Source organism: Oncorhynchus kisutch, linkage group LG4 (assembly GCF_002021735.2).
Source record: "Oncorhynchus kisutch isolate 150728-3 linkage group LG4, Okis_V2, whole genome shotgun sequence".
Lineage (NCBI taxonomy): Eukaryota > Metazoa > Chordata > Actinopteri > Salmoniformes > Salmonidae > Oncorhynchus > Oncorhynchus kisutch.
Window position 1 is genome coordinate 14,553,624 of NC_034177.2, and position 130,650 is coordinate 14,684,273.

The 130,650-nt window shown below is 42.9% G+C and overlaps 4 protein-coding genes and 1 pseudogene across 7 annotated transcripts; 3 read left to right on the top strand and 2 right to left on the bottom strand.

Annotated features, from left to right (window-relative positions):
* The first annotated feature begins 20,832 nt into the window (after window positions 1-20,832).
* On the top strand, window positions 20,833-40,359 carry LOC109888531 (SCL-interrupting locus protein homolog; annotated as a pseudogene).
* Window positions 40,360-46,116: 5,757 nt separating this feature from the next.
* Window positions 46,117-79,499, top strand: LOC109889077 (roquin-1). Of its 4 annotated transcripts, none has more exons than XM_031822481.1 (18): window positions 46,117-46,297; window positions 53,056-53,514; window positions 60,264-60,384; window positions 60,889-61,131; window positions 61,954-62,129; window positions 63,626-63,826; window positions 63,944-64,076; window positions 64,398-64,516; window positions 64,756-64,868; window positions 65,067-65,327; window positions 65,400-65,584; window positions 65,785-66,152; window positions 66,380-66,541; window positions 66,662-66,808; window positions 67,213-67,420; window positions 67,508-67,752; window positions 68,114-68,202; window positions 71,110-79,499. In XM_031822481.1, the coding sequence occupies exons 2-18, from the start codon at window positions 53,284-53,286 to the stop codon at window positions 71,273-71,275; spliced, it is 3,168 nt and encodes a 1,055-aa protein (XP_031678341.1). In that variant the 5' UTR covers window positions 46,117-46,297; window positions 53,056-53,283; the 3' UTR covers window positions 71,276-79,499. The 4 variants fall into 4 exon arrangements, with proteins under 4 accessions (XP_031678341.1, XP_031678343.1, XP_031678342.1 ...); XM_031822483.1 differs by having other exon boundaries at window positions 53,181-53,514; XM_031822482.1 differs by lacking the exon at window positions 46,117-46,297 and having other exon boundaries at window positions 52,367-53,514.
* A 41-nt stretch (window positions 79,500-79,540) lies between these two features.
* LOC109889078 (antithrombin-III-like) lies at window positions 79,541-88,354 on the top strand. The gene is made up of 7 exons (XM_020480249.2): window positions 79,541-79,964; window positions 85,268-85,637; window positions 85,938-86,153; window positions 87,027-87,164; window positions 87,304-87,522; window positions 87,620-87,859; window positions 88,069-88,354. The coding sequence occupies exons 2-7, from the start codon at window positions 85,269-85,271 to the stop codon at window positions 88,243-88,245; spliced, it is 1,359 nt and encodes a 452-aa protein (XP_020335838.1). The 5' UTR covers window positions 79,541-79,964; window position 85,268; the 3' UTR covers window positions 88,246-88,354.
* On the bottom strand, window positions 88,355-102,649 carry LOC109888592 (zinc finger and BTB domain-containing protein 37). Its single transcript, XM_020479754.2, has 4 exons — window positions 101,853-102,649; window positions 100,691-101,694; window positions 100,190-100,289; window positions 88,355-97,606 (listed from the first exon to the last, which is right to left on the bottom strand). The coding sequence occupies exons 2-4, from the start codon at window positions 101,668-101,670 to the stop codon at window positions 97,103-97,105; spliced, it is 1,584 nt and encodes a 527-aa protein (XP_020335343.1). The 5' UTR covers window positions 101,671-101,694; window positions 101,853-102,649; the 3' UTR covers window positions 88,355-97,102.
* Window positions 102,650-107,935: 5,286 nt separating this feature from the next.
* On the bottom strand, window positions 107,936-112,012 carry LOC109887980 (sphingosine 1-phosphate receptor 1). The gene is made up of 2 exons (XM_031822485.1): window positions 111,639-112,012; window positions 107,936-110,810 (listed from the first exon to the last, which is right to left on the bottom strand). Exon 2 carries the CDS (start codon window positions 110,612-110,614, stop codon window positions 109,496-109,498), a length of 1,119 nt encoding a protein of 372 aa, XP_031678345.1. The 5' UTR covers window positions 110,615-110,810; window positions 111,639-112,012; the 3' UTR covers window positions 107,936-109,495.
* Window positions 112,013-130,650: the final 18,638 nt, after the last annotated feature.

The window sequence follows — 130,650 nt, forward strand, 5'->3', positions numbered from 1 at the left end:
AAAGTCAAAGAGGCCATTGACTCAAGTGGTGAAAGATGACCCATACAGCTGGTTAACATCGGTAGATACTGTGTAGATGCTTCTTGTTATTGAAGTGAAGCTGACATAATTTGCATTGAGGAGGACACAATCAGGGTGTATAATGGAGAGGACAATATTGAATGACAAGCAATTCCAATGCAAGGTATGAAAGAACAAGTAGTACACCATGTTTTATTTGGACCATAGATATAAATAAAACAAAATCCATATTGCGTGACAGTGAAAAGTCTGTTCTTTGTACACTTTAATACTGATGAAGAAGTGAGGAGTCATTTGATGTGTCGATACTTTCAGTGCTTTCCTATCGTCAGTCACCCATGTAATGACCTCTAGTACCGTGTATTTACTGTTGAAATGTAAAAAATAATTGACTATGCATTTTCCCAATGGGTCTGACATCAACTTCTCCGATCTCGTTTCTCATCGTTGTCTCTACAACCCAATGAATGGTCTGACATGGTTTTCAAATGCCTTTCTTCAGACAATCAACCAGACACTTAGGAAGTTATTGCTTTGTGTACAGTGCATTATTGTAATGACATTAACAAATCAGCAGCATTGGAAAGGACTTTGTATATTGACAGATTAACCCAGAATTCAGATCCAAGACTGACATCTACCAACTGGGAATAACCTAATAAAAGAGAGATGATTAGATAGCCTGGTCTCACATCAGATGTGACAATGACCATAGGAGTTGGCAAGACCGCATAAACAGATCTGGGACCAGGCTAAGATAAGAGGGGTCCAGTTACTGTGAGTACCTTTCTGATCAATAGAGGAACTTAATCCTATTTGGGTACAGCACATTTATATGGCAAAATGTCAACAAAAAATGATTCTTTGTTTGGCAAATAGACAAGCAAAGAAGAAAGTGGAGGATCCTTCAGTACAATCAAGTTGGCATGGATATAGAGTGTTAATCCATGTGGACCGAGGAAAAAAGTCAAACAAAATGGAAGGTTTTGTAGTGATGTTAGATAAGAACAGTCTAGGATAGAACACACAAGAGTTCAAAGAATTAGTAACACAATGAAATAGTAATTTACAAGTTTGTTATTACTATTGCAATTGACAAAATGTAGTTGAACCTGGGTCTGTAGTGACGCCTCGTGCCTTAGATCCGACAGACCATTTCTGTATGGACCTTGCTTTGTGCACAGGGGCATTGTCATGCTGAAACAGGAAAGGGCCTTCCCCAAACTGCTGCAAAGTTGGAAGCACAGAATCATCTAGAATGTAATTGCATGCTATAGCGTTATGATTTCTCTTCGCTGGAACTAAGGGGCCTAGCTCAAACTATGAAAAACAGCCCCAGACCATTATTCCTCATCCACCAAACTTTACAGTTGGCACTATGCATTGGGGCAGGTAGCGTTCTCCTGCCATCGGCCAAACCCAGAATTGTCTGTCGGACTGCCAGATGGTGAAGTGTGATTCATCACTCCAGAGAAGCATTTCCACTGCTCCAGAGTCCAATGGCGGCGAGCTTGACACCACTCCAGCTGACGCTTGGCATTGTGCATGGTGATCTTAGGCATGTGTGCGGCTACTTGGCCATGGAAACCCATTTCATGAAGGTCAAGACGAACAGTTCTTGTCCTGATGTTGCTTCCAGAGGCAGTTTGGAACTCTGTACTGAGTGTTGCAAAGGAGGACAGATTATTTTTACACGCTATGCTCTTCAGCACTCAACGGTCCTGTTCTGTGAGCTTGTGTGGACTACCACTTTGCGGCTGAGCCGTTGTTGATCCTAGACGTTTCCACTTCACACAGCACTTACAGTCGAACGGGGCAGCTCTACCTGGGCAGAAATTTTATGAACTGACTTGTTGGAAAAGTGGCATCCTATGACGGTGCCACGTTGAAATTCACTGAGCTCTTCAATAAGGCCATTCTACTGCAATTGTTTGTCTATGGAGATTGAATGGCTGTGTGCTCGATTTTATACACCTATCAGCGATGGTTGTGGCTGAACTAGCCAAATCCACTAATTTTAAGGGGTATCCACATACTTTTGTATACAGTATATGGTGTACTTATTTATCCCCTTAGTGCTTCAGTTCATATCCAATACTATTTTTATGACTAGTCCAAGTCCAAAACTTTATGATACTTTCCTATAGTTCCATTCACTCCATGAGACTGGCTGAGCAAAATTAGCATCTTGGACTCGAAGAGACTGCCCAGTGTCTTCTCTAACAACTGTTAGGTTTGCTTCAATTGTATCACTTTTGAGATGCTGTCGTAGCAGAATCAGAATTAGTTAGGTAACATTGATAAATAAGATGTTTTATCTACTTTCATAAATATGCTTATGTGGGAAAGTCACTTGGGGCCCAGAGAGGGGAGAGGTCAGGATAGGTCTATATGACCTAGAGGCTCACTCCTCTCTGGGAGCTTGTCTAGGGGTAGGTTGTATTTGAGATGGGAGTACCTAGAATTGACAATTGATATATGCCATTGGATGAGGTAATGTTTTGGTACTATGAAGTACCAAGAACGAGAAGTTAAACCTCGTCTTAGAGAGCAAACTGAACGATAATTTATAGCTAATGCTGTCTGGCTATGAGATACTCCTCTCTCAAGTAAAAGTCTTCCTTTGTGCAGTTTTCCTAAGACCTGTGGTTCGTCATTGTGATTTGAGAGGGGTGGATCTTTGCTATAAAAGATGTCAGTTGCCATTATGTTGACACTCAGAATTAATTTATAGACACTGAATTGATCTGAGAGTCACAGGGCTATGGTGAAGCTCATATTATTAAAAGATGAAGTTTAAAGTATAACTCTGACTTGTGTGTGGTTTGTAAACTCTCCTTTCACTTAGTGATACAGGAAATTACCACAACAATGCTTCATATCTTCTCTGTTTCTAACCCATACATGTATTATCTCAATTCCAGGTCTGGTTTTTAACTAAACCAATTACCACAATAAAAATAGGATTTAATTGCATAAAGATGACCTCAGTCAAGATGCATAGAATGGAGGAGATTCGTGTGAGGTATTTAACAGAGAATCTCCTACCAGACTATTGTTGCTGTGTGAGCAGCTGATAGCTTTGTGCATTACCTGAAATGATAATGTGTATTTTGGCACTGCTGGTTATGTTTTCAACAGTGAAAGTAAGGAGCACCTAAGGCCAAAGAACTCTAGGAAAAATATATAACAGGACATGAGGAAATGTGAGACAGCTTCTGCTCTAATAGCATCTCCATCTGAACCACTTAGAAAAATGACCCAATCGTGTCAAACATCTTGACGTGTCTTCAGAAGAATAACGCAACATTTCTGAGAGAAGTCACCATGACCAAAGCAAGCGGCCATAGATATATTCACAGTCATTGAGCCAGTCTCACTTACTGCCCCTCTGTCATACCCCAAACACCCCAGGTTTCCATTGTGTTTGTGGTTGCTGTGGTGTCTGGTTGCCATTACATTGCGGGTTTCCATGGCATTGCCGGTTGCCATGGTGTCACCACGGTGATCTGCGGTCCTCAGGTTGTGTAGCGAGGAGGGGGGAGCCTCCTGTGTCGGAGCACGCGGACAGAGGCTATGTTCTCCTGGGTCAAGAGGCGTGTCACCAGGTCCAGACTGAGGCTGGCCACTTTCTCAGTTCACCTCCAGCAGCTCGTCTTCCAGCCCCAGCAGCCCCCCGTACATCTTCACTGTGCTGCTGTCGCCCATCTCTTCAACATACACACCTACAGAACAGACAAGATAATGTACATGGTAGGGTCACACATACACACTTATTTTATAACACACATCTACAGGCAAATGTGTAGGAGCATGCTACTGATAGCACGGGTACATACGAGGAGTATTATTACATCTGAATAATTACACACCAACACCTACAGGACAGACTGTAAGGGAGAGGAGTATTATCACATCTGACTAATTACACACTAACACCTACAGGACAGACTGTAGGGGAGGGGAGTATTATCACATCTGACTAATTACACACTAACACCTACAGGACAGACTGTAGGGGAGGGGAGTATTATCACATCTGAATAATTACACACTAACACCTACAGGACAGACTGTAAGGGAGAGGAGTATTATTACATCTGAATAATTACACACTAACACATACAGGACAGACTGTAGGGGAGAGGAGTATTATCACATCTGACTAATTACACACTAACACCTACAGGACAGACTGTAGGGGAGGGGCACGCACACACACAACTAACATAAAACATACAACCTTAGGTAATATGTTGCTCTCCTGTATCCTAACACACACACACACACACCTACAGGACACATATATTACTAAACACACATCTAACTGCAGGACACGAGTGAAGTAAGTTAACGATAAAATATTCACACCTTGAGCACACAGAAGTGGAACATTCTAATGAACAGGACATCATTACACAACACTAGATTAGAAAGACAACCAAAACAACAAGTCCCCAATCTGGCCCCAGGTGGCCCTGGGTTAGAGCAGGGTAGGCCATCTAGGACCAACCCTAGGCTTTTGGCTCCAGTCTAAGTCATGGAAACACTAGACTTTAGGACAAGTACCGTTGTAAATGGCTGCAGTGTAAAACACTTATTTTGTGTACCTGAGTCGGGTCGTCCTTTGCCCCGGGAGATGAGGAAGCCGAAGGGTCCTTTGGGAGGCCTGCTGAGCTCCAGCAGGAGGGTACCGTCAGGGAAGGCCTGGACCACCCTGCCCATCGATCAAACCCCACTGGGGCTGCTCACATCCTCCACACTCAGAACCATCTGGAGGCCCTTACTGGAGAGAGACAGAACAGCAGCATTGCGAAAGTATTCGGCCCCCTTGAACTTTGCGACCTTTTGCCACATTTCAGGCTTCAAATATAAAGATATAAAACTGTATTTTTTTGTGAAGAATCAACAACAAGTGGGACACAATCATGAAGTGGAACGACATTTATTGGATATTTCAAACTTTTTTAACAAATCAAAAACTGAAAAATTGGGCTTGCAAAATTATTCAGCCCCCTTAAGTTAATACTTTGTAGCGCCACCTTTTGCTGCGCTTATAGCTGTAAGTCGCTTGGGGTATGTCTCTATCAGTTTTGCACATCGAGAGACAGATTTTTTTCTCTCCCATTCCTCCTTGCAAAACAGCTCGAGCTCAGTGAGGTTGGATGGAGAGCATTTGTGAACAGCAGTTTTCAGTTCTTTCCACACAGATTCTCGATTGGATTCAGGTCTGGACTTTGACTTGGCCATTCTTACACCTGGATTTGTTTATTTTTGAACCATTCCATTGTAGATTTTGCTTTATGTTTTGGATCATTGTCTTGTTGGAAGACAAATCTCCGTCCCAGTCTCAGGTCTTTTGCAGACTCCATCAGGTTTTCTTCCAGAATGGTCCTGTATTTGGCTCCATCCATCTTCCCATCAATTTTAACCATCTTCCCTGTCCCTGCTGAAGAAAAGCAGGCCCAAACCATGATGCTGCCACCACCATGTTTGACAGTGGGGATGGTGTGTTCAGGGTGATGAGCTGTGTTGCTTTTACGCCAAACATAACTTTTTGCATTGTTGCCAAAAAGTTCAATTTTGGTTTCATCTGACCAGAGCACCTTCTTCCACATGTTTGGTGTGTCTCCCAGGTGGCTTGTGGCAAACTTTAAACAACACTTTTTATGGATATCTTTAAGAAATGGCTTTCTTCTTGCCACTCTTCCATAAAGGCCAGATTTGTGCAATATACGACTGATTGTTGTCCTATGGACAGAGTCTCCCACCTCAGCTGTAGATCTCTGCAGTTCATCCAGAGTGATCATGGGCCTCTTGGCTGCATCTCTGATCAGTCTTCTCCTTGTATGAGCTGAAAGTTTAGGGGGACGGCCAGGTCTTGGTAGATTTGCAGTGGTCTGATACTCCTTCCATTTCAATATTATCGCTTGCACAGTGCTCCTTGGGATGTTTAAAGCTTGGGAAATCTTTTTGTATCCAAATCCGGCTTTAAACTTCTTCACAACAGTATCTCGGACCTGCCTGGTGTGTTCTTTGTTCTTCATGATGCTCGCTGCGCTTTTAACGGACCTCTGAGACTATCACAGTGCAGGTGCATTTATACGGAGACTTGATTACACACAGGTGGATTGTATTTATCATCATGAGTCATTTAGGTCAACATTGGATCATTCAGAGATCCTCACTGAACTTCTGGAGAGAGTTTGCTGCACTGAAAGTAAAGGGGCTGAATAATTTTGCACGCCCAATTTTTAAGTTTTTGATTTGTTAAAAAAGTTTGAAATATCCAATAAATGTTGTTCCACTTCATGATTGTGTCCCACTTGTTGTTGATTCTTCACAAAAAAATACAGTTTTATATCTTTATGTTTGAAGCCTGAAATGTGGCAAAAGGTCGCAAAGTTCAAGGGGGCCGAATACTTTCGCAAGGCACTGTATATGGGGCACAGTATCATGCTATATATATATATTTTTATATTTTTATATATATACACTGCTCAAAAAAATAAAGGGAACACTTAAACAACACAATATAACTCCAAGTCAATCACACTTCTGTGAAATCAAATTGTCCACTTAGGAAGCAACACTGATTGACAATACATTTCACATGCTGTGCAAATGGAATAGACAACAGGTGGAAATTATAGGCAATTAGCAAGACACCCCCAATAAAGGAGTGGTTCTGCAGGTGGTGACCACAGACCACTTCCCAGTTCCTGTGCTTCCTGGCTGATGTTTTGGTCACTTTTGAATGCTGGCGGTGCTTTCACTCTAGTGGTAGCATGAGACGGAGTCTACAACCCACACAAGTGGCTCAGGTAGTGCAGCTCATCCAGTATGGCACATCAATGCAAGCTGTGGCAAGAAGGTTTGCTGTGTCTGTCAGCGTAGTGTCCAGAGCATGGAGGCGCTACCAGGAGACAGGCCAGTACATCAGGAGACGTGGAGGAGAACGTAGGAGGGCAACAACCCAGCAGCAGGACCGCTACCTCCGCCTTTGTGCATGGAGGAGCAGGAGGAGCACTGCCAGAGTCCTGCAAAATGACCTCCAGCAGGCCAAAAATGTGCATGTGTCTGCTCAAACGGTCAGAAACAGACTCCATGAGGGTGCTATGAGGGCCCGACGTCCACAGGTGGGGGTTGTGCTTACAGCCCAACACCGTGCAGGACGTTTGGCATTTGCCAGAGAACACCAAGATTGGCAAATTCGCCACTGGCGCCCTGTGCTCTTCACAGATGAAAGCAGGTTCAGACTGAACACATGTGACAGAGTCTGGAGACGCCGTGGAGAACGTTCTGCTGCCTGCAACATCCTCCAGCATGACCGGTTTGGCGGTGGGTCAGTCATGATGTGGGGTGGCATTTCTTTGGGGGGCCGCACAGCCCTCCATGTGCTCGCCAGAGGTAGCCTGACTGCCATTAGGTACCGAGATGAGATCCTCAGACCCCTTGTGAGACCATATGCTGGTGCGGTTGGCCCTGGGTTCCTCCTAATGCAAGACAATGCTAGACCTCGTGTGTCAGCAGTTCCTGCAAGAGGAAGGCATTGATGCTATGGACTGGCCCGCCCGTTCCCCAGACCTGAATCCAATTGAGCACATCTGGGACATCAGGTCTCGCTCCATCCACCAACGCCACGTTGCACCACAGACTGTCCAGGAGTTGGCGGATGCTTTAGTCCAGGTCTGGGAGGATATCCCTCAGGAGCCCATCCGCCACCTCATCAGGAGCATGCCCATGTGTTGTAGGGAGGTCATACAGGCACGTGGAGGCCACACACACTACTGAGCCTCATTTTGACTTGTTTTAAGGACATTACATCAAAGTTGGATCAGCCTGTAGTGTGGTTTTCCACTTTAATTTTGAGTGTGACTCCAAATCCAGACCTCCATGGGTTGATAAATTTGATTTCCATTGATCATTTTTGTGTGATTTTGTTGTCAGCATTTATGTATTTCAGTATTTAACAAGAATATTTCATTCATTCAGATCTAGGATGTGTTATTTTAGTGTTCACTTTATTTTTTATATATATATATGAATTCCGTGCCACATAATGCAAACATTTCAATCTTTGACACAGGCTCAGATACATCCATGTAGAGTTTACAGGATACATACTGCAATCTATCCTCCCAGGTGATTTCCTGAACGTTTTGACTCCCAGGTCTTCATCAAGTCCCATTACGTTTTGCTGGAACTCTTTGACCTTTGACCTAAGATCACCTGTACGATACTTGTGGAAGAGCGTAGGTAATCCTGTTGTATAGAGTATCATATTCAGTATGGCCAATATCAAATCAAATCCAAATCAAATCCAAATCAAATCAAATGAAATTTATTTATATAGCCCTTCGTACATCAGCTGATATCTCAAAGTGCTGTACAGAAACCCAGCCTAAAACCCCAAACAGCAAGCAATGCAGGTGTAGAAGCACGGTGGCTAGGAAAAACTCCCTAGAAAGGCCAATACCTAGGAAGAAACCTAGAGAGGAACCAGGCTATGTGGGGTGGCCAGTCGTCTTCTGGCTGTGCCGGGTGGAGATTATAACAGAACATGGCCAAGATGTTCAAATGTTCATAAATGACCAGCATGGTCGAATAATAATAAGGCAGAACAGTTGAAACTGGAGCAGCAGCACAGTCAGGTGGAAGTTGAAACTGGAGCAGCAGCATGGCCAGGTGGACTGGGGACAGCAAGGAGTCATCATGTCAGGTAGTCCTGGGGCATGGTCCTAGGGCTCAGGTCAGTTGAAACTGGAACAGCAGCATGGCCAGGTGGACTGGGGACAGCAAGGAGTCATCATGTCAGGTAGTCCTGGGGCATGGTCCTAGGGCTCAGGTCCTCCGAGAGAGAGAAAGAAAGAGAGAAGGAGAGAATTAGAGAACGCACACTTAGATTCACACAGGACACCGAATAGGACAGGAGAAGTACTCCAGATATAACAAACTGACCCCAGCCCCCCGACACAAACTACAGCAGCATAAATACTGGAGGCTGAGACAGGAGGGGTCAGGAGACACTGTGGCCCCATCCGAGGACACCCCCGGACAGGGCCAAACAGGAAGGATATAACCCCACCCACTTTGCCAAAGCACAGCCCCCACACCACTAGAGGGATATCTTCAACCACCAACTTACCATCCTGAGACAAGGCTGAGTATAGCCCACAAAGAGATTTATAAAAACCCAATAGGGTTTCAATCAATATATACTGGGCACACCCTTGTGGAATCAACATTGTTTCCATGTCATTTCAATGAAATTACGTTGAACCAACGTGGAGTAATCGTTGAATTGACGTTGTTGCCCAGTGGGGATATTTTGACCCATTTCTACATGACGTTGATGTCGATTAAGGCAGCCCCTCTCCCCTCTCTGATTCAGAGGGGCTGGGTTAAATGTCATTAGACACACTTCAGTTGAATGCATTCAGTTGTATAACTGACTAGGTATCCCCTTTCCCTTTCATACCATAGCAAACATGCAATTTGATTTCAGTAATAAGCCATGAAGGTGAATGGAGAGACAAATGATGGTCTGCTGCCTTGTGCCATTTCCAGTTTTATAATGTAAATAATAAAGTCAATGAATGGAGATGGTCTGCTTCCTATATTAAGATCTCTATGGCAGAACCCCCCATAGAAAGCCATGTAGCGCTGCCCATATATAGCACGGCTGTGTCATACTCCTAGCCTATTAGGTTTCTGCCTCTCCACGAAGTTGAGTTAAGTGCAAGGCTGAAATGTCCTCCTCTCTGATCTCTAGTGTGTCAGCAGCTAGGACACACACACACACACACACACACACACACACACACACACACACACACACACACACACACACACACACACACACACACCTTGCATTGTTGGGTTTTGAATTAGCAAGAAAGGCATTTCACTGTAGTTCTTCATGTGACTTAAAAATTTTAAAACACACACTCATGTACACACACACACACACACACATACGCACACTTGACGGACACACACACTAATAAACAAACACACACCCACTAACACAGGCAGTGTCAACAACATCACCAAACAGTCGATGTTCAATTTCATCACTGCTCCAAGGCACCTTCCCAAATCCATCATAAGATGTTGCAATAGTTTTCTGAATTCCATGTCTTTCTTCGGAAGCACCACTGCACGGAATCTATTTTTATCTGTCAGACCCAGTGAATGGAAACTATTCGGATGGACGACACGCACGGTAGCCATCCATGCATACCAGAGATTCCCGGGAGCCTTGAGCACATGCCATCCGTGTAACATCCTGTCAGGAAGGATCCATGTTGACTTCATTCATAATGTTTTGACATGAAGTGCCACTTTAGAGAAGATCAATGTGCAAGCTTTGCATTGTGACAGATAGGATGTTAGATTAACTGTTATTACTGCAACAGTTGCCTATTTTTATGTTGCTGACGTCATAGTTCTAATGTGTGTGTGTGTGTGTTTATGTTATACCCAGTGACATGTATTCATGGATATCAAGGGAAGCCAGGCTTCCCCCAAATTTTTACTTATAAATAAATTATGATAAAATAATTTATCTTTCGTCTCTCTGTGTTTTCATAATTTTCCATCTATTTGCAAGTGGCTGATTCTCACCGGAGAAATAATCTGAGCGAGGGAAACAGCGCCCCTCTGTCTCAGTATTTGTAGCCCATGTATCTGGTGCTGTCTGGACCAAAAGAGCATAACATGTTGCTGCCGAAGCATTTGATTGATTGATGCCAGCAAGCATTTGGCCTCCCTTGATCATTTTTGGGTAAAATAAGTAGCTGAGCTCAACTGTGGGTTGTCCAGGTGCAGCAAAACACCCACCAAGGGAGGCCAGTTTGGATTTGGCTTCAGACAAATCAAATCACTTCCTTTGCAAAATGCAATATTCAGAAAAACGTGTCCGTTTGTCTGCTTGTGTTGATGTCCTGCAGTAGCTAGCTTGCTAAATTGGCCCTTTCCTAAGCCATGGATGGAGATGTGGATTTGGACTTGCGGTTTTGACTTATACTGAACAAAAATATAAAACACAACATGCAACAATTCCAACGATGATACTGAGTTACAGTTCATATAAGTCAATTGAAATAAATAAATTAGGCCCTAATCTATGGATTTCACATGAAATGGGGCGCAGCCATGGGTGGGCCTGGGAGGGCATAGGCCCACCCACTGGGAAGCAAGGCCCAGCCAATCAGAATGAGTTTTCCCCACAAAAGGGATTTATTACAGACAGAAATACTCCTCAGTTTCATCAGCTGTCGGGGTGACTAGTCTCAGACATCCAGCAGGTGAAGAAACCGGATGTGGAGGACCTGGGCTGGCGTGGTTACACGTGGTCTGCAGTTGTGAGTCCAGTTGGAAGTACTGCCAAATTCTCTAAATGACGTTGCACCTGTGTAATGATCATGCTGTTTAATCAGCTTCTTGATATGTCACACCTGTCAGGTGGAAGGATTATTTTGGCCAAGGAGAAATGCTCACTAAAATTTGTGCACAAAATTTGAGATAAATAAGCTTTTTGTGCATATGGAACATTCCTGGGATCTTTTATTTCAGCCCATGAAACATGGGACCAACACTTTACAATTTTGCGCTTATATTTTTGTTCTGTATAATTCTCTGTACAGGCCAATGATTATGACGCCGATTCTGATCTAACCATAAATTTGTTTGTGCCATTGGCCTGAGATTACTGAATTTCAATATGTAGCCTAGCTAACATAACTGGTTCACTGTTGCCCATGCGAGGAAGGCAGGCTAGCACGCATTTTAGCTAGGTAGCCTATGAGAACAAAACTTAAAGTGTACTGTATGACAATACCATAGACCGTCTTGCCAACATGGGAGAGAGGAGGATGCCATTGGCGTTCAACTTGTCTACAAGTAGGGTGAGTCAGCATTTTTTTATTTACTTGCGCGTGCAAGCACACACACATCAGTACCATTGGTAGCCACATGATATTTAGCAACACTGATTGAACTGATTTTTTTTTTGGTACAGTACCTTTAAGTTTGCTTTCAGTCTTTTAAACTAAGCATATATAGCCTTGTTGATTTGATGTTTAAATGGCTAAGTGTAAATGGTGCTGGAATAGTGGAGGCAGAGCTCCTGTTGTCTTTGTGCTGACTTGCGATAACTCTGTGGTTATAAATCAGTAGTTGTTTAGTAAACTGTCGAAAACATCCACTTGCTTGATCATGCTACATCATGTGATATGTTTGTCTGCAATATTTGCTTTGTGGACTTCACTGGACCGATCTTTCTTTATGGTTTTGTGATGAAACAAACGTATGTGTAGTTGAATTTATATCACCACTGTGACTGTCTTTTTGTTGTCACAGCCTTATTGTACATCACGGTGGAGTTTGAACAAATGGGTTATAGAGTAAACAACGCAATTATCACAAAGGTTGTAATTAAGCAATAAGGCCCGAAGAGGTGTGGTATATGGCCAATATACCACGTCTAAGGCTTTTCTTGGATACAGCCTTTATCCGTGGTATACGGGCCATATACCACAAACTCCTGAGGTGCCTTATTGCTAATATAAACTGGTTACCAATGTAATTAGAACAGTAGAAAATAAATGCTTTGTCATACCCATGGTATACCACGGCTGTCAGACAATCAGATTTCAGTGCTCGAACCACCCAGTTTATAATATGGCTTTTTTTACTGGCTTGGCTTCCTCAGTGATGTTACTGATGTTACTGCACCGTACTGGTTATACCTGAGAGCAGGGCTGTAGGGCTGATCTCCAGGTGTGTATGCACTGGAGCCATCTCCCTTCTTCTTGGAGGACTGTACATTCTGGACTGATGACTATTTCCTCAGCTGCTTAAAGGGTGACCCCTGGAGATGAGAAACGAACATGACAGCAGCCCAAGGCGACCATCCACAATATGCAGTTGGATTCATTTTAAGATGGTGTTACTTTTTTCAAGGTATCAGCAAATACCTTGACCAAATATGCACTTTACAGTATAGTTATGAGGAAAAATATTTACATTTGTAGTACACGGTCACAACAATGTTCAAACTGAGATCTCAGTATCCTTATGGATTAAACCGTTTGACAAACATAAAGCAGAACCTCTCAGACTACAATCAAGGTTAGAATCGCTGTAATTCCCTATAATTCAAAAGCTAAATCTCCTCTCACCATGCGTAGGGACTGGAGTGACGGGGCTTACCTCAGTTGGCTGGGTTCTGGGCGTGCAGGACTGGAGCTGGGGGCAGGAAAGGCCGGGGGGACACCCCGGGGCTGGAAGCTAAGCTGCTCCATGCTACTGGAGCGCCCTTTACCCAGCTTCCCCACCCATTCAGGCCGATAGCGGAGAATAAACGACACAGAGAAAGCTTGGACCTGGCCTCCTGCTGCTCTGTCTCTGTCCCTACCATCCTGTGAGGGAAAGTGGGAGAGACAGATCAACAGAAAGACATTGAGAGATGGACAACAACATATAAACAAGAACAGACATTATGAGTCACATCTAAGCTGGACTCAACTTAATTATAAATTCTAGTTCTTAATTTGATCGGGAAAACCTTTTGAAATAGATCGAATTCATCCAGAAAATTGAAAGAATAATTTCACCTCAGATGCTTGCATTAATTCACTTATTACTATTTGGTCAGAAGAGGTCAGTGTTGAGTTAAAAAGTATTAGACTGAGGCAGTGCTCTGTTTGTCTGCACCATAACTCTTTGACCTAGTTTGTATAAAAATGTTATCAGTCTGTGGAATACCACTAATGGCTATAGGCTAAGGCTGGCTGTCAGACAGAGCTCCAAATTAGATGATAGTTTAGTAAAATAGAACATTGTGGGAATCTAAAAATAGCTTTCTTCAACATCTCTCTCTGAAAGGGAGGAGGACAGATTAATTTGGAGTCAAACCTATTCAAACCTATTTGGTCATATTCAAATGAATATTTTGCTGTGCGACCAGGAGTTTTATTTCGGGAGCACACTCCGATTTGGGAACAAATCTTCCAGATAATTGTTGTAATCAAAAATCTAATTTTATTTGTCACATGTTTTGTAGACAACAGGTGTAAACTAACAGCAAAATGATAACTTATGGGTCCTTTCCCAACAATGCAGAGTTAAAGATAAGTTGGAACATTTCATAAAAAAATAGAACTACTGAGAGTGAAATGCACAGTTAATAATAAATAAAAATAATGAGTAGAAAATATCATGGCTATATACACTGCTCAAAAAAATAAAGGGAACACTAAAATAACACATCCTAGATCTGAATGAATGAAATATTCTTATTAAACACTTTTTTCTTTACATAGTTGAATGTGCTGACAACAAAATCACACAGATTATCAATGGAAATCAAATTTATCAACCCATGGAGGTCTGGATTTGGAGTCACACTCAAAATTAAAGTGGAAAACCACACTACAGGCTGATTTAATTTTGATGTAATGTCCTTAAAACAAGGCAAAATGAGGCTCAGTAGTGTGTGTGGCCTCCACGTGCCTGTATGACCTCCCTACAACGCCTGGGCATGCTCCTGATGAGGTGGCGGATGGTCTCCTGAGGGATCTCCTCCCAGACCTGGACTAAAGCATCCGCCAACTCCTGGACAGTCTGTGGTGCAACGTGGCGTTGGTGGATGGAGCGAGACCTGATGTCCCAGATGTGCTCAATTGGATTCAGGTCTGGGGAACGGGCGGGCCAGTCCATAGCATCAAAGCCTTCCTCTTGCATGAACTGCTAACACACTCCAGCCACATGAGGTCTAGTATTGTCTTGCATTAGGAGAAACACAGGGCCAACCGCACCAGCATATGGTCTCACAAGGGGTCTGAGGATCTCCTCTCGGTACCTAATGGCAGTCAGGCTACCTCTGGCGAGCACATGAAGGGCTGTGCGGCCCCCCAAAGAAATGCCACCCCACACCATGACTGACCCACCGCCAAACCGGTCATGCTGGAGGATGTTGCAGGCAGCAGAACGTTCTCCACGGCGTCTCCAGACTCTGTCACATGTGTTCAGTCTGAACCTGCTTTCATCTGTGAAGAGCACAGGGCGCCAGTGGCGAATTTGCCAATCTTGGTGTTCTCTGGCAAATGCCAAACGTCCTGCACGGTGTTGGGCTGTAAGCACAACCCCCACCTGTGGACGTCGGGCCCTCATACCACCCTCATCTGTTTCTGACCGTTTGAGCAGACACATGCACATTTGTGGCCTGCTGGAGGTAATTTTTATAGGGCTCTGGCAGTGCTCCTCCTTCTCATCCTTGCACAAAGGCGGAGGTAGCGGTCCTGCTGCTGGGTTGTTGCCCTCTTACGGCCTCCTCCACGTCTCCTGATGTACTGGCCTGTCTCCTGGTAGCGCCTCCATGCTCTGGACACTACGCTGACAGACACAGCAAACCTTCTTGCCACATCTCGCAGTGATGTGCCATCCTGGATGAGCTGCACTACCTGAGCCACTTGTGTGGGTTGTAGACTCCGTCTCATGCTACCACTAGAGTGAAAGCACCGCCAGCATTCAAAAGTGACCAGAACATCAGCCAGGAAGCATAGGAACTGAGAAGTGGTCTGTGGTTGGGGGTGTCTTGCTAATTGCCTATAATTCCATTTGCACAACAGCATGTGAAATTTATTGTCAATCAGTGTTGCTTCCTAAGTGGACAGTTTGATTTCACATAAGTGTGATTGACTTGTGTTGTTTAAGTGTTCCCTTTATTTTTTTGAGCAGTGTAGTTGTTGAACCCGGCGTGGCAATCATTTGAGAAACCAAGGCTGTTGAGTTTGCCGAAAAGAATATGGTGATTGACAGAGTTGAAAGCGTTGGCCAGATTGATGAATACGGCTGCACAGTAATGTCTCTTATCGATGGGGGTTATGATATTGTTTAGGACCTTGAGAGTGGCTGAGTTGCACCCATGACCAGCTCTGAAACCAGATTGCATAGCGGAGAAGTTACGGTGGGATTTGAAATGGTCGGTAATCTGTTAACTTGGCTTTCGAAGACCTTAGAAAGGCAGGGTAGGATATATATAGGTCTATAGCAGTTTGGGTCTAGAGTGTCTCGCCCTTTGAAGAGGGGGATGACCGCGGCAGCTTTCCAATCTTTGGGAATCTCAGACGATAAGAAAGGGAGGTTGAACAGACTGGTAATAGGGGTTGCGACAATTTCGGCAGATAATTTTAGAGAGGGTCCAGATTGTCTAGCCCGGCTGATTTGTAGGGGTCCAGATGTTGCAGCTCTTTCAGAACATCAGCTATCTGGATTTGGGTGAAGGAGAAATTGGGGAGGCTTTGGCGAGTTGCTGAGGGGGGTGCAGGGCTGTTGATCGGGGTAGGGGTAAGCCAAGTGGAAAGTATGGCCAGCAATAGAAAAATGCTTATTGAAATTCTCGAAGGTGACAGTGTTTTCTAGCCTCAGTGCAGTGGGGAGCTGGGAAAAGGTGCTCTTATTCTCCATGGACTTTAGTGTCCCAGAACTTTTTTGAGTTCGTGCTACAGGATGAAAAATTCTGCTTGAAAAAGATAGCCTTAGCTTTCCTAACTGCCTGTGTATATTGGTTCCTAACTTCCCTGAAAAGTTGCAGATGAGCTGTAAAGAGTAGCAACACATATTTTTCTTACCAATCCACTGTCCCACAGCACACACATTTGTGTGTGCGCGCAAGTGGGTATTTGAAGCTGACCTGGTGCCTGTGGCACAGGGTGCACCAACTTCTCTTCTGCTGTCTTCGCTGGTGATGGGGAGGTCTTCAGCAGGGAGGCAGGCCTGATACAGGGCATTATCATGCTTGTGCTGGAAGTCAGCCCCAAAGACAGACCAACCTCCTTGAAGTTCCCCCCAACCGAGTGCTCGTTCTGGGAGTTGGGTGCAGCCCCTCACCTGGTCTTCCAGGGAGTCCCGGGGGAAAAGGCGGTACTGTGGTGAAGGTATGAGTTTGACCTATAGCTGGCCCTTGGGCCGAGTCTTAGGTACTGTTTTCAGAGCTGATTTGATGGGCACTGAGGAAGGGGGGAAAGGGGTTGCTCTTGAGGCACGGGGGACAGTTTGTGGGTTCTTCTGGGGGAGCGGGAGAGTGAGTGCGCAAACCCACCACCATTGACACGGGTTTCTCAATGGTGTAAGGATTGGGCGGCACCACCACAATACCATTAGTTGAGCTCACTGGTGCCAAACTGTGATTGGACCTTGGTGGTGTTGGCGACACCGTGATGAGTGCTCCATGCCCATTGGTGCCCAGAATTTCCCCTCTCCTACTCCTCTTCACCTTCATTGTCGACACCCAAACACTCCCACTGCTGCTGTCCGTCTTTCCTGCCCAGCCACGCCCTGTCCCGATGCTAGCCGCCACATCGCGGAGGGTTACCTTCCCAATGTCTCCTTGATCAGCTCGGTAAGAACTGCCTGGCTGGGCTCACTGGTAGCCACCCAGCAAGACATGAGCACCTTCCCCTTCTCCTTTCCGTTCACTGGGCCGTTCTGCCCTTTCGGGGGTGATGGGTTCAGATTCGGGACCCCGCCTTCCAGGAACGTCCCGCACGAGTTGCACTGCCTGTTGAGCGCCTCCTGTGCTACCGCAGCTTTACAATGGCCCCTGCTGCCCCTGTTTACGTAGCCCTCCTGTGTCCTGCGAGCCTTCTTGTGCCATAAGGGTAGCTGGCAAATATGACAGGTGCAGTGCAGCGGTACGAAGAATCAGTCTTATCAAGCGTCAAATCACAACCAGGAAGCTCCCTCCAAACCCAGATATATTTCCAAATTAAATCAGACCCAACAGTAAATACAATATGAATTGTTCTTACATAACACAATCCAATGCATAAACACAATCACATCAATCCAAATGGATTTCATTTAGAAGGATTTTGATAGGTTGGCTGTCTTTGCAGGGGCCATTATTACAATTTTTACATCACATCACCTAGTGGTTGGTCGGTATCCAAAACTTCCCGTCCAATCAGTCTAATCTGGAGTGGGTGTTGACACTGTCTGGTAATTGACAGCTGTATGTGTGGGAACATCCCACCTTAATCAGAATGAATATGCTGAGGTAATCAGTAATCTGCTCCAGGACCACAGATGATATTAGGATTAAAATCGAGGAGGTGTTGTAGTTGTATAATTACAGCTAGATTGTGTAATGTGTATGTTGGAAATAGCCGTGAGCGAGAGAGCACCTGACATAGCAACCAAGGTAGCCCAATGGGCCATCATGTATAGGCCAATTCTTTACATGAAGTTACCAAATACTAAACTCAGCAAAGAAATAAACATTAAGTACTGCAGTGCATCTCCTCCTCATGGACTGCACAAGATTTGCCCGTTCTTGCTGTGAGATGTTACCCCACTCTTCCACCAAGGCACCTGCACGTTCCTGGACATTTCTGGGGGGAATGGCCCTAGCCCCCACCCTCCAATCCAACAGGTTCCAGACGTGCTCAATGGGATTGAGATCCAGGCTCTTGGCTGGCCATGACAGAACACTGACATTCCTGTCCTGCAGGAAATCACGCACAGAACAAGCAGTATGGCTGGTGGCATTGTCATGCTGGAGGGTCATGTCAGGATGAGCATGCAGGAAGGGTACCACATGAGGGAGGAGGATGTTTCACATGTAACTCACAGAGTTGAGATTGCCTGCAATGACAACAAGCTCAGTCCGATGATAATGTGACACACCGCCCCAGACCATGACGGACCCTTCACCTCCAATTCGATCCCACTCCAGAGTACAGGCCTCGGTGTAACGCTCATTCCTTCGACGATAAACGCGAATCCGACCATCACCTCTGGTGAGACAAAACCGTGACTCGTCAGTGAAGAGCCCTTTTTGCCAGTCCTGTCTGGTTCAGCGACGGTGGGTGTGTGCCCATAGATGACGTTGTTGCCGGTGATGTCTGGTGAAGACCTGCCTTACAACAGGCCTACAAGCCCTCAGTCCAGCCTCTCTCAGCCTATTGCAGACAGTCTGAGCACTGATGGAGGGATTGTGCATTCCTGGTGTAACTTGGACAGTTGTTGTTGCCATCCTGTACCTGTCCCGCAGGTGTGATGTTCGGATGTACCGATCCTGTGCAGGTGTTACACGTGGTCTGCCACTGCGAGGACGATCAGCTGTCTGTCCTGTCTCCCTGTAGCGCTGTCTTAAGCATCTCACAGTACAGATATAGCAATTTATTGCCCTGCCACATCTGCAGTCCTCATGCCTCCTTGCAGCATGCGTAAGGCACATTCATGCAGATGAGCAGGGACCCTGGGCATCTTTCTTTTGGTGTTTTTCAGAGTCAGTAGAAAGGCCTCTTTAGTGTTTTAAGTTTTCATAACTGTGACCTTAATTGCCTACCGTCTGTAAGCTGTTAGTGTCTTAACGACTGTTCCACAGGTGCATGTTCATTTAACAAGCATGGGAAACGGTGTTTAAACCCTTTACAATGAAGATCTGTGACATTATTTGGATTTTTATCTTTGAATAATTATAACTAAACTCTGAGTTTATAACTATGTACTCAGCTGTACATGGTCACTGCAGATAACATACATTAGCGACATATTGTATCGTTAGTGTAGTTACTAGTTAAATGTAAATATCAGCATGTCACATTACTACATTATGTAGTATCTGTGTAACACACTTTAAAGCGCAGGTGTCAAACTCATTCCACGGAGGGCCGAGTGTCTGGTTTCTGCTCCTCCTTTGTACTTGATTGATGAATTAAGGTCAAATTAGTAAGGAGCTCCTCACGCCTGGTTGTCTAGGGCTTAATTTAAAGGAAAAAGCAAAAACCTGCAGCCCCCCATGGAATGAGTTTAAAGCAGAGGTGTCAAAGTGTGACACATAATAGATATCTGCGACATACCAGGCATTTAAAAACTACTAAAGTACACTATAAACAGAAGACAGATGTATAGTTCATTTTACAGCAGTCAATCAAATATGTGTATGTGTGTGTGTGTGTGTGTGTGTGTGTGTGTGTGTGTGTGTATACAGTTGAAGTCAGAAGTCCACTTAGGTTGGAGTCATTAACTCGTTTTTCAACAACTCCACAAATGTCTTGTTAACAAACTAGTTTTGGCAAGTCGGTTAGGATATCTACTTTGCATGACACAAGTAATTTTATAAACAATTGTTTAGACCGATTTATTTCACTGCATCACAATTCCAGTGGGTCAGAAGTTGTCATACACTAAGTTGACTGTGCCTTTTAATCAATTTGGAAAATTCCAGAAAATGATGTCATGGCTTTAGAAGCTTCTGATAGGCTAATTGACATTGAGTCAATTGGAGGTATACCTGTGGATGTATTTCAAGGCCTACCTTCAAACTCAGTGCCTCTCTGCTTGACATGGGAAAATCAAAAAGAAATCAGCCAAGACCTCAGAAAAAAATTGCTGCTGGAGCAGGAGCTGGCTGAGGTGGCATTTTTTTTTCAACCTTTATTTAACTAGGCAAGTCAGTTAAGAACAAATTCTTATTTTCAATGACGGCCTAGGAACAGTGGGTTAACTGCCTGTTCAGGGGCAGAACGACAGATTTGTACCTTGTCAGCTCGGGGGTTTGAACTTTCAACCTTCCGGTTACTAGTCCAACGCTCTAACCACTAGGCTACCCTGCCGCCCCAATGGCATGGGGAGGACGAGGTGGGTCTGGGGCTGGAGGAGGGTTGGTCGTCTTCTGTACCAGGGTGGAGGGGCTGGGGCTGGGCCCTCTGTGGCACATGAGGCATGGGGAGAAAGGAGTCTGCCGAGGCTACATTCTCCATGTCCACATCACACAGTCAGGGGAGCATTAGCGCTATGGATGAAAGGTAAGAGAAAGACACTATTTTTTTTTAGGGCAGGTAGCGGTTGGAGCGTTGTGCCAGTAACCGAGTAAAAATCTGTCTATGTGCCCTTGAGCAAGGCACTTCATCCTAATTAGCTCCAGTGGTGCCATGGTACTATGCCTGACCCTGTAAAACAACACATTTCACTGCACCTATCCGGTGTATGTGACAATTAAAGCTTTTTTTAATGTGAGATGTTGATTCAAAAGAGAGAACAATGTTTTAAAATTTAAGTTCACCGTTTTTGGAACTATAGCCTTTCAAATCTGTACTTTGATATGACAAAAAACTGTTAAATCAAACTACAATCCACAAAGGGCTTCAACCTGAGAAAGCTATTTGTCCCTCAATAGAAGAGAGAAACACAAAGGAATTCTCTTTCCCCTGTCTTTGTATGAAGTTTGTAAAAGGCCAAGTGCAGTCAAAAACATAATTTTGCTGTGTTTTATATACATTTCCAGACTAATTTTGATAATGCTCTTTTAATGTCAGAGCTGTTTGAAAATCCTATTTTGGTGGTTTTGACCTGCCTAGTAACATCACCAGGTGGTCAATTAGTTAATAGACCAGTAAGAGTTTTTCGCTCCCCACTCAGACCACTCCCAGACAGTCCTAGCAAAGTTCTTGCTTGAGAAATAAGTCTTCCCTAAGAAACCATTTCGGTTTCTTTTTGACCATTTTAATTGAAAGTAATCTCATTAAGGTACTAGAAATAATTTCATCTTGAGATTAAAAACTGCTGCATTGGACCTTTAAGAGAGACCTGGCCTTTCTGTTAAGGAACATGGTGGGCAGAAGTACAACATTGCCTGGCAGCTAATTACTATGGCAACCCTCTCTGATATTCACTCCACTTTGAGGACACCACTTCGTCGCCAAGGGTAACATGATGGCGGCGATAAATGATGTCACAAACAGACCAGCTCAAAAGATAACTAGCAGACCAGTTTTAAGAACACTACATTAACAGCATGAATTGTGACCATTCCAGAGACTGTGGAAACAGGTTTTAGGTTAAGAGGAATCTAATAGACCACTGTATCCTACTATACTGCATTGAAATTAATTGTGTAGCACTCAAAGCTATAGAAAACTATGGATAAACATTTGTACGTCACCCCTTTCCAAACATATTGCCACATATTTCTCTTATCTCAAGGAGTATTCAGATCTATTGGCTTGCTTTTCTCACTCACTATGCAGCCGCAAATCCACAGAAGACCTCTAACTCTGCTGACTAAATGGCATTAGATATACATCAACAAACCTAAAATATAAATCCTATTATCACTGGTTAGAGGTTAACAGGGTTGCAACCACTACATTTGAATAATTTTCTGCAGTAAATTTAGAGAATGCTAGGCAGGCTTTCGCAACTGTATGAAGAAAAGAGCAGAATGGTTGCCAGAGTCATCCCCATGTGTTCTGATGAATATAGTGTGTTGCTATGTTACCTTTCAATAACAACTCAGATATTTACTCTGACCATAATTGACCTGCTACTCGTCATACCCATATTCAACTACCTATCTCTATGAACATAGGCCTACTGTGCACATGAGTGTTTCTTAATGTTAGCGAGTGGAATTAATGTAATACCACAGGAGGCTTGTGAGGGGAGGACGGCTGATAATAATGTCTGGAATGGGGTGAATGGAATGGTATCGAATACATGGAACCATGCGTTTAATGTGCTTGATATCATTCTGTTGATTCCATTCCTGCCATTACTAGGAGCCTGTCCTCCCAAATGAAGCTGTCACCAGCCGCAAGTGTGAAATGCATACCATCGTCACCAAACAAACCCCAACACAGTTCTGTGCTTCTGAAGACACATCCCCTGTAAACACTGACAGCTCAGTAGAGTGCATGCTCACATGAGAAAAACACAGTCTTGTTCTCTGACAAGATAAACGAGTGTACGAGTTGTACCTCAGAAAAAGCCTAAATTCATCAGGGTATGGACTCTACAAGGTGTTGAAAGCGTTCCACAGGGATGCTGGCCCATTTTAACTCCAATGCTTACCACAGATGTTAAATTAACTGTTGAGCGTGAAACTCTCCAGTGTTGCAATTCTTGACACAGTCAAACCGGTGTGCATGGCACCTGCTACTATACCCCGTTCAAAGGCAGTGGTGGAAAAAGTACCCAATTGTCACGCGTAAAAGTAAAGATACCTTTACAGAAAATGACTCAAGTGAAAGTCAACCAGAAAAATACTACTTGAGTAAAAAAAAAGTATTTTGTTTTAAATATACTTACAGTTGAAGTTGGAAGTTTACATACACTTAGGTTGAAGTCATTAAAACTCATTTTTCAACCACTCCACAAATTTCTTGTTAACAAACTATAGTTTTGGCAAGTCGGTTAGGATATCTACTTTGTGCATTAAACAAGTAATTTTTCCAACAATTGTTAACAGACTGATTATTTCACTATCACAATTCCAGTGGGTCAGAAGTTTACATACACTAAGTTGACTGTGCCTTTAAACAGCTTGGAAAATTCCAGAAAATTATGTCATGGCATTAGAAGCTTCTGATAGGCTAATTGACATCATTTGAGTCAATTGGAGGTGTACCTGTGGATGTATTTCAAGGCCTACCTTCAAACTCAGTGCCTCTCTGCTTGACATCATGGGAAAATCAAAAAGAAATAAGCCAAGACCTCAGAAAAAAACTGTAGACCTCCACAAGTCTGGTTCATCCTTGGGAGCAATTTAAAAACACCTGAAGGTACCACGTTCATCTGTACAAACAACAGTATGCAAGTATATACACCATGGGACCACGCAGCCGTCATACCGCTCAGGAAGGAGACGCGTTCTGTCTCCTAGAGATTAATGTACTTTGGTGCAAAAAGTGCAAATCAATCCTAGGACCTTGTGAAGATGCTGGAGGAAACCGGCTCAGCAAGGAAGAAGCCACTGCTCCAAAACCGCCATAAAAAAGCCAGACTATGGTTTGCAACTGTACATGGAGAAATGTCCTTTGGTCTGATGAAACAAAAATAGAACAGTTTGGCCATAATGACCGTCATTATGTTTGGAGGAAAAAGGGGAGGCTTGTAAGCCGAAGAACACCATCCCAACCCTGAAGCACGGGGGTGGCAGCATCATGTTTTGGGGTGCTTTGCTGCAGGAGGGACTGGTGCACTTCACAAAAAAAGGAAGAGGAAGAAAAATGATGTGGATATATTGAAGCAACATCTCAAGACATCAGTCAGGAAGTTAAAGCTTGGTTGCGAATGTCACGCCCTGGTCAAAGTATTTTGTGTTTCTTTTATTATTTGTTCAGGCCAGGGTGTGACATGGGGTTATTGTATTGTCCTATTGGGGTTTTTGTAGGCATTGGGATTGTGGTTGATTAGGGGTGTGTCTAGTATAGGCTTGGCTGCCTGAGGCGGTTCTCAATCTGAGTCAGGTGATTCTCGTTGTCTCGGATTGGGAACCGTATTTAGGTAGCCTGAGTTCACTTTGTATTTCGTGGGTGATTGTCCTATGTGTACTCTCTGTTAGTTTGCACAAGTATAGGCTGTTTTCGTTTGTTTTGTAGTGTTCGTGTTTAGTCGTGTTTACATTTGTTTAAATAAACATGGATCGCAATCGACACGCTGCAGTTTGGTCCGACTCTCCTTCATCACAACTAGAAAGCCGTAACAGCAAATGGGTCTTCCAAATGGACAATGACCCCATGCATACTTCCAAAGTGGTGGAAAAATGGCTTAAGGACAACAAAGTCAAGGTATTGGAGTGACCATCACAAAGTCCTGACCTCAATCCCATAAAACATTTGTGGGCAGAACTGAAAAAGCGTGTGCGAGCAAGGAGGCCTACAAACCTGACTCAGTTACACCAGCTCTGTCAGGAGGAATGGGCCAAAATTCACCCAACTTATTGTGGGAAGCTTGTGGAAGGCTACCCAAAACATTTGACCCAAGTTAAACAATTTAATCGCAATGCTACCAAATACTAATTGAGTATGCAAACTTCCGACCCACTGGGAATGTGATGAAAGAAATGCAAGCTGAAATAAATAATTCTCTACTATTATTCTGACATTTCACATTCTTAAAATAAAGTGGTGATCCTAACTGACCTAAGACAGGGAATTAAATGTCATGATTTTTGAAAAACTGAGTTAAATGTATTTGGCTAAGGTGTATGTTAACTTCAGACTTTAACTGTAAGTATCTAAGTAAATGTAATTGCAACAATATGCTTAAATATCATATGTAAAAGTATGAATCATTTCTTATAATAAGCAAATCGGACAGCACAATTTTCTTGTTTGTTAAAAACTTACAGATAGCCAGGGTCACACTAAAACGCAGCCATCATTTACAAACTAAGCATTTGTGTTTAGTGAGTCCTCCAGATCAGAGGCAGTAGGGATGACCAGGGATGTTCTCTTGATAAGTGAGTGAATTGAACCGTTTTCCTGTCCTGCTAAGCATTGAAAATATAACGAGTACTTTTGCTTGTCAGGGAAAATGTAAACAATCAAAAGTACATTTTCTTTCAGAATGTAGTAAAGTAACAGTAAAAGTAGTCTAAAATATAACGTACAGATACCAAAAAAAATTAAACTTAAGTAAAAAATACTTTAAAGTACTACTTAAAAACGTCTTGCGACTCTCAAACCCGGATCCGGGAGCGTAATCATCGCCTCAAACTAATTAGCATAACGCAGCGGACATAAATATCCCTAGAAAATCTTCCTATTCATGAAAATCACAAATGAAATATATTGAGACACAGCTTAGCCTTTTGTTAATCACACTGTCATCTCAGATTTTCAAAATATGCTTTACAGCCAGCGCTAGACAAGCATTTGTGTAAGTTTATCATAGGCTAGCATAGTATTATGCCCTGCTAGCAGCAGGCAACATTTTCACGAAAATAAGAAAAGCAATCAAATTAAATCATTTACCTTTAAAGAACTTCAGATGTTTTCACTCAGGAGACTCCCAGTTAGATAGCAAATGTTCCTTGCGAAATAGCGAAATAGCTCCCGTTTGTTCTTCACATTTGAGAAATGACTGGAAAATGCGGTCACTACAACTCCAAACTTTTTTCCAAATTAGCTCCATAATATCGACAAAAACATGGCAAACGTTGTTTAGAATCAATCCTCAAGGTGTTTTTCACATATCTATACGATAATATATCTGTCTGGACAATTTGTTTCTCATTAGAAGCGATTGGAATAATGGCTACCTCAGTACTTTACGCAAGATTTTCTGCGGGAGCCATCATGTGACCACTTGCTCAATGTGGTAACTTACGGCTATTCTTCAACATAAATGCGTAAAAAGACGTCACAATGCTGTAGACACCTTGGGGAATACGTAGAAAATGTAAGCTCATTCGTAGCCCATTCACAGCCATATAAGAGTCATTGGCATGCAGCGCTTTCAAAATATGGGGCACTTCCTGATTGGATTTTTATCTGGGTTTCGCCTGTAACATCAGTTCTGTTGCACTCACAGACAATATCTTTGCAGTTTTGGAAACGTCAGTGTTTTCTATCCAAAGCTGCCAATTATATGCATAGTCGAGCAGCATGTCGTGACAAAATATCTTGTTTAAAACGGGAATGTTTTTTATCCAAAAATGAAATACCGCCCCCAGAGTTCCAAGACTTTACACTCCTGTTCAAAGGCATTTCCATACCCCATTCAAAGGCCTATTCACCCTCTGCATTTAACAAGTGACATCAATACGGGATCATAGCTTTTACCTGGGTTCTAATTTGATGTAATTACTGTGTGCTTAATATGCAGGGCTCCCTGACAAGTTAACACAATCCACAGGCCTCAACTGTGAGCTGTCAAGTACCCTCTACTTAACCACACAAGGCATTACTGTAGCGTACAGTATATCACCACCAGGCAAGATGGAACATTGTATTTGCTGTGTCACTTGAACATGACCTACCATCATAAGTCATAGACACAGCTTTGATGGGAATGTGTTTGCCTCAAGTCAGACCAGGGCCCATATTCATAAAGTGTCTGAGTGCTGTTCTAGGATCAGTTTTCCCCTTTAGATCATAGAGAATAATATTACAGGGTGGAACCTAGTGCTAGATCAGCATTCCTACTCAGAGACACTTTATGTAGTGGCACCGTAGGTTTTTTTAATCATCATAGCAGCTGCATACCTGACAATCTATCTCCAAATTCCAGGGAGCAACTGTGAGACACAAAGAGCATGTTAGAGGTTATAGGCTACACTTCCACTGCACTTGTGTTGAAATGCAATACATTTAGGAGACACTCTTATCCAGAGGAATTTACAGTAGATTTTCTCATACTGGTCCCCCGCCCCATGGGAATCAAACCCACAACCTTGGCGTTGCAAGGGCCATGCACTACCAACTGACCCACACAGGACGTCAAGGTCTACTTATGAGACCAAGTGAGAGAAGGAAAACAGTTGCTTCTGCAAGACTGGGTTTCTACTATAAGAAACTGTCTTATTCTACCATAATTTATCATCATTTCCTCTCATGGTCCCATCTCTACTGAATTGCCAGGTTTGATTCTCATTTTGGACTCGGCTCATTCGTCACTTCATATGTTAATGATTGTCATTAAACAATAATAACCCTTACATTTAAATTAATCTTTAAATGTGCAAAAAGTTTCACTAGTTACGAACTGCGTTCTCATGTTAAATTTCTTTTCAGGGAGAAATTTTGGATCCCCAAAGTCTAAGGCCTGTTTTGAAACGTGGCCAAAGTAATAAGGAAAATTGGGTAAAAGATTGACATTTATGCACTTCCAGATCCAAATACACAGACCTGAGTTAAAAGTCAAGCTTGGGAAACTCAGGAATCTATCACAAACTCACAGCCTTATGAAAACATTTCTCTTCTTACCCCAAATCATTTCTGCCCCTATTTTCCGAGCTGAAATGTGAGTTGCTCAATTCATCCTTTCCTTCTTCGAACAAGACCTCTACTCTAACTCGTATTTGTAACATATGACCACCAGGATTCTAGACCAGACTATGTCACATTAGCATTAGACCAATGCCCATCTCCACCTTGGGATAAAGCCAACATCTGTGTCTGGTGTTTGTTCACATTCTGTCAGTCTGAGTACCAGACTGGTAGTGTAATGGTGACAAATTATTTTTGAAAAGCAACAGTTTATGCTAGTGTTTCCTCTGTAGACAGGGTTCTCTGAGTAACTCAGGACTATGACCTAATTTCTGCCAGTGGGCTGCTGAAGCAATAGTCTAATAGTATGTGTAGCCGGAGAGAAAGTAGTCGACAGCATATTAATCTTTAACGTTGAAACAGTACTTTTCAGATTGTGGGGTTTTCAAAAAAAGCAGAATTCCAGTGCCTTCATGAGAGGATTAAAAAGCCTTGCTGTATGTATCTGACAGCCTTAGAAGGACTATGGGAAAAGACGGTCGAGGATGCGGTGAAATCTGCACTTTTCACCAAGCTTGAAGTTGTGCTTTCCCTTAAACACAGATTTAGGAACAGTTTACATTATTGCAATCCTAACCACCGCTATTGAGGGATAAATGCAAACCTGACTTCAAGTCAGTGACTCTTACATCATACAGTCTGATGTTCTGGATCCAATCATCATATACAAGACTCATTGAGCAACCGAGACCAAACGCTGGACATATACATCCAGTGTTTCCCCTTGTTTTTTTTGCAGTAGAGGTGGCAAAGGTAGCGTGGTTGGGGGCATTGCTACTAGCGTTAGTGCAATGACAATGACTTTCAGTCATTGAGCCAACAGCTATCCATTGAAAATAACGTTTTGGTAGAAATTACATTACATTTCTTGCTGCGGTGGCAATAATTTAGCAGCGGTGAGACACCTCTGCTAAATTAATGTAGGGGAAACACTACATAACATCAGATACACTATCTATACAGAAGTATGTGGACACCCCTTCAAATTAGCGGTTTCGGCTATTTCAGCCACACTCGCTGCTGACAGGTGTATAAAATCGAGCACACAGCCATGCAATCCCCACAGACAGACATTGGCAGTAGAATGGCCTTACTGAAGAGCTCAGTGTCTTTCAATGTGGTACCATCATAGGATGCCACCTTTCCAACAAGTCAGTTTGTCAAATTTCTGCCCTGCTAGAGCTGCTCCTTTCATTGCAATTGCTGTTATTGTGAAATTGAAAAGTCTAGGAGTAACAAGGGCTCAGCCGCAAAGTGGTAGGCCACACAATCTCACAGAATGGGACGGCAGAGTGTGTCTGTCCTCCCTCTGTCCTTGGTTGCAACACTCACTACCAAGTTCCAAACTGCCTCTGGAAGCAATGTCAGCTGTTTGTTGGGAAATTCATGTAATGGGTTTCCATGGCCGAGCAGCCGCACACAAGCCTAAGATCACCTAGCGCAATGTCAAGCGTTGGCTGGAGTGGTGTAAAGCTTTCCACCATTGGACTTTGGAGCAGTGGAAACTCGTTTTCTGGATTGATGAATCACGCTTCACCAACTGTCAGTCCGACGGACATATCTGGGTATGGCAGATGCCAGGAAAACACTGCCTGTCCAAATGCATTGTGCCAAATGTAAACACTGCCTGTCCAAATGCATTGTGCGGTGGAGGAAGAATAATGGTTTGGTGGTTTTTCATGGTTTGGGCTAGGACCCTTAGTTACAGTGAAGGGAAATCTTAACGCTACAGCATACAATGGCATTCTAGATGATTCTATGCTTCCAACTTTGTTGCAACAGTTTGGAAAATGTTCCTTTCCTGTTTCAGCATGACAACGTCCCTGTGCACAAAGCAAGGTTTTAGGCTGGGTTTCTGTATATCACCTTGTGACATCGGCTGATGTAAAATGGTCTTTATAAATAAATTTGATTGATTGGTTTGTCGAGATCGGTGTGGAAGATTTTGACTGGCCTGCACAGAGCCCTGACCTCAACCCCATTGAACACCTATGGGATGAATTCAAACGCGGACTGCTAGCCAGGCCTAATCACCCAACATCAGTGCGCGACCTCATTAATGCTCTTGTGGCTGAATGGAAGCAAGTCCCCGCAGCAATGTTCCAATATCTAGTGGAAGCCTTCCCAAAAGATTGGAGGCTGTTATAGCGGCAAAGGGGGGCCAACTTCATATTAATGCCCATGATTTTTTTATGAGATATTTGACGAGCAGGTGTCTACATACTTTTGGTCATGTAGTGTAGTTATCAAATTGAAGTGCAACATCAAATGAATGTTATAAAACAAAGTATGTGTCAATGTACAGTAATCAGTTAATCATGTGAGAAAGTGAAAACGTTACCTCTATGCATTTCTTCAGTGCACTGATTTCCCAGATAAGATCCAGGTTCAAATCTGCACGGTCCATAACTGTCGAAATGAATCGGGTCCCACCAAACAGAATGGGGTACGTCAATCATCTTGGGGCGGCAGGTAGCCAGCGGTTAGAGTGTTGGGCCAGTAACCGAAAGGTTGCTAGATCAAATCCCTGAGCTGGCAAGGTAAAAATCTGTTGTTCTACCCCTGAACAAGGCAGTTAACCCTCTATTCCTAGGCTGTCAATGTAAATAAGAATTTGTTCTTAACTGACTTGCCTAGTTAAAGAAAGATTATAAAAAATATGTAGCATTTCTCACAAACTCCTTCCTGTCACACAGTCTCTCTCTGCATATGAACAATTGGTTTGGTAATGTCCTCTGATATTAAATGGAATTGGGAAAAATAAATCCATGATGGTGAGCCATAGGCTGTTGTAATCATTGCAATCTGGGACACAGTGCCCTCAGCCAGCATGAGTGAATAAGCACATTTCACCCCTGATCGAGCTATACTCAGTCAAATGTGTGGTGATGTCACATCACAGCCTATTGCTGATCCCAGTTGATGTTTGGGTGCACAGGGGAGTGGATTATTATTTACTACCAATACAGTGGTAGGCTAAATTCTGTCAATATTATGTTGCTCTTTTCTGAAATGGCATATCATCATGTTGGAAAAGCCCTTCTATGACTTGTAATATCTAGAAATGAAAAGTAACCTGTGAAAGATTAGGTTTGACATTTTTATTGATGTAGACTGGTGGCGTATTTATTATGTTTGCTTGATGTGCTTGCTTCTGTCAATACAGATGATAAACTACGTAATTATGGCAAATGCGAGTATTTATTACTGTATATCTGGTAAAATGGCGCCCCCTTGTGCTATTTGTGATTTAATTCAAATGGTTATCAGTATCAAAACGCAGTTTTCCTTTGCAATACGTAACATACTAGCGTAGCGTCATAGCCATTTCATATTCTTTGCAACCACAACCTGACTCATGTCTACAATGTTGTAAATTGCACAAATTGCAAGAATGTTTGCAAATATGGTTTGAAATAATCTTTGATTGAGCATATGGGGTTGAGCGAGTAATATTTTCAGCTCCTCTGATAGGTCAGCAGCCATGAAACGGAGCCTTCTATTGGCTGGATTTTTTGGCCAGCCATTGGAACATGGAAACAGCGCCACAATCAATTTATCACAAGGACCGTTTTGTGTTCAACAACGTGGAAAGTGATTCATTACATACGACTTTCGTGTTTGTTGTTGCTATCAATTGAAGTTAAATATTTGCGAAACTAGATTGATACATTGTGGATTTACCGCGAATATGGCCTCTCTGATATTGCGGAGGAAGTCTTGAAACCACTGCTCGAGTAACTTTACAGTTCTCACATTTCAGCCAGCCAATACGACTCCGTGGCACGCAAACCGAAATGATTCGCTAGCTATGCCATTTTCTAGGCTTTCCAGATGGCCAACGTCTTCTAACTAGTTTACGTGAAGTATCTAACGTCACCTTGCCATCTAGTCTTTTAGTGTAAGTGAATTACTTGCACATTTGCATCTTGTGGCATGCGCACACATATTTTGACTAATAAGATGTAAAAGTTAGCTAGTTGTTGACGGAACCACTTCACGTTCCCGTCCACACCACATAAATGAGTATTCAAGTGAATATGAAAGGACAGTCATCTCACGTCCTGGCCAATGTTTACAAACCAGAGAATCTGAAAATGACAAGGTATGTACTTGCGTTCTTCCTTTTTATTTATTTATTTATTTATATATATATATATATATATATATATATATATATTACACTTGTACCAGAGTTTTAAAAAATATATATATAACTCTGGTACATGTGTAATTTGTTTTTTAATAATTTTAATACAATAACTATAACTAACAGTTCCCACGGGAAGTTTGTCTGACACTAGTATTTGATGATGTTAACCATACCACAGGTCATCGGAGAACGCTCTTGCTGCCATCACCTTCCCCAAATCCAAATTGGCTCTAAGGGACCCACATCCAATGGATGTGATTAGCCTCCACCTATCCTATTACAGGTAGTCTACTGTTTTCTTTTTGACTGTGTCTTAGGATGCATCTCAGTAGGCCACGGTGGCTTTCTCATCTCCTTCCCTTGGTCTGTGCTGATTTTGAAATACTTGGCCACTCAAATCAGTTCAGTTGAATGAAAGGAGACAAGGGAGCCATATTATTTTGAAATGCACCCTGTGATTGTAATTAGATCATGTGCTGCCTTGTGCTTAAACTGTTTTCTATTGAACAGAAATCCCAGACTACTTCTGGTGGAGAGTTCTTTGTTTGGCCCACCGGCATTCCTGAGAGAATAACAAGCCCCAGTTCAGCTGTTACTTGTTGGGGACTATTGCTGTGGATTCTGGTGAGATTACCATAGGCATTATCACAGAAATATTCATAGTTTAAGAGAACTTCTCACTCTATTTGTAGATGGAAAATAATTATGATAATGATGGATTGAGTACATATGTTACAGCTTGCTTTCAAAGGACAACTCTTAGCTTAAGTGCTTTTATTTAGAAAATTCCCCCTGTCCCTTCCCTTTATTAATGTGAAATCCCTTCTCTCTCTCTCCACTCTTCTTTCAAGATGAAGAGGGTGTGACTTTGAACCGGTTTTACCTGGGCCGGGAGCAACCTGGCTCCTCTGAAAAGGTCCCTGATGCCCAGAGACATCCTGGTGCTGTGCGTATTTAGAACCCAGGGGGTCGCTGCCACAGACACCATGGTTCACTCTGCAGAAGAATTCCACATCTCTTTCAAGGTAACATTAATGTGTAAACGTCTTCACTTAAAGTAAATGTCCTTTTTTTATATTTGAATAAAATGAATGCTTGTTAATTAAGTTATGTAGGCTTTATGCTTAATGGCAATAACTATACAATATATTCTTACACAATGCTGTTATCCCTACTGGAATTTACATGAATCCAAACTGCAGCTTGTCAAACTCAACCCACCCTCTAACTGCCTATCGAAGTAACCCACCTCTTCTGTTGCCCAGGTAACAAAAGGAGCATACTCCCTCCACCCCGGGCTTGGCAGTTACTGCAACCTGTCAGCAACAGGTGTTGCTAATCACTGAACTGCCTATTGTCAAAGCATTTTTTTTGGGCTTGCTAATTCTAAACTGAGATTTTTGCCCTGTCTAATTTCCTGAGGTATTTCTGGGAGAAAATAAGCAGCCCCCATCCCCTCTTAAATGAAACACTTTGTTTCATTTACTGAAGTAAAGCAGAATTATGAATATTTTTTTAGTATATTTTTTAAAACATTTTCACCGCAAATGTCATGTTTGCACAACTTCTAACCCCTCCCTCCCTACCTGTTCAGATGCTGCAGCACCTGGGAGTCCCTGGACCTGTCCAAGCTGCTGGTCCTACGAGCACATCTTGGCTGCTCCCAGCAAACAGACAGCCTGGGCTCCTGCCTGCGCTGGGCCGCCGTCACCCCCGGTAACACACTGGACGCTGTGCCCATTTGGCCCGTGCTCATCACCCCCACGGCCTTGGCCAGGAACCTGAGCAGGCCGACCAGCCGCTACGCAGCAGCGCTAGCCACAAACGAGAGTAAGGACATAGGCCAATAATGGGGTGCGTTAAGGTTAAAATACTTGAGCAGACTTTAAGAGCTTATTGCAGTATTATCAGAAAATGGATGCCCCCGTTTCACTTCTTCTCTATTCTGTTCAGCTTTCTGACAATGGATCAAAGCAGGAAACTGCTCCTAATACTGGACTCTGACCCAAAGGCCTACACTCTACCACTGGTGGGACTGTGAGTATGCCCACCATCTACTTTATTGACATATTTTTCATCCAGCTTGTTATTATTTTGGATGTGTGTAAATCCCCCTCCATTCATTAGAGATAATCTGAACCACAAATGATTTGTCCTTATTGTGTTCATTTAGTCAAGCTGTTTGTGTGTGTGTGTGTGTGCCAACGCAGGAGTGTACAGTTTGATGTGGTTACCGTTTATCTGTAGCAGATTGCTGAGTGGGGTCAACCACATCTCCAACCCCCAGTTGTGGTGTTTGAGGTACTTGTTCAGCTCCTCTCTCCAGGACAAGTGAGTGGGGATGCCCATCTGTTCACACCGACTGTCATGTCCCAGTTGGCCTGGCTCCAATGCTGTATGTGTTGTTGATATTGTCACATGTTCAATAACACTTTTTATAAACATAAGATAAGGACAAATCAGTAAGGAAATAACGTGTTCGTATAGAAACGACATATTCTAGGCGTCTTATAAAGGTGGGTTGATGTTTGGGAAAAGCACCAAAATAATTGTAACAGGAGACGCGGTGTGTTTGCTTTTCGGGTAGTCTGGATTTGTGTTTAGGCAGGTCTGTGTCTGACTTTTTGTATCGTTCTGTGTTCTACAAAATTTGCCTGATATTGAACTGGTTTGTCATTGCTGTGTTGCAAGGTAACGTCAGAGGGCGGTGCGTTCCTGGTGGTGTTGTACCCGCTGACCCACAGGGAGCCAGCGTTCTACCAGGTCCAGCCCTGCAGGGGTCAGCAGCAGGACATGACCTTCCAACTGCTCACTCGAACCGAGTCACTCACCCTCTACAAGGTAGGCACAGGTATTCCTGAACCGTGCTGGCGTGGACATTTTCCTTTCAGGTTGTCCCCTCCAACAACTATCTATGTTGGATGTGTTAACCATCTCAGTACAGTTTGGCTCGGCTCAGTAGTAAGAAAAGCCCTCTAGTGCCCTTTACCCACTATTACAACAGATATGGTGGTAAATCCATGTGAATATATGACACTTATCTTTTGATCCTTGTCTGTACAGAATGTGGAGGTTTCTGAGGGCCATACTCTGCAGTTTGACCTCAGTCCTGAGAGCCAAAACACAGAGGCTGATTTCTTCAGGGAACTGGTGTCCCGTGCCTCCTTCACAAGGTATACATACACAAGCTCTTCTCTCAAACTTCTGTATTAACATGGTTTTACTTAGTCTAGTGCAGTGGATAGGTGGTCAAGGTGAATAGGGCCATTTCACTCTGAGTAGTGGCTGTTTGGATCACAAGAAAAGCATTAGTCATAAATGTTATTGAATACTAACGGAACTCATGAGAAAGATACTCTTACAGAATTGTATGTCTTCATAGGAGTTCAGTGGGGTAGACGGATGACAAAAGGCTTTATCAAGACAGTGGGCTTGACAGTGCCTGTCTGTCTTTTCTCCGTCAGCCCTGCGGTAGTGGCAGCATCTCCTCAGAACAGACTGTCTATCAACGACCATGACTCTGGAGTAGAGGACGATGACCTCTTCCCCCAGGCCCTCCCCAAACCCCCACCCTCTCACCCAGCAGGTCAGTTCTGTCTCTCTTTTGACTCGTATCACCTATTTGTTGATATGAACTCTGTTCTAAAAGACATACTCCATATTGTTTCAGACCAAGCGGGTCCACCGTCCTGTGCCGGAGCTCTCCATGGTGACGGTCCACCTGGCCGTGCTGCTGCTCCAGTTTCAACTGTTCTGCCTTATTATTATTGGACCATGCTGGTCATTTATGAACATTTGAACATCTTGGCCATGTTCTGTTATAATCGCCACCCGGCACAGCCAGAAGAGGACTGGCCACCCCACATAGCCTGGTTCCTCTCTAGGTTTCTTCCTAGGTTTTGGCCTTTCTAGGGAGTTTTTCCTAGCCACCGTGCTTCTACACCTGCATTGCTTGCTGTTTGGGGTTTTAGGCTGGGGTTCTGTACAGCACTTTGAGATATCAGCTGATGTACGAAGGGCTATATAAATACATTTGATATGATTTTGATTTGATTTGATGGACGGCAGCTTCCTTGATGGAAAGACCATGGGCCCCCCTCGTCCTTCCCCCTCAGCTCTGCAGCCCAGAGGCAGTTGCCCCCCCCCTCCCACCAGCTCCAACCTGGGGAAACCAGACACCCAGACCAGGGGCCCACCACACTCAGTGGCCCCCCACCCATCAAAGGCCCCTGACCCCCACCATGGACACTCTGGGTAAGGGCAGCAGAGGATTCCTATTCACCCCTGGGCAGCAGCCACCACCCCCTTTCCCTGGCAGGAAATCAGCCCCACCACAGTTCGGGAAGACTCTTCTTCCTCCTCTTCTCCAAAGACAGGCTCCTCTCCTAATGGATCAGTCCACCAGGCCAGGCAGTTCCACCAAGCACCAGGTCCCCTCTCTCACAAGTGGGCCTCCCCCGAGCCCCTCCACACCAGAGCCCCGGTCACCCCTCAGCCCCACTCACCAACAGCCCGCTGTCCATCTCAAACACTTCCACAGCACCCACAACATGAACCAGCCTTGTGGATGCTGCTCCTTCCACCCACATGACCATGTTACCCCCCTGTACCACCCCAACTACTGGCAGGGAACTTCATGCACCCACAACAGACCAGATAAACACTTCTGTTCCAACTTTGATGGTAACCCCCCCCACCTCTCTCATTTCCCCTTCCCACCAAACACACCCTCACCACAGCTCATTGTGCCACCCCATGGGGCCCACACTTACACCATTTCACCGCCCAGGGGCCCTGCTTGGAGCGGCCAACCCCTGTCTGTCAGAACCAGTGTTGCCAGGCCCAGTCGGCAAAGTCCCCCCCCCCCCCCCCCCCCCCCCCCCCGCCCTGGATGGGCCCATGGGCCTCCTGCCCTCTGACGCCTACAGAATCCTGGTGGACCAAGACCGGCAGCTCAACTTACTGCAGGCACAGGTCAGGCTCTCTACGGTGTCGTTTGTGGTTGACACTGTACCAATCTTGCAGCTTTAGAGAACGACTTTTCAACCTTTCTTACCATTGGACTTTCCAATCCTGATGTACCAATTATTTCAGATCCAGAAGCTACTGGCAGCTCAGGGGAAAGGGGGGAGCAGCTCCTCTCCATCCACTAAGAAGGCAGCCATGCAGACACAGATCTCCCCAGGAAAACACACTAGGAGGATTGTCAGCATCGCTATAGAAACAGGTACTGGACTCATCACTGGTTTCAGTGATCTCACACGTGGTTCATTTGAGAGTATTTCCCTGACTACATGGGGAAAGGATTGCTGCATAGAACTATAAACTGCACTCTGCAAGTCACTCTTAATTAGAAGGCCTGCTAACGCGAAGTCACTCTTGATTAGAATGACTGCTAACTGACTAGACATTTAGCTACTCAACTCTTAATGTATCTCCTCTTTTATGTGTAGGTGCCAGTTTGTTCTGGGGAAACCCCATCGATGCCCCCAATTGCGATGAGGACGAGCGCCAACAGCCAGAGTGGCACACGGACAGGGGGCCTGGCGCCACCGATGGTAGCAGGTCCTCCTCTGGTCGGAGTTCTGGCAGTGCCAGCCTCACCCACAGCAGGCACATGAATGGCACGGTAGACGAGTGGGTGTAGTGAGGGACATGTGAAAGGCACACCCTTCAACCAGTCAATGCATCAGAGGTAAGAGAACGGTTGGCTGCATTCCAAACGGAATGCTGGTTTCCTGCCATCGGCCCTGGCTGATCCACCCTTATTTTGAATTGACTGGAAGGGTGCATGCAAGAAAGTAATGTCGTAGTTGGCCACCTAGAACTCTGAAAGGTTAAAGGGGCAATCTGCTGTTTAAACAATAACAATGTTATTGTGTGTGTAGTGTAATGCTTATGCTTCTGCTTCTAGATCCAACAGTGCAGCAGTGTCTAACAGGTAATATCTAACAACTCCACAAAAAAACTTAATATCTAACAAATTCCACAACAACCTCATACACACAATCTAGTAAAGGAAATGGGATAAGAATATATAAGTATAAAATGTATGGATGAGGAGTGACAGCGGCTAACATGCAATAGATAGTGAAGGATACAGTATACATTATATACATAATGAGATGATGAATGCAAGATATGTAAACATTCATAAAGTGGCATTAAAGTGTTCCATTTATTAAAGTGGACAATGATATCAAGTCTGTAGGTGGTGGCTGTTTTAACAATCTGATGGCCTTGACATTTTTTTTAAATATATATTTTTTTATAGGTACTTCATTTGCTCCATGTATGGAGAAAAACTAGGAAAGGAAACAAAAAGAGTTATGAGCACGGCCCAGGTGATGATGTATTTGCCCCAGCTTTTATCCTGGTATACTTATTTCTGGGTAGGCTTCAACAGAATCTAGTATTGCAGTGAAATGGTTAATATACAATGTGTTATGTGACCAACCTCCCTCCTGATCCCTGACTATTTGTCACTTTCCACTAAATGTATGAAAATTCATTAAGTTCTTCTTTCCTCCACAGGGCCATGTGAACAGCCGTCTCCAGGGTACAGTGAACGAGGAGGGCGAAGATGAGGAGGAACAGGACAGGCGGACCTCATACCCACGGCAGGAGAAACACACCTTGTCCCTCTGTCCCAGCAGTCGTACCCTAGCCCTGTTCCCCTCTGCTCCTGTAGGCCGGAGCCCAGAGAGCAGCCGCCAGGAGGGAAGGATCAGGTGCTCCACGCCACACTGCGCCAGCTGCAGCAGCTAGGGGTCCATGTGGATGTAGACTCTGCCGACTCGGGGGGCAAGGTCACACGCAGCTCAATGGAGAGTGCCAGGTATGAGCATCGAATTGTCATGTTTACTTCAGCTTCTTTGTACCTACAGTATGTAGATCATAGATGCTATTACTGTTGCTAATAGTCTTATTCTCTCGCTCGCTCTTATTTATATATATGTAAATCCAAAAACTACTTGAAACAGCCCCCTAGGGACCTCCCTAGGTTCAGCCCCTGCACACCTCTCTCAGAGAAGCCTGGAGCAGAGAAGAGCACTGTGGAACTCAGTTGTATCCTGTCTCCCAACAACATGTCCTTCGCCCCCAGCATGTACATGAGAAGGTACGGGCTTATAGAGGAGGGGAGCAGGAGTGAGGAGGACGGCAGGGCCGAGGGGGAGCAGTTGGAGATGGGATATACTGTACAGTTCCATGTTCAACAGGAACAAGTAGGGCAGGGAGAGAGGGAGCGCCAAGGTTTGGTTCTGAAAAACATCACCAATGAGTTGCCACATTCCGAACCTGTCCACCCGCAGGGGCAACACGCAGACTCTCAAAGCCAGCTCCTCAGGCACTTGTCCTAAAATGCAGCTTTTGGCACGCGGCGCCAAACAACATTCGGACAAGGAGAATTGTGCAAAACGGCTGCCATCTTTAGGTGAAATACAAAGGGAGTGTCCTCAACCAGAGGGGTCGATGGGACATTTCTTGAACCTGAGTAGACTTAGACAGCTGCCGAAACTCTTCTAAAGGATCACGGGAACTAATGCAAAGGAAACTCAAAATGACAAGTGATATGTATTTTCGAATCCATTGGGATTTGTCAGTTTGGTTGTGTTCTTGGTAAGATATTTTTAAATGCTTCCATACATTTGTTTACAGATTGTTTTGAATGACTCTTCATTGTGCTCATTGTTTGTAATGTATACTTTTGTATAGGACCACTGAAACAGGCTCTTACCAAATCTCTTCACCACTGTGCTCTTTGTCTGTGCGCAAAATGTACTTGTTGCCTTTCTACTACAACTATGTGGAAGAGAGTGTGGCGTCATGATGTATCCAGCTCTTTTCAATGGTGGCAGCTAGGTCATTGAATTGTTTTGTTTTGTTTTTTAATCACTTTTAATTTTAAAGTGCTTTTTGGTGGCATAATAGACATGACATAATCAAAATTACTAGGTCACCCCACCTTTAAATCATTGCAATTTAATCATATATTCAATGTCCCCCTAGTCTGAGTACCAGTCTCTTTAGCTAACATTTCACTCCTTGCCACTCAATGATGTGTATATATAACCCTGTATAGCTGAAGCAATATTTTGGCCATGGAGAGGCTTTGAAGCAGTCCTCCATAAGAATGAATGGAATTCTATAGTATTTAATTTGAAATGTTTCAAGGAATAAATGACATGTAGTTAAGTATTTTTGTTGTAGTGTGGACAGAAACATTAGTGCTTTCCAAAAATTATACTTTCAGGAACATGTTCTTTATATATTTTTACATTTTAAAAATGTTATGTTTAGCTCACATAATATAATATAATATAAAGTATGCATAAAGGTGTCTAATATAATAAACATGGCAATATCAAATGTAGACTTTAGTAAATTCCTTTCTATAGCTTCCAACATTTTTACAATTGTGGGGGAGTGCCACGATGATGGCGCGGGAGTGCCACGATGATGGCGCGGGAGTGCCACGATGATGGCGCGGGAGTGCCACGATGATGGCGCGGGAGTGCCACGATGATGGCGCGGGAGTGCCACGATGATGGCGCGGGAGTGCCACGATGATGGCGCGGGAGTGCCACGATGATGGCGCGGGAGTGCCACGATGATGGCGCGGGAGTGCCACGATGATGGCGCGGGAGTGCCACGATGATGGCGCGGGAGTGCCACGACGATGATGGCGCGGGAGTGCCACGACGATGATGGCGCGGGAGTGCCACGACGATGATGGCGCGGGAGTGCCACGACGATGATGGCGCGGGAGTGCCACGACGATGATGGCGCGGGAGTGCCACGACGATGATGGCGCGGGAGTGCCACGACGATGATGGCGCGGGAGTGCCACGACGATGATGGCGCGGGAGTGCCACGACGATGATGGCGCGGGAGTGCCACGACGATGATGGCGCGGGAGTGCCACGACGATGATGGCGCGGGAGTGCCACGACGATGATGGCGCGGGAGTGCCACGACGATGATGGCGCGGGAGTGCCACGACGATGATGGCGCGGGAGTGCCACGACGATGATGGCGCGGTGGCTTCAAAACAGCGCCCCCTGTCAGACATCTAGTGTATATATTGTGTATATATAAATCTCAGTGGATGGAAACCAAGTTGCAGGCAGGATTTTTTGGGGGGATGCAATCATGCCCCCTACTGCTCACATATAGATAGATACGCGCACATGCATTAGTTAAATAAAGGTTAAATAAAAACAAATGTAAAAAACATGCATGAGACCTTAGTATATACTTAATTTCAAAATTCAAAAAGGCACTCGCACATCTGTGCTATCTTTTTTGCAGGTGCATGGTAACAGTTGAATAAGATGAGGAAAAAAGAAGGAACCCGCACACTGCTTCTGAGAATATCAAATCAAATGGTATTCGTCACATGCGCCAAATACAACAAGTGTAGACCTTACAGTGAAATGCTTACTCACGAGCCCCTAACCAACAATACAGTTTAAAGAAATATGGATAAGAAAAATAAATAAAAGTAACAAGTAATTGAATAGCAGCAGTAAAATAACAATAGCGAGACTATATACAGGGGGGTACCGGTACAGAGTCAATGTTCGGGGGCACCGGTTAGTTGAGGTAATATGTAGGTAGAGTTATTAAAGTGACTATGCATAGATGATAACAACAAAGAGTAGCAGCAGCATAGAAGAGGGGGAGGTGTAATGCAAATAGTCTGGGTAGCCATTTGATTAGGTGTTCAGGAGTCATATGGCTTGGATAGAAGCTGTTTAGAAGCCTTTTGGACCTAGACTTGGCTCTCCGGTACTGCTTGCTTTGCTGTAGCAGAGAGAACAGTCTATGACTTTGGTGGCTGAAGTCTTTGACAATTTTTAGGGCTTTCCTCTGACACCGCCTGGTATAGAGATCCTGGATGGCAGGAAGCTTGGCCCCAGTGATGTACTGAGCTGTTCGCACTACCCCCTGTAGTACCCTGCGGTCAGAGGCCGAGCAGTTGCCATACCAGGCAGTGATGCAAACGGTCAGGATGCTCTCGATGGTGCAGCTGTAGAACCTTTTGAGGATCTGAGGACCCATGCCAAATCTTTTCAGTCTCCTGAGGGGGAATAGGTTTTGTCGTGCTCTTCACGACTGTCTTGGTGTGCTTGGACCATGATAGTTTGTTGGTGATGTGGACACCAAGGAACTTGAAGCTCTCAACCTGCTCCACTGTAGCCCCGTCGATGAGAATGGGAGCGCGCTCGGTCCTCATTTTCCTATAGTCCACAATCATCTACTTTGTCTCGATCACATTGAGGGAGAGGTTGTTGTCCTGGCACCACACGGCCAGGTCTCTGACCTCCCCCCTATAGGTTGTCTTGTCGTTTTCGGTGATCAGGCCTACCACTGTTGTCTCATCTGGAAATTGAATGATGATGTTGAAGTCGTGCCTGGCTATGCAGTCATGAGTGAACAGGGAGTACAGGAGGGGACTGAGCACGCACCCCTGAGGGGCCCCTGTGTTGAGGATCAGTGTGGCGGATGTGTTGTTACCTACCCTTACCACCTGGGGGCGGCCCGTCAGGAAGTCCAGGATACAGTTGCAGAGGGAGGTGTTTAGTCCCAGGGTCCTTAGCTTATTGATGAGCTTTGAGGGCACCCTGGTGTTGAATGCTGAGCTGTAGTCAATGAAAAGTGTTGAGTTTAATAGAGATTGCATCATCTGTGGATCTTTTGGGGCAGTATGCAAATTGGAGTGGGTCTAGGGTTTCTGGGATAGTTGTGTTGATGTGAGCCATGACCAGCCTTTTGCACTGTCTCTATGCACACTCATTAGAAACCAATATACACAGGCAGTTAGAAAAGCCAAGGGTTGCTTTTTCAAGCAGAAATTTGCTTCCTGCAACACAAACTCAAAAAAGTTCTGGGACACTGTAATGGAGAATGGAGAATAAGAATACCTCCACCCAGCTGCACACTGCACTGAGAATAGGAAACACTGTCACCACTGATAAATCCACTATAATTGAACATTTCAATAAGCAATTTTCTACGGCTGGCCAAGCTTTCCACCTGGCTACCCTACCCCGGTCAACAGCACTGCACCCCCCACAGCAACTCGCCCAAGCCTTCCGCATTTCTCCTTCACTCAAATCCAGTCAGCTGATGTTCTGATAGGGCTGCAAAATCTGGATCCCTACAAATCAGCTGGGCTAGACAATCTGGACTCTCTCTTTCTAAAATTATCTGCCGAAATTGTTGCAACCCCTATTACTAGCCTGTTCAACCTCTCTTTCGTGTCGTCTGAGATTCCCAAACACTCTTGACCCAAATTGCTACAGACCTATATCTATCCTACCCTGCCTTTCTAAGGTCTTCGAAAGCCAAGTCAACAAACAGATTACCGACCATTTCGAATCCCACCATACCTTCTCCGCTATGCAATCTAATTTCAGAGCTGGTCATGGGTGCACCACAGCCACGCTCAAGGTCCTAAACGATAGCTTAACCGCCATCGATAAGAAACATTGACCTGGCCAAGGCTTTCGACTCTGTCAATCACCCCATCCTCATCGGCAGACTCGATAGCCTTGGTTTCTCAAATGATTCCCTCGCCTGGTTCACCAACTACTTCTCTGATAGAGTTCAGTGTGTCAAATCGGAGGGCCTGTTGTCCGGGCCTCTGGCAGTCTCTATGGGGGTGCCACAGGGTTCAATTCTTGGACCGACTCTCTTCTCTGTATACATCAATGATGTCGCTCTTGCTGCTGGTGAGTCTCTGATCCACCTCTACGCAGATGACACCATTCTGTATACTTCTGGCCCTTCTTTGGACACTGTGTTAACAACCCTCCAGACGAGCTTCAATGCCATACAACTCTCCTTCCGTGGTCTCCATTTAGTCAAACTAAATACATGCTCTTCAACTGATCGCTGCCTGCACCTGCCCGCCCGTCCAACATCACAACTCTGGACGGTTCTGACTTAGAATATGTGGACAACTACAAATACCTAGGTGTCTGGTTAGACTGTAAACTCTCCTTCCAGACTCACATCAAACATCTCCAATCCAAAGTTAAATCTAGAATTGGCTTCCTATTTCGCAACAAAGCATCCTTCACTCATGCTGCCAAACATACACTTGTAAAACTGACCATCCTACCGATCCTCGACTTCGGCGATGTCGTTTACAAAATAGCCTCCAATACCCTACTCAAAAAATTGGATGCAGTCTATCACAGTGCCATCCGTTTGTCACCAAAGTCCCATATACTACCCACCACTGCGACCTGTATGCTCTCGAGAGCTGGTCCTTGCTTCATACTCGTTGCCAAACTCACTGGCTCCAGGTCATCTACAAGACCCTGCTAGGTAAAGTCCCCCTTATCTCAGCTCACTGGCTTTAAGCACCAGTTGTCAGAGCAGCTCACAGATTATTGCACCTGTACATAGCCCATCTATAATTTATCCCAAACAGCTACCTCTTCCCCTACTGTCTTTATTTATTTTGCTCCTTTGCACCCCATTATTTCTATTTCTACTTTGCACATTCTTCCACTGCAAATCTACCATTCCAATGTTTTACTTGCTATATTGTATTTACTTTGACACCATGGCCTTTTTTTTGCATTTACCTCCCTTATCTCACCTCACTTGCTCACATTGTATGTAGACTTATTTTTCTGCTGAATTATTGATTATGTTTATTTTACTCCATGTGTAACTCTGTGTTGTTGTGTGGGACGAACTGCTTTTCTTTATCTTGGCCAGTTTGCAATTGTAAATGAGAACTTGTTCTCAACTTGCCTACCTGGTTAAATAAAGGTGAATTAAAAAATAAAATGTAAAAAACTCACAGGGCCCTAAACACTCACACACACTGTCACTCCAACACACACATAACCAGTCACTCCATAATTTTCTCACTCACACGTAATATGCACATACATTTAAAATGACTCTACACACCCACTCACATCTCCTAGTCCCCTTCCCCCTATACATATCTACCCCATCACCCCAGGATCCCTGCACATGTTAATATAGTATTGGATCTGACTTTTGAAATATTTCCTATATATAGTATGCTTCCTTACTTACTTTATTGTGTATTTTGGTAGAAATATGTTGTTAATGATTATTGCATTGTTGGGTTTTGAGTTTGCAAGAAAGGTATTTCATTGTACTTGTTTATGTGACATTGCAACTTTAAACACAAACACACTTTAGTCACAACCACTACCCAGAAACAAGCTGTAAGACGATAACAGCATCAACCAAAATCAATCGTGTAAAACTGTGAGGTATCAGAATGAAAATGGTAAAGGTATGGGTCTCTCTGTGTTCAATACACTAACCCTCAAAACAAAAATACCTTTTCAAACCGTAGGCCTCTAGTTGTGTGTGTGTGTGTTTCAATGACAGGAGAGTACAATAACAGATCTTTGCAACTCAACATTAGGAAGGTGTTTTGTACACTCGGTATATATAAAACTGTGACTAGTGTGACAACAGTAGCAAACAAGTTCAATAAAAGTATACTTCATCAGATATTTCAGAGTGACTAATGCTGACCATGATCAATAGTAGTGTCAGATATGCTTACACATATTGGTACCAAGCAAATAAATACCATCAAGCTTCACTGACTACTTGATGGACATTTCAAAGTGTCTCCCAAATCGGAACTGTTGAGACCTTTTTAAGGGCTACAAATAGTAATCATATAAAAACCTCACGATTATGTAACTCCGTGGTATTCTACTAATGTATGCTTGATGTGTATAATAAGTCACTGCTGCTGCGTTTAGACAGGCAGCCAAATTCTGATATTTTGTTTGACCAATCAGTTCAGCTTTAAAAAAAGAGCAGATGTGAAAGATCTAATGTGATTGGTCAAAATACCAATTCGTGGAAAAAAGCGGGGAGGACATGGCAAAAACAACAAAAGCAACATGATTCAAATTATTTCAATGGTGTTATGTCTCTGGAGACTGGGAGTAAAAATGGACTGACTATACATGGCTCTGCTAAAAAACAATTAGCGTACCGCATATTATGTACAATAAAAGTGATATGCATGTGCTAATTTAAAAATTATGTAAATGAAAGTAAGGCAATCCTTTTCTTCTGAGAAAATGTATTATAGTAACCTGCCGATGTGTTGCTATTTGTGTATGTCTTGCTTGCAGCTTTGCATAGTGTGCTGCTGTGACATACACAGCCTAGCTAAAAGCTAGCCACCTTAGTTAGCTCATTACTGCCACTGCCAGGTTCCAGCTACGTGGTCGACATGGCGACCGACGAAATACAAAAATATTAGCTATCATAAAAACAGCTGAAGGTTGATGGCATTTAATTGGAAATTGTAAGTATATGATGGTGGTTCTACAAAAATTATAAACGGCTAGCTAACTAGGTTAAAGTCGGATTATGTTCGACAGGTTTTATTTTTGCGACAAATGTACAGCTAACGTTTTCTAGCTAGCTGTTCTGTTAGGTAGCTAACCATGTTAGCCGTCAAGTGTAGCTGGCTAGCTAGCTTTATATTTAAAAAAATGTAGCTAGCTAACTAATTGTTTTTGTTTCTGATAACTAGCTAACATTAGCTACCTAACTGGTCTATATTTCGTTAGCTGTGTCAATTTATGATAGCTTGCTTACGTTGGCTTGTTATTCTAGCTAATGTTAACAATGTCCACTTAATGTGTATTGACTAGCTAAATTAGCACTGTAACTAATAGTTATGCTAAAGCACACATTACCAATAGCTAACGTTAGTTAGACAAACCGGTATAACTAGCTAGCTAGGTTCAGGGCATTTGACAAATGTTGCTTTTGGATTTTAGTATGGGTAACGTTTGCTTCGTCCCGCAACGAGCCGGGCGAAGCAAACTCACATTAGCGAGTAAGCCTACTTTGAAGTATTAGCCTAGCAGCTAGCAGGTTAGCTAACTAACTTTAGCATCTAGCTCGCTAGCATTGCTTACGTTGCACTTCGTAGTGATACGTTTTTTTGTTATGTTTATGGATGCTTATATGTTTCAGAGGCCTAATAATAACTTTACAGTATTTAATCATTCTGCTGTGAAAGTGGAAAACAGCTTGTGGAAGAGCTCCATGATATTCAATCAAACTTGGTTTGCAGGTTGACGTTGGATTCATGTACCCAACAGCATGACAAGGAAACATTGAAACTAAACAAAAACGCAACTGCATATGTTGCTTATAGCTAATGCTTTACTGCTCATTCATTACATGTTATGCAAACCTAGTAAGTGGTTTTGATGATACAATGGTAAAATACATCACATATATTCTACATTGAATTGATTGATTAGTGTAGGGAAATCATTAGGCCTGTGACTAGTGGTTGTGTAAGGATGGTACAGTTCCTTCTAGTTTTATGAGTCATCGTTAAAGAGGAAATCTGCAGTTGTTACATCCATTTTTGACTTATACTTTAATGATTTATACCCCTTGATTCTTGAAAACTTTTTATAAATGCCTCATGAGCTTAGTTCAACTGTCAACTCACCAGAGCCCAAAATATAAGTGTTTTACTCCAATGTTTGTAAACATTGTAAATGTACACACACACTGTATAGCCTCAACATGTTTAAAACATAATGTTGATCTCTTGGATGGTCAGGGCTCTGTTTATGAATTTGAGAAATGGTTACATTTCTTCAGGCCCATCCCTCAGCTTTTTACCAAAACAAATAGGGTGACCACAATTGTTTACTCATGTTAGCTGTGAGTGTTTTCATCTGCATCCTTATTATGAGTGTATGTCTGCTGTGGCTACAGTTCTCTAGGATTTAGGCCTTACTAAACTTTATTTGAGACTGATACGGTCATGGAGTCATTGGATATTAAACAGTCAATTGGATAGCAAATCACAAAGTTCAACAGTTAGTCTTCTGTCTTGGTGAAATGGCTATATAAGGACAAGTATATGGACAGTCAACATTACTCTGTCAGTGTCACAGCAGCATTATTTGCATGGCATTTTGAATATGGAAGATTGTGAGTACAAGGGGAGAGGGTGTAAAATGTAACCACACAGTATGTAGGCCAGGCTATCAAATCAAATGATATTTGTCACATGTGTGGAATACAACAGGTGTAGGTAGACCTTACCCGTGAAATGCTTACTTACAAGCCCTTAACCAACAATGCAGTTCAAGAAATCGAGTCAAGAAAATATTTACTAACTAGACTAAAGTAAAAAGTAACAAAAAAATAATGAGGCTAGTCAATCACAGCAAGACTGTCAGGGGAAGTTGGGTGTAAATGTATTCATTAATTTTTAAATTAAGAATGCCTTTCCTGAACTAACACTTATTTATATTTTGCTTACTTGCTATGACTTTGCTGATAGCTACTTTGAGGAAAAATGTACTTCCTATGACTGTGGTGTAGTTGTCCTACCTAGCTATTATAAGATGAATGCACTAACTGTTTGTCACTCTGGTTAAGAGACTGGGCCTCTCTTATTACATTCATTTACATTTTTGTAATTTAGCAGACACTTATCAGATGAAAACAAAGTCCTCAAAGGTCCACACAATTCAAACTTTTGTACCGGATCTTACATTAACGTCACTGGAATGTTTGTGTGGAAGTTGGCCTCATTTGCCCTATTTTAAGTTAAAATATTTTTATTTTATATGGGGCGGCAGGGTAGCCTAGTGGTTAGAGCGTTGGGCTAGTAACCGGAAGGTTGCAAGTTCAAATCCCCGAGCTGACAAGGTACAAATCTGTCGTTCTGCCCCTGAACAGGCAGTTAACTGTTCCTAGGCCGTCATTGAAAATAAGAATTTGTTCTTAACTGACTTGCCTGGTTAAATAAAGGTAAAATAAAAATAGGCTGCACTCATCTATTAAGCCCTTTGTTAGATCACATGCAGTGGACATGGTATTGTTTTGTCGAGAAGCATTGGATGAAATGACAGTTTTCTGCTACCATAGATACAATAATTTATTATTATTTCCACATCTGCTACTGCATTGTGAGTGGTACCATAGCAGTTCCAGGCACAATGACCTCATTGACTGTCAACCTTCCCAAAAACGCACAGGGATATTTATCATCATCGCTGTGTAGATTATCATAGTCTGTCAGACTCAATCGCTGATTGAGGAAAAGCCCCTGTTGCTCCAGCACACGTATTATAGCCAATTCCCAGCACTTAGGCTCTCCCAGGCTTTATGGGAAACACACTCCCTCTGCCTGGCCCACTCATCTCAGCACCAATGTGGGGGTGTTTCCTTCTCCTGTGTCATAAGTAAACACTTAGCTTGTTAGCTATTCTACTTCCTTACTCAGATTGGTAACTCAGTCAGTCCACCCCCCCTGGGCTATTTTCAGCCTGTGGAATCCCCACCCAGGTCGTCAACACCTGCTGTTGACATCAGGTGTGGCTTTGTTTTATGCTGGCTACAAGCAAATTATGCAGCAGAGACAGGGAATGTAGAGGTAGTGGTGGAGCACAAACAAAGATGTCATTTGAATATTACACATGTCCATCTTGAACCAGACACGAGGATAAGTGCAGGCAAAAACAAAAGCCAGTGGCATGGCAGGAGACAAAGTAGCAATGCAGGAAGCATAATGTCTCTGGCTCTGCATACTATCTAACCAGTACCAGCATCAGGGAGTATCTTCTACATTGAAAATCAGTACCGTACTAGTCTGATCTGTCTGTTTACGCATGTCGTACCAGATGCATTTCCTTCATATTGTTCATTTCCTTTTGCTGTGAGTGTTGTTCATTGTCATGAACAAGGTTCATTACCGACTGCTTTGTCACTATTGAGAGCACTACTTTTGTAAGGTAGGCCTACACAGCAGGCTTTTTGTACTGGCATCCTTAGATGTTCTTGCTATTCATTTCTAGAGGAAAAGGGAGTTGACATGGACTAGTAGGTGAGCATGTAGCAGCATATGTTTGTTTTGGTCTACTACATGCTCAGACATGCTTCATAGTTGGCGTGTGATTACACAATGATTTTTTGGAGTGACTCCTTTGGTTATTTCATGATAGTCACACTATATTAGGTTTGTGTATATTAGTCATGTGAAACACCATGCTTTGATATGTAGTGCTTGAATTTAAATAGTTTTACATTCACTCTTTGAAAGTATCCCTTTTTGATGTAAACAGAACTTTCCATATATGTTTGGCCATGGAAGTGGTCAGAAAGGGACTTTTAGGCCTGAATGCTGAGTTTGATATTATTTAAAAGCTTACAAACAGGGTTGTTTCTTGTGAACAGTTTTTAAATCAATGTTCTGAAATGTTTAACCTTTTAACGTCTATCTAAAAACGGATATACTACGATTTAAAAAAAATCTCTTCCGACCATTTGTAATTTAGCTGGTACACCATTGAAATTTTAAATGGTGAATTGAATTGACATTTTCATTTCTTATTATTACCACAAAGATGGTCATTGGTCCACCCACTGTCAAATGACAACTTGGTAATGCTATTCTATATTTCTATGACTTCAATAGGTTTCCTATGGAGGATTGTCAGTATAATTTAAAACAACAAATATTCCAATTCAACTCAAGATTCTCTGATGTGTGGATCTCCTTTCTTTGTGGTACCATTTGAAAGTTGAAATGTCAACTTTCAAAGGCACTGGCCTACACACAGTACCCCATAATGTCAAAGTGGAATCATGTTTTTAGACATTTTACAAGTTTAATAAATAATTAAAAGCTGAAAAGGCACAAGTTCAGGATAAAAGCTGAAATGTCTTGAGTTAAGTATTCAACCCCTTATGGCAAGCCTAAATAAGTTCAGGATAAAACATTTGCTTAACTAGTTACATACACTAGTGGTCAAAAGTTTTAGGACACCTACTCCTTCAAGGGCTTTTCTTTTCTTTTTACTATTTTCTACATTGTAGAATAATAGTGAAGACATCAAAACTATGAAATAACACACATGGAATCATGTAGTAACCAAAAAATTGTTAAACAAATCAAAATATATTTGAGATTCCTCAAATAGCCAGCCACTGCCTTTGACAGCTTTGCACACTCTTGGCATTCTCTCAACTAGCTTCACCTGGAATGCTTTTCCAACAGTCTTGAAGGAGTTCCCACATAAGCTGAGCACTTGTCTGCTTTTCCTTCACTATTATTACATGATTCCATGTGTTATTTCATAGTTTCGATGTCTTCACTATTATTCTACAATGTAGAAATTAGTTTAAAAATAAATACAAAAACTTGAATGAGTATGTGTTCGACAACTTTTGACTGGTAGTATAAATTGCATGGACTCTGCAATAAGTGTTTAACATGAGTTTTGAATGACGACATCTCTGTACCCCACCCAATTATCTGTAAGGTCCCTCAGTCGAGCAGTGAAATTCAACCACAAAGACCAGGGAGGTTCGTGACCTGAAAATAGTTGTCTAGCAATGATCAACAGCCAATTTGACAGAACTTGAAGAATTTTGAAAAGAATAATGGGCAAATGTTGCACAATCCATGTTTGGAAAGCTCTTGGAGACTTACCCAGAAAGACTCTCAGCTGTAATCACAGCCAAAGGTGATTTTTAACATGTATTGACTCAGGGGGTTGAATACTCATCTAATCAAGATATATTAGTGTTTTATTTTTTAACAAATGTTAGAATTTTTATGCCACTTTCATTAGAGTAGATAGTTTTGTGTAGATAGTTGACAATTAAATCTATTTTAATCCTACTGTTTAACACCACAATGTGGAGAATGTCAAGGTGTGTGAATACTTTATGAAGGTAATGTAGAAACGTACCATTGTTACATATTTAGACTGGTGCTAGAGCATAATGAATAGGAGGTTGAAAAGTTGCAGAATTGTCCTTTAATGAAATTCTCCTAACCTTTGTCGTTGTAGTTCTCTTAACCACCAACATAAATTCTCCCTGTTATTCTCCTTTGTTACAACACAACCAGATTTCAGAGAAAGATGTACTGAGTGTAAAAAACATTAGGAACACCTTCCTAATATTGATTTGCACCCGCCTTTGCCCTTAGAACAGCCTCAATTTGTCAGGGCCTGCTACAAGGTGTCAAGCGTTCCACAGGAATGCTGGCTCATGTTGGCTCCATGATTCCCACAGTTGTGTCACATTAGCTGGATGTCTTTTGGGTGTTGGATCATTCTTGATACACATGGGGAAACAGTTTTAAAGTGGAAAAACCCAGCAGAGTTGCAGTTCTTGACACACTCAAACTGGTACGCCTGGCACCTACTACCATACCCTGTTCAAAGACACTTAAATATTTTGTCTTGCACATAAACAATCCATGTCTCATTTGTCTCAAGGCTTAAAAATTCTTCTTAAACCTGTCTTCTTCCCTTCATCTACACTGATTTTGAAGTGGATGTAACAAGTGACATCAATAAAGGATCATAGCTTTCTCTTGGTTTCACCTGGTCAGTCTCATGGAAAGATGTGTTCGTAATGTTTTGTACACTCAGTGTATAATACTACACGTCCTCCAAGATTTATGATAAGTTATGTCATTTAATCCGTATGCTTTTGTACGACCAGGTAAGTCGTATGATTATTGTACGACTGCTATTCCATTCGTAATGTATCATACTAAATGAAGGCGAACATATTTGCGTACCAAATCTTCCGGATTGCCCTGAGGCCAGGTTGAACATCTAGCCTAGGGGTTCACTTGCTGTAGCTGAAATGTGGACATTCAGTTATAGTAACCTGTTCTTATGCAGCAACAAGATGCTGTCACTCCCCATTGAAACCCCAAACTTCCTGTTTTGAGATGAGTGCTTGTTATTGGACTAGGGAGGGTCCTAAAATAGCCGGAACAAGTAAATAATCAGCCTTCTGGCATTTAATGAACACTGCTGCTGGGGCAGGGAACACCCCAACACTCCCTGACCCCAGTGTGAAGACAAATCGGGATGTTTTTTGACATCCTGCTGGTTTTGTCCTTTTACTGGAAGGGCAGCCAGGTGAATCAAGTTCAGAACATCGTTGGGTAGTTAAGCAAATGTTAATGTTTTTTTCTTCCCACATGTTTAACCTGTTTCCCGTTTGGTGTATGCAGTTGAAATGCTTACTGTTCTGTTTCACTTTGTCTTTCAGGTCATACCACATACTGAGTGTTCATAATGTCTGAACAATTAGATGAAAATTGATGTTCGGAATAGTTTTATTTTATTACAGTGGAATCTGTCAGATCTTTTGCATCACTCTGTTTTTTCGAAAAGAAAACAAACCCCACGCGACAACACTTTAGGATCTACCTTTCTTTGAAAAAGAAAGCATCCGTCGAAGCTACAGTGCTTCCCCCAGAGACCTCCGTGGGTGACGATGCCTGTGCAAGCGCCGCAATGGACGGAATTCCTGCTGTGTCCCATCTGCACACAGCTGTTCGAGGAGAGCCTCCGCAAGCCCATCAGCCTGGGCTGCGGCCACACAGTCTGCAAGATGTGTCTGAACAAGCTGCATCGCAAGGCCTGCCCCTTCGACCAGACGGCTATCGCCACCGACATTGAGCTGCTGCCAGTCAACACAGCCCTGCTGCAGCTGGTGGGAGGACAGGTGAGACAGACGCTAGGTTGGTACTACTCAGGTGAGATGCTAGGCAAGGCTATACAACGGGTGTATATTTGACTGAAATACTTACAAGCACTTTCCCAACAATGCAGTTTTAAAAAGTAAGAAAATTAGCAAATAAAAATAGTAACACAAATAAAAATAACAAGGCTAGATACACAAGAGGTACCGAGTCAATGTGCAGGGTTACGAGGTAGTTGAGATAATACAGTGCATTTGGAAAATATTCAGACCCCTTGAATTTCATTACATTTTGTTACGTTACAGCCTTATTCTTAAATTGATTTAGAATGTTTTCCTTCAATCTACACACAATACCCCATATTGACAAAGTGAAAACAGGTTTTTAGAACTTTTAGGAAATGTATTAAACATAAAACTACTTTATTTACGTAATTATTCAGACCCTTTGCTGTGAGACTTAAATTTGAACTCCGGTGCATCCTGTTTCCATTTCTCATCCTTGATGTTTCTACAACTTGATTGGAGTCCACCTGTTGTAAATTCAATTGATTGGACATTATTTGGAAAGGCACACACCTGTGTATGTAAGGTCCCAAGGTTGACAGTGCATGTCAGAATAAAATCCAAGCCATGAGGTCAAAGGAATTGTCCGTAGGGCTCAGAGACAGGATTGTGTCGAGGCACAGATCTGGGGAAGGGTACCAAAATATTTCTGCAGCATTGAAGGTCCTCAAGAACACAGTGACCTCCATCATTCTTCAATGGAAGTTTGGAACCACCAAGACTCTTCCTAGAGCTGGCCGCCTGTCTAAACTGAGCAATCGGGGGAGAAAGGCCTTGGTCAGGGTGGTGACCAAAAACCCAATGGTCATTCTGACAAAGCTCCAGAGTTCCTCTGTGGCGATGGTTGTCCTTCTGGAAGGTTCTCCCATCTCTGCAGCACTCCACCAATCAGGCCTTTATGGGGGAGTGGCCAACGCCATGATGGTGGCTAATGCAACTTCCTGATATTGTGCCCTGCTTTCAGTCAGGGGTAAACAACAGACTGCTGCAACCTGATTGGCAGAATGCGATACGCAACTTCCGGGACTAGCATTTCTAGGCGTTAGCCACTTCAGCATGGTTGTGGAAAATTGTGTTTCATAAAGGAAAGTATGTATGTCCCCTCGCGTTTAAAAAAAATCTAGTTAACGGGGAAGTCAATGGCTTTGCAGCCTGAATGGAGAATCTTTTAGGTACGAACCGGTCCACAGGGGATACGAGTGTATTGCCGGCTGCATACAATGCGTTTGTCGGTAAGATGGAAACGACTCAATATTGCCATCTGCCAGCCTTTGGGCTAAGTGTATTTCAGTGTGTTCTAGACCTGTGTCAGTGGTCTTCATCTCTCTATTGTTTGAATCAAATATTAAACCTATGCTGTACCCCACCCTGCTTTCACCCCTTCCAGGGCTGACCCACACACACTCAAATGTTGTTTTTTTGCATTAAGGTCACCCAGAGCATTTGGGAACATCTGCCAATATGGCTGGTAAGCTTAGACATTTCCCAGCCAGTGCCAAAATCTACCAGCATTTGGCTGGTGTTATTTTTGCCTCCATAATCCCAAACAAACAGCCTTTGAAAAGGAGCTCACAAAGGTCTGCATTTGATTTCTCTGCGAACTATTGCAGTTTCATCCACAAGCACATGAAAGGGGAAGACTACACTGACCGTGTGAGACTGCCTGTGTATTTCTCTTAGTGTGTGTGTACGCACACGTGTCACATCTGTGTTTGTGTTCTCACGACACATACAAGAGTGCCCTTTAGTTCTCTGATATGAGGAAAAGGGAAACTAGATCTGTCCCTATCAAGTGGTTCAAAAGATACTGGATGTAAATAACTTCCTGTTTTGGATGGCTTGTTCTCTACTCTGGCTTTTGGGAAATGATGGCACAGTATACTGAGTCCTAAATCTGTTTGTACTGTCTGACCAACTCTAATGGTCACGCCCACACATTATCTGGGACCAGGCTACAATGCACCCCCATTGGATATGAATGCCAGGCAATCTGGATAGACTCTTGGGGCAATATCTCAATCCTTTGGCGTACAAATCTTCTGTTGATACCAAAGTCTTAGAAGAACCCTGCAGATTTGTTTATTTATAATTATTTTACCTTTATTTAACCAGGTAGGCCAGTTGAGAACAAGTTCTCATGTACAACTGTGACCTAGCCAAGATAAAGCAAAGCAGTGCAACACAGAATTACACAAACGTACAGTCAATAACAAAATTAGGGGGAAAAATGTATGTAGAGTGTGTGCAAATGTAGGGAGGTAGGCAATAAATAGGCCATAGTGGTGAAATAATTACAATTTAGCATTAACACTGGAGTGATAGATGTGCAGATGATGTGCAAGTAGAGATACTGAGGTACAAAAGAGCAAGAGGGTAAGTTACAATATGGAGATGAGGTAGTAGGGTGTGCTATTTACAGATTGGCTGTGTACAGGTACAGTGATTGGTAAGTGCTCTGACAGCCTATGCTTAAAGTTAGAGAGGGCAATATAAGGCTTCAGTGATTTTTTTTGCAATTCGTTCCAGTCATTGGCAGCAGAGAACTGGAAGGAGAGGCAGCCAAAGGAAGTGTTGGCTTTGGGGATGACCAGTGAAATATACCTGCTGGAGCGTGTGCTACGGGTGGGTGTTACTATGGTGACCAGTGAGCTGAGATAAGGTGGAACTTTACCGAGCAAAGACTTATAGATGACATGTCGCCAAACCCACTGGCTCCGAATATGTAGTGAGGGCCAGCCAACGAGAGCATACAGGTCGCAGTGGTGGGTAGTATATGGGGCTTTGGTGACAAAAAGGGATGGCACTGTGATAGACTACATCCAGTTTACTAAGTAGAGTGTTGGGGGCTATTTTGCAAATGACATCGCCGAAGTCAAGGATCGGTAGGATAGTCCGTTTTACGAGGGTATGTTTGGCAGCATGAGTGAAGGAGGCTTTGTTGCGAAATAGGAAGCCCATTCTAGATTTAATTTTGGATTGGAGATGTTTAATGTGAACGTGGAAGGAGAGTTTACAGTCTAACCAGACACCTAGGTATTTGTAGTTGTCCACATATTCTAGGTCAGAAACGTCCAGAGTAGTGATGCTAGTCGTGCGGGGGGAGCAATCAGTTGAAGAGCATGCACTTAGTTTTACTAGATACTATCCCATCCCCACACTTCTGTGAGGGGGGGTCATTTACACTTGTTTGTCAGGTTGCAATCGACGGTTCATTCGATCATGTGTCAGATGTTTGCGGAGACCATTTTCAGGATTGTGCTTCTTATGGATTGTTTAAGGAGCGTTCTGAACCATCTCACTATATTCCCCATTTGGGATATTTCAGATGTGTTAAGAAGATGGACAGGGACTCTGCTGCCCTAGCTTCAGGGGGAAGCTGGTTTCACCATTGAGGTGCCAGGACGGAGAAGAGCTTGGGCTGAGTGGGAGCTGCCCTCCCGTAGGGATGGGGGCAGAACAGTACTTGGGTTGATGTGTAGGGTTTGAGCAGAACCTTAAGGTAGGGACTCTGTCCGTAGGCATGTACCATGGCCTTGTAGTGGATCCGAGCTTCGACTGGAAGCCAGTGGAGTCTACAGAGGAGGGAATTTAGGAAGGTTGAACACCAGGCGGGCTGCAGCGTTTTGGATCATTCTCAGGGGTTTGATGGCACAAGCGGGGAGCCCAGCCAACAGTGAGTTGCAGTAATCCAGACGGGAGAGGGCAAGTGCCTGGATTAGGACCTGCGGCGCTTCCTGTGTGCCTTAGGGTCGTACTCTATGGATGTTGTAGAGCAGGAGCGAGTCATTGCTTTGATGTTTGCAGAGAATGATAGGGTGTTGTCCAGGGTCACACCAAGGTTCTTTGCACTCTGCGAGGGGGACACCGCGGAGGTGTCAACTGTGATTGAGAGGTCTTTGAGAGGGCAGGCCTTCCCCGGAAGGAAGAGCAGCTCCGTCATGTCGACGTTGAGCTTGAGGTGGTGAACCGACATCCAAGCTGAGATATCTGCCAGGCAGTAGAGATGTGGAGTGGAGATGCATGTCACCACCTGGGTGTCAGAAAGATAAAAGTAGTTGAGGGCAATCCACATACCAATGATAGGAGAGACCATGTGAGGATATGATGCAACTGAGTGACTTTGTGTAATAGCGTGAAAAGGAGAGGGTCTAGAACCGAGCCCTGAGGGACACCAGTAGTGAGAGTATGTGGTGCAGACACAGATCCTCTCCATGTCACCTCGTAGGAGCGGCCTGCCAGGTAGGATGCAATCAAAGAGTGTGTAGAGCTTGATACACTCAGCCCTGAGAGGGTGAGGAGGAGATTCTGATGGTTCACGGTGTCAAAGGCAGCAGATAGATCTAGGAGGATGAGAACAGAGAGAGTCAGTTTTGGCACTGCGGAGAGCCTCCGTGACAAAGAGAAGAGAACCGATCTCGGTTAAGTGACCCATCTTGAAGCCTGACTGGTTAGGGTCAAGGATATTGTTCTGAGAGAGCTGGTCAGACGGTGCGCACAAGTGTTTTGGAAAGAAAAGCAAGAAGTGATACCGTCCTTTTTTTGACGTCAGGGGTCGAGTGTTGGTTTCTTGAAGGGATGCAGACAGTGATGAGGGCAGTGAAGAATGGGAGAAGGTCTCCAGAGAAGGTCTGAAGGAGGTGATGGGGACAAGCGGGCAGGTTGTTGGGTGGCCAGGCCTCACTAGTCGCAGGATTTTTCAAAGCGGTTGACAGTCGTTCGCAGGGAGCGGGTGGATGATTGGGGGAGAAGGTGGAAAATGGTTCCAGGTCATCTACAAGTCCATGCTAGGTAAAGCTCCGCCTTATCTCAGTTCACTGGTCACGATGGCAACACCCATCCGTAGCACGCGCTCCAGCAGGTGCATCTCACTGATCATCCCTAAAGCCAACACCTCATTTGGCCGCCTTTCGTTCCAGTTCTCTGCTGCTGGTGACTGGAACGAATTGCAAAAACAAAGTTGGAGACTTTTATCTCCCTCACCAACTTAAAACATCTGCTATCTGAGCAGCTAACCGATCGCTGCAGCTGTACATAGTCTATCTGTAAATAGCCCACCCATTTTTACCTACCTCATCCCCATACTGTTTTTATTTAGTTACTTTTCTGCTCTTTTGCACACCAATATCTCTACCTGTACATGACCATCTGATCATTTATCACTCCAGTGTTAATCTGCAAAATTGTAATTATTCGCCTACCTCCTCATGCCTTTTGCACACAATGTATATAGACTCCCCTTTTTTTTCTACTGTGTTATTGACTTGTTAATTGTTTATTCCATGTGTAGCTCTGTGTTGTCTGTTCACACTGCTATGCTTTATCTTGGCCAGGTCGTAGTTGCAAATGAGAACTTGTTCTCAGCTAGCCTACCTGGTTAAATAAAGGTGTTCTCAACTAGCCTACCTGGTTAAATAAAGGTGTTCTCAACTAGCCTACCTGGTTAAATAAAGGTGAAATAAAATAAAAATGGTTGGAAGTTGCGAAGTATGAAGAGCAGTGAGCCATCATCAGAAAGTTAGATTATCAAGGTGTCAAGCACTTTGAGGAACTCTCAAAAGGGTACCTGGTGTGCGATAGGGTTGGGCGATATCCACATTTTCGTACAGTTTCTGTTCCATACCAGGGTATACAGTATTAACAGATGTGCACATAATTAAAAAATAATAATAATTGAAGTACAAAACTATTTAGGCAACAAGGATCTTGACCAGGGAAGGATTGAATGCTGTAACCAAGAGGCTTGATTTTTGACGCCTAGCCACTTAGCTAGCAAGTTAGCAAACCAAATGCACAGCTGGAGCTCCGAGCTAGATATAATTTGACACATCTTAGATTTCTTATAATTATACCTAACTTATAAGCAGCGGTGTAGCACGCAGCCCCAGAGAGAGCAGCTGTGGAAGCAGTATTCTCTGGGGTGATCCATGTCTTCGTCAGGGCCAAAAAGTCAAATGGACTGAAGGGCAGCATAGGGTGAGAAACTCAGCGTTCTTGACCGCAGGATGCTGCCGGAGTGCAGGATTCCACATGGGTTGCAATTATCATTGCGTTTACTTGATAGCTACCTACACAAATAGCTAGCTAGAACAAAGTGTTAACAAGATAAATTCATTTAAAAAGATACATTAGGTACATTAAATTAGAAGGGTTGCAGCCAAGGGGTGGGGAGTGTCTAATGCCTACAGGGAGAGGAGGGAACTGGGATAGAAAACACACACGCGCACACAGTTGCCAAAGCTACAAAATGAGAATCTGAAAATGACTAGGTAAGATACTTAAGTGAGAGTGGAGCCCTCTTTCCTTCCTCCAATAAATCTGCAGAACGGTCTTTGTTTCGGCAACGGTCTTCGTTTTGACAACGAGACCGCCGCTGACACTGATTACCAAAACCTCAACAGTCACAAATTGCCCTGCCCCTTTATCCTGGTTGATGTGTCAACAATCATCTGCAAGTTATGAGCAGTCAGCAGTTCACACCACAAGTACGCAACTGGGGAGACATACAGCACTTAAAGCAGATGGCCCTAGATAGCAAAAAGACTACTAGACAGCAACTCAAATTATACTTATCACTCCTGGAGATATCAGGAGTCCTCTAGCTATAGATTTAAGTATTTGTTTCTCTCTTTTTGCACACACACACTGTAAATGTAAGCTGCATTTCAACGTGTGTGTTTTGACCTTGGTGTATTATTTTCTCTCCCCAGGTGCCCAAACGGCAGCCGACCACCTTGGTGACAGGGGCAGAGGACATAGCCCACTATGAGAAAGCCAGTGAGTGTGTGGAGGAGCTGGCTCAGTACCTGAAACCCCTGAGCAACAGCAGAGGTCAGTCAGATGCCACCTCATCCTGCTACAGTCACAACCATTGCTCATGAATTGTGGGACAAGCCTCTTTAATTGCTCAACATATCATATTTAATAGCAACAGTTTCAACCACTCCCCCTTTTTTTATCCACTCACAATCCTCATTCTAGTCTTCTTGCTTTAACAGGCATCATCTTGAATGGTGCTTTCTCTCTTTCTCCCTCATCTTGAATGGTGCTTTCTCTCTCCCTCATCTTGAATGGTGCTTTCGCTCTTTCTCCCACATCTTGAATGGTGTTTTCCCTCCCTCATCTTGAATGGTGCTTTCTCTCCCTCATCTTGAATGGTTCTCTCTCCCTCATCTTGAATGGTGCTTTCTCTCTCTCCCTCATCTTTCCTTTTCCTCTCCTCATCCATTTGCTTTGATACTCGTGTTTTGCTGTTCCACAATTTCCTCCTTATTGTTCACACTGGTTGTAAGTTGCTATGAATAAGCCTCTCTCACACTTCATCCTCTCCTCCAGGTGTGGGGCTGAGCACCAGCAGCGCCCAGAGTTCTCTGAGTCGGCCCATGCAGAGGAAGCTGGTGACCCTGGTGCACTGTCAGCTGGTGGAGGAGGAGGGCCGGGTGAGGGCCACGCGGGCGGCCAGGTCTCTGGGGGAGCGCACCGTCACTGAGCTCATTCTACAGCACCAGAACCCCCAGCAGCTCTCCTCCAACCTGTGGGCTGCAGTCAGGGCAAGGGGCTGCCAGTTTCTCGGCCCAGGTAACACGTATACAATAGCGACGTGCCACTGACATTCTGTCTTTCTCCGCCATCTTTTTTTCTGTGTTTTGAGTGGTGCAAAATCCATTTGTCACTTAAATCTCACTGGATTGATTTGCTTTCATTTTACTCCTGTGACTCTTTCGTACTCTTGCCTGTTCTTTTCCCCCCGTTAATGTTACAACCTCTGAAATGTTTGTAATGACCTGTCATACACACCCCGGTAATGGATGAACAGGGATCAAAGGGAATACATTGTCTTTCGGTTTTGTCTTGAACAATGCTAAAGCTTGGTTGGGGATTTAAAGCATTGTCTCGACACTTACATCACAAGAAATAGGATAACTTAATTTTGTTGGGTGTTCATTTTTTGTGGAATTGAGAAAAATATATAATTTAATAGTTGAAATGATTATAAATTAGATGCTCTGAAATGAAAGCAACTTCCGAAAACGAACACTTGGATTATAGGGATATTATGTCTTCTCAACTATAATGTGAAGTGTGTGTGTGTACACCTTAAATATAATCTAGAGCTGAGCATGTTGATTTTTAATCTGAGAGTATCCTGCTATTGACACTTGTTTTATGCAACAGCGCATTTGACTGCAGGTAGGTGTAGACAGAGCAAGTTTTAGGTGGTTCGAGCCCTGTCCCACCCCGTTATGTTAATAGTTTTATATATGCAAATACACCCAATGTATTTACGCAAATTAGGCACATTTTATTTGAACATAAAATCTAAAGTCTGGGCCCAAATGACATGTCAATAAATCTCATCTGAGGAAAAATGGTAAGCATATGTTGTGCTGTCTGTTGTAGCGATGCAGGAGGAGGCTCTGAAGCTGGTGCTTTTGGCTCTGGAGGACGGCTCCGCTCTATCCAGGAAGGTCCTGGTGCTGTTTGTGGTCCAGAGGTTAGAGCCACGCTTCCCCCAGGCCTCCAAGACCAGCATAGGCCACGTGGTGCAGCTCCTCTACAGGGCCTCCTGCTTCAAGGTAGGTCTTGTACACGGTGGTGTACAAAGTAAAGATGCCTTAATAGAAAATGACTCAAGTGAAATTCACAGTAAAATACTACTTAGGTAAAAGTAGCCACCCTTGACCTTGATGACAGCTTTGCACACTCTTGGCATTCTCAACCAGCTTCACCTGGAATGCTTTTCCAACAGTCTTGGAGTTCCCACATATGCTGGGCACTTGTTGGCTGCTTTTCCTTCACTCTGCGGTCCAACTCATCCCAAACCATCTCAATTGGGTTGAGGTCGGGTGATTGGAGGCCAGGTCATCTGATGCAGCACTCCATTACTCTCCTTGGTCAAATAGCCCTTACACAGCCTGGAGGTGTGTTGGGTCATTGTCCTGTTGAAAAACAAATGATGGGATGGTGTACCGCTGTGGTAGCCATGCTGATTAAGTGTGCCTTGAATTCAAAATAAATCAGTGTCACCAGCAAAGCACCATCACACATCCTCCTTCATGCTTTACGGTGGAAACCACACATGCGGCGATCATCCGTTCACCTACTCTGTGTCTCACAAAGACACGGTGGTTGGAACCAAAAATCTAAAATTTGGACTCAGACCAAAAGGACAGATTTCCGCTGGTCTAATGTCCATTGCTTCTTGACCCAAGCAAGTCTCTTCTTCTTATTGGTGTCCTTTTTAGTAGTGGTTTCTTTGCAGAAATTCATCCATGAAGACCTGATCGACGCAGTCTCCTCTGAACTGTTGATGTTGAGATGTGTCTGTGAAGCATTTATTTGGGCTGCAATTTCTGAGGCTGGTAACTCTAATGAATTTATACTCTGCGGCAGAAGTAACTTTGGGTATTCCTTTCCTTTGGTGGTCCTCATGAGAGCCAGTTCAAAGTCCTTGACATTTTCCGCATTGACTGACCTTTGTCTTAAAACTTGTTAAGGATAGGGGGCAGTATTTCCCCTTTGGATGAATTGTGTGCCCATAGTGAACTGCATCAAAATCTGTCCTCAATTGCTAATATATGCATATTATAATTAATATTGGATAGAAAACACTCTGAAGTTTCTAAAACCGTTTGAATTATGTCTGAGTATAACAGAACTCACAGGGCAGGCAATCTTGCAAACTAGTTTTGAAATCCTGAAAGTTGGGGCAACTTTGACGTCATCGCCCCCTCCCTTCCCAACAAGTTATGGATCTGGAAACACTTCCTATGTCTTCCACTAGATGTCCTCATTCAGTAGAAAGTAATGGAGCATTTTCCCACCAAATTGTTAATTCTTATTACATGATTCTAAGACCAGCATAGGCCATGCAGTGCAGCTCCTTTAGAGACTACTGCTTTAGGGCACGCAACTGAAAAGGTTTTAAAACTTTTGAACAGAAAATGAAAATGGGAGGTAAGTCCTCCCAGTCCCTTTCAGTGCATTTTCTTCCTATCTGTGTAGTCAGTCTAATAAGCACAACTCAGATGTATCTGCCCTGATTTTGTCCTCTGTCATCCCGTGTATTCAGGTGACCAAGCGTGACGAGGACTCGTCCCTGATGCAGTTGAAGGAGGACTTCTGGACGTACGAGGCGCTGCGGCGCGAACACGACTCCCAGATCGTCCAGATCGCAATGGAGGGGGGCCTCCGCATCGCCCCTGACCAGTGGTCTTCCCTGCTCTACGGGGACCAGTCGCACAAGTCCCACATGCAGTCCATCATTGACAAGGTGTGTAGGAAGTGTGTGTTTTTATGTGATGGACCACATTTTGCTATAACATGACTGTTATCCTAGCCATAGTGGTGTTGCTGTAAATTGAACAGGGATTTTGTGTGTGTGTGTCAGTTGCAGACGCCAGCGTCGTTTGCTCAGAGTGTTCAGGAGCTGACCATCGCCCTGCAGAGGACAGGTGACCCGGCCAACCTGAACCGCCTGCGACCACACCTGGAGCTGCTAGCCAACATCGACCCAAGTCCAGGTTGCTCCATTTTACATCGCACCACTACCCTTTTTACAGTATTGTGCCGACCCGGACCGAACTGTGCTGGCTCTATTTTATTGTCAGCTCAGTACAGCTTTATTTGGCTTGATTCGGCTCAGCCGTGTGAGAAGCCATCAACACTCTCACTTTAAAAATGTGGAGTAAGTTGTATACCTTTTCAGCTCAGTAAAAGAAACCCAAATTGAAATGCTTTTTTAAATGTAAGCAACATTGTGCCGTACATTCATAGTGCCTGTTAGTGCTCTTCCAGGTATAACGCATCTAACTGAAAAATACCTGTCTTGTCCTCCATCTTAGACTCCCCTCCCCCCACGTGGGAGCTGCTGGACACGGGCTTGGTGGCAGTGAAGACTGTGGTACACGGCCTGGTGGACTTCATCCAGAACCACAGCAAGAAGGGGAGCGACCCACAACAGGTCTGAATCTAGAAACCCATACCTCAAAATAAGATCTAAATCAATAGAACAGGTCTGAAATTCTAGGTAATGCCAGGGTCATGTTCATTAGGGCATGATACGTCATTTTTCTGCCTGATGAACACGACCCATGTTTGACTCTGGAATGATACTAGTAATGGCAGTCTATGGTTGTCTGTTGGTTTATGACCATAACAATAACAACATATTTTGGTTTGTCAATTTTAACATTTCCCCAGCCACCCCAGCACAGTAAATACAAGACGTACATGTGTCGGGACATGAAGCAGAAGGGGGGCTGTCCTCGAGGAACCAGCTGCACCTTCGCCCACTCTCAGGACGAGCTAGAAAAGTGAGTACAACTCTACACCCTGAGACACTCCCAATGGGGGATCATTGGACAGAATCCACATTTTACTTAACGGTACATTATGTATTGATGTTTGGTGGAAAGTTCAATTCAGCACTGCTAGTGTGACAGCAATCATTAGGCCAGACACAGGTGTTGAAACCTCTTTCACTAACCATGTCTTTCTCCTTCTTTCTGAAGGTACCGTAAGATGAACAAGCGACTGGCTGCCCGCCGGCCCCTCAGCTTATCCCTGACGCAGCTGAACGAGGTTGGCCTATTGCCCGAGGAGGTGGGGATGCTGGAGGGGCTGGCACACAAGGGCTTGACGAATGGCATGGTGGCGTCGGTCACAGGCTCCGCCCTGCCCCAGCTCATCTCCCGTGGTGCCGACCCCTCCTACGAGACCATGATGCGGAAGTCCCAGGGAAGCCTAAGTGCCCCCAGCTCTCCTCCAGACTTGTGAGTAGATGGACATACACAGCATCTGTCACACACACACACACACACACTGAAATCCTTTGTCTTTCTCAGACTGGACCCGGTGCCCAATCGGGCCATGGCCCATCCCAGGATGGCAGTGGACCACCTGGCCATGCACAAGCAGATGCCCAGGAGGCCCTCCATGTACCCCCCTCAGCAGGGAGAACTTTTCTACCCCCCTGAGCCCAGGGCACCTCCATCAGCCCTGCAGTATGAGGCCTCCCAGAACGCCCCAGGTAAGGCAGCACAAACTATACTTTTTTGTTGTGATTTCCTTCTTTTTTTTTGTGTAGATGTATCTCGGGCTTATGACTCATCAGCTGATTTAAAAACTGTTTCTCTCTGGGAGCAATTGGACTTGTATATCTCCCAGTCGTGTGGTTTCATTGTGCTTATCTAATACCAATCATGTTGTCACTATTCTGTGTCCTGTCAGGTAACCCCCCCTACCCCTACCAGCCCTCTCAGTACCCACCCCAGCCTCGCTACATCCGAAACCCCCCTCCCACCAACGACCCGGCCTTGCCCCCCTACCCCGGCACCTACCCCCAGGAGCGCCAGTGTCCCCCTCCCCCTCAGCTCTCGAGTTCCCACTTCTCCAATGCCAACCCCCAAGGGTTTGCGCCTCCTCCGCATTATGACGGCCGTCGACACCCCGCCTACCCCCCTCCACCACCACAGTCCTATTCCCACCGGGAGGACCCCTCCATGCCTGCGGACGAGGCCTCCAGAGAAAGATACCTTCCTGAGGGTTACCACCCCTCTGGCCCCCACCCCAGCCACGTGAGGCCCTACACCCCCAGGGTAAGAACAGGTCTGCAGTACGAGGCTCTGCTAAAGGACAGTATACATTACTATGCCACTAATGCAATTACTTTTTAGTAGTTCAGTCATCAGCCTTACTCAGATTGAGTAAATTACCTTATTCAGCTAATCACAATAAGTGTTCAGGATAAATCCACTTCAAAAATTTATTTCCATCACTGCAAAAGTGCACTACAGTAAAAGTGTCCACATGTCCTGTTGTACAGGAGTCTTACAGCCGGCCCCAGCCCACTCCCAGTCTGGACTACTTGCACCGCCGACGCCAGGAGATCATGGCCCAGCTGGAAGACGGGAAGCAGGTCACTCCCCCACCCTTCGCCCCCTCACCTACTCTGCCACACCACTACGAGTCCAACTACACACAGGAGGTAAGAGGGAACTCTCGGCTGGTGTCTGTGGTTATATTCAGTGGTAGCCCCAGGTGCTGTCACCGCAGTTAGTTACTTCAAAGAATAGGTCGATTTAAAAATACTGTGTTTGTATCACAGCAACAGCAGTATTTGGAAAACTCACAAGCGTTTTCAAAGTACCGCGAGCCAGACTACGCGAGCCAGTACTCTCCTTGGTCATGTGACACTATCGGCTCCTACATTGGCAGCAAGGAGGGGAAGTCCAGAGACAGTATGGAGAGGATGGTGAGTGTCATTAATTATCTAATCCCATTCAATGTCCTGTTTGTTTGTAAAGCTTGACTGCTTTTTAACATACCAAATCTATCTAAAGCTCAAAACATTGTCCAAAGCTCATTGTCTTGCAATAGGTGAAACATCTGTTTGCATTTTTTCTTCTTTGACAGATGTTAACTATTCTATAGCTTTTTTTCCTTTTACACCATGTTGACTGATTAAAGGTTACTTGCACCTTATGTACTAATCAAAGGTCACCAGAAGCCAATAGAAGTGCTGAGATTTATTGAGAACACGGTTAAACTCAACAAATACTCCTTCAACTACAGTTTTCACTGGAGTGGGTCTGGTAGTTTCTCTATGCAACATTATATAACTAATTCCACTGGTTGTGGCCTCTATGGGTGTTGTAGAATGCTGAGGGGAAAGGTGTGGAAGGCAGGCGCAGGGCTGCAGAGGCCAGAGATGACGACCCTATCATCCCCTTCGGCTCTCTGCCCACCGTGTCACGCTTCGGGGTGATCTCCCGCACCCCCAAGTCGGGCTACTTGACTGCTGGGCCGGGGCAGGCCATGACCCTCTCACAGGGGACCAATGGCCCCAAACACGGCGCTGCAACAGGTACAGCGAGAACTCGCACACCTTTTGGGTTTTGCTCTGTTCGCTGCATTTCGCAGAGTCTGACTGGCTCTTGTTGTCCCCCTGCAGGGTGGGGTGCTGCCGGGTACATCCAGCCCCCTCAGGCCCACCTCAGTGAACGGCCAGTCAAGGAGAGGGAGCAGCTGACGATGGAGCTCCAGCAGGTCAATCAGCAGATCAACAAGCAGACTGCCCAGGCGGACCATCCCAGCCCGGAGGAGTGGTCGTCAGGGAACATCTCCAGCCAACAGCTGAGCCTGGAGCTCCACCATGTGGAGAGGGAGATCGGCAAGAGGACCCGCCAGATAGCCCTGGTGAGGAGAGACAGAGCGGCACAGAGATGGACAAATGGAGAGGGAGAAATATATATATATATATATATATATATATATATATATACGTGCGCGCACACACACACACACACACACACAGCCTGCTTTGATCTCTAAAACGGCAATGTGAACACGGGCAGGGCTGAAGGAGCCCTGGGCTAATGTCACTGCTACTGCTATCCCACTTATAAAATATGAAAGAGTGAAACACAACCGAGCCCAACAAGTGCAGCTTGAAAGCTTTTCTTCTGAGACAATATTGATGTACACTCTCAAATGTACAAGCATTGTCTCCCAGTCACTATTGTGGTGAACTGACAGTGGTGCCATTGTCCCCTTGCAGGAGCACCTTGTGAGTCATGATGGGAGTGGGGCGAATAAGCTGAAGCCCACTGAGAACTGGCAGAGAGCGGAGCACTCGTTGGTCCTCAGGTAAACGGCACACAGCAAGAGTAGTTTGTTCATCTCAACTGCTGTGCCATAAGGAACCGTTAAATTTGCTCCAGAATTCTCCCTCAAACAAAATATCTAAGATAAGAAATGCTGTCTTAGAAATTACCCACATTTTCTCACATTGTTTTGAAATGGCTTTTTAAATATAAGAAGTTACAAACTACTGCCATTTGATGCTGTAAAATACACTACATTACCAAAAGTAAACTCGGCAAGCAAAGAAACGTCCCTTTTTCAGGACCCTGTCTTTCAAAAAGATCATTTGTAAAAATCCAAATTACTTCACAGATCTTCATTGTGAAGGGTTTAAATACTGTTTCCAATGCTTGTTCAATGAACCATAAGCAATTAATGAACATGCACCTGTGGAACAGTCGTTAAGACACTAACAGCTTACAGACAGACGGTAGGAAATTAAGGTCACAGTTATGAAAACTTAGGACACTAAAGAGGCCTTTCTACTGACTCTGGAAAACACCAAAAGAAAGATGCCCAGGGTCCCTGCTCATCTGTGTGAATGTGCCTTAGGCATGCTGCAAGGAGGCATGAGGACTGCAGATGTGGCCAGGGCAATAAATTGCAATGTCCGTACTGTGAGACGCCTAAGACAGCGCTACAGGGAGACAGGACAGACAGCTGATCGTCCTCGCAGTGGCAGACCACGTGTAACACCTGCATAGGATCGGTACATCCGAACATCACACCTGCGGGACAAGTACAGGATGGCAACAACAACTGCCCAAGTTACACCAGGAACGCACAATCCCTCCATCAGTGCTCAGACTGTCATTAATGGGCTGAGAGAGAGAGGCAGGTCCTCACCAGACATCACCGGCAACAACGACGCCTATGGGCACACACCCACCGTCGCTGGACTAGACAGGACTGGCAAAAAGGGCTCTTCACTGACAAGTCACGGTTTTGTCTCACCAGAGGTGATGGTCGGATTCGCATTTATTGTCGAAGGAATGAGCGTTACAGGGTCCGTCATGGTGTGTCACATCATCATCTGCCTGCAATAACAAGCTCAGTCCATCTCAACTCTGTGAGTTACATGTGAAACATCCTCCTCCCTCATGTGGTACCCTTCCTGCAGGCTCATCCTGACATGACCCTCCAGCATGACAATGCCACCAGCCATACTGCTCGTTCTGTGCGTGATTTCCTGCAGGACAGGAATGTCAGTGTTCTGCCATGGCCAGCGAAGAGCCTGGATCACAATCCCATTGAGCACGTCTGGGACCTGTTGGATTGGAGGGTGAGGGCTAGGTCCATCCATTCAGAATGTCGGGGAAATTGCAGGTGCCTTGGTGGAAGTGCAGTCCATGAGGAGGTGTGGCCACCAGCTGCACTGACTATTGATTTTGACCCCCCCCCCACATTATTCAATTTCTGTTAGTCACGTCTGTGGAACATGTTCAGTTTGTCTCAGTTGTTGAATCTTATGTTCATACAAATATTTACACGTCAAGCTTGCTGAAAGTTAAGACTAACAGTGAGGACTTTTTTTTTTTTTTGCTGAGTTTATAGGGACACCTGCTGGTCTAACATTTCAAATCATGGGCATTTAGTATGGAGTTGCCCCCCCCCCCCCTCCCTTGCTGCTATAACAGGCAGTTATCTGCCCCTGAACAGGCAGTTAACCCACTGTTCCCAGGCCGTCATTGAAAATAAGAATGTGTTCTTAACTGACTTGCCTGGTTAAATAAAGGTAAAATAAAAAATAAAAAAAATAAAAAAAACAGCCTCCACTCTTCTGAGAAGGCTTTCCACTAGATGTTGGAACATTGTGGGGGGACTTGCTTCCATTCAGCCACGAGCATTAGTGAGGTCGGGTGATTAGGCCTGGCTCGCAGTCAGTGTTCCAATTCATCCCAAAGGTGTTCGATGGGGTTGAGGTCAGGGCTCTGTGCAGGCCAGTCAAGTTCTTCCACACCGATCTCGACAAACCATTTCAGTATGGACCTCGCTTTGTGCACAGGGGTGTTGTCATGCTGAAACTGGAAAGGACCTTCCCCAAACTGTTGCCACAAAGTTGGAAGTACAGAACCTTCCAATGGCACCAAGCTTTACACCACTCCAGTCGACGCTTGGCATTGCGCATGGTGATCTTAGGCTTGTGTGCGGCTGCTCGCCCATGGAAACACATTTCATGAAGCTCCCGCCGAATAGTTATTGTGCTGACGTTGCTTCTAGGCAGTTTGGAACTCGGTAGTGAGTGTTGCAACCAAGGGCAGACCGGTTTTACGCGCTTCAGCACTCGGCGGTCCTATTCTGTGAGCTTGTGTTGCCTTTCACTTCACGGCTGAGCTGTTGTTGCTCATAGACTTTTCCACTTCACAATAGCAGCACTTACAGTTGACCGGGGCAGCTCTAGTAGGGCAGAAATTTGACAAACTAACTTTTTGGAAAGGTGACATCCTATGACGGTGCCACGTTGAAAGGTACTGAGCTCTTCAGTAAGACTATTCTACTTCCAGTGTTTGTCTATGGAGATTGCATGGCTGTGCTCGATTTCATACAACTGTCGGCAATGGGTGTGGCTGAACTAGCCAAATCCACTAACTTGAAGGGGTGTCCACATACTTTTGGGTGTATATGGTTGCACAAAGGAAGGAATGCTTGGAAAAAAAGTGCGATCTGCGTTTCACCAAAGCTTCTCTTGTGATCAACGAAACAATGTGGTTCAGGTGACAAAATCATGAATTCACTGTCAGTACCACCAGTGAGATGCTACTTGCACTGTTCTCCATGTCAATGGCTTAACTAACAAGTCATTATGTAATTCATGAAGATTAAAAACATTTAAAAAATGTATGTAGAATAATACAAAATGTTTGATTCATTGTTTCTTCCTATCTCTCTCTGACCTTTCATTCTCTGCAGTGAGGGCTGTAACGGTCCCAGTGGTGTGCTGCAGGACGGCAGTGTGGCCAGCTGTGGTTTGTCCTGCCTTACCAGCAAGACCTCGTCCCTCAGCCTGTCTGCAGACCTCTCCATCGCTGGGGGCACTGACCGAAAGACCAACGGCGTGGTCCCCCTGTGCTCCTAGCCACACAACTGGAGTCTGGTATTACCACCACAGCTACAACTAACCGATCAGTCAACCACATAGAGCCTTGGGGAACCCTTCGTCCTCTGAACGTTAGAACCGTTAGAACTGTTCCACTGTCATTTTGAGACACACAACCAGGTCCTCCAAACTGTCTGGTATACCCTACCTACATCTACATTTGCAAAATCTGATTGACGCCACTAAGAGAATTTTAACTTGATTACAAAATGTGTAGAGAGAGGCGGCACCTCTCTCCTTGCTTAAAATGGCTAGAGACCGTTCTAGGTTTCTTACAAAGAGGGATTTGTGATAGAAGGGCTAGGAGTATCGAAGTAACTGAAAAAGCCACTGATTTGCAAATGTGGATGTAGTGCCATCAGACAACGGCACTTCATTTGATACAACACAAATTTGCACACTTGCAACTTTAGTCTGTCTACAACTAAGCAGTATCTGCCCTGAATTTAATATTTTTTCATTTTAGTTTTTTTTGTTCTGTGAATGAATGTTTTTTTCATATAAAATCTCACCCTGCCTTGGAAACAAGATGTTTAGATTCCATGAACTCAAACCCAATAATGATTAGAAGAATAATATAACGATGAGACCAGTTCCTTGGTTTCAAATAGATAAGGCCACCATAATCGCATTGACATTAATTACATCTGTTAGCTTCAAAATGTGCAATTTTATTTTGTATTTTTTGGTAGCATCGCTACAGCAATATTTGTGCTTAGCATATATGCATGTCCTGAAATGCAGACTTTGTTTGGAATTAATTGTAAGTTCTTGTTTCTAAGCTGCAATGTTATTCACCTACTTTTCTTTTTGTTTTTTTGTTTTTTTGCTTTTCGTTAAGTTTGACTCTTGGTTCTCTGGAGGACATTTGCATCTTATCAAAATATCTCCATCGCATAGAAACAATACTTGTTGGCAAACGGCTGTGAATATGTTTGCGCATATCCAAGATAATACAAATTGAAGATGACACTGGCCTCTTGAAGGCAGAGAACACCTTTCAACTGGGCAATTTTGAGATTTAGATTAAACTATCAGATACATTTTAACAAGAAGAAAAGGCTCCCTTGTGTCCACTTCAGTGGCTTGACCCTCTTCTGGCATCTCCCCTCACTACTACCACCACCTTCAGGATATTTACTTCAACCTCTACCATCCATGCTTTGGTATGGGGCTGATGAGGAAATGGATATATACATTTAGGCTTGGCATTCAAGCTGTCGTCTTTTGGGTGTAATTTAAATGCAGTGATGGACTAGGTGGGAGGGAATCACAACATGGGTCAAGCATACGTCTGTCTGCCTGTTGATGGGGGGGTCAGAGGTACTGGGTATATGGAGTAAAGGAAACAGGAACGAAGCCAGACATGACCCATGGCTGGAATTTGAGACCTTGATCTACAAAACATATTTGCACTTTCATAGCTTTAAGGATGGTTTGTACTGAGTATATGTATTTATTAAATGTACAGTATTTGCATCCTGAGGATGGATATAACATTAAAAGGTCAAACTTAAAACCACATTCTGTTTTAAGAACGTGTAGTTCAAGATGGCCCTGGTTGCACCCTAAGGTCCTAATAGTGTTGGCCATGTTGTACAGAGCAGGGTTCAAACAGCCACTCTGTTTTTATACATCAATCTACTGTAAAATTATTTATTTATTTTTCTGTAGAGTTACGACATGTTCACTTCCACAATTGTGACACCCGGTATGCTGTCAACATACCCGTAACACCGCAAATTACAGGAAAGGTGAAATTCCTTTTTCAGTTACTCATCTCCACTCCTCTGAGCACCTTTTTCACCAATTGCAGCAGACATTTGTCTAGTTTTAATTTATTTTAACTTCCAAGAAGTTGCTCTAGTAAAAGGGTTTGTGATGCGTTCCTGGAGGAGGCTTTAATCATTTGTAGATGGGGGTCGATGCATAGGAGGTGACAGGCCACTGAACTGGGCTAAGGCAGAACTACAGTTAGCAAAGCAGTTAGCATCACTGGAGACAACCACAGCACCACCACACAGGGTGAGAGGAGACTAGGAAAGGCATTTTGATGACACCAAATAAGTGTTTTTTCCCAAATATGAACAAATTAAGTGCTGCAGTTGCATTATCTGCATTACTTTTACATATTTTATGTGCTTAAATTATTGCCACCCCTCACACAGATGCAATTGGTTCCTCCCAGATGTATGCGAACTATGAAATTAAGTACTGCAAGCTTACTTTCCTTCTTGGTAAGATTAATTCACAGAATGTATTCAAAGGTGTCATATTGTGAAATGGTGGCTGGGATATTCCATTTGAATTCAAAATATATCCAACAACTGGATTAGTCAAACTTGTTTTAAATCTAATCTTTGTCTTTATGGAAATATTTAAATGTCTTTTTATTTTTATTGTTACATCTCACTTTTTGAGATTTTATTTCAAATATGAAATGGCTTACACTGTATATGTATAGACTATATACACATTATACTGTACTGTATTTGTACAGTATATGCACATTAGAGTATATACACATTATACTGTGTGTATATACACATTATACTGTATTTTCAAAGCCAGACAATGACAGACTTAAGTCAATTCGTCTCCTATAGAAGTTCTCTGCCTTCTGTGCACATGACATTGAAATGTCCATTAGTCCTCAAAAGTTGCTGCCTTTTTTTGAGTTCTCCCCAGTTTGTCCCAATGCTTTGTCTGCACTCATGTCAGAGCATTGGATAGCAATCTAGCAATATTATAGAAAATGACTGTTATCAAGAGGACAATGTAGGCTACTCAATGCAGTTTGCATTACTCTTCATGCTAATCATAACCAATGGTCCTTCAACCCTCCTTATTAATTGTGACAGAGTTAAGGACATGAGGACACAGTCCCTTAATTGGCATGGCATCATGCATGTTTGTGGTTACAGAAGTTATCTTGCTTTAGTCACCTCTGTATCATGTAGAGGGAAATTAATTGCGTTGTAGTGTAGCCATCGTGGTGGCTAAATTATGGTGGTTGTTTTGTAGTAGTTTTAGAGCACTTCATAGGAAAATAAAATATCATTGTGCAAAAGCACCTGTAGTTCTGGGGCTGAACAGAACTGCAGTCAACTATGCTGTGTGCATACATAGCCCAGAAATATTTTGTCATAAGGTCACATGACTTGCTTTCCATACGGAAAGAATTTCCATATGATATATTTGTTTGATCTCTGTGGCTTTGACAGCCCTGACTTTCTGCCAGGAACTTCATGTTTTTTATCTGAAGAGCAGTGTTCCAGAGGTCAAATGACTATCAATACATCTGTCAAACCATATGGTAAAATCAGCTACAACAATCGCATTTGGGACTGAACTTCAGGTAATGCTTACGGTTCAGTTTCAGATAGCTCTATGTATTTGGACGAATGTTCCTCCATCAGTGTCATCAATACAACATGTCTCCTTACTCCTGTACATCCATCAGTGTAGTGTCATCAATACAACATGACTGAGCCTTTTATAAGGAGACATGTTCCTCCATCAGTGTCATCAATACAACATGTCTCCTTACTCCTGTACATCCATCAGTGTCATCAATACAACATGACTGAGCCTTTTATAAGGAGACATGTTCCTCCATCAGTGTCATCAATACAACATGTCTCCCTATAAAAGGCTCAGTCATTGCCTTTCCGAATGTGGGTTAATCATGCACACTTTTGTCTTGAAGGTATGCAGATCTTTTACAGAGAAAATCAAAGTCCTCAGGACTTGGTTGAGAGTCGTCGGTGTTAGCAGCTAGGCCAGCGATGCTAATTTACCAATTTAGTGAGATGGGTCAACATACAGATTTACCGTGACTTGACTCGCTGTTGAGGAATTGGGATGTCTGAGATTAGATGTACCACTACCGTTCAAAAGTTTGGGGTCACTTAAATGTCCTTGTTTTTGAAAGAAACACTTTTTCCCCCCAAATTAAAATAACTTCAAATTGATCAGAAATGCAGTGTAGACATAGTTAATGTTGTAAATGACTATTGTAGCTGGAAACAGCAGATTTTTTATGGAATATGTGTACAGAAGCACATTTACCATCACTCCTGTGTTCCAATGGCACATTGTGTTAGCTAATCAAAGTTGATCATTTTTAAATTAATCATTAGAAAACCCTTTTGCAATTTTGTTTAGCCAGTTGAAAACTGTTGTTCTGATTTAAAGAAGAAATAAAACAGGCCTTTAGACTAGTTGAGTATCTGGAGCATCAGCATTTGTGGGTTCGATTACAGGCTCAAAATGAAACTCGTCAGTCTATTCTTGTTCTGAGAAACAAGAATGTGAGAAATTGCCAAGATATTGAAGATCTCGTACAACACTGTGTACTACTCCCTTCACAGAACGGCACAAACTGGCCCTAACCAGAATGAATAGAAAGAGAAGTGGGAGGCCCCGGTGCACAACTGAGCAAGAGGACAAGTACATTGGTGTCTAGTTTGAAGGACATTTATTTCAATCAATCATTATTTATAACCTTGTCAACATCTTAACTATATTTCCTATTAATTTTGCAACTCATTTCTTGTATGTTTTCATGGAAAACAAGAACATTTCTAAGTGACCATAAACTTTTGAACGGTATTGTATGTTCTTGATACTTTTTTTGAGGCAAATAACTGAATAAATGTATGTTACTATTTTGTAGACACATACTGGTCTCTCAAGGCATCCTTTGATCTTTAAAAGCACAGATTTAGGTTGGATCGGTTTTAAACATATAATTGCTGTGTAACATGTTTTATTTATAATTATACTGTCATTGTTTTTTGTTGCTGTTGCTTGGGAAGGCACTTCACATTTAAGCAATCGTAATGATTGGCTACAACAGCTTTTGCTGTGATGCATTGTAGGTTCACCTCGCACCGGTTTTTATGTTTATTTTTTATATTGCCATGCTTCATGGGTGACATGCTGACTACACTGTGCGTCTGCTTGCGCATGTTGGTTTTGTATATCCACACCAGGCCTGAGCCAGACACAGAGGTTGAAATATCAAAACAAACTATATTCATTTGGGGAAAGGGTGAAACACATGAAACATTCATGGACATTGAGCTAGCTTGCTGTTGCTAGCTAATTTGTCCTGGAATATAAACATTGGGTTGTTATTTTACCTGAAATGCACAAGGTTCTATTTTTTCCCCAGGATCTTTTGAAGAATTTTGACCCATTTTGAGTCACACAAAATCGTGTGTTCTCTAGTCCGACAATTAATCCACAGATAAAAGGTGAAACTTAGTTTCTAGTAATCTCTTCTTCTGTGGACTTCAAATGGCGGTTGGCAACCAACTTTAAGGTGCATTACCACCACCAACTGGAGTGTGGACCTCAGTTCAGCTTTCAATCACCCACTTGGGTATATTTTCCATAAAAACCAATGAGGAGATGGGAGAAACAGGACAAGCGTCAAATAGTACCAAGTTCTACTTTAACACCTGGCTATGCAGACACCTGCGAGCAGTTTAGATTAAATTATTAACATGTATGTGTACATTTATTTTGCCTGCTGACCACACTGCTTGCGTTGCAAAATAAATTTACACATAGATGAACTGAGGTACACACTCCAGTCCAGTTGGTGGTGGTAATGTACCTTAAAGTTGGTTGCCAGTTGACAAATAAAGTCCACAGAAGACTACTACTACTGGAGGAGAGTTTATTAGAAAATATTAGTTTCTCCTTTTATCTGTGGATTAAATGTTGGAGTAGAGAACACAACATTTTGTGACTGAATGGGTCAAAATTCTACAAAGATACAGAAAAAAAAGGACCTTGTGCATTTCAGGTAAAATAACAACTCAATGTTTATATCCCAGGACAAATTAGCTAGCAACAGCAAGCTAGCTAGTTAAATGTCCATGAATATTTCATGTTTCGACCTGTCCCCAAATTAATATAGTTTGTTCAGAGTTTTGATATTTCAACCTGTGTCCTGATGGCATCTGGTGTGGATGGACAAAATCAACATGTGCATGATGGCACAAGCGGACCCACGCACGTGCCAGGTGTAGTCGGCATGTTAGGCTACTTCTTAACATGCTATGGTCAAGAACAGCTATCAGAATTGAGCATTTTCCTTGCATGAAGAGGAAGGAACTACCATTGCTCGCACTGGGAAAGCTAATTAACTCTTAAGTTAACTACTTTTCTGGGTTTGTCAAATTACATCGTTTGCATACATTTTCACAATTTTGTATCTTTGTTTTTGCAGAGTTACGGTATTATGATCTTGGCCCATCATTGAGGGAACCATTTTGAATTGAGCTGTTTAAAGCACCGTCTGTTGCTCAATTATATTTTCATAATTAAGTATTTGCGCTGGTGCAACATTAACCTTTTTTCAAATTAATATAATATTGAAACTTAAACATGCATGTTTGAATATGTCCTTGTAAAGTTTTTGAAGTATTCATTTAATTAGAAAAAATAGGGGCAAAATTCACGAGTGCTTAGTAAATGTGATCCTTTGCATAGTATCTGCATAGGAATTCTCTTCGCTCCATACCTTCACTGCTATCTTTTGAATACTGTCTGGTCTCAGTTGCTCTATTGTTGATTATTGATTGAAGCTTAAGAAATGTGACCTGCCTTCCAGCAGGCTATTGACTATTTCAAAGTTTAACATGCATACATGTAGGTTTGTCTATACAGTACATCAACTTGCAACTGTTAATTAAACTCCTTCAGGAGTCAGCATTTATATTAAATGGTCTCTACGAATCAGCCCTGGAAACATGAGTCAATCGGCTGATTTCCATTGCAGAGCCGAGGAACCGCTTATCCTTTCTGAGACAAAGGAGTTCAGTGCCAGATTCTCTGGGGGAGGTGTGAGTTTCCTTGAAGTCTTGCAGCACTAACGTCTTTACGAGTTTTACAATTGTAAAACTGTGACGCGCTAATATTAAAGATCCATTGATACCGGGGAAACTTGCCTATTTGTTTACATAGCCATTTGGTGTCTGTTAAATAGAAACCCAGGGAAATTGTTTGGCATATTTTGGCTGTCACGTAGCATTGTTTGGTCTGTGTTTTAGATGGTGTTAGGCTCGCCAGAATTTGAGGACAGAGATTGTCTTTTCCAAGGGGGTTTTTCGATCCTATGGAGGGGCTCCCGAGTGTCGCAACAGTCTAAGGCACTGCATCTCAGTGCTCGAGGCGTCACTACAGACCCTGGTTCGATCCTGGGCTGTGTCACAACCGGCCATGATTGGGAGTCCCATATAGGGTGGCGCACATTTGGCTCAGCATTGTTAGGGTTTAGCCGGGGTAGGCCGTCATTGTAAATAAGAATTTTTCTAAACTGACTTGACAAGTTAAATTAAAAAAATACCCTTCTAAAAGGAATGTTTTGGAAGTTGTGTAGAGATCACAATAGTCTTAATTTATACTTTCTAATTTAAATTGTGTGTGTGTGTGTGTGTGTGTGATATGATCATTAAGACAAGTATTGGGTAAACACAGTAACACTTGACAGTAGGATAGCCATACACCAAGACACGAGTAACTTCTGAATTCTTTGCCAAGAATGTCTTGTTCGGTGATTCATTTGACTAAATACTGTGGAATTGTTTACTTTGGACTTAGTTGTCCTTTTTAGCAATCATATGATGAGTTAAAAAATAAGTAACATAGGATGACACATTAAACCACCCTGGCAGGGAATTGATTTCCATGTGAGCGGCCATGTCCCAATGGGAGAGACCGCTTCATTTCAGATAGTTTTCTTGTTCACGCTGAACACACTCATTGCTTCCACTCAAATTGAATTCCTTGTAATAAGATGGGCTGCTGTTGTATTTTTTTTCCCATTTATTTTTAACATATTTTCTAACTTTGGGAAATGTAATTGCTTTTGATTACTACTACCCAAGTTTTCTTGTAAGAGTTTGCTTAAATTAAGGTACAAGTTTAACTTCAGCATTGTTTTTATATTATACTCCCTTAAGGAATGTTTAGAATGCGATTTCTCCAATTTGGATATAGGTCTTATACCATTTTTCTTTGTTAAAGAATTCACTGTGTGAAAATGGGATTGCATTTGTATAATACAATTGCTTTTGTTTTGTTTCTTTGAGGAGGGGCGAAGTGGAAGTTTGAAGTAAATGTAACTTATGTGCAACAGTGATTCTTTACTGGCAGGGACTGTAATTAAACAATATTGTGAAACTGATGCCTTTTAACCATCTTTTGTAGTTCTACACACACACACACACACAGCTGTTCATATGGCATAGAGCAACATTTTTGTCAAAGATGTGCATTTCTTGTCTATTGTATGGGGTATTTAAGCAGGCTAAAGACAGTTTGCTGTTGCTACATCAATATTAGTATGTACGATTATACGAATGAGCCTGTACTTTTTTGTTCTTCACTGTGACAATTCTCTGTGCATTTGGTTCTATTTGAATCATTTCATATGAACAAATACTTGCGAAGACATTAGAACATTGGGTCACAGGATGTGGGACCAACGATCAATACTTCAAAGGTTGAGCTGAGTAAATGGTCCTTTCTACAGCCCCGGCGCACTGCAGGACACTGACCCTGTCCCCTAATGAGGGACTCGCCAGCTCAAATCACAGCCGATATTTTTACGTTCCACACAGTCATTTACTTACAAGGAAATTTACCTCAGGTAAGGCGTCAATTCATAACATTGTTACGGAGAGTTTAATATGGTTTAAAAAGGTTATGCCAGGGTGAGATTGGCTTATAATTGCATGTTCAAAGATCCCACGTATTGAGGCTAGAAACAGGTATTAATTTCTCAATGGCTAGCTGAATAAACACAATCAACTCAAAGCTTCTCAACATAAAATAGAATATCTTTTAAGTCTTCAAACTTAAACATTTGTATTTGTTTTTCAATGTGTAGTTGCTTAGATGGCACTCTAGAGTTGACATAATTATAAATGTCATGAGGTTTTGCACGCATCCAAACTTTACAAGACCTGGACAAAATATTATACACGTTAAAGAAAATGTAACGTCCACTCACTGTTTGCTGCCTCTAAGGTGATACCATTACATACCCCTGACGTGTTATTAAAATATCCCGTATTGGGAGAGCTAACTGAGCAAAATTATTTTAAAATGATGAATTATCCCCAAATCGTAAATTGATAGTTCCCGTGTTTGCTTTGGTTCGTTTTCTGTACTTTGCATTTCACTATTTTACAGCGGGCTCCCACGATGTGAAGAAAATGTTGGACTGTGGAAGTCATTTTCAAAAGTGTTATGGTGTTGGTTAAAATGTGTGCTGCAGTGGCGGCTGGTGACTTAGGGAGGGGGATGGATGAAAGTTATATTGAATGCGTTCAGGTTTAAGCCTATGGTATGACATGCTATTATTGGAATTATATTTGGATTGTTTTGAATGATTAACACAGCAGTATTTCAAGGTATCTTAAAGATAGAATCTGCATGAGGGGAAATAGCACCACTATAGCAACGCAGTTGGTCTAGACCAGGTATTCCCAAACTGGGGTACGCCAAATAAATGTGATTAACTTTTTTTAATTTTTTTCTCCAAACAGTCCATTTATATTTCCAACTGGGGCTATACATTTGGGTGAAGTTTCTATCTCACCTGAGTAGCCTTGTTTCACTGCCAAAAATAAAATTCAACCATCTAGTGTTCAAATAACAACACAATGTAAAATACAGGTAGCCTAGTCAAATAATTAACATCCAATCACATTAACCCTGGCACTCTCGAGAGAATTCCACTAACGGTCCGTATGTAGCTGCAGCTCATGTTGGTATCTGTACTGATGGTGCAAAAGCCATGACTGGGAGACCTAGTGGAGTGGTAACGCGTGTGCAAGCAGTTGCTCCCAACGCAGCATCCACAGGGGGCGCTTGCTGCCAAGGCCATGCCTGACAGCTTGAAAGACGTTTTGGACACTACAGTGAAAATGGTTAACTTTGTTAAAGCAAGGCCCCAAACTCTTGTGTATTTTCTGCACTATGCAATGATATGTGCAGCGACCATGTAACGCTTTTACAACATACAGACGTGTGCTGGTTATCAAGGGGCAAAGTAATTGACATGTTTTTTTAATTGAGAGAGGAGCTTAAAGTTTCCTTTACTGACCATAATTTTCACTTGTCTGACTGCTTGCATGATGAGTTCCTCACACAACTAGCCTATCTGGGTGATGTTTTTCTCGCCTGAATTATCAGAAAGGATTACAGGGACTCCGCAACTATATTCTATGTGCGGGACAAAATTGAAGGTATGATTAAGAAGTTGGAGCTCTTCTCTGTCTGCGTTAACAAGGACAACACACAGGTCTTTCCATCGCAGGATTTTTTTTGTGTGCAAATGAACTCAAGTTTATAGACGATGTTAAGTGTGATATAGCAGTGCGCAATTAGGCAGGTACTTTCCCGAAACAGATCACACAAACAACTGGATTCGTTATCCCTTTCATGCCCTGCCCCCAGTCCACTTACCGATATATCTGTACCAGAGAGCCTCATCGAAATTGCAACAAGCGGTTCTGAGAAAATTTAATTTAATCAGAAGCCACTGCCAGATTTCTGGATTGGGCTGCGCTCAGAGTATCCTGCCTTGGCAAATCGTGCTGTTAAGACACTGATGCCCTTTGCAACCACGTACCTATGTGAGAGTGGATTCTCGGCCCTCACTAGCATGAAAACTAAATACAGGTACAGACTGTGTGCGGAAAATGAATTAAGACTGAGACTCTCTTCAATACAACCCAACATTGCAGAGTTATGTGATTAGTTATTGACAATTTTCAATGAACAAATACGGTTTTATATGTAAGATGGTTAAATAAAGAGCAAAATGATTTATTATTTGTGCCTTGGTCCTTGCCACTTCCCAGTAGCCAGGTTGTGACACCAAACTTACACTCATTCTTATGTTTAATAAATGTTGTATAGTGTGTGTCTGACAGGCTTACAATGTTGGCAAAAAAACTACATTTAAGAGTGCGCTGACCCTGGTGCCAGCATTGCTAACTTAGCGACTTTGTCGCTATATTTAGCGAGTATTCAGACCCCTCTAGCAACACACTTTTAAAAAATTGACTAGCGACTTTCTCTGGTGTGTTTGGAGACTCTGACGTGAAAGCACGTATCATTCTTACTCTCAACAAGCAGCGGGTGCTGCCGTGGGCCCCGTCCCAAAGCACTCACAGGCGGCCCAGTCCTCACGCAGCAGTCCCTCCCAGCTGCAGTCAGAGCAGGAGATGTTCACCCCTCCGCGTCCAGACTACAAATGAATCGCGCATGCGGGAAGCCGCCGCTGGCTGATCCCGCCCTGGCTTACATTCAGGGCGGGATGTATTTTAGACAAATGTTCTTTGTCTTAAATAAATCTCTGCACAAAAATAAATCACTGCATTTGACTCACACAGCCTCAGTCACTTACTCACCTTGTCCACTTTGTGTGTGCCTCTCTGTGACATAAGCTAAACATCTAGCTGGCTAGCTCATCATGTCTCAGTCTAAACTGTACACTCAAAAATACAAGGAGTGGGAATCAAACTCTGAATTCAAAGGCTGGTTGAAGCCGTTTATTGGAGATGATACACGGGCATACTGCCTGTATTGTAAGGCCGATTTCTACTCCAGACTTAGTGATGTAAACAAACACATGACAACTCAAAGGGCAAAAGCCTTAACAGTTCCACCCAAAACAAGCTGCCATTTATGGTTAAAAGAAATTGACTCTGCAAAAAAGGCTGAGGCTACCATGGCATTAGCTATCGCTGAACACTGTTCTATGCAGGCATGTGATCACATTGGAGAAGCATGTAGAGCTGCTTTCTCAGACTCCACTGCTGCTACCCACTTCAAAATGTACAGGAAAAAGTGCACAGAAATGATTAATGGTGTTCTAGCACCATACTTTCTGAAAAAGTTGGTCGCAGATGTGGGTGACCAGCGTTTCAGCCTCCTCCTCGATGAGTCCACGGATGTAATTGTTTCTAAGTACCTGGGGGTTGTGATAAGGTACTTTAGTGACACCAAGCAGACAATTGTATCAACATTTCTGGGGCATGTTGAGTTGGAGGGAGGAGATGCCAAATCTATAGCCCCGTGCTGTTGTGGCTTTCCTCGAGAAGTGTTGTCTTAAAAAAGAGACTCCTGGGGATAGGGACTGACAATGCCTCTGTTATGATGTGGATTAACAATGGGGTGCATAAAGTGCTGAGGGAGGAGTAATGGCCTCAAATATCTGGTTCTTATTCGCTGTGTGTGCCACTCTCTGCAGCTTGCTCATTTGTAGTGCTAAACATATTTAGGGTGTTTTTTACTCACTTTTTGTGTCTCCCACGACGTTATTCCTCTCTCCTTCAGCGTCCATCACAATTACATGCACATGGTCAATTATGCAAATTAGGCGATTACGTTATTTAGCGACTTTTAGGACAGCCAATAGCTACTTTCCTTTCTGAGGAGTTGGCAACACTGCCTGGTGCTAGAGGGGCTACGCAGCTGGAGGTTGAATGTTTGAAGGGGTACGGGTCTATAAAAACATTGGGAACCACTGCTCGAGACCTAGAGGCACAACTTCGCAAGACTTTCTGGAACGCTTGCGAAACAGACCAGGTTTGGGGTTTGAGAAGGCAATGAGAGAAGTGAAAAAGTATTCCTTTTAGTTCATTTTTCAAATCCCTAAAGCCTCAACCTAGATTTGAGCCAATGTCTTTAGTAGTTGAACATGTTATTACTCTAACCTGGTGAAAGTGGCAAACGGACTAATTTTAGTCAAAAACAACTTTATATTGAAGGAGTGCCTTTGATTTGAAGGCCTGCAAATGCACAGTTCGGCGCAAGATGACAGTTAGATCTGATGACTTGTTTCTGCGCATGAGTTTAGCTAGCCAACATCGCCTATACGTGTGATCGGGAATTCCTGCTGGAGAAGTAGTTTTCACCTATTTTCCTCCTGTCTTTGGCTGCACTGTCCACTAGAGCTGCAGTGTCTGGTAGTTTCCCCTTCCCCTGATACTTCATTGATCCCTACATTTACATTTCACTAGGCATGTCAGTTAAGAACAAATTCGTATGTACAATGATGGTCTACCCCGTGCAAACCCTCCCTTAACCCAGACGACGCTGGGCCAATTGTGCTCCCCTATATGGACTCCCAATCATGGCCGGTTGTGATACAGCCCGGGATCAAACCCGGGTCTGTAGTGACGCCTCTAGCACTGTGATGCAGTGCCTTAGACCGCTGCGCCACTCAGGATACATGCCATCGATCAGCCAGAGTCCAAAGAGACAGCTGGTTTCTAAATTAGCCATTGACCAATGACCAAAGGAATTGAATAACCCTGCTACAGTGGTGTAAAGTACTTCGGTAAACGTATTTTAAGTATATTTTTTTTGGTATCTGTACTTTACTTTATATTTTGTACAACTTTTTAAAACTTTTACTTCACTAATTTCAAAATAAAATAATGTACGTTTTACTCCATAGTTTCCCTGACACCCAAAGGTACATTTTGAATACTTAGCTCGTCAGGAAAATGGTCAAATTCAAGCACTTATAAAGAGAACATCCCTGGTCATCTCTACTACCTGATCTGAAAGATTCATTTAACACAAATGCTTAGTTCGTAAATTATGTCTGAATTTTGGAGTGTGTCCCTGGCTGTCCGTAAATAAAAAATAAAAAAAATGGTGCCATCTGGTTTGCTTAATATAAAGAATGTGAAATGATTTATACTTTTACTTTTGATACTTAAGTAAATTTGAGCAATTACATTTACTTTTGATACTTAAGTATATTTAAAACCAATACTTTTAGACTTTTACTCTATTTTACTGGGTGACTTTCACTTTTACTTGAGTCATTTTCTATTAAGGTATCTTTACTTTTATTCAAGTATGACAAATGGGTACTTTTTCCATCACTGCCCTGCTATACCCTGACCCAGACCCCTCTCCCTGCAGGATGAGGCTTCCCCAGTTTGTGTGGACGCTGGGGCTGCTATTGCCCTTGCTGTCAACCTCCCAGGCGTTCAAAGACATCTGCAATGCCAAGCCCAAAGACGTGCCCCTGGAGCCCAGGTGCGTCTACCGCAGCCCCGAGGACGAAGCTCCGACAGGGGACGCTATCCCGGAGAAAGTCCCAGAGAACACCAATCCCCGGGTGTGGGAGCTGTCCAAGGCCAACAGTCGCTTCGCCCTGTCCCTGTTCAAGAAGCTAGCCCAGGGAAAATCCAGCGAGTCAAACATCTTCATGTCTCCTATCAGCATCTCCTCAGCCTTTGCTATGACCAAGCTGGGCGCCTGCAACAACACGCTAAAACAGATTATGAATGTAAGGGGTCTGAAGCGTAGCCCACAGGACTGTTAAATAGGCCTGGTAACCAACATCAAAAGGCCAAAATATAAAACCAAGATTGAGACTTACTATACATTTACAAGTACATGACTCATTCAGCATTTTTTCAACCACATTAGGCAGGAAGAACTTAGAAATGTGGGGTTTCTGTCAATTCACATGTTCACTTTTTCTTGTTCCTCTAGTGATAAACATGTTCTTTTTAAATGAATGGCCACAACCAAATAACAGCTCAGGGCATCCCAATGTCTGATCTCTGTCTCAATCTCAATTCAGGTGTTTGAGTTTGACACAATCAAAGAGAAGACGTCGGACCAAGTGCATTTCTTCTTCGCCAAGCTAAACTGTCGCCTGTACCGCAAGAAAGACAAGACGACAGAACTGATCTCAGCCAACCGTCTTTTTGGAGAGAAGTCTCTGGCATTCAATGAGATTTACCAGAATATCAGTGAGCTGGTGTATGGAGCCAAACTCATGCCACTCAACTTCAAGGTCTTTCCCTCTTGCATTGTCTAGCCTACAGCTTAATTTAGCATTTTCACACATCACAAATAGATATTATATACTCTTTAATAACAATGTGTGTTCAAGAGTTAAACCACATAACTATAATGGAACAGCGTTAAGTCTAATCAATTACATGCACCATTACTACATGGTCTTTATCTGCAGTCACACAGCTGAATAATTACAGTGCCTTCTGAAAGTATTCATACCCCTTGACTCATTCCACATTTTGTTGTTACAGCCTGAATTCAAAATTGATTAAATAGATTTTTTCTCACCCATCTACACACAATACCCCATAATGACAAAGTGAAAACGTGTTTTTAGACATTTTTGCAAATGTATAGAAAATGAAACACAGAAATCTTATTTACAGGCATTGGAAAACCTCCCTGGTCTTTGTGGTTGAATCTGTTTGAAATTCACTGCTCGACTGAGGGACCTTACAGATAGATAATTGTATGTGTGGGACAGAGATGAGGTAGTCGTTAAAACATAATATTAAACACTTATTGCACACAGAGTGAGTCCATGCAACTTATTATGTGACTTGTTAAGCACATTTGTACTCCTGGTCGTATTTAGACTTGCCATAAAAAAGGTGTTGAATACTTATTGACTCAAGATATTTCAGCTTTTCATTTTTTATTCATTTGTAAACATTTCTCAAAGCAGATCCACTTTGACATTATGGGATATTGTGAGTAGGCATAGAGACACAAAGTCAAAATGTTATCCATTTTAAATTCAGGTTGTAACACAACAAAATGTGGAAAAAGTCAAGGAGTGTGAATACTTTCTGAACCAAAGTAATTCTAGACATGTAGAAATGCAATTCTGTGACCATGGGTCTTTTAGGAGAAGCCAGAACTGTCACGGGTGACCATCAACGATTGGATTGCAAACAAGACTGAGAACAGGATTCAGAACACCCTGCCAAAGGACTCGCTGAACTCTAACACTGTGCTGGTCTTGGTCAACACAATCTATTTCAAGGTGTGTTGAGATTATTTCCTCTCTGCCTATGGAGGGCCTTTGAGCCAAAACTACTTAATTTTTGCCTCCACGGCCTTCCATAGCCACCACCCAGGCACCCATTTCCTTCCATTCAACTGTCATCTCTGCTGTCTCACAGGGTCAGTGGAAAAGCAAATTTGACAAAAAGAATGTCTTCAAGGCTGACTTCTATGTGAGTAAATCCAAGACTTGCCCAGTGTCCATGATGTACCAGGAAACCAAGTTCCACTACGGCAGGTTCACAGAAGACAAGGTGCAGGTGCTGGAACTGCCGTACCGTGGAGATGACATCACCATGGTGCTGATCCTACCTCTCAAAGACACACCCCTGTCTGAGGTGGGTGCCAACTGTCATCATTTACACTGTTCACTGACAATTATAGTGTACAGTACTATATCACACTGAATTTTCGCTCTGCTGATTATGTTCTAAGGTGGAGGAGAACCTGGACTTGAAGAAGCTGACTGGCTGGCTGCATAACATGAGGGAAACCTCAGTGTCGGTGCATCTGCCACGCTTCCGCATTGAAGACAGCTTCAGTCTGAAGGAGAAACTGCAGGCCATGGGGCTCGAGGACCTCTTCAGCCCCAAGGACGCCAGCCTACCAGGCATCCTTGAAGATGAGGCGAATGATCTGTACATTTCCGATGCATTCCATAAAGCATTCCTAGAGGTATGTACAGTATCCATAAGGATCATGATTCAAAAATCCATAATGATCATCACTAAAAGTAGCTGGGGAAACAAACGTCAACAAGCAAATTAACAGATCAAACGTGCATCGGCTGGGGCACTCATCGATAAACTTTATTATATCAATGAAAATTATAAACTTTCAAAACATTTTTGTCCAGTAACTTAAGAAATAATTAACTGTTGCAGGTGAATGAGGAAGGCAGTGAGGCGGCTGCTGCCACGGCTGTAATGGCCGTCGGCCGTTCCATAAACTCAAACCGGGAGTTGTTTGTGGCCAACAAGCCCTTCCTCCTGCTCATCCGAGAGTCCACCATCAACACCATGGTGTTCACTGGCCGAGTGGCTGACCCCTGTGACCCCTGATCACACACTTCAGATGTGTCATTCCCCAATGTAAACTGTCATGCCATGCAACTACCTACTTCTGATCTCTGTATTGAGCGAAAATAAACCAAATGGGATGAACAGTGGACCACTTTTGTGATGTATTTTTATTTATTTTAAGAAGAATGTACTTTAATATGTACTAGTGAAGAAAATGATAGTGGTTATTGTGAAGTAACCCATTTTCACATGATCAAAAACAATAACAAATCAACCTTTGGCCTTTACAGTGTAATCTATATGTTTCTTTTTCAGGAACAGGACCATGCAAAATAAAAATAAACTTCACATATAACCTGCAAGACCACAGCTGGTTTTGTACCTCACTTGACAGGATTTAAAAAAATATATTGTCATGTAATATATTCCATTTCCTTTGAGATATCATTTTTTTTAATGAATATATTTTTTATGTCAAATAATATTTGACTTTAAGTCATTAATTACATAGCTTAATGATTTGTTGGAGTAAGCATTTTGTGGTCAAAACCATATTGGATATACGTATGCATCTTTGTGTATAAACATTGAGACAACTGTTAAAGAATATATCTGATAAGACACGAGAGCTCAATGAAGCAGCAAAACAAGGACATAATAGCACAAAATGTAGAATATATTAAATATCACCTAATAAATCATTATTTGGCAAGTTTGGCATTAAAAACCTATGACAAAGACATGCATCACTGCTAAATATGGGCTCAGCTTGACCATACATTAAAGTAACTGAAATGTTTGGATTCCTTTAACATTTTTTAGCTACATATGTTGTTTTTCACAGTTGGGACAGATGGGTCAAAACAGGACGTTTCAGGACAGTACTTTAATAAACTATATCTGTATTATTGTCATCCTCTCACTAGCTTAGTAAGAATCTTCACAGGACATAGAGGTAAGTGGAGACGATGAAAACCGCCATAATTCTGTTGTTTGCTCAAACTAGAGGCTAGTTCACGAGAGCTTGTTCCTGTCATTGATCTACATTCAGCAGTAACAACACACATACAAGGGTTCAATAATCATACACTTAAAGCAGTTCAAGCTTATTTTAAAACATGGAAAAGCCCTTTTAGTTCTAAACAAAGAAAAAGGCATGAAACAATCAATCTTGATCAAACCCCCAAAAAGGCTATTCAAAACTAAATTCAAATCAAGCAAACCTGGTACCTGGTGGGAATTATTTTTTTTTAAACAAAATTAGTTGTATTCTGTTTCATAATAATTGTTCTGTTTCATAGTAATTGTTAAAAATCAAATCGTTTTTACACATTTTAATAATGATGGAACACTTCTCTATCTGGATTCCAGGTTTTCCAGCATCAAGGTTGGTAATGTACTATACCTCTAAGATGAATGAAATCCACTGGATCTGAAAATCTACTGTCAATTAAAATCATTCCACTTTAGTTCTACATTGGAATGCTATAATTCTTTAATTTAATGCCTTAATTCTAAAGTCAGCATGATTGGAGCTCTCCAGAACCCAAGGTTGGTGACCACTTGCTTAGAAGCATTAACTGTGAGTGTGACTAAAATGTTCACATAAATCTTCCACCATTGAACAATTCAAGACCATCTTCAAATTTTGTTGGCTGAAGCAATCACATTGTAAAGAATGTTCAAGCTACAACCATGAGTATTATTATACCTATGTTTCAATCAGGGATGCGTGATACTGTATATCTGCCTTTCATATCGGTATCGACCGATGATGGCTGAAAAACTGGACTAATAGTGGATGATGTTAAAAGGGCAATCTGCAGTTGCTAAATACATTGTTGTACTCAAATGAATTATGTACCCATTGATTCTTGAATAATATAACATAATGTCGAACCCCATCAGAACCCAAAATTTGATTATTTTACTCAACGTTTGTAAATGTAAACAAACACTATATAGCCTCAAAATATGGTTTAAACTATACTTTTTTTAAGCATGGATGGTCAGTTCTTGCGTCCATTAGCTTTGTCTATGAATTTGAGTGGTTTCATTTCTCACTGAAACAGGGTTGAGGAACATACTTTGTTATTGATTCAACTACTGATTAGTGCTTTAAATCTGAGCTACAATAAAATGACACGGTGCACTGAAAAGTGTTTCTCTGTGAAAATGTTTGATCTTTACATTTGCTCATTGATAAAAAAAAAAGGTTGTTTTTTAAAAGTATTTTGATCAATAGATAGTTGTTCACACAATATTTGTAATGTCATATCAGTATCAGCCATCATGGACAAGAAAATATTGGTTATTGACCAAGAATTTCCAAATTCGTGCATCCCTGGTTTCAATATAGGAGAATAGCTGCATTGCTACGTCCATAATGGCGTCTTCACTTAAAAAATAAAACATCATGCATAGACAGAACAAAAATATAAACGCAACATGTAAAGTGTTGGTCTCATGTTTCATGAGCTGAAATAAAAGATCCCAGAAATGTTCCATAGGCACAAAAAGCTTATTTCTCTAAAAATGTTTGCACAAATTGGTTTACATCCCCATTAGTGAGCATTTCTCCTTTACCAATATAATCCATCCACCTGAGAGGTGTGGCATATCAAGAAGCTGATTAAACAGCATGATCATTACACAGGTGCACCTTCTGCTAGGGACAATAAAAGGCCACTCTAAAATGAGCAGTTTTGTCACACAACACAATGCCACAGACGTCTCAAGTTTTGAGGGAGCGTAAAATTGGCATGCTGACCGCAGGAATGTTCACCAGAGCTGTTGCCAGAGAAATTAATGTTAATTTCTCTACCATAAGCCACCTCCAACGTAATTTTTGAGAATTTGGCAGTACGTCCAACCGGCCTCACAACCGCAGACCATGTGTAACCACACCAGCCCAGGACCTCCACATCCGGCTTCTTCATCTGCGGGATCATTTGAGGGGGGTGCTGAGGAGTGTTTCTGTCTGTAATAAAGCCCTTTTGTGGGGACAAACTATTTCTGATTGGCTGGGCCTGGCTCCCCAGTGAGTGGGTTTATGCCCTCCCAGGCCCACCCACAGCTGCACCCTTGCCCATTCATGTGAAATCCTTAGATTAGGGCCAACTGAATTCATTTAAATTGACTGATTTCCTTATTGGAACTGTAACTCAGTAAAATCTTTGAAATTGTTGCATATTGCATTTATATTTTTGTTCAGTATACATTTAATCTTCATTAAGCTGCACTTGCTAAATAAGGCTTGCTGTAAGATTTCTCTGCAGGTAGCCCAAGCTCAATGGTTTATCTAAAACCCCTTGAACGTTACGTACAAACAGAGTCAACTTAAAATCAGTAAACAAAAATACCTGATATTTATAAAGAATGTTGATCTGTTTTTGTCTGACGAATATTAACCGAGGTGTACTGTGGTGATGTGTAATGCATTCTCATTTCAGATAAGAAAAACCCAGTGGACAAATCAGTAAAAGTTTTTCACTTGCATACATTAAAAACTCCCATCACACCCACAAATTATTCAGATCTAAAAAAATAAAATTAAAATAAACAGCCAATCCACTGGGCTGCCCTTTATCTGTATAAAAACAATGTTTTAAGTTAAATTCAATTTGCGATATATCTTTTACATATTTCTTTAAAAATGTAACTATTTCAAACCCCTCCTTAGTTGAAGTGCTTGACGTAATTATTTTGGCCTCCCTGCGAGGGAGTGCCTCCTCTTCTTAATGATTGATTTCCAGTGGAACACACTCCACTGTAGCAAGCATGTCTATCCTTTGGTGATGGGACATCTGTAGCATCAGTGGGCTGCAGTCTTTCTCTTGGGTGGCACTACAGTTCAGCTGCATTCTTTCTCTTGGGTGGTACTACAGAACAGCTGCAGTCTTTCTCTTGGGTGGTACTACAGTTCAGCTGCAGTCTTTCTCTTGGGTGGTACTACAGAACAGCTGCAGAGTCTTTCTCTTGGGTGGTACTACAGTTCAGCTGCAGAGTCTTTATCTTGGGTGGTACTACAGTTCAGCTGCAGAGTCTTTCTCTTGGGTGGTACTACAGTTCAGCTGCAGTCTTTCTCTTGGGTGGTACTACAGAACAGCTGCAGAGTCTTTCTCTTGGGTGGTACTACAGTTCAGCTGCAGAGTCTTTATCTTGGGTGGTACTACAGTTCAGCTGCATTCTTTCTCTTGGGTGGTACTACAGTTCAGCTGCAGAGTCTTTCTCTTGGGTGGTACTACAGTTCAGCTGCAGAGTCTTTCTCTTGGGTGGTACTACAGTTCAGCTTCATTCTTTCTCTTGGGTGGTACTACAGAACAGCTACAGAGTCTTTCTCTTGGGTGGTACTACAGTTCAGCTGCAGAGTCTTTCTCTTGGGTGGTACTACAGTTCAGCTTCATTCTTTCTCTTGGGTGGTACTACAGAACAGCTACAGAGTCTTTCTCTTGGGTGGTACTACAGTTCAGCTGCAGAGTCTTTCTCTTGGGTGGTACTACAGTTCAGCTGCATTCTTTCTCTTGGGTGGTACTACAGAACAGCTGCAGAGTCTTTCTCTTGGGTGGTACTACAGTTCAGCTGCAGAGTCTTTCTCTTGGGTGGTACTACAGTTCAGCTGCAGAGTCTTTCTCTTGGGTGGTACTACAGTTCAGCTGCATTCTTTCTCTTGGGTGGTACTACAGAACAGCTGCAGAGTCTTTCTCTTGGGTGGTTCAGCTGCAGAGACTTTCTCTTGGGTGGTACTACAGTTCAGCTGCAGAGTCTTTCTCTTGGGTGGTACTACAGAACAGCTGCAGAGTCTTTCTCTTGGGTGGTACTACAGAACAGCTGCAGAGTCTTTCTCTTGGGTGGTACTACAGTTCAGCTGCAGAGTCTTTATCTTGGGTGGTACTACAGTTGAGCTGCATTCTTTCTCTTGGGTGGTACTACAGTTGAGCTGCATTCTTTCTCTTGGGTGGTACTACAGTTCAGCTGCATTCTTTCTATTGGGTGGTACTACAGTTCAGCTGCAGAGTCTTTCTCTTGGGTGGTACTACAGAACAGCTGCAGAGTCTTTCTCTTGGGTGGTACTACAGAACAGCTGCAGAGTCTTTCTCTTGGGTGGTACTACAGAACAGCTGCAGAGTCTTTCTCTTGGGTGGTACTACAGAACAGCTGCAGAGTCTTTCTCTTGGGTGGTACTACAGTTCAGCTGCAGTCTTTCTCTTGGGTGGTACTACAGAACAGCTGCAGAGTCTTTCTCTTGGGTGGTACTACAGAACAGCTGCAGAGTCTTTCTCTTGGGTGGTACTACAGAACAGCTGCAGAGTCTTTCTCTTGGGTGGTACTACAGTTCAGCTGCAGAGTCTTTATCTTGGGTGGTACTACAGTTCAGCTGCAGAGTCTTTATCTTGGGTGGTACTACAGTTGAGCTGCATTCTTTCTCTTGGGTGGTACTACAGTTGAGCTGCATTCTTTCTCTTGGGTGGTACTACAGTTCAGCTGCATTCTTTCTATTGGGTGGTACTACAGAACAGCTGCAGTCTTTCTCTTGGGTGGTACTACAGAACAGCTGCAGAGTCTTTCTCTTGGGTGGTTCAGCTGCAGAGTCTTTCTCTTGGGTGGTACTACAGTTCAGCTGCAGAGTCTTTCTCTTGGGTGGTACTACAGAACAGCTGCAGAGTCTTTCTCTTGGGTGGTACTACAGAACAGCTGCAGAGTCTTTCTCTTGGGTGGTACTACAGAACAGCTGCAGAGTCTTTCTCTTGGGTGGTACTACAGAACAGCTGCAGAGTCTTTCTCTTGGGTGGTACTACAGTTCAGCTGCAGTCTTTCTCTTGGGTGGTACTACAGAACAGCTGCAGAGTCTTTCTCTTGGGTGGTACTACAGAACAGCTGCAGAGTCTTTCTCTTGGGTGGTACTAAAGTTCAGCTGCGGTCTTTCTCTTGGGTGGTACTACAGAACAGCTGCAGAGTCTTTCTCTTGGGTGGTACTACAGTTCAGCTGCAGAGTCTTTCTCTTGGGTGGTACTACAGTTCAGCTGCAGTCTTTCTCTTGGGTGGTACTACAGAACAGCTGCAGAGTCTTTCTCTTGGGTGGTACTACAGTTCAGCTGCAGTCTTTCTCTTGGGTGGTACTACAGAACAGCTGCAGAGTCTTTCTCTTGGGTGGTACTACAGTTCAGCTGCAGTCTTTCTCTTGGGTGGTACTACAGAACAGCTGCAGAGTCTTTCTCTTGGGTGGTACTACAGAACAGCTGCAGAGTCTTTCTCTTGGGTGGTACTACAGTTCAGCTGCAGTCTTTCTCTTGGGTGGTACTACAGAACAGCTGCAGAGTCTTTCTCTTGGGTGGTACTACAGTTCAGCTGCAGTCTTTCTCTTGGGTGGTACTACAGAACAGCTGCAGAGTCTTTCTCTTGGGTGGTACTACAGTTCAGCTGCAGAGTCTTTCTCTTGGGTGGTACTACAGAACAGCTGCAGAGTCTTTCTCTTGGGTGGTACTACAGTTCAGCTGCAGTCTTTCTCTTGGGTGGTACTACAGAACAGCTGCAGAGTCTTTCTCTTGGGTGGTACTACAGTTCAGCTGCATTCTTTCTCTTGGGTGGTACTACAGTTCAGCTGCAGTCTTTCTCTTGGGTGGTACTACAGTTCAGCTGCATTCTTTCTCTTGGGTGGTACTACAGAACAGCTGCAGAGTCTTTCTCTTGGGTGGTACTACAGTTCAGCTGCAGAGTCTTTCTCTTGGGTGGTACTACAGTTCAGCTGCATTCTTTCTCTTGGGTGGTTCAGCTGCAGAGTCTTTCTCTTGGGTGGTACTACAGAACAGCTGCATTCTTTCTCTTGGGTGGTACTACAGAACAGCTGCAGAGTCTTTCTCTTGGGTGGTACTACAGAACAGATGCAGAGTCTTTCTCTTGGGTGGTACTACAGAACAGCTGCAGTCTCTCTCTTGGGTGGTCCTACAGAACAGCTGCATTCTTTCTCTTGGGTGGTACTACAGAACAGCTGCAGAGTCTTTCTCTTGGGTGGTACTACAGAACAGCTGCAGAGTCTTTCTCTTGGGTGGTACTACAGTTCAGCTGCAGTCTTTCTCTTGGGTGGTACTACAGAACAGCTGCAGTCTTTCTCTTGGGTGGTACTACAGTTCAACTGCAGAGTCTTTCTCTTGGGTGGTACTACAGTTCAGCTGCAGAGTCTCTCTTGGGTGGTACTACAGAACAGCTGCAGTCTTTCTCTTGGGTGGTACTACAGAACAGCTGCAGTCTCTCTCTTGGGTGGTACTACAGTTCAGCTGCAGAGTCTCTCTTGGGTGGTACTACAGAACAGCTGCAGAGTCTTTCTCTTGGGTGGTACTACAGTTCAGCTGCAGAGTCTCATCTCTCCTCCTTCGGACACCCCCAATAGCGATGAGTGTCCTCCATTACAATCTTGTCTCTACATCCTCCAGATACATTGTCAGAGCTAGATAAAAATGTTCAGATGCGCTTATGCAAAAAAAAACAGTCACTTATTTTAAAAAAATGAAAAAGGTAGTTAACCACAACATAGAAAAATGAGAACATACTGTAAATTCAACTGAGTGCATCGACCAATCTGCTTGGAGCAGAGCTGTATTGCGTAGTGATGTGTGAGAGGTAACAGAGTTTTATTGTAGCTTATCTGAGGTAAAAAAAAAGTTTAAAAAACAGAGTTTCCTGTGTTCCTGTATAGAAGTATGCATTCAGCAGCTGGTTAAAGAATGTGGAGGTATGGTTCAAATACATATGGATTAACAAGTCCTCTTTAAAAGGCCTCTTACCTTTTTCAATATCTTAATACATTGTAAAAGTGTTGCACTGATTAAATAATGGTATACTTCTGAATGCATTTAGCCGTGTTAAGACACATGACATAAAATCGTCATAAAAGACTGACATCAGTGTTATTTTCAGAATTGTACTCATTACTCTACCAAATTAACTGGTTTTGTTCACTGGGCCATATCTACTATTCATGTGGAATTGCATTTTTAAGCCATTCTGGCACATGGGCAATTCCACCATAACAGTGATGCTGAGACTCTCTCTGTAAACAAACCATACAACTATGTACAAGGACTACTTAATAAATTACACGGAACATTTGACAAAAATACATTTACTTGAGCAGATGCAAAGTCTGGTCACAGAATGACAGTTTGTGCTGTTGGTGTTGTCATTCTGTTACCAAACTTTGCCTCTGCACTGTCAAAGTAAATGTTTTTGTTACCTCAAGTAAATGTGTTTTTGTAAAATTGGAAATTTTTCAAAGTAGTCCTTGTGTATAAAATGTGTATGGTTTGTTCAACTTTGCAACCATTGCTTTTTGTTTGACATACATTTTTATGTGAAAACCATGAGTAACCGTGGAATTGTCTGGAGTCTGATTATCACTGACCCCCATCTGTTCAAGATTGTCTCAAGACAAAAGGCAAGAATTGAAATTGTATGTAGTTATTATACAAAATAATAAAACTAACATAAGAAAATAGTCAAATAAAAACCACTGCATTCAGTGTTGTGAAGTTATTGGGAGTGTGTGGCATTTCTTCATGTGTTAGCTTAATCTGTTCATGTTTGTATTGTGAAGGTAGATATGGTTTAAAGCGGAAATATCATTTATAAATAACGACATATTACGAAGTGCCATATCAAACTACTCTGTTGCTTCGTTCTCCTGTCCCTGCAGTTTAGTCGAAGGAATTTAAAAAAAAATGCTTATAAAAATCCCACCCTGGATGGACTTGACCTTCTGACCTCCCCCTTATCATCATTTCCTTTGAAGCAACTTCAACATACATTGTCTTTCCTCCACTGGCAGGAGAGTACAAACCATTAACCTAACCTATACCCTGTCCTCCTATACCCCAACCATCTCCCTCCCTGGTCCACTGGGTCAATCAGGCCCAGTGGTGGAGACAGAGGCCTGGACACCCTCTCTGAAAGAGGCCCCACCTCCACCCCCATCTGGCTCCTCCTGGCTGGGCGACGCCTCCTCGTTCTGCCCCGCCCTGGAGGAGACAGTGGTGGTCTCTGGGGAGGCGCTGTGGGCCACCTCTTGAGGGCCGCAGCCCGGGTGGTTCTTGCGGAAGTGCTGGTTGAGGATGGCCTGGAAGGGGAAGCTCTTCCCGCAGACGTGGCAATGGAAGGGCTTGTTTCCTGTGTGCTTGCGGATGTGGTACTCGAGCTGGTCCTTGCGGGTGTATTTCTTGCCGCAGATGCGGCACACGAAAGGTGTGATGCCCATATGCAGCCTCATGTGGCGGTCCAGGCTGCCCTTCTGGTTGAAGGACTTGCAGCAGTAGATGCAGGTGAGTCGAGGGTTGTAGTGGCACCAGCGGTCAGCCACCTGTTCACGCAGGTACTCCTCGTAGCCGCCCAACACAGCCTGCTCCTCCCCCTGAAAGACAAACAAGAGGTACGTCTCAAGACTGTCAACATTCAATGTAACACTAGATTACACTGTACAAAACATTAGGAACATCTGCTGTTTCCATGACATAGACAGACCAGGTGAAAACTATGATCCCTTATTGATGTCACCTGTTAAATCCACTTAAAGATAGATGTTTAAGCCTTGAGACATGGATTGTGTGTCATTCAGAGGGTGAATGGGCAAGACAAACTATTTAAGTGCCTTTGAACAGGGTATGGTAGTAGGTGCCAGGCGCAACATTTTGTTTCAAGAAGTACAACGTTGCTGGGTTTTTCACCCTCAACAGTTTCCCGTGTGCATCAAGAATGGTCCACCACCTAAAGGACATCCAGCCAACTTGACAACTGTGATAACATTGGAGTCAACATGGGCCAGCATTCCTGTGGAATGCTTTCAACACCTTATAGAGTCCATGCCCCGATGAATTGAGGCTGTTCTGCGGGCAAAAAGTGGTACAACTCAATTTTAGGAAGGCGTTCCTAATGTTTTGTACACTCAGTATGTATAATTGCTACAGTGGTTTGAGAAAGTATTCACCCCCCTATTTTGTTGCCTTACAACCTGGAATTAAAATGGACTTTTGGGGAGTTTGTATCATTTGATTTACACAACATGCCTACCACTTTGATGATGCAAAATATTTATTGTGAAACAAGAAATAAGACACAAAAAAACTGAAAACTTGAGCGTGCATAACTGTTCACCCCAAATTAATACTTTGTAGAGCCACCTTTTGCAGCATTTACAGCTGCAAGTCTCTTGGGGTATGTCTCTATAAGCTTGGCACATCTAGCCACTGGGATTTTTGCCCATTCTTCAAGGCAAAACTGCTCCAGCTCCTTCAAGTTGGATGGGTTCCACTGGTGTACAGCAATCTTTAAGTCATACCACAGATTCTCAATTGGATTGAGGTCTGGGATTTGACTAGGCCATTCCAAGACATGTAAATGTTTCCCCTTTAACCATTTGAGTGTTGCTTTAGCAGTATGCTTAGGGTCATTGTACTGCTGGAAGGTGAACCTCCGTCCCAGTCTCAAATCTCTGGAAGACAAACAGGGTTCCCTCAAGAATTTCCCTGTATTTAGCGCCATCCATCCAATTCTGACCAGTTTACCAGTCCCTGCCGATGAAAAACAACCTCACAGCATGATGCTGCCACCACCATGCTTCACTGTGGGGATGGTGTTCTCGGTGTGATGAGGTGCTGGGTTTGTGCCAGACATAGCGTTTTCCTTGATGGACAAAAAGCTAAATTTTAGTCTCATCTGACCAGAGTACCTTCTTCCATATGTTTGGGGAGTCTTACACATGCCTTTTGGCGAACACCAAATGTGTTTGCTTATTTTTTCTTTAAGCAATGGCTTTTTTCTGGCCTCTCTTTTGTAAAGCCCAGCTCTGTGGAGTGTACGGCTTAAAGTTGTCCTATGGACAGATACTCCAATCTCCGCTGTGGAGTTTTGCAGCTCCTTCAGGGTTATCTTTGGTCTCTTTGTTGCCTAACTGATTAATGCCCTCCTTGCCTGGTCCGTGAGTTTTGATGGGCAGCCCTCTCTTGGCAGGTTTGTTGTGGTGCCATAGTCTTTAATGGTGCTAAGTGGGATGTTCAAAGTTTCTGATATTTTTATAACCTAACCCTGATCTGTACTTCTCCACAACTTTGTCCCTGACCTGTTTGGAGAGCTCCTTGGTCTTCATGGTGCCACTTGCTTGGTGGTGCCCCTTGCTTAGTGGTGTTGCAGACTCTGGGGCCTTTCAGAACAGGTGTATATCTACTGAGATCATGTGACACTTAAATAAAGTCCACATGTGTGCAATCTAACTAATTATGTGACTTCTGAAGGTAATTGGTTGCACCAGATCTTATTTAGGGGCTTCATAGCAAAGGGGGGGTGAATACATATGTACGCACCACTTTCCATTTTATTTTATTTTTCACTTCACCAATTTGGACTATATGTCCATTACATGAAATCCAAAAAAAAATCAATCTAAATTACAGGTTGTAATGCAACAAAATAGAAAAAAACGCCAAGGGGGATGAATACTTTTGCAAGGCACTGTATTTGCAGTTGGAATTGTTGTACCACACTTCTGTCATGGGTTCCCATAATAGTTATGTCTTAATTAAGACCCTTAATTTAAGCTGATGTCATAGGTATTGGGGAAAGTCTTCCCTTCCTGTATTATGGAGTATTTCTGAAATCTGATTAAGGACTTTCCACAGGGCCAGATTAAGGAGTTGTTCACAGGGCCTGCATCCTCATCATCACCTCTGTTTGTACGTGTCAATGAGGAATACACACAACATGCATGATTCCCCTTAGTAGTAAACCCCTTCATCATAGATTACGCGGCTCAGTGCTATGGTTATTGAGTATGTAACAGGCTAGTGTACCAATCCATATCCTCCCTCGAGACCTTAAAAAATCATTGATTGCACCTGGACAGAAAGCTAGCTTTTTTTGGACTAGCGTTGTATGGTGGATTTTGGAAATGCAGAGTGCTGACCACCAGGGTAGGATACCAGTTGATGAGGGTGACACATACCTGCGAGTTGGGATGGCACTGGTCGTCTACTCTGCTGGGTGACTCACTCTTGGCTCTCGGTCTCTCTGCCATCACCACCACACTGCCAGTAGGACTAAACCTGACAGGACAGAGATACTGGATCCTCAAACCTCTTCAGCAGGCAAGTCCACTGAGCCATTTACCTTAGCACTCCATCTTCCATTAGCAATACATGTAGTAGGCTGCTTTTGTTTAGAATTTTCACTCAATAACCTTAAAATGTTACCCAATGTGCTTTTCTGAGATACTTTGTACTGAATTTTACTTCAGTTTAAAACGTGCATGCACACTCCCTTTATATGGTGTAGCTCAGATGGTAGTGCATGGTTCTTGCAATGCCAAGATAGTGGGTTCAATTCCCGGGACCGCCCATAGGGGAAAAAAATTATGCACACATGACTAAGTCACTTTGAATGAAAGCAGCTGCCAAATGGCATACATATTATATAAAGTGACTGCTTCCCTGGAACTTGTACCCACCTCTCAGTCTCACTGAAGCTGCTGGAGGGCTGAGAGCTCTTGGCCCCCGTGACAATACCCTCCTGCACCAGCGAGCTGCACACGGACGTGTCAATCATCATGGCTGCTCCCTCTTCCGCCCCGCTCCCTTCTTCCTGGGTATCAGCCCCAGTCCACTCTTCCATCCTCTCCGTCTTTATCCTCAAACCATCCACCACCCGCATTGACTCCCCCTCTTCACCGCCGCTCCCCCTCTCCGACTCTGCCTCCACGTACCACTGGCCGGCCCGATTGATGCGCAGTATGGGCTCCTTCCCCAGCCTGCTGCCCACTTCCACCCCCCCAGGCAGACCCTCCGGGCCCAGCCCACTGTGCTCCACCATCTGGGGGCTCATGGACTCCCCCGCTGGGCTTCCCACCTCTCGGATATCCATGGCACCTCGGGTTCTGCTTCCTTGAGGTCCCAGAACCCTGGGGCTGCTGTGGCGCGGGCTTAGGGAGCCCCCTGATGTTCCTACCCCACCTCCTCCTCCTCCCTCCAAGCTCCCAGCCCCTCTGTGCCCCCCTCCGGCCCCCAGCTCCTCCTCCGCCAGGCTGATCTTTAGATGGATGCCCTCAAGGATCTGCGTGCAGCGGTCAATGATGTGCTGCATCTGCAGGAAGCTGGCGGCCGTCAGGTAGCTGATGATGTCGGCCAGCTGCAGGCACAGCCTCCCGGTGTAGCAGTATGAGAGGAGCTGATCAAACACAGAGGGGTTGCGGATGACTGACAGGGACACAGTGCTCATCTGGCCCAGTGACATGTGGTCTCGGAAGTAAGGGGAGCTGGCAGCCAACACAACCTTGTGAGCACGGAAGCTCTGGCCCTGCACGTTCACCACTATGTCGCACAGCCGCCCCTGTATACGCAGCTGGTTCAGTTGGGACAGCACAGAGTTGCTAAAGTCAGGGACGTCCAGCTGGATGCTGCCTGCTCGCTCCATGGTGCCTCCTCGCTCCATCCTGCCGTGTATGATCCCTTATCACTGTGCAGAGAAAAGGGACATGATAATGAAACAAATATAACTTTTATATTACTTCATGTACACAAAAAGAATATTGACAAGTTGGAAACTAGCAGACATATAGCTTAACTGTTTGACAACCTAACCAAGAACTTTGCTAAAGAGGACAACTTGCATACCTTTTCGGAATGCACCACCTGCACTTGTACCACGGCACTGAAATGTTACTGGCTATTATTTTCTGTACTGTGCCATAATATTAACTGCTGACTGGCTAACTTGCATAAAAGATGGCAATAATTATAGCTTGCAACGAGTTGTGCATTGTTGACAAATGGTGTGAACTGATGCTCTTGTACAGCGGTGAATCTCAAATGCTATAACCGAGCCCTGGCCCTCCTTTCGGCCACTGTAACATACTGCAGTACGGTGATGAACCGAAGTCTAAACGAAGAATACACCCCGGCGTTGCTCGTGACAGGGAGGTGGCTAGCCAGCTAGTTCAACGTCCACATAGCTAACAAAAACGGAGCAAGACAGAACACCGTGCAACGTCTGTCATAACGAACCGTCGCTAATACAACTGCGGTACTGTCGCATATTTGATGTCAATGTGCATTATTTTCAATTTTATCTCCTCGGTTACTCCTTTCGCTGCTCTCATTTTCCAATTTCATTTCACAGCAGACGGACCAACTTTGACTCGGGGAAAAAAAGTACATTTGCATTATGGGAAGTAGTGTTCTCTTCTAATGGACAAGTCGTTAGAGAACAGAAAAGACGCGGGATAAAATAACATCGGTTCCCAGAATGCAATACCTTGAAGTCAAATAGATGTTTATGGCGCAAACGAAGGGTTAACCCAGACACGTCATAGGGGTTATAAAGCTGAAGCGTCCGTTCGCAACGTTTTCTCAACACCAAATATGGTAGTGAGAGGAAGTTCAGTCACGGGTAGTGGGAGAGGATGGAACTAGGTAAAACTGGGCCGACATTCAGGTAATTTTCTCATCGATTAAACATCTGATCGATTAAACATCTGATCGATTAAACATCTGATCGATTAAACATCTGATCGATTAAACATCTGATCGATTAAACATCTCAATAAATGTTTCTGTTCCCAAAACTAAAATATTTTACGAACACAGTGCACTAAGTTTCATAGACTTAACGCTATGTCAAAGTTTTAAGATATGCAAATACATGCTACAACGAGCCAATAGGATCTCGTGAGCTCGTGCTTGGCTTTGCCCAACTCCTTGCTTGTTCTTGCACACTGCTTTATTTACTCCCACTGTAAAAGACACGGATTAATTATCTTGATGAACTAGTTATAAATATCGCTGGTTCCTTCTTTTTTTCAGTGTTTGGTAGTTTTTATTTTATTTAACCTTTATTTAATTAGGCAAGTCAGTTAAGAATAAATACTTATTTACAATGACGGCCTACCCCAGCTGTGTGTGTGTGTGTGTGTGTGTGTCAGTATCGTGTAATTGTTCTGGACCAGCTGCAGCTTAACCAGGTCTTTGCAGCACTAGACCATATGACGGGTCAATAATCAAGATAAGGTAAAACTAGAACCTGCAGGACTTGCTTTGTGGAGTATGGTGTGACACGGACAAACCTCTCCCCATCTTTACAACCATTGAATCTATGTTTTGACCATAACAGTTTACAATCTCAGGTAACGGCAAGTCATTTATTCTCCTCAACTTGTTCAACAGCCACAGCGTTCATTACCAGATTCAGAATTTGGGGAATGATTTGTACCAAATACAATGTTCTTAGTTTTAGAGATGTTCAGGACCAGTTTATTACTGGCCACCCATTCCAAAACAGACGGCAACTTTTTGTTAAGGGTTTCATTGACTTCATTAGTTGTGGTTGCTGATGCGTTTATGGTTGAATCATCAGCAATGTTCCCTCTAAGACTGCCACACAGCTCCCCAGAACTGCCGTACAGAAATGTCAGCCCACAAAGAAAAGCATGAGATTGAACTTCACTCAACTTTCTAGAGCAAGTGGTCACCAACCGGTCGATCGCGATCCAATGGTCGATCTCCAAGGCATTCCTAGTCGATCACCAAACATTTCTGTAAAAAACAACAACGATAAAGCCTTGTGTTCCTATTATTCGTCTGGGGCTGTTGACAGTAGGTGTACCCGATGCAGCTGCCCTGCACGCCGTGTTGGCGAACTGTTGCCATTTTGAACCATTTCATGTGTCCCTTCCCGGCGGGCCCAGAGAGCAAATCAAGTGCATTATAGGCTTACCGCTGACCAGTCGGATGGCTCAGGTGAAGTACATGCAGTAACGTAGCAGGCATAACAGAAAGCTACAGCAAAGTTAATACTGTGACATTTCAACACTTTTAAAACAATGACTAGAGAGAGACTGTCAATAAATACAGCAAAAATGTTTTATGAGTGATTTTAAATTCTTACTCAGCACTGTCAACACTTTGTATATAACACTTATAAGCCACAAAATGCACTTTCTTCCTATTTCCACTCAGCGCTACAACAAGCACTGCAGCAGCAGTAGGGATGGGAGTAGTAGTAATTGTCGAATAGGGATTTCATAGGCTATGGGTTAGTTATAGTCATGTTGTGTTTACAAGGAATCTGATTGAGATTAATTCCATCCCTGTCCACCCTACAACTGGTGATGTGGTTGGTGTGGGGTATACAGTTCACCTCCACTGTGTTATCCATAAGCACAACCTGTGCATTTACAGTCAACACTAAAAATAGTGCAATATTTATATTTAAACAGTAATACCTTGGAACTGGACACTCACCAAATGTGCACCCCAAAAATGATGTGTTTAACAACCCAACTTAGGTTATTTCACAAACGCAGCACTGGGTCAATGTAGCATAGAACACATGTTGGGTTATTTTGACCAAGTGCTGCTGGGCTTCCTGATTAACCTAACGGATTGAGTTACTCGGATTACCCCAACAACTTGTAATTAGTGGATAATTTCTTACTTCCTTGCTGGGTTATTTTTGATAATTATTTCTAAAGTTGGTTTCAACGGCCGAAACAGTGCAAAGAAAAGCAAAGTGCAAATAACAACATTCTGTAAAGTATATCCAGTACCTTGAGACAGCACAGCAGAGAGACGGCTGTCACATTACCATTTACTCGTTTTTGCAGATGATAACAGTGTAATATTTATTTCAGGAATCAAAACAAAATCACCTTGGAATCGATTGGGATCAGAAAAGAAAGTAGCCTAATACAGTACACTCACCAAAGGCTCAATAAAACCAACATGGACACACATGGTGTCCAGGGGTAGTGAAGCTGGAAACAAACTCAAACCTGACCCGTTGCATAATGTTGTTAGTTGTGTTTACCTTAGATTCACAACAAGGTTACAAGGGCATGGGAGGTTCACAGGGATATTGTCATCCACAGTACTCTATCAATTATTCATTTTTCAACTGAATTGTTTCTTGTATTCTCCCAAAATGTTGTTTATAATGTTGTTTTATGCACTCATTTTTGGCAAATATTTCTTGCAGATAAATTATGTTGACCACTTTTAGTGCTATTCCCTCCCTTTTCAGGGCCCATAAATGCTTAATCTTGATCGCGTTCAAATCCATATACATCTCAATAAAATGTATTTGCGATAACTGTGGTGTGTACTTACGACTACATCGAGTCAGTGTGTCGATACTTGTAAAAATTCTTCACCGCCTACCATGTACCTATGTTTGTCCTGTGTAACTGCAAACTTTTCCTTGGGTGCTGAAATCCGTAGTTTTTGATTAAAGTCCAATTGTACGCGACCTCTGCCAAGGCCATTCTTTGTTAACGGAGAAAGTGTCACACCCTGACCATAGTTTGCTTTGTATGTTCTATGTTTTGTTTGGTCAGGGTGTGATCTGAGTGGGCATTCTATGTTGGATGTCTTGTTTGTCTGTTTCTGTGTTTGGGCCTGATATGGTTCTCAATCAGAGGCAGGTGTTAGTCATTGTCTCTGATTGGGAGCCATATTTAGGTAGCCTGTTTTGTGTTGGGTTTTGTGGGTGATTGTTCCTGTGTTTGTTGCACCAGATAGGGCTGTTTTGGTTTTTCATGTTTCTTATTTTGTATTATACATTGTTCAAGTTATCATCTTTATTAAAGATGTATAAAAATAACCACGCTGTGTTTTGGTCAGCCTCTCCTTCCCAGGAAGAACCGCGTTACAGAAAGAGCAGCAGATTCTTTAGTTTTGGCAGGGGATGCACATAATGCAATTCATTATTTAAAAAAATTATGGATTCCCACTCCGACTGACAACTCTATAACGATCAGGATAAGCACGGGTACACAGTACATTTTAGAATGGATCATTGTAAAAGTATCGAGTGGTAGCACAAGGTTGTAGTCGTAATATCAGCCTTCATTGGGAAACAGTGGATTACGGAGCTCAATTTGACAGACGTCACAAAAAATTGCGTTTTAATCAAAAACTACGGATTTCAGCACACAAAGAAAAGCCTACATGTACACAGGACAAACATAGGTACACGATAGGCATTTAAAGATTAATATGAGTTTTTACAAGTATCGACTGACAGACACGACACTCATTGCAACTCAACTCAAACCAGATGTATATGGAGTTGAGTTTACTAAGTAACACAGTTCTATGTCTCTGTATACCATGTAGGTAGTAGTTTATCCGCAAAAGTTTAAATAAAAGACTTGCCTGCGAAAGTTGCAAAAAACGTATCCAACAGCTTGAATCGAGTTTGAAGGGCTCGATTCCCGTGTCAGTTTGTCTGATAATGAGCAGCAGTATTTGTCATTATTAAGGATCCCCATTAGTTCCTGCCAAGGCAGCAGCGACTCCTTCCTGAGGTCCAGCAATATTAAGGCAGTTATATACAATTAAACATATTACATGACAATAAATAACACTTCACAACACATTAAGTGTGCCCTCAGGCGACTACTCTACTACCACATATCTACAATACATGGTAGTAGGCTCTTACTGGAGGGAATTGTTGAGTATTTTATTATTTCATTTAGGTAGATTAATCTCCTAAAAGGTAACTGAGTTAGTTTAATCTTGCATAGAGCAAGCTACTTCAATGTAGGCCTGAATACTAGCTAGCTAAAACATGCAAGCAAGCTAGTATAGCAACAGCCGATGAAAGGACAATAGCTAAAAACAGAACAGGCGGTGGACAAGGAGCGTAAGGGCCAGGTAGGTCATTTTCATTCAAATGTTTCCAAAATAGTTGGCATTAAACATATGATACATAATATGAAAGTGATGTCAGTAGCAACATTGTTCATTGGTGCAGGTGCAATCTCATAATGCGTTTGAATTACACCTGCCATACATATTAATGTAAAGAAATGTAAATGTTGTACCAAAAAACAACTTTATGAAGCAATAACAGCAGATAGCCACAGGGAGGCGCTAAGTATCTTATCATAATCCAGCACGACTTGAGTTTGCCTCCCCATAGACTTTAAAGGCCCAGTGCAGTCAAAAACAGGATTTACCTGTGTTTTATATATACACTACATGAGTATGTGGACACTTGCTTGTCGAACATCTCATTTGACAAACCATTTCTGTATGGACTTCGCTTACTGCACGGAGGCATTGTCATTCTGAAACAGGGAAGGGCCTTCCCCAAACTGTTGCCACAAAGTTGGATGCACAGAATCATCTAGAATGTTATTGTATGCTATAGCGTTAAGATTTCCCTTCACTGTAACTAAGGGGCCTAGCCCGACCAATGAAATACAGGCCCAGACCATTATTCCTCCTCCACCAAACTTTACAGTTGGCACTATGCATTGAGGCAGGTAGTGTTTTCAGCTGACCCTTGGCGTTGCATATGGTGATCTTAGGCTTGTGTGTGGCTGCTCGGCCATGGAAACCCATTTCATGAAGCTCCCGACAAACAGTTATTGTGCTGACGTCACTTCCAGAGGCAGTTCCTGGAATTTTGCAACCCTATTCAGGACTGCTGTTGAAACAGCTGGGTAAGTTGTTGGACCTGTCCCCCAAACTAGTTGCTTTCAGATGACTAGCCTATTATTAACAGATATTTATCCAATTCCCACCACTGTCCCCCACCTTTAGGTGGCAGAACATAGTCGGAACCCCTCATTTAACCCAACTTTGACAACTTTAACAATATGATAACTTATGTTACAAAAATATGTTTTTTCGTTAATGTCACAACATTCTGTACTGAGCCTGTCCGTTAAGAAAAGACAACAAGAGAAGACAACAATACAATTTTTTTTATTTCCAATATTTATTAAGAGCTAACCAAAACACGTGCAAAATATGACTTGGGTCCACATGGGAGTTTGGCAAACTGTGATTACGTGACCCCTGAAAAGCAACATTGTACTTGTCCATGGGTGTTTAACGGTGCTCTCAACAACAAATCTATATGGGAGGATTCCAGTGAGCTATTGGTGAAGTGTGTGCCCATTGTCATTAACTTATGCCGTTATGAAAATGTAAGTAATTATTGGGCTCGGTACTTTCAGGAATGGACCAGTGCTATTGCTTATCCTTTGACGTCAATCTTTTTTTGTTTTCAACCTCATGCCCTTCCCTATTACTGGGGCATGCTGGTTTTCACAAGAGTTTAAATGATTTTTGAGAGTGGTAACTGAGGGACAGAAAAATATGTTGAATGGCTGGAGCTACAGTATCTTCATCTAAAAGTGAAACAGAAAGGACAATAAAATCATGAGTGGATAAAAAAGATAACCTTTGTCACACAAACCAAACGCCTTTTTCGCTTTTGAATATAAATTATTATTGCAACTACATTGCTTTGCTACAAAGAACTTTATCCAATGAGAGTGAAATAAACCAAATTACAAGTACAAAATACACTCTCAATCAGGGGGTAGAATTGACATTGTACTAGCCTTCAGAGTTAAGTCGAAGATACACAAGCACTTCATTCATTGTATTTCTTAAATATTTCAATAAGAACAATAAGCACTACAATTTTTTTTACAGTAATAGGTGTTCCATCAACCCCCATTATAGAGAATCAGTAAACACCTATAATGGGTTGATGGTTCTTATTTAGCACTTTTACAACAAGTGCTGTACTAAATACAAAAAAGACCTTTGACAAAAACGTCTTCATCTCATAATACTGTAAACCAGGTTTACAATTTAGGTGCTATACTGTAAATCAGGTTTACAATTTAGGTACTATACTGTAAATTAGGTTTAGGGTTTAGGTGCTATACTGTAAATCAGGTTTACAATTTAGGTACTATACTGTAAATTAGGTTTAGGGTTTAGGTGCTATACTGTAAATCAGGTTTACAATTTAGGTACTATACTGTAAATTAGGTTTAGGGTTTAGGTGCTACACTGTAAATCAGGTTTATAGTTTAGGTGCTATACTGTAAGCCAGGTTTACAATTTAGGTGCTATACTGTAAATCAGGTTTATAGTTTGGGTGTGTGTGCTTCCCATTGTCTTTTGAATATGAACATATTCAGATCAGTGCTGGCAGTCCAAGGTGTGAGGGGAGAAGAAAACAAACTAAACAACTCTACATCTCTACTCTCTGACATGGACAGACACTTTGTGAAGTGATAAAACAAATGGAAACTGAAGAGGCAACTTACTGTACAAACTGACATACTGTACATCCACACATCCACAGGGCAACAAAACCACACACACACAACGTATACACATGTATATACATAATGTACAAACACACTTGCACACTGCACAAAAACATATATACATCCACACTTCCTAAGCAGTGGAGCTACTTTTCACACAACAGTCCAGAAGGCTCTTTAAGAAGAGGAGGTGATATTCCCAGAGGATACAATGGTCTCCCTTGGCAAGTACTCCGGCTCATCCTTATTGGGGTGGGACGAGTTGTCCGACTTGCTCCGGCTGAACTCTGCACCAATAATGGGCTGGGAGAACTTGCCGGAGGGCTGGGTGCAGACGCTGCAGCACAGGAGCGTTTTGAGGAAGGCGCGACGCATCTCGTTGCTGGTGAGTGTGTAGATGAGGGGATTCATGGCCGAGTTGAGCACGGCCAAGGCCAGGAACCACTCGGCCTTGTACAGGATGGGGCACATGCGGATGTCGCAGGCCACGTCCAGCAACAGAAGGATGAAGAGTGGGGCCCAGCAGGCGATGAAACAGCTCAGCACGATGATCACGGTCTTCAGCAGGGCCATGGACTTCTCAGAGCTCTTGCTGCTAGCGCTACCCCCGCCGCGGCCGTTGGAGACCTTGCGGAACACCATCTTGCGGCTGCGGGTGCGCACCAGGGCGTAGATGCGCGCGTACAGGACCACGATGGCCATGAGGATGACGCTGAAGACGGTGGTGCAGAACAGGATGTAGGTCTTGTGGTAGAGCGGCAGTACGGTGGAGCAGCTGGGCATGCTCTGGATGCAGTTCCAGCCCATGATGGGCAGGCCGCCCAAGATGGCTGCAATCAGCCACACGGTGCTGATGAGCATGAAGACACGGCACGTGTTGCCATTGTTGTGTAACTTCATCTTCAGCATGGTGAGGTGGCGCTCAATGGCGATGGCCAACAGGCTGAAGACTGAGGCTGCCAGGGCCACAAACATACTCCCCTCCCGGAAGAACCACTGTGTGGGGGTCAGTTTGTATGTGTTGGCACCTGACAGCAGGATGTTGGCAGTGTACACCACCCCAGCCAGCAAGTCTGATAAAGCTAAGTTCCCAATAAAGTAGTACATGGGCTTGTGGAACTTCTTGGTCCTCCAAATGGTAAGTAGGACCAAGACATTCTCAAGAATAATGAAGCAACATACAATGATGAAAACCACAGAGTCCGCTTTGAGCCTGGAATCCTGCTCAACTTTCCGGAGCTTCCCTGTGAAGTTGTAGTGTCTGGCTATCAAGTCAGAATACATGGAGTCACCCATGGTTCTGTTTTTAATTAAATCCCCCAAATTCTTTAGTTCAAGATTTTAGTCCATTGAGTGGAGCTGGTGAGTCAAGGCACAGCTGGCAATGGTAATCCTACACGCTTGATGGGTTGTCATTGCAGACGCTCAAATCAAATAATCCTCAATGCCACAGGATATTCTGAGAATGTCCTTGGACCCAATCATGAAACTCCTGGAAAAAAAATAGAAAATACCAATTTAGAACAGTCATGAGAAAATGTTTTGTTGTAGATTTTTTTTATGACTCCTAAAATTAAATCTATTTACTAGCTCATTTTTATATGGAATGGTGATTGAGTATTCAGTAGGCTAATCGAACAAAAGACAAAGACAGAACAAAAGTCCTTCTAAAAACAAGTGAACATGAGAACGAGGCAATTATTTAGTAAAAGAGTTGAGGATAAATCTATTTTCTTTTTGAATATGTGATAAAGCAAACAATCAGAAAAGTCGGACCCAGATCGGCCCTTTATGGACATGACGATCATGATACCTGATTCTGAACTGTGTGCTGAATTCCACAAGATGGAAAAGTATCGCGATGATGCATATTACCATCATAATAGGCTATTCTGATTCTGAACTGTGCTAAAAATGAGATGGGGGTGACGCATTGGTAAACTATGAAGTAAGCTATAAAAAAAATGTGTTTGGAAAAAAATCCATGAACTTCAGAACAAACTTGCAAGAACTAACTTCCAAAACTATCTAACGGCGTCTTAACATTCACTTGAAATGCGTTTAAAACTCATGGGCAAGTGATGAGCAAGATTAACGTTATTTTTGTTCAAACATGTTTTTTCGATTTCTTCTGTAGGCCTATTTAAGATATGATCTTAAATTACTTTAGAAAGCAAATAGTATTTTTGTTGTTACAGAACAACTTTTATTTGCATTCTTTTAAATTCTTCATAACCTACTAATAATGATGGCCAGACACATAATTAGGCCAAATACATTGATAAAATCTAGAAATTATGTCAATGTCATGTTTCCTTACCTTAATAATAGTCGTCATCAATGCGAATATTCTTTACAAGTGTCAACCTTTTATATTGGTACAATTTGCTAAGTAAGAAACCTTTTTGTGTCTTTCCCAGTGGCTGAGTTGTTTCCCCACAGTGATCCCATGGACTGAGCACCGTGCGCAAGATAGGCTAAGTAAAAGCGAATATTTTTGTCAGTTCAACCCACTCAACTCAACCCTCCCCTCTCATACCGTCCCAGTCGCGTTGTCCAGCAGTAAATTCACAGAGATTACATTTATTTAGAATTTCTAAATTTAGTGTGCCTTACATTTAGAAATTCTTCCAACACATTCATTCAATTAATATAGGCAATGAAATCAGTGTAAAAAAAAAAAAAAAAAAAAAATATATATATATATATATATATATATATATATATATATATATTTGTCAAATGTATGTGCGTTCAAGCTATTTAGCGTCTGTTAATGAAGTGGTGGTTTGATATGACCATTTGTGTTGCACTTTATTTTAAAATGCACAAATGACCAGGTACATACAAGAGATTACATTGTAAAATGGAAATTGCGTAGTAATAATCTGAGTTACTAGATAGATATATAGATATATAGATAGGTAGATTGTGTAGATAGTTTTCATATCCATGGGAAGATGATTATGGCTTCAACCCAAATGTTCCTCCATTGTAATCTGAACAGAATAGCCTGCCTAAAAATACCAACGTCTGTCCTGACGATGTGGTGCAGTTCATTTAGTATGCTTACTAACATGAATTTAGATATTCAAATGGACACAGATGAATAATTATTATGATACCGCTACTACTATTGCTTTAAGTATTTGCAAAGCCAGCAGTCATTGTGGTAGTAATTATAACAAAACAATAATGATACAAAAATACCATTAATAAATTCAGTTATCAGAATTAATTGTGCTTTTATCTCTGGGAATGCACCAGCTGTGCACATTATTCCACCTCCTGATGACGCCCCCTTCACCAAATTAAGTCAAGCTATATGTGCATGAGTAACCCCCCTCTGTCGCCTGTGCTCCATGAGTAACCCCCCTCCGTCCCCTGTGCTCCCAGAGTCCCAGCTCCGTCCCCTGTGCTCCCAGAGTCCCATCTCCGTCCCTTGTGCTCCCAGAGTCCCAGCTCCGTCCCCTGTGCTCCCAGAGTCCCAGCTCCGTCCCCTGTGCTCCCAGAGTCCCAGCTCCGTCCCCTGTGCTCCCAGAGTCCCAGCTCCGTCCCCTGTGCTCTCCTTCACATAGACAGTCTTTATCCACCAATAGTGGTTGCTCCCAAAGTGGCCTAATGGAAGCAGAACATCAGCATGAATATAAAACAAATTGACCATCCAAATAAGCCCTCTAGACTTTATATTCGAATCATTTCACAGTAATGCTTTGCTACAGTACACATTGCTGTTGTATTTGATACATTTGTGTGAATGTGATACAAAGCAGCTGGGACCTTAGGCATGTTAACCCCCCCCCCCCCCCCTCCCCTCCAATGTCTGAGAGGTCAGAGGATAGAGTAGCCATGCAGAAAGAATACGTGGAGGGGCGAGAGGAAGAAAGGAGAAGGGGAATGAACAAACAGAGGATTGTGCTTTTGAGCTCCAAGGACTTTGTTTCATGACTCTCAGAGGAGAGAGTCGAGGAGGTGAATAATGTTGGCCCCATAAGGAAGAGGAGAGGCCCCAACATGACAAGCTCCGTTAACACACTGGTACGGTTAGAGGAAAACCAAGAGATGTGCTCATTGAAATTGCTCCAATTGATCCACCATGATAATTCAACTGTGACATTCTTTACATCCATGTGCCAGCTGAATTAGGCATCTCACTATCACCCCATTCCACTCCCTTTCTTGCTATCTATTCATTCTGTTGCATCTGGTTGGTTTATCCTTATCCCAGTCCTTCTCCAGGTGCAACCCCACCAGAATATGTATGTCCATAACCCTAACACGCACACCAACACAGTCATTGGATTGTGAGAAGATTTGAAAGTCTATTGGTTGATCGTCCTTTATGCAATAAATCCCTCCCCTCCATACTAGTACTGTATGTGTTTGATAAATGTTAACATACCCAGACTTAAATTGATTTATGTTTGCGTAGTATATTTTTCACAGGGTGCAAAAGTTATAGTAGTTATATATGAGCTACAGAGACTTTACATCAAGACAAAGTCACACGTTCAGAGGCCACCTCTGAGCATAGCCTAGAAAAATATGAAGATGTGACATATGTTGGACAATGAGAGCACATAGGCCACTCAACCCAGTAGGCGGTACTACTCTAGGTTATTGTTGCAGTTTAGCTTCATAGCCATAGGTTTAGACAGCTAGACAAATCAAGTTTTGAGTGCAAATCATCTGTTTAAAGAAAGCAATAAATACCAGAAACAGACTAAGTGCAGCAAATCATTTATGGAACACAGCAAAGTCAATTTAGTGTCTGGTAACATGACTGTTGTTCTGTTGACCATGTCAGATGTCAGTGTGGAAAAGTAATCCCCCCAAAAAGAAAAGCAGGAGTGGAAAGGAAAGCCTTTCTCTCAAACAACTGATGGATTTACCTAGAAGTGAAGTAAAACATGTGGGAGCTGTAGGTGTTTTTAGAACTCCCTCAAGTCATGGGTTGTAAAAAATACCGATGGCGTGTACTCACAGCGTTACACTGCTCTCATTAAGCATTCCACAGGAATATGATCGCAGGAAATGGTCAATGAAGGAGAGGACAGAAAACAAAAGTCATTTCCGGAGGTTTTTACAAGGCCCCCAAGGGTTTCATGTTACAATAGATAGGCCTAAGTGTAAAGTAAAATAAAAATGGCAACAAAGTATGTCCTTATATCAAGATGTTTATTAGTCCCATTTAAGACACACGGATAAGCACAAGTAGTATGGATGGAGTAATACACTTAGTCTTAAAGCAGGATTTCAATGTCCCTGACCAACCTCAAGCACAGACATTAAAGTGAGTCCCAATTCTAATCATCTACCCCTTCACCACTTATCTAAAATCCTTCACCAGTTCAACCGGGTCAAATATAAGTTTTAAGGGGGGGTGATAGAACAACATTTCACGAAAGATAACAATCCCCACATCCTTGCCTTTTCCTTCCAATGCCCTAAAAAAATATACCTTTTCTCCTTCCTCTATCCGGTTCTCACAGTCGGTATAGATAGCGCGAATCAGGCCCACACTAAACATAGTTATACTAACCATAAAGGCCACATACAGAAGCACTGTCATCAAAATGCAGGTCAAAAGGACAACGCTGGCAGGTCAAAAAACGTAGGATGATCAATACAATGCATTGAATTATTGAATTTTAGATGAGCATGTTCCCATTTTATGTTCACCCAAACAGAGGAAGGCCTACAGAGCATGTAATTGAGATTGTCACCATTTAAGAGTCCGTGTTACCCTGTAAGGACAAACAGTGTGCAATGGCATGATCAGTAGACACAACAATGAGATGTGGTACTGTGTGCCTCACTTGGTAGAGCATTGTGTCTGCAATGCCAGGGTTCTGGGTTCCATTCTCACTGGGAACAAGTATTAAAAGAAGGTAAGTCACTCTATATAACACTATCTGCTAAATAACAAATAAAATGTGATGCCAAGTACAATATGGGGTGAGATTGCAAGGCATATGTTACATGTTCTTCACGTCATGGCGAGCTGTGAAGTCCCAGGAATGTCTCTCAACCCCTAGAGTAAAATGGTTGACAGTGACACTTCAGTCTTTTCCATTTGATTGACATATACATCATGGGAGCTTCATTCTCAAAGAGAGGGATTCATCAGCAAATGCAGGACTGGGAGGGTCAACATTGTTGCTGTTCATTAGGTGTTGTGATAGAGGCTTTGTAAAGCTAACAGTAATTGAGGACCGCTGGTTATTTCAGTTAAATTATTTGTTACAGCATGAGCATCATTAAAGTGAGCATTGGGGAAAGCCTTGAGAAGTAGCTAAATGCTCAGGGTTAACCACCATTGCCTAGTTACATTTTTTAAAAACAATATAAAAAAACAGAAGGTCTATAAGATGGAGACTGTTCTGGACATGCCAGGACTGTGTGGAATACTGGAACCATTTTGGCTCCATGAGAAAGTGCCATAGTTCTCTGAAACTTTTGAAAATGTGTGTATCATATACATCTGTGTTCCTGGACATGCAACTGGCCACACACAAGTAAGTAGAACAAAAGAGTCAGAACCTCCATTTGTTGTCGTGGGCATCAAATCAGAGCGTGACGTGATCCAGCTCAGCATAAGCCTTTTGGCTTTTAGAGGGCCTTTGCAGATCGGTCCGACAAAAGAATGCTTTGTGTTTTAAATGCAGAAGAATAAAAAAATAACCACACACACTCGCCCAAACACACAGATCTTGAACGGGGAGGGGAGAAGTGAGAACAAGCTACAGAGAAATCACTAGTCTTCCGTTATCAAACTGTGGGGTTCAATCCAGTTATGGGAGCTCTTAATATGATCTGTCAGCTTCAGTGGAAAAGATTAAAGCAGAAAAGTCTTTCCTAGTAATAATCTCTGCAGGAACGAAATACATCTTTCTGTTTTGATTGGTTTCTCTGGAGTTAAAGTAGAATAGGAAATATGAATGTGTGCATTCATATTGCAAGGTGGCAGGGTAGCCTAGTGGTTAGAGTGTTGGACTAGTAACCGGAAGGTTGCGAGTTCAAACCCCTGAGCTGACAAGGTACAAATCTGTTGTTCTACCCCTGAACAGGCTGTGTTCCTAGGCTGTCATTGAAAATAAGAATTTGTTTTTAACTGACTTGCCTAGTTAAATAAAGGTTCAATTAAATAAATACTCTTTTTTTTGACTGTCATGGATAATCATATTCAGAAAGGTTAATGGCTACTGTACACAGGTCTTTGTCATGATTAGTTTGATGATTATTTCAGGCAAAATCATTGTCCTGTAAAGGGTTCATTCTATATTGGTCAAAGTTCAAAGACCCAGATGCATGTCCTGTATTGTTTCCATATAACTTCCTGTTACCTTGACACGTCTCTCGGTCTCATCCATATAGTTTATAGCATAACATGGTGTCAGAAGTGGCATCCAAACCCATGCCATTGGCAGGGCTTGCTGACTGACATTAGAATGTAAACTGTGGAAGGACATCATCTCCATCCCTCACTGGAAACTCTAGAGAACTGTGCCACTCCCACCATCTATCTAATTGGAACTATTCTCCAAGAAAGCATTGGTTTGGAATCAGGTGAGAGGCTATATTTTGTGAAGCTCTCTGTCAAGTTTGGTCTCTAAAACTGTTATAGGCAGAAGTAAAGAACTATGCACTCGACCACCTAAACACATCTTAAGATTCCTGTCACGTCATAGTGTGTTTCTCTCTGATGAATGTAACATTACCGTAACTTTGGGAAAATTCACTTCCTCCAGTGGAGGTTTTCTTAAGGCACCCAGGAGAATGAAATGACACAGGCGCATTGACACTGCTAGTTCTTCAGCATGTCGCCATGGAGCTTAGTAAACTATGCCAAGCTCTGAAAAGGGTGAACTGCACTTAGAGGAAAGTCTTTTGTCGGAGGAACGCCCCCTTCACAACTCTTCTCTTTCTCGTCATCTTTTCTCTGATTTTGAGAGTCTTTCAGTTGAACAGGAAATGGGATATGGACAGGTCATGAGTCTTGGTCGCTTGCCCTGAACTGCCATGTAAAAATACCCCATGAACAATTAGTTCAGTCCTACCCCAAGTTGAGCTTAGCTAACAGGCCAAGATTGCAGCAAACACTACATTGTAATGTCTAGTTTTTGGTTTGAATCCAACTTTCAATGAGTCTGTGTCTTTTAAACTTCAAAACACAAATGATCGATGATGATCCTAAGAGGTCTACTATTACTCAATGCTCTGGAGCGTAAAGGATTGGTCAGTGGCAAACCAAAGCCTGCCTTTCAAGACCTGGCACAAAGCCTTCTGGTACAAACCAAACTGGATGTTGTTTATGAAGGAATGAATTCCATGCTGGCAGATCTCTGTTATCACATCTAAAATGGAGATGTTGCTACATATAAAACTCTGACTCATGTGAACTCAGCAAAAAAATAAATGTCCTCTCACTGTTAACTGCGTTTATTTTCAGCAAACTTAACATGTGTAAATATTTGTATTAACATAAGATTCAACAACTGAGACATAAACTGAACAAGTTCCACAGACATGTAACTAACAGAAATGGAATAATGTGTCCCTGAACATAAGGGGGGTCAAAATCAAAAGTAACAGTCAGTATCTGGTGTGGCCACCAGCTGCATTAAGTACTGCAGTGCATCTGCTCCTCATGGACTGCACCAGATTTGCCTGTTCTTGCTGTGAGATGTTACCACATTCTTCCACCAAGGCACCTGCAAGTTCCCGGACACTTCTGGGGGAATGGCCCTAGTGCTCACCCTCTGATCCAACAGGTCCCAGATGTGCTCAATGGGATTGAGATCCAGGCTCTTCACTGGCCACGGCAGAACACTGACATTTCTGTCTTGTAGAAAATCACGCACAGGACGAGCAGTATAGTTGGTGGCATTGTCATGCTGGAGGGTCATGTCAGGATGAGCCTGCAGGAAGGGTACCACATGAGGGAGGAGGAGGTCTTCCCTGTAAAGCACAACGTTGAGATTGCCTGCAATGACAACAAGCTCAGTCCGATGATGCTGTGACACACCGCCCCAGACCATGTCGGACCCTCCAACTCCGAATCGATCCTGCTCTAGAGCACAGGCCTCGGTGTATCACTCATTCCTTCAACGATAAACTCGAATCCGGCCATCACCCCTGGTGAGACAATACCACGACTTGTCAGTGAAGAGCAGTTTTTGCCAGTCTTGTCTGGTCCAGTGACGGTGGGTTTGTGCCCATAAGCGACGTTGTTGCCGGTGATGTCTGGTGGCCTACAAGCCCTCAGTCCAGCCTCTCTCAGCTTATTGCGGACAATCTGAGCACTGAAGGAGGGATTGTGCGTTCCTGGTGTAACTCAGGCAGTTGTTGTTGCCACATGAGGTGTGATGTTCGGATGTACCGATCCTGTGCAGGTGTTACATGTGGTCTGCCACTGCGAGGACGATCAGCTGTCTGTCCTGTCTCCCTGTAGCGCTGTCTTAGGCATCTCACAGTATGGACATTGCAATTTATTGCCCTGGCCACATCTGCAGTCCTCATGCCTCCTTGCAGCATGCCTAAGGCACGTTCACGCAGATGAGCATCTTTCTTTTGGTGTTTTTCAGGGCCAGTAGAAGGTCTCTTTAGTGTCCTAAGTTTTCATGACTGTGACCTTAATTGCCTACCGTCTGGAGGCTGTTAGTGTCTTAACGACCGTTCCACAGGTGCATGTTCATTAATTGTTTATGGTTCTTTGAACAAGCATGGGAAACAGTGTTTAAACCCTTCACAATGAAGATCTGTGAAGTTATTTGGATTTTTACTAATTATCTTTGAAAGACAGGGTCCTGAAAAAGGGACGTATCTTTTTTTTTCAGTTTATATACAGTTTTTCATAAGAAAACATGGTACCCCTGTAATATTTTGTCTCGCTGTCAACAGAAAGGTTATAAATATCCACAACTTGTTGCTCTCAGGATGTTTGAGTGACCCCACCTAGGTGAACCTTGACGCCATTGTTCAGAAGACAACACGTTACATATTTTATAACACAGTCTCTGTGATTTTAAAATAAAACATTCAGCACTTGCCACAATGCAATCAATATATGATGAACTGGAACTCTCAAATGGAGTAATGGAAATTGCTGTTCTGTGTCTTATTTTCCAGCCCCATTTCCTGACTTGGGATCTGTTGGTACGCACTGTCAATTCTAGAGGCACGACGCCCCTAAACAATGGCTTGGCTCGAACTGACCGGCCACAACACTTGACCCAGGATGTGTGTGTGTGACGGAGGGCTTATTAAAAGAGGTAGTGAGGTCAGAACGCATACACATGCCTGAGTCCTAGAATGGCTGGGAACCTTCCATTAAAGGTAGGGCCGCCATGTCACCCAAAATTCAATCAAAACACATGACCATTGCTACAATCACCATGGTGATTATTATTGTTGTTGACTTCTGACTCTCTCTCCCAGGATGTAATTCCTGGTTTTCAGTTGGTACACTTTATCTGAATCTCTTTTTGTGTTGATTAACATCCATGGGTTATTAACTGAGTAGTTTCTCTGTCATGAAATGGCGCTCAAAAGCAGAGACCGAGATGCAGTTGTGCTCCCTGTACCTCAAAGGGCCTCGGCAACAGCTAATTGGGGAGCCTAATAAATACTACTAAATACTACCAATGGACATTTTTGCAGGGGTTGAATTTTTCGTAAGGGAAAATCACTTTGAAATTTCTAAGTGGAAATTACAAACTTTAGATGTCTTTTTAAACCTCAAACACACTACAGGTTGTACATTTCCTGCCTTACAGGAAAGTTATCCTGCAACAGCGTGATTTAAATTAAGATCCTACATCTGTACCATGATCTCTCAAAGTGAATGTCCCTTGTTACGTAGCCTTACATGGAAGACCCCTCGCTTTGTTGTATCTGTTTGCCTTGGCTCAGGTGTGGACTGAAAAGGGCCCCGATTGTTCTAGGGAAATCTAATGGTAACCGGAGTGAGAAATGTCAACCTCTGGCGAGAGGCCAGATGGTACAGTCTATGCCACTACAGATGCTCCGAAGAAAGTGGGGATAATTCAGTGGAAGTACCAGCTGGCACCTGATGTCACTAGGAACAATAGTGATGTTTGGAAACACCAGGGTCGGCCCACTGAGGTCTCCCTGCTGGGAAATAAAAGGCACGCTTGCTGGTTTTGCTCTTCCCAAGCTAATCTCTTCAATTTAAACTATTACAACCCATCCACCAGCACAATATATTCATTAATATGGAATGGAACAATCATGTGTAACAGAGAGGAAACATGATTAAAAAAACTCCGATTTGTACAATAAAAAAGCATGAATTAAGTTAGCTATCCAGTTTTGGGGAGATGAAGAAAATTGAGTGACTCCATGCCAAAAACACATGTCCCACCATCCAAGATTTTGTTGAAAAAACATGCAGAATTGTAGGTTCGGTATAGTTGTTGATATAATGGATTAGTTGAATAGACAAACACTCAAACAACATATTTCAGCTAAAAACCTTCATCAGGGTGCTATGAAAATTATATCAATTATCATCTTGAATCGTCTGTAAATCATCCAATAAAATGTCAGTCTCTTGTGAGAGGACAATGTAGTGATTGGGCCAAACTCTACTCTCTGTAGTCTCAAAAGATAGATGTCCGGGTCCCTTTCCAGGGGACTTCCTGTATCACCGTGGAGAGTTGGACCACAGGGAGATCCAGCTCACTCTCTGCCAAGTGACAAACCCCCTCGACTCGGTGTTCATCATTTAGCTTTGTCCTCATGTCTCACAGTCTTTCAGTTGATGAGATACTGTGCTGTCAGACAGCCAATGCCAACCAGCCAAATGGTACATAAATAAAGAGTGGGAATATGGCACAATGAACACCTTGATCTCTAGGAAGTCAAAGATATTATGAGGATACACTTGAAGGTTAACAATATAAGGCCCAGTTAATGCTCTCAGTAAACAAGCACCCAGTGGAGATTACTATATCGTAATCTGTAAACACCGGTGTGCCACAAGGATGTGTCCTATCCCTAATGCTGTTCATTCTTTGTTCTATCAACTGCACAAGCCATAGCCCCATCTTCTCCATTGTTGGCAGCAGCACAATCTTTAGCCATAGAAGGCTGGACTAGACATCAACTAGACTCCTCCCATCAATTTACATAGCAAAAATGTATTGTTTGAATGCACCATGAGAGCATAAATCATGTGTTGTACATAATTTAACATTACAGGATAGCATAGTTCAGTTGAAACCAGCCTTCTATATAAACACACAATGATCATGGAATTTTCCAAACTGTAATTACTCCAATTATTCCTTTATCGCAGGCTACCAGCTCTTGGCATTGGTGTTTAAATTCATTATACATTTAAATTAAATCAGTGTTATCAACAATGTGCAAATGTAATCGAGTGCATGTCATTAAAAGCACATCTCACGCCTGCACTCTACTCTAAATCACTGGTCACGATGGCAACACCCACCCGTTGCACGCGCTCCAGCAGGTGTATCTCACTGATCATCCCTAAAGCCAACACCTCATTTGGCCGCCTTTCCTTCCAGTTCTCTACTGCCTGTGGCTGGAACGAATTGCAAAAATCGCTGAAGTTGGAGACTTTTATCTCCCTCACCAACTTTAAACATCTGCTATCTGAGCAGCTAACCGATCGCTGCAGCTGTACATAGTCCATCGGTAAATAGCCCACCCAATTGACCTACCTCATCCCCATACTGTTTTTATTTATTTACTTTTCTGCTCTTTTGCACACCAGTATCTCTACCTGCACATGACCATCTGATAATTTAACACTCCAGTGTTAATCTGCTAAATTGTAATTATTCGCCTTCCTCCTCATGCCTTTTGAACACAATGTATATAGACTCTTTTTTTCTACTGTGTTATTGACTTGTTTATTGTTTACTCCATGTGAAACTCTGTGTTGTTGTCTGTTCACACTGCTATGCTTTATCTTGGCCAGGTCGCAGTTGTAAATGAGAACTTGTTCTCAACTAGCCTACCTGGTTAAATAAAGGTGAAATTAAACAAATTTAAAATGTCAACAAAAGACAAACCTATCCTCTTGACATTTGAATTCAGTTGTCTTTCAAGATTTTTCTGGATTATTTTCAGTATAAACACTATGCTACCTCTATCTTTGACTTTACTCTGACTGAGATCTTGCTATAAAATACAACTCAGGTGCTCTAATCTACTCACATATGGAAAATATTTAGGTAAATCTTTAATGAAAATGTAATATAGGGGACCTTTTTAAAAAAGAGCTAAAAACTGATTAACAAAATCAGCAGGCCAAAGGACACTCATCAGCACAATGTTTGGACTGCTCGAACAAAAATCTCTTCTAATATGTAGGAATGTCAGAACCAACTGCCACTGTAGCTATAATTACTGCCAACTGTCTAAAGAGGGAACAAACCGGAACAAGAACTGGAGAAAAAGAGAACAGTACTGTAGGACCCTGACCCCAACCATACCCATGGAAGGCTTGTTGGGGGAGGAGGGATGTTGAAGTAGTGGCTGGGTTTGGGCGGCTCACTGAAGGATAGAGGGGAATTGGGGAAGGTGGTGGTTGATTTAAAGGGTTAAGCATGTCATAGGAATGTAAATCTATTTTGTCTAATTGAAGCGAGCCATTAGATGGGTTAGGAGCAGACAGAAGAAGTCCCAGAGTTGGAATGCGCAACCTGTAAATGAAAAGTCGGTCTATGAAAAAAGAATCAGAACCCACCACTTCTTCCTACTCATCTCGACATACTGTAGCAATGTTTACACAGTTGATTTTGTTTACAAATTGCTGCCTGTGTGTGCATGGTCTTACGTGAAAGTATCTACGTCTGAGGGGAGTGTACCTGGTGGGAGTAGTAGGCTACTGTTGTAGTATATATGAAGAGTTGCATAATTTTATGTGGTATGTCAATGCTTTTCATAAACGACAAGCGTTATAATGCTACTACTGTAGGTGAGTATTATGACAATGCCTGGGTCCCTAAAGTCACGTGTAACCAAAGAGCAAGGACAGAATGCAGTAGCATTAGAATGAGTCAGTGAAACTTGATTGTACAAATCAAACCAAGTGCTTTTAAAGTGCTCCTCTAACTATGACAGACTAGTTACTTCTTGTGGCCTCCTTGGGAGGTAACTTTCTATTGGTTAAATAGAAAGATATAAAGGCAGTCAAGCTCTCTGGAGTCTGGGAGAGGGAGGGGGTGTGGTGGTGACGTTACCACGGGAGCACAGGAAAGCACTAGGCTGCTCCCTCTCCATCACTTCCTCTGATGTCATACACTGCCCTTTCTGGTAACATAGTGGTGGTTTGGGAAGGCCTACTGACTCGTCATATCCCACATTACTTCAAATTCTAACTTTGGAATAGTCAGGACTCTATGAAGTCTATATGGTTGAAGTGTGATAGAGATGTAAAGGTCATTTCCAACTGAGCCGATATACCGCATTTCCGGTGAGTTCAGTCTCTGCTAACACAGGAACATTGCCTTTAATCACTCTGTAACGGTGAACTTCCGCGATATGGATTGAATAAGGCTCATAATAACACTCGTGGGGAGACTGATTACAGTTGCGTGTTCATCAGATCATAGAAAATAGTTTTATAGCGCTTACTAAAGGGAACCTAAGAATTATACGTCATGAATATTTATAAAATATATATTTTTTTTCTAGTAAACTTTCATTGTCCTCCAAGATATTATGTTGGAACTGATCAAATGAATGATGTGCTATAATTAAGCTGGAGACCAAAGTGGAGCATTTTTCCTCTTATATACTGTACATAGCAGGTGAGCTTAGTTTCTTTGCTCTAATAATAACATGCTATTATCCAACCTCACTGATCCCAACAGACCACCCATTAGATGCTCTTAGTGGACCAATGGTGAAAGGGGAAACAATCAAGGGATGTGGACTCAATGCATAATGGTGAGCTGAAGAGATCCTATTGCAATTATTAGTTGTTGTTTTAAGCAAACATGGTCTAGTAATACATTTTGTGATAAAGGCACAAACATACATAGTATACTGTACATTCACACACTAAATGCCAATACAAACGTGTGTGTGTGTGTGTGTGTGTGTGTGTGTGTGTGTGTGTGTGTGTGTGTGTGTGTGAGCTGAACAGCTTCTTGTGAGGGGACACTGTGTTCCAAGTGACAATAGAGCAACAAGAAATGTTATCAGCAGAGGAAATCTGTTGGACAACTGAATTAAAAAAGAGGGGCGTTGTCAGGACTGTGGCTATTTGCTATAATTAACATGCTTTACCAGCTTTCACAACCATGGATTCATGTGGAACACTTAATAATGTAGACATCCAAAGATTTGGAACGTAGAGGAAAATGTTATGTAATGCTGTGGTATATCATTATATCAGGGTTAATTATTATGACAAGGGACATGATGATCATAGTAATGGAGCCAAGCCTTTTGCTTGTCCGATTAATACCTGGTACGATGACGGAGCTAAAACATGAGAGTGATGTGTATCTGTGACTTCTCCCCGCTAATGTCTCCATTAATGTTGCCAACGTACTAATAAGCAGAAATGCATGGCATTCATAAGTGTGTATAAATCACATTACTGCCTTTCACATTACTCTGTCATACACACACACACACACACACACACAAATTCTCATCCAGTGCTGCTTCTCAAGCCAGTACTAAGACAGTGCCAGTGGCCTATAACAATGAGAACCAGGAACACCAAGTCCACAGAACAAGTGCAACCAAGCCAAGTGAGTGGGCCATGGGTCCTGAGAACAACCTTTATTACCACTAAATGGACTAGGCATTCCCTCTAGACAGAATCTGTTTAATAAAATCCCTCTTCTCCTACAGAGAAATACATATTTAGAGATGTTAAATAAGAGTGTTAAACAATGTGATTTCTGGTGTGTCTGCCATTTACTGTAGAGGTCCAACATCAGGACCCAGGCTGGATCATAAAGATGGCTATTAGATCTACTGGAGGTTGTGTCTGGGGTCTACTAGCCTCCTTCCTAGGTCATTGCTATAAAATCTGACATTGATCCTGAGTCATTAGTTTAACCCAAGACTGTGTTGGCCTGCCAAGCTAAAGCCTGCATTATATCTCTGGTAGCCCACATGTCTCTCCTAACCTATGGTATCTCTTTGGTTGATTTTCATCTTCTTACTGACAAGTCAGACCACAAACAGAGAGAGAACCCCCTTGGCATCACCCATTCGGGTGCATGTCAGTCACTGACAGTTAACAGTAGAGAACCCCCTTAGCATCACCCATTCAGGTGCATGTCAGTCACTGACAGTTAACAGTAGAGAACCCCCTTAGCGTCACCCATTCAGGTGCATGTCAGTCACTGACAGTTAACAGTAGAGAACCCCCTTAGCATCACCCATTCAGGTGCATGTCAGTCACTGACAGTTAACAGTAGAGAACCCCCTTGGCGTCACCCATTCAGGTGCATGTCAGTCACTGACAGTAAAAAAAATGTCTGTCCTGTCTGTCTGTCTGCCTGTCTGTCTGAATGTGTGTGTCTGTCTGTCTGAATGTGTGTGTCTCTGTCCTGTGAATGTGTGTTGATTCAACATTGTGATTCGATGATCCTTATTGGGGGTGAATTAATTGTTATTGACGCACACTCTCACCCAGTGGCCTCCAAGTACAATAAGAAACACAATGTATTGGGCTTAGAACTCTGCACAAGAGCTGATCTAAGGTCATTTTCATGTTTTAATTCCTGGTGGTTAATGCTATAAATAGGGGTATGTTAAGCTGATCCTAGACCTCAGTGGTGTAAAGTACTTATGTAAAAATACCCCAAAACACGACTCAAGTAGTAATTTAAAGTATCTGTACTTTACTATATATATTTTTGATTACTTTTATTTCCCTACATTCCTAAAGAAAATAATGTACTTTTACTCCAAAGACACACTAAACACATGCTTCAATTGTAAATTATGTCTAATTGTTGTAGTGTGCCCACTATTTATATATATATATATATATATATAAAATCTTTTGATTTTTCCCATGATGTCAAGCGAAGAGGCACTGAGTTTGAAGGTAGGCCTTGAAATGCATCCATTGGTACACCTCCAATTGACTCAAATGTAAAAGTCATTTTCTGGGAATTTTCCAAGCTATTTAAAGGCACAGTCAACTTAGTGTATGTAAACTTCTGACCCACTGGAATTGTGATACAGTGAAATAATCTGTCTGTAAACAATTGTTGGAAAAATTACTTGTGTCATGCACAAAGTAGATGTCCTAACCGACTTGCCAAACTATAGTTTGTTAACAAGACATTTGTGGAGTGGTTGAAAAATGAGTTTTAATGACTCCAACCTAAGTGTATGTAAACTTCCGACTTCGTGTGTGTGTGGTGCGCTGTCTGGTTTGCTTAATATAAGGAATTTGAAATGGTTTATACTTTGATATGGTTTGATACTGAAGTATATTTTTTCTATTACATTTACCTTTTGATACTAGTATATTTAAAACCAAAGTATATTTAAAACCAAATACCTTTTAGACTTTTACTCAAGTAGTTTTTTACTGGGTGACTTTTACTTAAGTCATTTTCTATTAAGGTATTTTTACTTTTACTCAAGTATGACAGTTGGGTACTTTTCCTACCACTGCTTGACCTGAGCTTGTGGGCCACTCCTTACTAGAGTTTGTGAGTGACTTCAGGCTGCTGTGTTTGTCTGTTATCATGGGTGTCCTGCACCCAATGAAGACGCCTGGGTAAGGCATTAAAACCCTAAACAAACACAGAGCTGGCTAATCCAGATAAATCCTGACCAAGCAGACGTGCATGTTTCTTCTTTGCTGCCCCTCTGGACAGAACTATAGCAAAGTAATAAGCTAACAAAAATCTTTATTGAATAGTAATGTCTAAAGTTGGTTTAAATATGTCTTACCCCCTGTTGGAAAATGCACATGACAATAAGGGGAAACAGAAATACTGAGGCTCAACCCTCCATATTATGTCATCTGAACTGAGAATTGCTGTCATTGTTTCTCTCCAATAATGATACAGAAATCAGCTTTATTTGTTACAATCGTTAGTGGTAACTAAGTTTAATCTTAAACGGTAACCAGGCTATTCATTTCACAACTACTACATGCTTCTTACGCAATATGTTGTACAACAGAAATACAGCAGTTCAGCCTGAGAGATGTGGAGTAGATTATCAGCAGTTCAGCCTCAGAGATGTGGAGTAGATTATCAGCAGTTCAGCCTCAGAGATGTGGAGTAGATTATCAGCAGTTCAGCCTGAGAGATGTGGAGTAGATTATCAGCAGTTCAGCCTGAGAGATGTGGAGTAGATTATCAGCAGTTCAGCCTCAGAGATGTGGAGTAGATTATCAGCAGTTCAGCCTCAGAGATGTGGAGTAGATTATCAGCAGTTCAGCCTGAGAGATGTGGAGTAGTTTATCAGCAGTTCAGCCTAAGAGATATGGAGTAGATGATAAACAGTTCAGCCTGAGAGATGTGGAGTAGTTTATCAGCAGTTCAGCCTGAGAGATGTGGAGTAGATTATCTGCAGTTTAGCCTGAGAGATGTGGAGTAGATTATCTGCAGTTCAGCCTGAGAGATGTGGAGTAGATTATCTGCAGTTCGACAGCTGGCCTTGGCTTTCCTGGGAAGCATTGCCCGGTGAGACTAACCTTTCAGACTGAGTCAGACATCAAGGCTGGGAGCCCCTGTGTATACTGTGTATGGCGGTGATTGACGGTAGGGTAATAATAACAGAATGTAACAGCATTTAGCCACCTTTTTGAATTGGTGTATTTTTTTACGAGGGGCTCCATTGTGTGGCATTGTATTTCTTTCCACAAGGACTCAAATGTCACATTCTAAGCCGGGGAGAAGTTTAAGGTCTTCGAGTTATTTTCCCAGCCTGGGTCAGAACAATGCAATAGCTGTCGACCAGCCGAGGTGACTTCAGGAGGAGAGCAAAAAACAAACCTATTGAACAATAACAATTGCCTTTTCACATGGTGTGTCCTGCACTTTGAGTGGCACAAAGCTCTTGCTGGTTGTAGCATTTCAACTCTTGTTCAGTAGAAACTTGTACAATGACTGGTTTTACAGCTAGCACTTGCGTTTTGTGTGAGAATGAGGAGAACATCGTAGCACAAGAGAGCGAGAAAGACCTGAAGTCCTAAAGGAATGTAGAATTACCTAGACGGAGTCCACTTCAATTGAGCAGTTTAGAGCGGTAAGGCCCCTCTAATGATCACTATCTACCTGTGTCCCCAAATACACTTTCAGTCAATACACTTACAAACTTATGTCTACATTATTGTCTGATTTATACACTACTGGTCTAAAGTTATAGAACACCTACTCATTTAAGGGTTTTTCTTTATTTTTACTATTTTCTACATTGTAGAATAATACTGAAGACAAACTATGAAATAACGCATATGGAATCATGTAGTAAACCCTGGAATGAGTAGGTGTGTCCAAACTTTTGACTGGTACTGTATTTTTTAAAATATATTTTCCCCTAACCCTACCATCCCTCCCGTAATTGGAGTAAACTAATGGACAACAACTCTTAGGCTTCTACTTCCAGTTTATACATACTATATACATTTTACGGACACAGTATACTTTACAATAGATATATTTTGTTTGTTTTTAGTCACATCCTTCAAAACGCATGGGGCTAAAACTGTGTCTAACTAGAATAGAAAGAGGAGTGGGTGGTGCGGTGCACAACTGAGCAAGAGGACAAGTACATTAGAGTGTCTAGTTTGAGAAACAGATGCCTCACAAGTCCTCAACTGGTAGCTTCATTAAATAGTACCCGCAAAACACCAGTCTCACCGTCAACAGTGAAGTCTCAGCCTCCAGTATTTATGCTGCAGTAGTTTATGTGTCAGTTTGTTATATCTGGAGTACTTCTCCTGTCCTATTCGGTGTCCTGTGGGAATTTAAGTGTGCTCTCTCTAATTCTCTTTCTCTTTTTCTTTCTCTCTCTCAGAGGACCTGAGCCCTAGGATCATGCCTCAGGTCTACCTGACATGATGACTCCTTGCTGTCCCCAGTCCACCTGGCCGTGCTGCTGCTCCAGTTTCAACTGTTCTGCCTTCTTATTATTGGACAATGCTGGTCATTTATGAACATTTGAACATCTTGGCCATGTTCTGTTATAATCTCCACCCGGCACAGCCAGAAGAGGACTGGCCACCCCACATAGCCTGGTTCCTCACTAGGTTTCTTCCTAGGTTTTGGCCTTTCTAGGGAGTTTTTCCTAGCCACCGTGTTTCTACACCTGCATCGTTTGCTGTTTGGGGTTTTAGACAGCACTTTGAGATATCAGCTGATGTACGAAGGGCTATATAAATACATTTGATTTGATTTGAAGAGGTGACTCCTGGATGCTGGCCTTCTAGGCAGAGTTGCAAAGAAAACGCCATATCTGCCAGTTGAGGACTTGCGAGGCGTCTGTTTCTCAAACTAGACACTTTAATGTACTTGTCTTCTTGCTCAGTTGTGCAACGGGCCACCCACTCCTTTCTATTCTGGTTAGGGCCAGTTTGTGCTGTTCTGTGAAGGGAGTAGTACACAGCGCTGTATGAGATCTTCAGTTTCTTGGCAATTTCTCACATGGAATAGCCTTCATTTCTCAGAATTTGTATTTTTTATTTAACTAGGCAAGTCAGTTAAGTTAAGAACAAATTCTTATTTACAATGACTGCTTAGGAACAGTGGGTTAACTGCCTTGTTCCGGGGCAGAACGACAGATCGGGGATTCAATCTAGCAACCTTTCAGTTACTGGCCCAACGCTCTAACCACTAGGCTACCTGCCACCCCTAGAATAGACTTACGAGTTTCAGAGGAAAGTCTTTGTTTCTGGCCATTTTGAGCCTGTAATCGAACCCACAAATGCTGATGCTCCAGATACTCAGCTAGTCTAAAGAAGGCAGGATTTATTGCGTCTTTAATCAGCACAACAGTTTTCAGCTGTGCTAACAATTGCAAAAGGTTTTTCTAATGATCAATTAGACTTTTAAAAGGATAAACTTGGATTAGCTAACACAATGTGCCATTGGAACACAGGAGTGATGGTTGCTGATAATGGGCCTCTGTACGCCTTTGTAGATATTCCATTCAAAATCAGCCGTTTCCAGCTACAAATAGTCATTTACAACATTAACAATGTCTACACTGTATTTCTGATCAAGTTGATATTTTAATGGACAAAAATGTGCTTTTCTTTCAGAAACAAGGACATTTCTAAGTGACCCCAAACTTTTGAACGGTAGCGTATATAACATTCTATTCCTAAGTTTTGAATC

Bases quoted from the DNA above. Each gene is read 5' to 3' on its own strand.
- LOC109888592 (XM_020479754.2), bottom strand. From the start codon at position 101,670: ATGGAGCGAGGAGGCACCATGGAGCGAGCAGGCAGCATCCAGCTGGAC. The intron at 100,290-100,690 runs GTGGGTACAAGT...CTGTCCTGTCAG, and splicing joins AGCTTCAGTGAGACTGAGAG to GTTTAGTCCTACTGGCAGTG. The intron at 97,607-100,189 runs GTATGTGTCACC...TTTGTCTTTCAG, and splicing joins AGTGCCATCCCAACTCGCAG to GGGGAGGAGCAGGCTGTGTT.
- LOC109889078 (XM_020480249.2), top strand. From the start codon at position 85,269: ATGAGGCTTCCCCAGTTTGTGTGGACGCTGGGGCTGCTATTGCCCTTG. The intron at 86,154-87,026 runs GTCTTTCCCTCT...TGGGTCTTTTAG, and splicing joins TCATGCCACTCAACTTCAAG to GAGAAGCCAGAACTGTCACG. The intron at 87,165-87,303 runs GTGTGTTGAGAT...GCTGTCTCACAG, and splicing joins TCAACACAATCTATTTCAAG to GGTCAGTGGAAAAGCAAATT.
- LOC109889077 (XM_031822481.1), top strand. From the start codon at position 53,284: ATGCCTGTGCAAGCGCCGCAATGGACGGAATTCCTGCTGTGTCCCATC. The intron at 63,827-63,943 runs GTGTGTAGGAAG...TGTGTGTGTCAG, and splicing joins TGCAGTCCATCATTGACAAG to TTGCAGACGCCAGCGTCGTT. The intron at 66,542-66,661 runs GTAAGAGGGAAC...TTTGTATCACAG, and splicing joins AGTCCAACTACACACAGGAG to CAACAGCAGTATTTGGAAAA.
- LOC109887980 (XM_031822485.1), bottom strand. From the start codon at position 110,614: ATGGGTGACTCCATGTATTCTGACTTGATAGCCAGACACTACAACTTC.